General features: G+C 35.3%; 4 protein-coding genes across 7 annotated transcripts; 2 read left to right on the top strand and 2 right to left on the bottom strand.

The window, feature by feature from the left end:
- Window positions 1–14,166: 14,166 nt before the first annotated feature.
- Window positions 14,167–45,247, bottom strand: LOC121408962 (heat shock protein sti1 homolog). 2 transcript variants are annotated; one of them, XM_041600706.1, is made up of 3 exons: window positions 44,879–45,243; window positions 18,139–18,537; window positions 14,167–17,932 (listed from the first exon to the last, which is right to left on the bottom strand). In XM_041600706.1, exons 1-3 carry the CDS (start codon window positions 44,912–44,914, stop codon window positions 17,825–17,827), a joined length of 543 nt encoding a protein of 180 aa, XP_041456640.1. In that variant the 5' UTR covers window positions 44,915–45,243; the 3' UTR covers window positions 14,167–17,824. The 2 variants fall into 2 exon arrangements, with proteins under 2 accessions (XP_041456640.1, XP_041456639.1); XM_041600705.1 differs by having other exon boundaries at window positions 17,842–18,106; window positions 44,879–45,247.
- Window positions 45,248–63,330: 18,083 nt separating this feature from the next.
- Window positions 63,331–84,605, bottom strand: LOC121408961 (SET and MYND domain-containing protein 4-like). Its single transcript, XM_041600703.1, has 17 exons — window positions 84,434–84,605; window positions 82,759–82,918; window positions 82,249–82,341; window positions 81,694–81,817; window positions 81,032–81,091; window positions 80,561–80,597; window positions 79,100–79,241; window positions 78,521–78,642; window positions 77,821–77,926; window positions 77,117–77,374; window positions 75,123–75,415; window positions 73,231–73,304; window positions 71,966–72,186; window positions 70,951–71,032; window positions 70,087–70,200; window positions 69,336–69,459; window positions 63,331–65,394 (listed from the first exon to the last, which is right to left on the bottom strand). Exons 1-17 carry the CDS (start codon window positions 84,580–84,582, stop codon window positions 65,268–65,270), a joined length of 2,286 nt encoding a protein of 761 aa, XP_041456637.1. The 5' UTR covers window positions 84,583–84,605; the 3' UTR covers window positions 63,331–65,267.
- A 1,974-nt stretch (window positions 84,606–86,579) lies between these two features.
- On the top strand, window positions 86,580–94,253 carry LOC121408960. Its single transcript, XM_041600702.1, has 3 exons — window positions 86,580–87,077; window positions 88,912–89,024; window positions 91,731–94,253. Exons 2-3 carry the CDS (start codon window positions 88,955–88,957, stop codon window positions 92,282–92,284), a joined length of 624 nt encoding a protein of 207 aa, XP_041456636.1. The 5' UTR covers window positions 86,580–87,077; window positions 88,912–88,954; the 3' UTR covers window positions 92,285–94,253.
- Window positions 94,254–98,888: 4,635 nt separating this feature from the next.
- LOC121408958 (cytospin-A-like) lies at window positions 98,889–141,748 on the top strand. 3 transcript variants are annotated; one of them, XM_041600701.1, is made up of 8 exons: window positions 98,895–98,942; window positions 108,765–108,811; window positions 115,801–116,038; window positions 129,627–132,091; window positions 132,588–132,699; window positions 133,706–133,822; window positions 136,511–136,570; window positions 136,953–141,748. In XM_041600701.1, exons 4-8 carry the CDS (start codon window positions 129,747–129,749, stop codon window positions 137,040–137,042), a joined length of 2,724 nt encoding a protein of 907 aa, XP_041456635.1. In that variant the 5' UTR covers window positions 98,895–98,942; window positions 108,765–108,811; window positions 115,801–116,038; window positions 129,627–129,746; the 3' UTR covers window positions 137,043–141,748. The 3 variants fall into 3 exon arrangements, with proteins under 3 accessions (XP_041456633.1, XP_041456635.1, XP_041456634.1); XM_041600699.1 differs by lacking the exon at window positions 115,801–116,038 and having other exon boundaries at window positions 98,889–98,942; XM_041600700.1 differs by lacking the exons at window positions 98,895–98,942; window positions 108,765–108,811; window positions 115,801–116,038 and adding an exon at window positions 121,828–122,090.
- The last annotated feature ends 2,431 nt before the right edge of the window (window positions 141,749–144,179 follow it).

Genomic DNA, 144,179 nt, shown 5'->3' with positions numbered 1-144,179 from the left:
TCACCACCGCAATTGACTTTAACCAAATTGCTCATTATCAGAAATTCTTTCCACAATTTTCCTTCAATCTTGTGCCCTCATCCCAAATGCTTATTTACTATTTTAGAAGTTAAGCAAACTTGTGTAATGCCCTGCAAACCATTCAAATCCACCCCTCCACCTTTGACTTGCTAATTTGATTATTTATTTATTTGGGTGTAGTACGAGTACATCTTGGTTTCTAAATAGTTTGCAGAGGCTACAAATCCTACTATAAAATTAAGTGATCTGTTTACTTTACTAATGGTTATTACCCAGTTGTCCAGAATTAAGAGATGACTGATAGTTTGCAGGACCTACACTAAAAGTAGGTGCTCTGTGTACTTTTCCTAATAGTAGGGAGACTGGTTGTCAGGAAGTAGGTATACATGTACTTAACAAGCAACTGAAGAATGCGATTATCATTTTGTTGAGAGTAGGTTCTTCTTGTCTTGATTTCATGTCAAATGAACAATTTAAAACAATGGATTTACAAAGTCATTCTAGCCTATTTTTTTGATCTGTATTCTGTTTGAATTTCACCAATTCCAGCATCATAGGGAGAATAAACCATTGGCTGTTAGAACCTTATCTATTTGATTGCTTTTATATTTTATTAAATCAATTTTCATTGAAAGGGGTTGAATTGCATGTTTGTAAAATAGTTGAAAAAACATGAAATTCATCACTATGTACACAAATATGAAATACTGCCCTCTCTGGCCAAATACAGGACAGGGAAAGGCAAACTGGATATTTTCAGAGGTATGTTACAACAAAGATCAGACTTTTTCTCATATTCCATTTTATGAACCACAGGTTTCGATATGAATGTTTCAATGAAAGAAAATTGTTAGGTATCTGATACAACAAAAACATTCAGTTCTGAGGGTATTTCATGACAAGGAAATGAAATTTAAATCAAAGATTGATTGCAATAAAGGTCAGAGACAAGAAATCAGACAGGTCTGTAATTTTATTGGCAAAATCTGTGTCATTTCTAGAGGGAACAATCTTTCTCACCATATGGGCAATTCCCTGATATGGGCATGGCTTTGTTGTTTATGAGGAAAGAAGTGGTTATAACCTCACAGTAAGTTTAAGGATATGTGTGGCTCTGGTCACATAAATTTAGTATAGAAGAAATTGTTTAAAAGATAACATATAATACTCTCCCTACAAACCTATGCAAAGAATGGGAAAAGTCTCATATTATTAGTTCACCTTTTAAACTCCGCATTTCCCTTTCACATCGTTTCCCTGCAACATAAAACTTCATCAAATTACATTACAAGTGACTGCACTCTCAAAAGGGGTAAGAAACTCAAAGTACACTTCATCAACACCACAGCCACCACCTACCAGGCTTCCAACACAGATCCCCCAATCTCCTATCCTCCTAACTTACGTACTAAGTAATTGAGCATTAACCCTGCCCGCCACAACACAACATACCCAATACATTCGAACCATTAAGTATGTTCTTCTGACTCAGTGTGGAAGAAGTGGAGGGGTTTGGGTGACCCCTGCATGCTTGCACGTCGGAAAAGGCGAAATCTGATCAAAGGTAGAAATTTAGACATGAAGTCATTCAACAGGTTCAGGAGTAAGAAGGGCACAGAGGAGGGGCCACAGGGGGTCAGGACTGTGCCCTGCGGTGGAAATGGTGGTGGTAGTGATACCGATAGTGGTACTGGTGGTGGTGACAAAGGCTATGGATATGGAAATGGCAACATACAGCTGAGATCTTGTAAAAGTTAAAGCAATGATGCATGATTTCTTAAGTAGCGTGACAATAAGCTGTCACTCATCAACCATGTTTAGGAGGATGTATTTAGGCTGTGTTCAGTACCATGAAAACCTCAAAAAGAAAAACATATAATAAAATGAGAAAAATGTCCAAAATACAGTTATGAATTGACAAAAAAGTTGATAGACAAAATCCAAAGAGACTTTACACAAGCTAGAATATTAAGCATATGATGGATATCACTACCAAAATTATTACTGATAAGATGTTCAAGATTCTAATTTTTTTATCAAAAATCACAAATATTCCAAAAAACTTCAAAATTTCAAGACACATTGGCTGACAATTTTTTTTCTTTACACAGCTTTAAAGATATTTGCCATATATGCAATACAATGTGCAAGAAAGGTAAGGCACAATTTCAAAAGCAGCTTTCCAATTCTTGATTGTACATGTAGTTGTAAATGCAATACTTTGTTTATTTACTTGCATAGAAAAAGGACGACATTACATTAAAGGCTCAACAACTAGTGGGAGCATACATCGCTAAAACATTGGACGCATAAACTGAATGAAGAATGGGTAGCAAGTTGACAATTTTTTTTCAAGTTCTCAGGAGAAATTTATTTGAAAAGTCATTTGTCACATTTGAAATTCATCAATTATCTTTTACAGATGGACTTGACGACAGATTTAATTTGATGCCCCAGTTGCCCTCTGTAGCCGATAAGCCTCCAATTTGAAAATACCATAAACCTATCAGAGATGTTTTCTGAGTTTGTGGAATGCAGAGATGTTGTTATACATTTATTTTTTGACAAGAGTGGATCAGAAAAGTGAGGTTTCACAAACAAAACATACTTTGGGGAATGGATTGTTTTAGGGAGTTTGAGGATAAAGGAAATTAAGTAGAGTTCTATGACAATTTATATTTTTCTATAGACCAATTCTTCTTTACTTATAATCTCTCTAACCATATTTCCTTCTGTTCTTATTCAAGATTTTTTTCTAATGTGCTCCAATGTTATCTCTCAGGTGGTATACACTAACCCTCTCCCAATGTTTGCCCTCTTATCTTTTCACCCCTTTTCCACCCCCTCCCCCTTTATCAATGTCTAGCCCTTCTTCTCATTTTCAAATTTCAAATTTCTGACTCTAAATTCCCCTTTTGTTTATTTTTCTGTTTCTTTGAGTGTTTTTTTTTCTTCATCATTTTGAAACATCTTTTTTTCATTCAACAGAATCAGGGTTAGGAAATTTTTGTTTATTAGGAGCTATTTTTGACCACATTGGGATGAATGCTGAGTTTTGGGGGCTATTTTCTTTCTTTTCAAGGGCTACTTTTTGGCCCAATGAGTAATTATGCTTTAAAAAAAAATATCCAATTATTTTGCTGTATGCAGAATATTAATTTTCTGAATCTAATATTGCATGTGGCAAATATTGGGGCAAATTTAGAAAAGATGGTCACCCCAAAGCATTCAGTTTTGCAAATATTAGGGGCGACTTTGGCCATCATGAGGGAAAAATTGCCTGTCACCCTTATTTAGTTCCTATGCTGATTAGAATTAATGCCACACATTTTTCATATACTCCAGAACTCTTTCTTCGATATTATGAAATGATGTATGAGGTACATCTCCAATGGTGTCAATTTTTCACATACTGAGGAGTCTTCCACATGAAAATGATGGAAGAGATGGGGATTCCTACTTTGACTGGGGAGTTAAATACAATGTGATCTTCATGTGTTGACAGGCTTACGATCCCAATAGGATCCACCTAACATACAGGTTTAAAACCATTGGGAGGGTGGTTTATGTGCAAATCTGGAATTTATTGGTCCAATTTCTCCATGTTTGTTGTCCGTGATATTGCCTACTTTGTAGAACTCAGAAAGCAACAAGTGTAGGTGAGGAGTAGATGCAAACCTTTCAATCAATAGCAGAAAGCCTTATTTAATCTGTTGAGAGACAAAAGGATGTAAATCGTATTTCTTTATACAAACTTAATGTCCTTTTAACTGGAACAGAAGACATGTTTGCTACAATTTTTCAAAACATTGAACAGTCATTCTTTTGTTCAATATAGATGAAAACAAATACAAGTACATGTACTGTCATTGACAAAGTTACTTTTTGACATTCAAAGGCAAAAGCAATAACCCGTGATGAGTAAAATATTGTTTGTTTTAATATTTTCCTTATTCCTTTCATTCATACTTATGCACCTATTTATTGGGTGACGGCGACATTTGCTCTGGTCTTAATATCTCAGAAGGCATAGGATTTAAATTTGTTAGGGATTGGGGATAACATGTTGGAGGAAATATTTCTAATTGAAAAACAAGAAAATAAAGTGTAAATGTTCTCATAATTTCAATGTGCAAAAATTATCAATACTATATGTGCTACATTATATCACTATTACATGTACATTAATAAGAGTACTTAATTTTTTTATCAATTGCTCATTTTTTCATTTATTATAATTAGGGCCTACCATACTTTTGTGTAGAATTTACAATATTAACATTTGAGAGGATTTTTTTTAGTTAGCTTTTTTACTATCCAACGTCTCTCCTCATTTATTCAGTCTTCATATATTTTCTACAACTCTTTTTTTCAACCCCCATCAGAATGAAATTGATGCAGCACCAGAGATGTCTTTCAACATCTCCCATCATAAACTACTTAAATGGAAGTTGTTATTGTTGCTGTGCACCCTCCATTTTGCAAAGTATGATAACGTTTCACCTTTGGTTCAAGAGGTCTAGATAACAAAAGGTTTGAAAGGTATCTGAAAACTATGATGCACTTTTATTAAAACCTACCTTATACTGTGAAGGTTAATTCTTACAACTTGCCTTCAGAATTTTTCTGAGTTGAATAACCCTTCTTTATACATCTGTATATGGATACGTTTCGGGTATACATAAAATATTTCTGTAAAAATGAATTTAATCAAATGAATTATGAATGTTTAAAACTACAAATTGAATATATTGAATTCTGATATAAATTATAAATAAAAGTACCATGGGAGAGTGAAATAGCACATCTCGCCTCTCCGAATCCCTCTGCTTCAAAAGATGAATAATTAATTTGTGCTTATTTGTTTATTTATAATACAAGTAGTCCCTATTTTGACCATTATTGATGTATCAATTTTCAAGATCAATTTTTGATGTAGGCCTATGGAACATCAGGATAAATACTTGATGCATTATTTTGTGCATTCATACCTGATCATAGAAGATAAAGTACTTGAAGCAAGAAGACTCCATTAAAAGGGAATGTGCATTCTTTTTGTCTCACCTAAAAAGCTCTTGTACTTGTATTTTTTCCTTTCACACTTCAAGAATCCAAACAACCTTGGAGAAATCCCTGTGACAGTCATTGTAGTATTTCTAAAAAAATCTACCAATTTGCTAAGATTTCTTTTAGGGATATTGCAAGTTCTTTGCTTTAATCCGTTGGAGATTGAGCATGCATATCTGCGGAAACTGTGTGGAAAAGCATAGTCAGCTAGTCTTTAATGGATTAATTTCAGGTATCTTACACAATTACATTGGTGTAAAAACACCTAATATTAATTACGAGACATTGGATGTTATTTTTGGAGTATACAATGCACCAGTAACTACTTGAAGTGGGTAACGATATATATAGATTGCCTGCCAATCAAAATCGTTAGGATGTCAATTTCACAGAGTGCCACTAAATTTTACTGGTGTCTATAACTACATCCTTACTATTGCTAACCAACCATTTTTACAGTATAGGACATTTCTCCAGGGAAGGGTACATTTCAAATGTTTATTGGAAAGTCATTTACACCTTTCCACATGGGAATTCATGCATGAAAAAAAAATTTATTTAGACAGTTACTGCTGCATAGAGTAAAGAAAGATAAGTGAGTGTGTTTAACAATTTAATTTGTATCCAATATTCCATCTGTCTGTGTTTCGGGGTGAAACTTTACAGTCGTTTTGACGGTGAAATGACACATTTCTCTGACAACAACATTTGTAGTCAGTAATGCGTATTAGTTTTGCTTTCTATCGGGGCATGACAGCAAAAGCAGCACGGTTACATTAAAAACATTTGGTAGGAATGTGATATAACTTCAAAACTTTAGTCTTTGAATTCATACTTCTGAGAACACTCCTTGTTGAATATTCTATAAAATAAAATGTGAAAAGTTCAGGTTTTTAAGTTTAAATGATAAAAAAAAATTGTTGGATCTTCCAAAAGAAAAAATTAAACAGAGGCAGATGAAATGTCTAAATAGACCCCATTAAGCAAAAAATAGCCTCCTAAATTTATTTGGGTTCAATACAACAGGTAATTGGGATGAAAAATAGCAGAAAGTAGCTCCCATAACAGAGAATGATAATCTTTCACTGGGTCTTTCGCAAAAAGATTATCTACATTTAAACAATATTCAGTTGAAAAGAACAATGTAGCCTACATGTAGATTTCTATCTTTTAATACGAGTATGGAAGCAACATCTAAAACACTGATAGAGGAGACCATATATCAGACGGATCAGTTTGATTTTTTGACACTGACAAGGATGGCCTACGTGCAAATGTAAACATGAATCTCACACATGTGCTGCATTCTTCCAGAATTTACCAATTACCCTAGAATCAACTTGATATGAAAATGATTTCACCCAGATCGTCTCTTCCGAAAGAGCCGACATCGCTGCCGGAGAGTTCTGAAGAGTTCGGGGGCCACAACTAACTACTCCCAGATCACTGCATGCCAGCAGCTCATTCAGGATTCGGGGGAGCACATGCATCCCCTCCAAGAAACAAAAAAGGCACAGTAATGTGAAAAGAGGGGTCAGAGGTCGTATGTCATCCAGCGAGAATGGAAAATGTCTGTGAAAACATGAAGTGGGAAGGAAGAAGCTCAGATTCAGCACGTAAGCACACACTGATGAATGCTACAGGAATGGGAGATCTTTTTAGGCCATTGTGAACCCAACATTGTTAGGAGATAAAAGACGAGAGAGAAAAAAAATATGATGCATTCTTTGTATCTGGGTTTTGATTAAAGGGAGGCTTTTTCTTAAAATACATGGGATTAAATTATTCCACTTGGCATTCACTGATGAAGCCCTCATTCTTTGCAACACATTGTATTCTACAAAGGGAAATTCCTTGGGGGTTTTCGCCAATATTGACTGATAACATCTTGCATGCTGCAGTTGAACTTGATATCGTGGTTATACTTATAGAAATCTTGACACTCCAACTTGATACACTATTGATCTAAATGCACACTTGTTATATTGAAAAATAAAGAAAATGCCAACAGGACCAAACAGATTAGTAAATATTTGATCATGGGCTAAACCCCATTAAGTCTTTGATTTTTCTTCCACAAATGTGTACCTTTTCAGTAACTTTGCAAATACTATTCAAATATTTTTTAAACTAGGTGTTGCAGGTTCACAAAAGTGCTATTTCTTCACAAGAAATCTCTTTGATGTAAGCCGGCAGCAGTAATACCAATATAGATGTCATCTAAATAGCCCCTGCACCACCATTAACTAAAAAAAACTTTACACTTTGAAGTAACATGTTTCAATGTCCAAGCTGGTTCCGTTAAAATCAAAAGCACTTTACAAGCAGCATAAATTGATTACAAACAAACATAAATCTACCTCCAATGAAATGTATTCTTGTGATTTGATCTCAAATTTTCAATAGACATATATGGGCACCATTTTCACTTCCTTTAGGTTTTTTTGTTTTTAAATTCATTTTGGAATTCTTGATGTGCATATTTCTATCAGTTCATCAAGAAGTAAACCCAAACACTATAAATCATGGATCTGAACAAAATCTCAATTCACCTTCACGGTCTATACCATTGCGGGGAATGATTTTACTTCTCAAACTTGATTTTTAAACAGTATAGGCTATTTTGAGAAATTCAGTAAAGTTCTGTACAGTGTCATGTTTGAAAAAAAATCCACTGCAACACCCACTGTAGCAGAGTTATCAACCTTGAAAAGGGCAAATCAAATATTTTCTGTCAACAAGTGGAATGCCTCTGGCCGTCTCACCTGCATCACGCGGTTCAATATAGCAGCAGTGCTGACTTTGAAAACTACTCTAACTTGCACAAGATGTTCAGTGATACATGGTTACTCTTATGTCCACTTTTTATGAACTAGACCAATAAACTTACAGAGATATGATGGTTATTCAACACAAAACCCCAACATGGCCAAAGTTCATTGACCTTACATGACCTTTGACCTTGATCATGTAACCTGAAACTCGCACAGGATGTTCAGTGATACTTGATTACTCTTATGTACAAGTTTCATGAATCAGATCCATAAAATTTTAAAGTTATGATGGTAATTCAACAGATACACCCAATTCGGCCAAAGTTCATTGACCTTTGACCTTGGTCATGTGACCTGAAATGCGCACAGGATGTTCAGTGATACTTGATTACTCTAATGTCCAAGTTTAACGAACTAGACCAATAAACTTTCAAAGTTATGATGGTAATTCAACAGATACCCCCGATTCGGCCAAAGTTCATTGACCCTATTAAAATGACCTTTGACCTTAATCATGAGACCTGAAACTTGCACAAAATGTTCAGTGATGCTTGATTACTATTATGTCCAAGTTTCATGAATCAGATCCATAAATATTCAAAGTTATGATGGGAATTCAACAGATACCCCCAATTCGGCCAAAGTTCATTGACCCTAAATGACCTTTGACCTTGGTCATGTGACGTGAAACTAATGCAGGATGTTCAGTGATACTTGATTAACATTATGTCCAAGTTTCATGAACTAGGTCCATATATTTTCTAAGTTATGATGACATTTCAAAAACTTAACCTCAGGTTAAGATTTTGATGTTGATTCCTCCAACATGGTCTAAGTTCATTGACCCTAAGGCCTAAATGACCTTTGACCTTGGTCATGTGACATGAAACTCTCATAGGATGTTCAGTAATACTTGATTAACCTTATGGCCAAGTTTCATGAACTAGGTCCATATACTTTCTAAGTTATGATGTCATTTCAAAAACTTAACCTCAGGTTAAGATTTGATGTTGACGCCGCCGCCGTCGGAAAAGCGGCGCCTATAGTCTCACTCTGCTATGCAGGTGAGACAAAAATTATCATTATTCCATCAAAACATTTCCCCCCTTTCCTCTTAATGCCTGAAATCATACTTTTTAGACACTCTTTCAGTCATACATTCCAATCATATACTGTTTGGCAGCCATGATCAAGAAGAGATACCAGGGATGCTTTTCCTTGTATCTTATAAGAAAGTGGAAAAACAGAGCATGGGGCTAATAATTTATACCCCTTCAAACAGCTAACATTCAAGTCCTGATATTGTGTCTTCTTCAAACATTGGCACCATTGCTTGCCCATAAAAACCCTTGGGGGCCTTTATCCCATTTTTTTTATTTGGCATTTTTTGCCCCAACACCTAACAGTAGAAGAAAGCAACTTTACATGTATATAAAAGGAATTGGATAGCAACTCCTCAATTCACCACCCCCCCCCCCTCCCCCCCACAAAATAATGAAATAAATAAAAACATTCAAAAATTTAATAAAAAGATTTTTTGAACTATAAAAATCATATCCACAAATATCTGTTTCGTTAAATAAATAGATTGAATACCATAGGTACATGTACTTCAGAAAGAGGTCTCTGCTTAATATTAAGCCCACAACAATGTCAAATTTATTGACCATCAAAACCAGAAGAGATATTTTATTGCTATGATATGAAGCCATTAAACTTGAATTTCCTCTCTTGATAAGAAACAATAAAATGACCAATATACCAACTGTCTGGGGAGTTTACCATAAATCAAAATAAGTACAGCATTGACAGATGTATACCACCTGTATAACTAGAACTGAATAAATAACAGTTTTCAGGTTAGAACTTTCTCTGAGCATTCCAGATCTCATAGCAAAAACTGAAAAAAAAATAAATGCATGAACTATATACAATAGGCTTAAATATTTTTATATCATGATATATTTTTATATCATAATATATACACTACATGATACATGAATTTGGATGTTGCAATGTCTGGAGCCATGTATAAATACATAACTGTGAATATACCTGTAGATGGGATCCTACAAGAGGAAGAAAATCACTAGCTGTTCTCACGATCTTGAACAATAAAAAAAAGCAAAACAACTAACTGTATTTTGATCATTTTGGGAATGCAAATGTTTATTCTGGTAACCCTCAAATATTCAAGGTAGAAATGCCCACACATGTGACTTCTATAGAGCTTCCTGGAGAATGCAGATTTGTTTACTTATGGAGAAGAACAACAAAAACATTCAAAATTGTGAATCTAAAGATAATTGTAAAAATAGTTTAATATTCAGATCTAGAGATCTGCAAATGAGATAAGATAGTAACAGTGAGATTATAGGGTGCCTACTGGTCCCATGGAACTGGCATGACTGATCCCCACAAGTTCAAAATTACATGGGTAGCTTATAAATAAGAAAATAAATCATTCTTGTAAACTAAATTTGTCTTATTGGGATTTATAAGAGATTTCGATTCACTTGGCCTACATCCTTGTTTGGCTGTGTGTATCAAATGTCATAACAAGATTAATTCTAAGGTTGCAATGTGTATACAAGGGACTACAAGCATTCACAAATTGTAAATAAAATAATACATATTAAATCTTTTGTAGAAAAGGATTCAAGAAACAGAAGATGTGACCTTGAATAATCTCATTCGAAATGTACATGTAATTTTATAATCACTGATTTTGACATGCATACATGTATTTTTCTTTTTACAGCAATAAAATCTGATAAAAATTGCAAAAATGTACAATTTTCCCATAAAATCATCATGGGAATAGACAATTTTCTCATGCACAGAAATATGAATGCATTATATCAGCAGAACTACATGTAATGACAAAATAAATGAATGAAATGATGAAAAAAGGCTAGATTTTGGAAAGATCTGTTGCTTTCCCAAGGATAATCTAGCCAGATAATCTCATGTAGTGTGTACATATAGAATAAAGCAATAACGATCTGCAAACTTGGTGCATGTAAATGATTTATCTATGGAACTGCCACTAGTCTCTCCTCATTTACTCTAAGGACTTTTAAAATCTAATATGAAATCCGACAATGTCAGCAGTGTAAATGTAGTAAGAACCACCTACAATATACAGGACATGTATTCAATTTGATGAAAGAGGCATGTCATGTACCTTTGAAGTAATCCCACGAAGACAAAATGCTCATTCTTTTTATCCAATCCCCAGGTGTAAAATGTACAATTTTAGAAAATCAATTCAAATACCTTCTGATTGAAAAGAACGCAAGGTTAAAAAATTGCAAATTTTCCCATAAAATCAAGTGATAAGTAAATGTTCTCATGGTTTTGAAAGGTGTGAAATAGATTGAATGAAAACAAAAATGTAAGTGATGAAAATAAAGATTAAACAGAAAACAATACTTCCACGATTATTGAGAGAAATTTATTCTTGGGGCAGAATGATGACCAAGAATGAATAATTTTGGAATGATCTGTAGAGTTCCCAAGGATAATCTATTCTGATAATCTAATGAACAGAATCAATGCAATGCTCATTCAGTCAATGTGGCAAATATTATTTTAAAAAATACTTTCAAATGCAAATGAATTCTCATCCACAGGAGCATGATCATTTCAAAATTGTCTTTAGGTAATCCTGACACTGTATCAACTTGAGGTATCTTGAGGAACTCCTGACACTGTATCAAGTTTTGTATACTGGTATAATGTAAATGTAAACCATGTTGTCCATTCATAGTCTCAGATCTTGCTTACAGAAAATATATAGCACATTAATAAAACTGTCACACCATCTACAAGTTGTTTAAACTTTTTAGTAGTTGTTTAAACTGTTTAAACAGTAGTTGTTGAGTGAGTCTTAGCAACTTACTTAAAATTTTAAAAGGCATTTTTACAATGTAGCAGGTAATCAAATCCCAAATTTTTGTAGGGGGGGGGCTTAAATTTGGTAATCAAGTCATCATTTGTTTATCAGTTGTAACAGGTAAGCTCAGAACTTGGCACTTATCAGCCTTCTATTATTACCCTCAATAAATACCCGGAGACCTTACCATGATATCAAGTTCAATATAAATTTGAAGAATATAGAAATAATAGATTAAAAAACTCCCAGACAGAAAATTTGAATTTAACCATTCAAAATATTTCTAATATATATATATATATATGGCTGTCTAGCTACATGTATTGTCCCATAGCATTTTATGGAAATGAGTTGGTTTATTAAATACATGTACCTCAAGGCCAAAATTTGATGTGAATCTGGCAAAGAGGTGATCCAGTTTGAACAAAGGCCAACTTTCATGTAAAATGTAAATACAATGTTTTCTGGTCAGCCCAAAGTTAGTTCTAAAACTTGTTCATTTTCATAGATTTTGACACTGTGAATTTCTTATGTTCTTTATTTCATCGGCACCGGTGGACCGAGCGACTAAACTCTGGCCTGGTATGTGTACTTATCATGCTTATGACTGTACTGTATATTCAGAGCCAAACAATTTTACAATTTCCAGTGCTCTTCTCCTTACAAAGATTCACAAATCAAAAACATGGCAAATAGCAGGGCGCGACAAACCCGCTTGCCCGCTTGCCCGGGGCAAGTGAAAATGACGTGCGGGCAAGCACTTCTCAAAGTCAATTGCCCGATCGGGCAAGTAGTTGTTGCGTCTTTTTTTTTGTACCGTACCTCGTTTTCCATAAATCATCCAAAATCCACACTCAAAATCATGCTTAAGCCTAAAAAATAGCGAGTAGTGCAGTTTCAAATTCCGAAATTGCGTTATTTTTTCTGTACCATGTATTTCCATACATGGCACCAGCAGGTATGAAAAAAATCAACGCAATGGCCGGGAAACAGTTGAATGTAGTATAGGGGTCCATTATGACTACCACCATGTGCAATTTCTAATGCACATTTTCCCTCCTTCCGATATGACGATTCTGTGATAAAATAATAAGAATTACACAGGAAATAAATCACAGAGTCTAGTAACCTCGCATTGGTGAGTTGTCATTCGGCTTTGCTTTTCAAAACGGCCTATTTAGTATTAACATCCAAAATAACTTGCCGTATTTGTTAATTATAACTTAAAATTCATTTGTTTCCCTTTTTGAGGGGATGAGGTAAATATCAGACAATAAATCACCAAACAAAGCTCCATCTATTTTACAAGGCCGGCGGGAGGCTCACACACGTGCGCATACTAGCTAGCCAGTCTGAGCTCTGTCTCTCTGCCAGAGCTCTGGGGGACAATTCGCTCAGTAAAGGCCTCAATGATGGTGATTTTCTGTTTCAGACAGAGTTTACATTTCGGGTATATTATTCAAAATTTCCTACAAAGTTTGATGATTTCTTCATTGTCATGTATATTTAAGTTATTGATGAATACATTCTCACCAAATTTAGACTCCCCCATAGAGAAATGCAATTTTCGTAGAAGTCTGCGTTTTCAAAGAACTTCAGGAAAAGTTAGGGTATGTGGGCCTTTATTACATGGCCGAGTACAGGTTATTGTACTGGAATAGGCGAAGTAGAAATTAGATATTGAATTCATTTATATCAACTCAAGTTCAACTCACAGTCACACCCACACAAACACGCACACACACACACCCACGATTCTAAGCATAGTGAAAAAAATTGCTTAAAAATCATACAATATTAAACAATGTTAGTAATAATTCATTAATAAGTGAACAGGTATTCCTCAAAATAGAAAAAAAAGTAGCATGTGAAAACACGTAGATAAAATTATTGATCGAGTGGAACATCATAAAATGATGAAGAAAAGACTTGATGGTTTCCAACTAATTTTTTTTTTTAAATCAAGGAAATATGGAAAATAAATGACCATTTCATGGATTTAAAGATGCAAAATGTGAAATTTTAGCCATTCCACTTTTGATGATAAAATAATTTTTTCCCAATCAATAAAGAGCTGAACATTTTTCACTGGCTTTCTTTATAGTTTCCAACTATACATGAAAGCAATTCTAAGGAAATATGGTATGCAGGTAGCCATTTCATGGATTTAAAGATGCAAAATATGAAATTTTAGCAACTTTTGTTGAAGGGTTTTTTAAAACCTTAAATACCCATAAAATATCGATTTTTTTTCTCCAAAATAAACGTAAAGACTCAGGCCTACGTTGCTGAAAATATCCTTTTCAATGTGTGTTCTTTTATACTGAACATGATTCTCAATTGTTATTTTGTATACCTTAATAAAAATAAGAGTAGTGCCGTCATAATGAAAAAATTATTTAAAAAATTGGGCAAGCAGTTTTTTCTATCGGGCAAGCAAATTTTTTCATCACTTGCCCAACAGGGCAAGTGACGAAAAAAAATTTTGTAGAGGCCTGAATAGCTCAAAATTATCAATCTATTTTGGAGCCAAACAATTTTATAATTTTCAATGCTTCCTCCAAACAACGATTCTCAAATCAAAAACATCTCAAATGTATTATCAATATTCTATTGATCTATTTATAAAAGCCCAAGCTTGGCATCAGCCCTGAATGCCGCATAAATCAATGAAGGTGTTCTACACTACAGCATCCGAACAAAACAAACGTTTCTGCTTCTCCTTCAAACAAAAATCTCACTTGAATTAAAAAGAATTTCTGATGTGAAATAATCAATAGCTTTGGGGGGCTTTCTGATGTAGATAAGCACAATTAGGGGGATCTTACGCTCATTTACTATTGACTTTTTGTTTCATAGGTGTGTTAATGCCATACAGGGTCATTGATCCAATTTGAAGTAAATAATGTCAATTGTTTCGATATCATCAGCTGCCTTGAAAAATGTAGCCTTATTCTCCTTTATTTATTGATTATAAAATTCCATAAAATCAATTGTATGTAGCCTCTGTAGTTTCTGCAGCTGTAATATAAAGTAAAAGCTTATTTCACTTTATATTTTTTGTGTGAAATATACAGTATACTAAACATAAAGTGTAATCTTTGCATGTCTTTCAATTGAATATTTCTGAAAGTAGGACAGTAGGTATTGATTATTTTGTTCCTGAGTTGTGTAGTTATGCTTTTAATGTATCAGTGCCTGTCTCTTTTACCACACAGAGACGAACAAAACTGTTCCAATATACGTGTACAGGCATCTCCTCACAAGGCAAATATGGAAATGCACCTGTTTCGTACTTCTGAATAAATATTATATATTCAATTACCGGTATATTCTATCAACAGCTCAAAAGTGCAAACAAAATATTTCATTACAACTGTATCTATTTTAGTTAGGCCTATCAATCAAAAGTATAACTCAAGGTCAAAATGCACTGCGTGTCACACTAGCATTTATATATACATTGCCCTTTGTAACTATTATAAATCAAATATTCCATGAAGTATCACATTCTTTTAATGTATTTCACACCTCATCTGTGGTATATTGACAAAGCTATCACTTCAGCAAAGCTCAAGGAACTTTTTGGTCTTTCACAATCTCAGATTGTAGCAAATTTGCACAAAGAGGTACAAACTTAAATAATTTTTTTGTCAACAATGTCAGTGGCTATCACTTTGAAATATACTATTTGAAGTTGGTCTCAATGAATTTTTTACTATGTACCAGAAGGTGTTGAAATAGACAAGGAAGATCTACCGTACTCAATTTTTATATTTTTTCTGACTACTTAATTCAACAGTGGTATCACATCTCATAAATATGTACCATATTAGACGCAATCTTGTTTATTCATTGGTGAGGTGAGCCCACCCCCTCCCTTTATTTTATTTACAAGACAATAAAAAAAGCTCTTGAATAAAGTAAATGAAACAGGGTCTAGGTCAACTTAATGTAGCCACACAACAACAATGATAGAATAAAATCACATTATATTTTGTCCCAGGTGAGCTTTATAAACAAATCAGCACAAATATGAAACAAAGCCCCAAACACAGAAAGAAAGTTGCTAAAAGCTTTATGTACATTTAAAGACCACTGATTGTCCACAAGAAAGTTTGTATTGTAATTGACAACAGTTCAAACCTTTTGGTGGCCAAAGTTCTAAGGAAAATCAGTAACTGCAATAAGATACACGAAACTGAATAAAATGTTCTCATTATTTATGTATGAGGAATTGTTTGCAGATTTCATGGGTAACTCTAAACTTGAAAAGTGTAGACGGTGCATACTCTGTATTCAAATTTTGTCAGACCAATGACTCCACGCCAAGACTACATGTTAACAATCGTTTCTGTATGGTTGTTGTTGTGGGTTTTTTTAAGATTTCATATTAATCAATTAGGGAATGAAAGAAAATAAACAAATCTCACAATATTTATAAATAATTCAAAAAGATTCTAAATTGAAATGATGTAGATGCAACTAAAATTCAGAGGGAAAGGCACTTTAGCATGTATGAAAAAAAAGAGCAACCTGCAAGCATAAACTTAAAATGTACAGTGCTACTATTTCAGTTTTAAGATCATTATCATGTGTTCTGTAGTTGTATTGTTGCTAAAAATGACTTTAGACATATCCGAAGATGAATCAAACGTACTATAGGTATGTCAACAGAAAATGATGTGATCAACATGCACTTTACTCCTCTTTTGTCATTTCAGATCTACATGTTACTCTAAAACTTGTGATATGCTTAGGCAAATAATCATAAAATTACTTAATTTGATTCAAACTATCAATTGAAATGCCTTTTCTCTGAATAAGTTTGATAATGAACCTATTTCTCCTACACAACCTACTTGACTCTGGATATACCTTGACTGCCCTTCTTACGAAACAAAGGGAGAGAGGGAGAAAGAGACAAAGATCTAGCAAGCCAGTACAGTACTTGTGAGGGAGTCCCCTTTAGGCGAAGGGTCATTACCAAGGCAACATATATAAACTCTGCTCAATATGTGTTCAATTTTTTATGAGCAGTGGCAGAGGGCTGTCGCTTCTGGCACAAGTCTGTACCAATGGATTCCGAACGGGGTCACATGCTTGCCGCTACTGTAACTTTGTATGGGGTGGAGTTCTAGACCGGGCAATTTGATTATGACGAAAGGGAGTCTATTGTGAAATGTTTGAACAAATATATTTATGGATGCTTGTGTCAACATTCTGAAGGTGTGGAATTTCAGTGATTCAGTCGAAGACTATGGAATAAAAAGTAAAGTTTGAAAATGAGACAATCAAAGGCAGTGTCAGATGTACATGTACATGTAGATACAGAGCCATAAAGATCTAGTTTGCAGAAAAGGCAAGGGAACATTGTTCTAGATGAATTGCAGCTCTTGAGATTTATGTGTATTATTTGAATCCAATTGGCCACAGGGGATATCCTATGAGTTATTGCGAGCATACATGTAGATCAGAAAGTAGTAAAGATACATATTGTCTTAAAACATTTTGAACTTGGCCTTTTTCGTTATCAAAACAGATACACATGTTTGTTTTTACCCCATATGCTCTCTCTCTCCCTACAAATAGAAATCAGCATGAATCAAAAGACCTAGTTATGGAATAAGTGAGGTAGTTAGGCTTGTCACTAATATACCACCTGTCATTTCAACCATCAAATAGGTTTAATGCACAGTATGAAGGTGTCAAAGTTCATTTGTGATTGCTGTGATATTGGAGCTAAAAATAAGCACTGCTGCCATATCTTAATATGCTCTCATGTTGTCACAGACAAGTGATCCAATAAATGCAGAATCCTGAGTTTTTTTAACCATTAAGTTCAATCATTTGTTTATCTAGTTTAAACTGAGTTGACCATTGAAATAAGAAACAGATGAACCTCTTGCAAAGATGAGAAGAAAAACATCTAAATGTAGTTACATGTAGCCGCAGTCCTCATTTGATGAGCTAAAACTTAAGAAATTGAAGGAAGTCATACTTGGCACGGTGGTCAGTGTTTAAAGATCCCTCCTCATCAACAGAAGGTTCAATCCTGGCTGATTCATATAGAAGATGTATGAAAGTGGGCCCTTCTGCCTTCTTGCCAGGCACTCAACTTGTTACACAGGGCCTGTTGCGAAAAAAGCAGCTTACAACTGAAGTGGCTACCCTGAGAAAAGAATTGTTATGAAATATTCTTACTTTGGCCACTTTGTTTAAGTATATGATTGGCTGATTCATATAGAAGATGTATGAAGGTGGGCCCTACTTCCTTCTTGCCAGGCACTTGGCCTGTTACACAGTGCCTCCTGCGAAAGAGCAGCTTACAACTGAAGTGGCTACCCTGGGAAAAAAATTGTTATGAAATATTCTTACCTTTGGCCACTTTGGATTTAGTTCCCTTGCCTTGATCGCATCCGTGAGTGCCCTCTCATAATCTTTCAACTTCACATGCGCTGCCGAGCGGTTACTGTACAATATATGATTGGCCGGATCGAGGTCCAGTGCTTCAGTGTAGAGGCGTATGGCTCGCTGGAAGTCTGCGTTCTGACACGCTTCGTTACTCTGCCGCACTTTCTCTTGGAAGAGGGCCCTCTTGTCCGAAATGGGCAGGCGGACGTTAGCCGCCGCCATTGTCGAGGTGGGGATGTTCAGTGCAGATGTGGTCGATGTGGCAGCAATGCTTGGAAGACTGGTGTTGCTATTGCTGTTGGAGCTGTTGTTAGACTCTCTACTGGTGGTACTAACATCATCTTGGGTCTCACTAGAGGATTTCTGAATGACAAGAGATAAAATAAAAATTGGACTGACTTAGTTAAATACAACTTCATTTCAAAGCAGAAAAACACATAAAAGTTTAATACAATAAGCTTGAACCCCGACTCCCAGATCAATCTATATTAAAGGCGCTGTAAACTTGACACCAAAATAGTGAAATGGACAAAACATTTGTGTGAGCACAAACATCAATCTGTTCCTCTTTCACTGCGAACTGCTCCACTATATTTGGACATCATTCACACATGCTGAGGGTATACATATATGTACTTCCACATATACAAGTGTGACATATGCTTATAAATAAATCTTATGATAGTTAATAATAATCCTTCAACTCCACAACATATTTTCTCCACTGAAAGTGACAGTTGACAGGGAAGGTTTTCTTTCTCTTGTGAAATTTCATTATCCAAACTTCCTCACTTTCTGAATGTCTGGAACATGACTATTTTCAAAGTAAGATTTTATTCCCGATAAAAGTTTTCAGACATTACAATGGTAAAGCATGAAATATTGCTCCCTATTATAATTTGGAGAAACGTAAATTTTTTTTGTGATGTGTTCATTTATAGCTCATCAAACATAAAGAACTACATGCAAATATTGAAATCGTGGGGTACATTAAACCTGGAAGTACTTTGATCATCAAGTGTTCTAGTACATGTGGGAGTTACACTTACAGTGTACATAATAAATATATTATATTTTTCACACACTAATTTTTGTTTTCCCTTTTTTTCTCTGCCACCTCCTCCTCTCTCACCCCACCCTCTTTTGCCTTTTTATAATTTACCCCCAAATATTACAGGTTTATTTGTGAAGCTAAAAATAGCATACAACATTCATGCTACATCCTCTCACCATAAATTATCTGACATGGTAAATCAAAGGGTTCCCTTTCAAACCTGCAGTCTGAATTCATGCTACAATTTGCTAGAAAGATTTTTTTGGAAGCTTTTTTTTCTAGATGTGTATATTTAAACTTTCTCCACCCCATATGATTATTTTGATCGTAGATTACAATGATCACTAAATACTAGCAATCAGGGAATTGTTCTATTAGAAATCGATGAATCAATTATGTATAAAATTTAAAGTTTGTTTTAAGTTTGTTAATTCATCAACACAATGTCTGTTTTAGTGTGCACATTCACATAAACTCAAGAATATTGCATCTTGCTGCTTGCAGGCCTACATTATTTTGTGAATGCAATTGGAATTGATAGTTGACACCATTACCAGTCTCATGATAGCTGTGGAAATGATCTAAAAATGCGTTCAACAGAATCCAATGAAATTATTCTCTTGATACAAGAGAATAAAAAAATGTGTCAAGTGACACTGGAAGAAATTGTATAATTGCTGGAAAATAACAAAATTTTAAATGTTGGGTCTTCTTCCAAGCAATAATGATACACTGTCCCATATGTGCTGTGTTGGCAATCTTCAGTATGATCATTTTTAGGCTAAGATTTCATGATTTAACGAAGTTTGGTTTATGTATTATTAAAATGTACCAGATTGTTATACATGTAGCTCAATGATTTTAAAGCCTTTCTCATGAAGTAAAATTGTTTCCTGCATCTACATTCTTTTCGCTTCCAATCAGCAACACTTCCTCAATCTTTAACACATCTTTTGCATTTTCAATGTAATTTCACTCAAATTAGGAGTAATTCATTCCAATCATACACGTAGGTCTAATGTACAATGTACTTAAAAGTACAAACTACATGTGTAGTGTCCATTAGCTCCCCTCTTCCATCAGTATTAAAATAACTGTAGAAAGCATCAATCTTCTACAAAACAAAATCTCAGAAAGTACATTGCAACATAAAAATCATGCGGCCAAACATGACAGTTAACCATCGTAATACAAAAGTGCAGCCAGCCCCATGCAAGGGTTCAAAATCGACGACGGAAAATACTTAAGACAATCTATCTAAATCAATAGCGAATGAAACATGAATTGCAATTTGCCATCTTTGCGTCCCAGCCCAGACCATGAGATTCCCTCCCAAGTTCACAGCTTCCATCAAACAATTTAGATTTCCGCTGTCAGCAATAAACTCTAATCAATGGATCACTCTCCCATGTGCCTGCACTCTTCGTTCTCAATCAGCGATATGACAAGGAACTGTCTGGACGATTCCTCATCTTTTGTAACATTAGAGTCATTCAGACAAGATGAAAATGATATCTGCATCACAATGTCAGTCACATGATAGTGACCAACACAATGAATTCTCTTCTAGACCATTTGAGAAGTAAACTCTATTCAAACAAGAAGTTTTAAGACAACTTTTCAGCTGAAGTGTCTCTGCACTCTTTTCTCAACATCTGTGAAAGCTATTTATAAAATAAAATGAAGTTTTCCTTTTATTTTTAGTGTATATCATATAGTGAACCCACCAGAAAATGAGCAAATCTAAAGTGTTTGAGTTCTGCCATATTTTAGATATTTAACTGAAGTCAGCTGATAAAATATGACATACAATAAATTCTGTTTCTCTGGGCTCGCCGATCATGTTGTGAGGCTGGGGAAAAAAGTGTGAAAATTATAGTAAACTTTGAAGTCAATTTTCTCTGATATGGGATTGCACCATTGTATGTGTAATATGTCGGTTCGTATGACCGCCGACGGTATACATGTACATTTATGTCCATGAAAGTCACTTAATAAATGCCCCCAAATAAACGACAACCAAATCAATTTTCATAATTACTTAAAAAGGAAAAAGAGTCCTAAAATAAAGTCTTAATCACAAAGTTAGCATCCTTATAATCAACAAGATTGATAGGGTTCAAAAACATAAGGGAAAATTCTAATCATCTTTCAAAAGTACATTCCTGATTGCTGCATGTTTCTTTCTGTGTGAATGCTTCCATTACAACATTTACACCAAAGTGCTGCAATGAGGAGAACATTTTCTACAGTCTGCTCTAAAATACATCATAATCAAATTGATTACAAGGCACGCATAAAGACCCACTTTTCTTCATTTGACAATTACACTGTTCTGTGTAGATGAAATTGACATCCATTTTCTACAGACTTGTATCTTGTATGCTTGAATCAGTATGCCAACTTTTGGAAATCAGAATTAGGGAGGATTTGCAACAGCCACCAAATTATGTGCGCGTAGCGCACATCTCGAGCGCGGAGCGCTCGACCCTTGCGGCCGGGGTCCAGGGTTTCTGGGTTCTGGGTTTCTAGATGCTCTCTGGTGCAATCTGACCCTTATTTTGGGGCATTTCACATGTTTTGAAATAAATATTGTTCCCACTGTTTTAACATAAAAAATATCAAATATGCATTTTCACATGTAAACAAGTGGAATGCCTCTGGCCGTCTCACCTGCATCACGCAGTTCAATATACATGTAGCAGCAGTGCTGACTTTGAAAACTACTCTAACTCGCACAAGATGTTCAGTGATACATGGTTACTCTTATGTCCACTTTTTATGAACTAGACCAATAAACTTACAGAGATATGATGGTTATTCAACAAAAAAACCCAACATGGCCAAAGTTCATTGACCTTACATGACCTTTGACCTTGATCATGTGACCTGAAACTCGAACAGGATGTTCAGTGATACTTGATTACTCTTATGTACAAGTTTCATGAATCAGATCCATAAACTTTCAAAGTTATGATGGTAATTCAACAGATACACCCAGTTCGGCCAAAGTTCATTGACCTTTGACCTTGGCCATGTGACCTGAAATGCGCACAGGATGTTCAGTGATACTTGATTACTCTAATGTCCAAGTTTAATGAACTAGACCAATAAACTTTCAAAGTTATGATGGTAATTCAACAGATACCCCCGATTCGGCCAAAGTTCATTGACCCTAAATGACCTTTGACCTTAATCATGAGACCTCAAACTTGCACAAAATTTTCAGTGATGCTTGATTACTATTATGTCCAAGTTTCATGAATCAGATCCATAAACTTTCAAAGTTATGAGGGAAATCAACAGATATCCCCAATTTGGCCAAAATTCATTGACCCTAAATGACCTTTGACCTTGGTCATGTGACATGAACCTCATGTAGGATGTTCAGTGATACTTGATTAACCTTATGTCCAAGTTTCATGAACTAGGTCCATATATTTTCTAAGTTATGATGACATTTCAAAAACTTAACCTCGGGTTAAGATTTCGATGTTGATTCCTCCAACATGGTCTAAGTTTATTGACCCTAAATGACCTTTGACCTTGGTCATGTGACATGAAACTCTAATAGGATGTTCAGTAATACTTTAACCTCAGGTTAAGATTTGATGTTGACGCCGCCGCCGCCGTCGGGAAAGCGGCGCCTATAGTCTCACTTTGCTTCGCAGGTGAGACAAAAAAAACCAGGGGACAAATGAAGTACCTGTTCAACAACAATAGTAAGGAATAACTAGAATTTAATTCGTCATGCGGACGAATTAGGTGGTCTGTCATGATTTTTCATTCAGATTCGGCTAATGTATAAAATGAATAATTTAGATATGATTGATAATCTTGATTCTAGACATCCTAAGAATAAATTTTGACCATTGCTCAATGTGATTATTAATGTTTCCCATAGACTTTACACGTAAGCAATTTTGAGAATTACAATTCCAATATTGCAAGTGAAAAACGGGCATGATCCCGGCATCTGATCAAAAAGTGGAGGGCACATTACCGAAAGCCCAGAATCTCAGCTATAACATATTAAAAGCTCCGGCAAAACTGACAAGAAGAAATGGAGATATGGCTCACGAAATAGAGGAATGTCGAATCTAGTTTTGAGAAAAAGTCATGTCCCATAGAGATTACACACAAAATACATGTGATATGAAAAAAAACAATTATAATCTGTTTTATCTTGCTAAATTTTAACTTTCATACCTTTTAATTATCACAAAGGATCATGTAAGAGGTGGCAAAAAGAAAAAAAAATGAAAAAAAAAATCATCTTTTCTACCCCAGGAATCGAACCTCCGCCCTCGAGAAAGCAAGTCAAATGCGTTATCCATTGAGCCACGATATTCCCCATAGAGATTACATGTAAGCAATTTTGAGAATTACAATTCCAATTTTGCAAGTGAAATACGGACATGATCCCGGCATCTGATCAAAAAATGAAGGGCACACTTCCGATAGCACAGAATCTCAGCTACAACATGTTAAAAGCTCAAGGAAAGCTGACAAGAAAAAATGGAGATATGGCTCACGAAATAGAGGAATGTCAAATCTAGTTTTGGGAAAAAGTCATGTCCCATAGAGATTACACGCAAAATGAGGAAAAATGATATGCCTCTTTTCATCGCTGTTTTACGCAATGATGCGTTTCTCAAAACGAATATTCATGTTAACTGAGGAGAAAGAGTACATTCTAAACTACAACATATCAAAATCTGGGCGAAAACCAATGTATATTCGAGAAGTTACAAACAAATTTGCATAAATTTGATGACGTCATTTTTGAATAAATGAAATTTTTAGTTTAGGCGCCATTTTGATGACGTCACGAGATAATTTAGGGACGATGGTTACATGAAATCAAATCTACAACTCATAATCTATCGATATATGAAAAAAAAGTTGGGGGTCAATGGACTATTTAAAGAGCTACAGTGAATTTACAATAGGCATGTTTTTGCCCATATATGGCCTATAGTGAGAGCTCGCGCGCACACGTGCTGCAAAGTTTAACGGGTGTTAATTTCGTTATTAATGGTTGTAGAAGGTTGATCAAGGTATCAAATTGCTCAGAATTTTATTAGCAATGCAATGATATTAAAAGAAACGGTTTTTCTGCGTTGCGTTAAGGTGTAACATTTTAAGCATTTCAAAAATTTGCGCGCGCGCACGTATGCGCGCGCGCAAATTTTTGAAATGCTTAAAATGCCCTGAAACGTACCCAAAAAAATTTATAGGTCATTTGGACGATTTTTTTACCTTTGACGCGCGCGTACGCGCGCGTCATGACCTCTACATGACCTTTGATGACATTGACATTTGACCCTTGACATGAAGTTAATGTCATGTAAATATTGTTAATTTTTGACAATTGATAATGAAGATATGATCAAATGAAGAATTTTACAAAATGGCGCGTAGATGACGTCATCATGATCATATGACCTTGAAAAGCTTATTTTGCCGTCTCTATGATAGATTCTATATATGACGAAAAAATCAGCAAAATTGATTCAGCCAATTTCGAGAAAAGTTGGCGACAAAAAATAGGTACCATGAATAAAGAAATAAAGAAATAAAGAAAATTCTGACGAAATCAAGAGGTGATCTGTCGTAGACAGACCACCTAATTATCACTATCGGCTATAGGCAGGTTGTGTTCCACTATAAATCCAGTAAAGAAAAGCTCAGCACTGGTCCCTTGCTTTGTGAAAAACTGCTATGTAGGTGAGACAAAAATCATGAAAACCTACAAAGCAGAATATAAAAAGGGAGGAGGGGGAATGTACAATGGTGTACCTAGGATTTTCCACAGGGGGGGTTGGCAAAACCGTCCGCCAAAAAATTTGACAAGCAAAAAAATAATAAATAAATAGGTCTGCAATCACAAATAAAAGGATATTGTACCAGAAAAAAAGGGGGCAAATTGCATGGGTTGTGACTCGGGCAGACTGCCCCCCCCCCCCCATGTAGCACTACACGATGTACATTAGTCAGAGAGAAAAACTGTACATTCTGGGGAATGTTTCATCAACATTCTGGCCCGACAAGTTGTTGGATCTGATATCTTTGAAATCTTTCCTTTATTCTGATTGGCTGAGAAGCACTGTAACTATGGTAACTGTCAGATAAAATGGGACTTGTCAGATAAAACGTCTGATATGTCCTTTCATGAAATGCTCCCCAGTCTGATTTCAACTAGGGAGCACTTCATAATTTTGATTTGCACTCGTTTATTTTGTCACAGCCAATTAGATGCAAGGATTTGCAGTAGCTTGTAACAATAATCAAACTATTTGTTTCAAGAAATGCTCCCCAGATTGAAAATATTTTTGGTTCAGGAATTATGAAATAACCTATGTAATGTTTTTTTTTTTACGAAATGCATGTACACGAACATGTAGGCCTATATACATGTACAATCATATTGCTGGAGAACAAGTTGTGCTCATGAAGGCAAGCCAAACATTCCTGGGGATATTTTTAGAGTACTGTATACTGTATGTAGTTTATAAAATGAATGCTTCAGAGTTGACAATTCTCCTCATAAATTATTGCTACACTACCAAATTCAGTATTGAAGAAGAGTTTGGTGGAATCAAATACATATCCCCAGGCAATGTTTTCCGTCAACAAACAACCAGTTTCTAAAAATCATACATGTACATAGGGGAAGGATAGTCTAAGGAGAAGACTTTATAAAAAAATAATAATCTGTATCTTCACATGTAGTTCTAGGAAATGTTACAAATTAAACTTGATATAGATCAATTGATTTGTTATTGAAGCAGTCCCTCCATTCATACAAACAGTACATGGAAATATGTTCCTGGCATCACAAAGCAATCCATCCTCACCCTACAGATGCTATTCTTTTTGTTTAGAATAAAAACATGTTTTGTATAGCAGTGTTTGGACTTTCATAAAAGTAGGACATGGAACATTTGGTTGCAATATACTGTACATGTACATGTAGTTGGGAACCCCAAAATCTTGAAATGTTAATCAAGTTTGCAATGTAAAATTATTTCTTATAATCACAGCAATAAAATGATGATTTACCTGTTCAAAGGTACCCTGTAGCTAAACTTGAGGGGCTTGAAAATGCCCTTTAAAGGGGAAAGGATAGAAAAAATGTGAATGCAAAGGCAAATCTATGATGATTCATTTTGAGAGCCAAGACCATTCCTTACCTTACCAAGAGCAAAGACCTACTATAAACTCTTCAAGGAATGTCAATGACTCTCTACATGGTTTGATGATGAGCAGGTGAAAGCCTTCTTGACCATTTCCTGTCACCAATCGACAAATTCCTTTTTTCTCATCTTCATCACCTGTCTTCATGCTTGGATTGGAATCATTAATAATAGTACATGTTACGTCTTTTCATTGCACAAGCAATGCATTTTCATAATGCTGCATTCAAATTCCTTTGCAATATTGAATAAAGATAGAAAACACCTTTTCAGTCACAATTTAAAGAATAGAGTAAAAAGTTGGATGATAAAAATAATAAATAGCAACACTTTTATATAACTAGCATGCACAGAATAAAGCACATGTTGTCATAAAAAAAATCATCACTTTTTGAGGTTACTCAACCTTCTTCATGGTAAACGTGAAATTAGTTACCCGTTAGAGTTATTCTCTGGTATATTTCAAGCTTTTATTTTATTGTGTATCAGTCGGGGGGGGGGGGGCGCTCACATAAACTGGTGTTACGGGAACATGCCGCTGTGATGACCCCCTTTTTTCAGACCTAACTTTCAGTTCTTTAGATACTCCGAGTGACAAAAGTTCAGTTCAGGAGCCGCCCTGCCCCGTTCGCAAGACCCCCGTTAAAAGACATCTCAAATCCCCAACACTGTCAGTGTGAGCATTGCATGCGACTATGCCCTCACAGATTCACTATGCACCATATCTTTACCGACAGTGCTGCGATCCCGTTCCGTAGACCATTTTTTCGCACCGCCCGGTATATATTTAATTCCCAAGGCCCCATATTTTACCCTTGTAGTCAGTTCCTTAGACCCCCATTTCAGAGTTTTGTGAGGCACACACCCATCAAAAATAATTTGAGTGCCCCCCCCCCCATTTTCATTTGCATGAATATTCTGTTACAATGAATGGCAAACTTTTATAACTAGCCAATTCTGTTCTTACAAGTAGGCCTACTTGTAAATGTGTAGACCTAATTATACACTATGCTCGGATTTTGAACATTTAGACATGTCTTGTTCTGGTAAGTTCTTCAACATAAACCTCTACCATTATGCATTTCAAGTCTTCCTATTCTTTATTCTATCACAATACAATCAAGAATGTGTCATAACATTCCATTTCACACCCCTCCCTGTAAATTTCAAAGTACATTTCACAGTCCCACTCATATAAACTTTTGCAAGTGATCTCTGCATTAATACAATGTACATTACAATGTACCATGCAAGCGCTTCAATGCACACTGGGGTTTGGGGCTATTCAAACTGAGGTAACGCTTTTATGCTATACAAAACAGCTTTAACTGTCCCCCATTTCATCCCATAGAAAAACCTGTCCCCCTCTCCCCTATTGTTTGGTCCAAGGTTTTAAGCTCATCCACTGTTTACACACACAGCACAGTTCTAAAACATCTCATTAAAGGGGACGCATGCAAATGAGTGGTCGTTTTCGGTTGGTCAATATGGAGTGTCCACTACTATGGGCTTTCACTGGGGGTGACCATTGTCACAAGAGCCCCTGGACACAATGCAGTGTTGTTTCTAGGACTGAGTTGCAGGGGGCTTGGAACCTTCTTAGGGGAAGACCTGGAACTGTTTCAGCATACTGTGCAGTTAGAGATAACTCTTAATTCAAGTGCCTTCTATACCATAGCTGGGATGATTGGATCAGAAAAAGGGAACTCTTGCCCTGATTTCATACAAGAAAACTCACATTTATAACTGTAACTAAACGGTGATCAAATTTTACAGGTCGTGTTTGTAGCATCATGCTCAAAATAGGGCAATTTCCGTAATTGGTCTATGTAACTTCTGTTACATTTTGCATCCTAGCACATAAGCGTAATTCTTGAAATAGGCAAATGTACAGGCAGAAAAACTCTTCAATTACAATAAGACTACATTGTATGTTGTATAATCAACAGATTATATGATTCCAGACCTCACCTGAAGGTATAATTATGTTCTTACACCAGCATGAACATTCTATAATCAAATAGACATCAATGTTATTCTTTCAATATTACTTAATTTCATATTTGTTTTAAAAATTCATCACATTTACATTGTATATTGAAAAGTTATTATAACATTTGTCTCCTCATTTCAGCCTACATGTACTTTTATTTCTGACATTCCTCCTATGTACCTTTCTCATTCTATATACCTCTTTCTATCTGTAGATATATTGAAATTTTAATCATTCTTCAGTGGCCACTTTTTCTGTATTTCTTGGGTGGCCTAGAAGTATATATTTGAACAACAAATACATTTATTTCAAGCCTTCTAATAAGCAATACCAGCACATTGTAACATGCCAACTATTAACAGTAAGAGGGTACATTTCCAAATGTCTGCAACAATATTTGTCAAGTAAGGCAGCTGGGGGCCATGGATTAGGTCTGAAACTAATATAAAAGGACTTTGGTTTACTTAGATTAAAGCAACACAAAAGGGAACTTCTGTGCTATGAAATATGATAACGTTGAATGCTGTAGCAGCGTTATTAATGGGGAATGACTATTGTGCATTGGTTTCTTATGCATATATGGACATGTACAAAATGTAATGCATGAACAAAAGATTGTATTGTGCTATGTCATAAGCCTATATGTCTGTAATCTAATTATACATACATGTAGCTGTACAGCAATTGTTTACACAATACCATTTTGCAGTACATGTAAAGATTCAGTTTTTTTCTTCTTCTTGTGATATGTATCTGAAGGATACAGGGAAAAAAATTGTAGGGGATGAATGTCTTTTCTGTAGATAGTTCCCAGATAGTCTAACATTAGCCCAGTCTATGAAAATACATGTATGTAAGCAGCATGTCAAATGTAGAAATTAAATTTGCAATACCTGAACATGATTAAGGTTGCACAAACCTTTCAAATAAACAAAAAGTCTGCACTTGTAGAATACTAGTTAGCTCAAGCCTCTCAGACACAACTTGCCAAAGTGACAGAGCCATAAAATCTTTATGGTCAGGTATCTGATATTTTATAGCTATTTGATCACCCAAAGGTCAACAAGGCCAGGGTTACTATCAGTCTGTCCATGTCCTGAGTTGACCCTGTGTTTTCTTTTACAATCTCTGCACAGAAGTGATTTCACACCCACCATACATGTACCATTAAAAATACTAGTACCTGCTATTTTGTGAATAGAATTTCTACCCCATCCAATATACACGTACAGGGAATAATTATCCTGGTATCGCATTACAATTTGCTCCACTTTTTTTAAAGAATAAAGACTGCTACATTGTATACATAAAGTCTTTTGTATAGCATATTTTTACATAGGACTGTACATTACTTACATGTAGTTGAGAGCTTTTCTCTTATGACCAAAATATGCTATTCAAATTTGTAAAGAAAAATCATTCTGATATAGGATAATTACAACTCTAAAAATGCAGAGATTTCTCACAAAGTTTACAGTGATTTTATGCAGAGTGAAAGCTAGTTCTGATAATATTTTGATGTGAGGCAAAACTGATGTGCATTACTGAACTTGGTCTGGGATTGCAAGATTTATCTTGTTATTTACACATGCTTCATCATTTGCATACAAAATAAACATAAAAGTTGCAGCCCTTAAATATCAAATTTTAAAAGGCAATGCAACCTTTCAGAAGGGCACATTTTTAGGCTATAAAAATGGGTAAATCTAATACCCCTTTCATAAACTCAATTAAAATGAATTAGGCGGCTAATAGCAGCATAATTTGGTCGTAAAATTGGAGGAGGACAAGAGTTATCCGCATTACTCTGATGCTGCTATTATCCGCATAATAGCAGCATCGGGATAAGATTTTGAGTTTATGAACGCATTTCCAAATAATGCGGATAATTGCCATGGTGCGGTCACAAGGTCACCCTTTTCCAACACAACCGCATCGGAGGGGGCGTGTCCAGTTGTCATGGCGATTATCCGCCTTTTTCAGGACGGGCGGTCGTAAAAATAATGCGGCTTATTTTCGGAGTTTATGAACGCAATTTTTGCTGAATTATCCGCATTACTCTTAGGCGGCTAATTGGAGGACAGGTTTATGAAAAGGGTATAAGGGGGAAATGGTACTAACAATGTCCAAGGCCAGTGCAGGAGGCATTGAAGCCAAACAGTTGGACATACAATATGGCCTTGGACAGCCTTGCATTAATTCAGCTCTGGCTGGGACATTTAATTAACATTTTTATCCTATAGGCCTAAATAGTCATATTTGACGATTTTCCTTGATTTTTATTGGCTGAGAAGCAATAGTACAATGGTAACATTTGGATACACATACATGTACACATAAAAATAAATGTAGCCCCTCATTTCATGATTACCACTCCCTCCTCCTTCCCCAACACATATTTCTGAGTCCTACATGTACATGTACATGTACATGTGTAGCTAAGCTAAAATTTAAATCATTTTGTTTCTATTGAAGGTTATTAATAATTAACATAGTAATACAAAAAAATGGCATAACCCATTGCACACATTTCTATTCTCAAGTACCAGTACAAGATCTGTACACCTGTATGCAATATACATGTAGTTTAAGACTGACAATAATTCAGGCAGAATAGCCTATTCAGTACTGTTCATTTCAAGCCTTCATGCATGCAATGTAGCAGCCATAGAATAGCCTAATGAGATGTATTAGTTTCAAATGACTAAATGCTGTAATTTGAAAAAAACTTGTTGGAATCCCACATAATTCAGGAAAACATTTGACATATTTCACCCATGCACACATTAGGGTTATCACTCGGCTTCTTGTACGGTACTTCATAGTACACTCTGTGTATACAAGCATACATGTACATTATACATACAGTATCCTGATTAAAAAAAAAACAGGGGAGGGGCAAAAACATCTGTCATCTAAAATGTGAAAAATAGCAAAATAAATGTCTTTTCATAAGAACATCTGCAACATCTTTGTAGAGAGAATGTAGGAAAATTCAAGATCCGAAAGAAAGGGAGGCGCGATAGCTCAGTCGGTAGAGCGGGGATTCGTATTCCGGTGACCCGGGTTCGATTCCCGCTTGGTGCGCTAGTGCCCTTTGGTAAGGCATTGATCATCAGTACCAGGTCCTTCGGAGGGGACTTTAAGCCGTTGATCCTCTGGTTGCTTGCTTACAAGCATTCATGCTTTCTTAGCAATCAGGTAAAAAAAATCACCACCAAAAGCTTTCTAGTTTTCTACAATTAGCTTAAAGCTTGCAAGAAGATCAATTCCTTAAAAGCAAGTCCATTGACTTGAACAAAAGAGGAAAGTCAAACAAGCTTAACACTGAAAATTTCATCAAAATAAAATGTAAAATAAGAAAGATATGACACTTTAAAATATCACAAAACAGTTTATTTTCCACATTCCAATCAGTATGCAAATGTAGGACATTCCAAGAAACCCAATAATGTCTCTCTCACTATTCATCTTGTATTTTATGATATGAAATATTCAAATTTCAATGTGAATTTTTAACTTCTTATCCCTGAAAATGTGGAATTTCCATTGTTGAAACCTATATAGTGATTCAATAAATATTTTCCTTAATTGTCAAATCAGCAAGAAATAAAATATTTAATTATTTAAAACACAAAAGAATTAGTGACACCATTGACTCTCATTTTCATATAACTGTTTTTTACAAACACAAAATTTGCGAAAATTGAACAAAACTTTGAAATGACACAACTTTCTTTACAGTTTACATCTCTGTTTGTGATTACATTTTGACTTAATAGTTTTGCACTTGGTCACCAAATTATACCTTAATATTTAATATATGAAAAATAATTCTCTTATTGAAATAACCTTTTAAATTCATAAATAATCAACAAATGACATGCAGACCCTATCAAATTTACATTTTGAAAACAGTTAAATAAAAAACAGTAAAAACTACAGATATTTATGTTTGAATATTTGGGCTGAGCTTAAATCTAACAATCACAATTATATTTCTTTGCAAATTATTAGCCTTTCCCTTCATATTCACTACCACCTATATGTATTTGTTTACTTGGCAAGTATTTCCAACTTTGGAATGCTGACTCTGATAACCATCTCCAAATGGTCTTACATGAATGACTCTTTAACAAACACTCTGAAACCTCATCATCATTTTGTTTACTCACTGTCTACCGATATTGTACGCCTTCCCAGTGCCATGTCAAATGCTTGGTCCCACATGAATTATTTAGTGCTGGCAATCGTGAATCAGGTATTATGCCAAATGTGTGACTACAAACAAATTCCTTTCATATGACCCATGAAAGAAACCATATTCATTTTGCCGACCCTGCAATTAGTACCATCATTTTTTAAGGGATTAAAAAATTAAGAGTGCCTTGACTTCAGGCCCATGCCAATTATCTGAGAAATAAAGTGTGTCACCTCAAATGATATTCAGTCCTGGGAGTGACAATTGAAAGGGTTACACGCTGTGTGTCAAAGGTCAAATACAGAGCCATGGATAGGGAGCGTCAATCGTTTGTCAGTTGAGGAGCACACAAAGGAGTTATTGAATAGAAGGATTAGCAAGGGTGTTGATTTGAAATGAAGGACTTGGGTGGAAATAGGAACCAGAGGGAGGGATGCCCTAATGATCTTGGGAATGAAAACTGTTAGGGCAAGCTTCATTGGTGCCAAATGAAACATGGAAACTTTTCTTTCAGAGTAACAAATTTGGCTTGAACTTTCTTTTTTTATACAATATGCCAACCACACAATATTTTCATACGACTATCAGACACATACATGTACATGTATAATAGTCTGACATAAGAATTTCTTTTTACATGTACATGAATGCAATGCTCTCTCTTGAAAAGAAGTACAGCTGCCCACAAGAGGAATGTGCTCCTTACAGGACATTATAAATAAAGCAAGGAGTTTGGGGGAGGTACATGTATCTCCATGCATAAAGTATTTAATGAGAAGTTCATATAAATTTCGCATTGAAAGTCAACAAAGCTACACATGTACTAGTATTTAAAGCTACATGTATCAGTCTTGCATGGACAAAACTAACCTTCTCCACATCTGCATTGGGTCAGTATTTCTAATCCATCCATAGCCCATGCATGTACATGACAAATATCACACTTATTACCAACAATAAAATAATTAATGAATTTGATATTCTTTAAAAGCACCTTTGGGATTCTCTGAGCAGAAAATGCTCTTACACGTGTAAATAGGAATTTAATAATTCATGGTTTCCTAGTTTTACAGCGCTTTTAAACTTGAATACCTAATATAACAAACTTCTTTAAGATTAATGGCAAAGATATCAGCCTAACACCTTCCACCAACACTCAATGAAGTCTTTTTCACATTCATTAATCTACTTACAAAAAAAAACTTTGGGATAATGTGAAGCTACAAGAAAATTTGGGTAACTAAATCAGCAAGGAGCTAAGAGCAAAGCAGGATTACTTGCTAACCTAAAATATGCTTTTCACACTAAGGTATCTTATCCCTGTAAATATCCTTAACCCTGGACTATCCTCAATCCCATACTATCTTTTGGGGTTTCAGACAGCCCCACCCCAGCTTACTGCACAGCTAATGAATACTGATGGGTTTTGCCACACAAAACCTACATGTATTTAATATGAACTTTCAACTTAAGTGATTGGCTCCACTTTCCTTATTAAACCAGGTTTGGTGTCAGACTATAAATGTAAAGCTCTTATTGTACCACTGCAAGAAGTCAGCTGACCCAACTTTTTACCACACCCGGATCCTACAGTACTATTTGCCACACTAGCCTACTTTAGTAAAATGTAGTCCGATTATCTGATACAAAAGCAAGCTATTAATTGACCCCAGAAATTTGGTAGGTCAAATATTGTTCACATTTTTTTCCATGTTGGTATTAAATGTGCTGACATTTGGCAATTACAGAAAATAAAAGCCCCCACAGTAATATATCCAAGGGGTAAGATTAAGCTAAACCATGGACCTACTATAGAACCTAGCAGATCTTACCACCAGCTCCTGATTGGATGAAATCGGGAACGGTATCACATGAATACTGTTCCACTTTCAATAACCCTTACACCCCTTTATAGTTATCTGGTTGAAAAGTCATCTCTTTGCAATTTAAACAATTAAACTTGCTAAGTGTGAACAGTTTTTGAAAGAAACCCCTCCATGGACTTCTGCTCGACAGGTACAAAATATTTATAATTTATGCGTCTCCATGCTCCTCTATCGCATTAAACTTGCATGAAGCCCACGCGTGGGGTTCTCTGCTGTTTCTTCCATAATCTTACCCCAGAGGATTTGGGCCAATTTGTCATTACACAGAGATAGGCAATGAATGCAATTAGCTTTAATAATGAAGTCAGGTCCCTGGGTGTTTCAAAATGCCATCTGCACTGTTTGGCAAAAGATAAAAAGATCTTTCTTGAAAGTATCAAGATGTTCATGACACTGGAAATGGAGATTGAATTAGTGGAATGATTTTGACATCTTGAGCAACCAGACTGCAATGTCATTATCACCAAGAAATTGAAAGGCAATGGAAAAACCAGAACTTGATGTTTCATTAACTTAGAATCAAACCATACCTCAAGTGTGTACTTTGCAACATGAGCAGGTTCATGTTTGGAATAAAATAAAAGTATAAAGAAAAGTTTAAATGTTTAAATGAATAGCAAGTTGTTTTTTTATTTGTCAATTGTCAATGTCAACCACATCAGAAGGGTGAATCTCTATAAATTTGCATTTACAATGTATTCAAATTGTCATTTAATGTGACACTACAGCAATGGGTCAGAGGCCTACAAATGTACATGTACATGGATAGTTAAGGATCAACTTGGTTTATGTTCGGACATTTGGTTATCAATAAAAATAGGAAAGAAAATACTGGAATCTAAATGCTTAAATACAAAGAAATGCAAGTTTTTTGTCTTTAAATTATACATACATGTAGGTGGTCCTACTGTTCTTGTAGTTGTGCAGGTTTGAATATACATGTACATGTACCTTGATTGTAGAAATACTTGTCTTGAGGCATTGTACATTCAGTAATTTTATGTAGATTTTTTTATCACAAATCCAATGAAAAAATCTTGATTACAAAATGAAAACCAAAAAATAAATAACAACATCTGGTCAAAAAATGAGTCTTGGGTAATAAAGTACTAGTACAGTACACAACTTTCAAACAATTTTTTTTCTTGTGTAATAAAATACTTTTTTTTCTTATATGTAGCTAAAATTCCATAAAAGACTAAAATTACTGAATATTAAATGGATGTACACTACAACTACAAGTAAAGATGTGTATCGGAAACTGGTAGTCATTCAAAAATATAAACAGTAAAACTTTGTTGCCAAGTAAATGAAAATATTTTTACCACATATCAATTGTGGTCTTGCACACAAAATTTACATAACCTATATGCTGTATTCATATACATGTACATAGCCTTCATGTGCCATTCATACATGTACATGTATGTACGCATCATTGCATACTCAATTTTAACTACAGTCCAGTGTAATGACATCACGAACCACATCTCCAAAGCCAATATTGATTTCTGTATACACTCTTTCATCCAAACAAGATTTCCCCTCCCAAAACAATGAACGTCAGTCGCATGTATAATTCCAAATTCCAAATGAGTTAACATTCACTGGACCACATAATCACTTGGGGTATAACACATACGGTATGCACTTGTACAGTGTAAATGATTGTTGTACATACATGTATGCAATAAATGTGGATATTTCATCCCCTATTCTACTTGTAACAATAACAAAAACCAGACACATGCACAAATGTTTCATAAATAATGTACTAGGGTGCATGTAACTTTGCATGTAATCAAATCCAATGTGCCATCAATGCTGAAATATCTTCTCAGATAAATTGTTATGTACTATTTTACTTGCACAAGAACTTGTAACCAGACCTGCTTGTGACTGAGAAAGTGACAAAACGTCAATGAATTCCAAGATCTGGGGGATTTCTCCAGATGTACATGTACATGAAATACAACCTGGCAGCTGGATTGGTCTTTGATTGATATTTCATGTAACATGCACTGGCACACTCTGTCATTCTTAATATTACCAAGCGATATGACAAGGATGAACTTCACGGAACACGGAATGGCAATAACCGCAAAATTATGAGACCAAACATTAATTTTTTCTCGCTCTGAGTGATGAAACAATAACCAGCTGAAAACCAGAAAGGATAAATGTGAATGGAAGGGGTATTTTATTGTCTCTGGGTGTCACTCAGTACATTTTTTCAGCAAAGAAAATGGGTACTATTTCTCAAATGGACAAGCTCTCACGGAAGTGTCAGCACTGATTGTAAACATCTTGTATCATACAGGTTTAGGGACTTAAGAAGTTATATTGGATGAACTTGCAATTGAGGTTAAAACTTCCACATCCATTATAATCATCATCGCTCAATTCATTGAAGAAATCTCTCACATTGGGCGTAAATGTCCACACATACTTTTACTCTCGCTCCTCAGCACACAGAAAAATTGTCTTTGTCAATTTTGGGTTGCAGTGATCCCAACGTGGTTCACTGCCTCATGCACAGGAACCCTTTACCAGTAACTCTTGGTGATTACTTATTTTAACCATGGACCGACCATGTTTTAACAAAATAATAATCTCCAAAATTCAAGTCAAAAGGATTTTAGTAGGTAAACAATATCTAAACATCATGCATTGTACAGTGTATCTCAAGTCATCAACATCATTATTTTAAGGTGAAAGTCAATGAAAAAAAGAACATGACAATCTCCAATACTCCTACATGTACATGTAGTTTGTGAAAATATTCTATTTTGCTTTATACTGTACACTGTATGGCTACTGAGACATACATGTACTACAATAATAAAATTCAACATTCACAACTTTTAAACCTAGAGATGTACAGGTGTACCCTCAGGGATATTTTGTACATCTACAGTCCATAAATGATATCATTCCGGAGCACCTCAATTTAAAGACAAAAAGAAACAATAATTCAATAACAAGTGGAATGCCTCTGGCCGTCTCACCTGCATCACGCGGTTCAATATAGCAGCAGTGCTGACTTTGAATACTACTCTAACTCGCACAAGATGTTCAGTGATACATGGTTACTCTTATGTCCACTTGTTATGAACTAGACCAATAAACTTACAGAGATATGATGGTTATTCAACAAAAAACCCCAACATGGCCAAAGTTTATTGACCTTACATGACCTTTGACCTTGATCATGTGACCTGAAACTCGCACAAAATTTTCAGTGATGCTTGATTACTATTATGTCCAAGTTTCATGAATCAGATCCATAAACTTTCAAAGTTATGATGGGAATTCAACAGATATCCCCAATTCGGCCAAAGTTCATTGACCCTAAATGACCTTTGACCTTGGTCATGTGACGTGAAACTCATGCAGAATATTCAGCGATACTTGATTAACCTTATGTCCAAGTTTCATGAACTAGGTCCATATATTTTCTAAGTTATGATGACATTTCAAAAACTTAACCTCAGGTTAAGATTTCGATGTTGATTCCTCCAACATGGTCTAAGTTCATTGACCCTAAATGACCTTTGACCTTGGTCATGTGACATGAAACTCTAGTAGGATGTTCAGTGATACTTGATTACTCTTATGTACAAGTTTCATGAATCAGATCCATAAACTTTCAAAGTTATGATGGTAATTCAACAGATACACCCAATTCGGCCAAAGTTCATTGACCTTTGACCTTGGTCATGTGACCTGAAACGCGCACAGGATGTTCAGTGATACTTGATTACTCTAATGTCCAAGTTTAATGAACTAGACCAATAAACTTTTAAAGTTATGATGGTAATTCAACAGATAACCCCGATTCGGCAAAAGTTCATTGACCCTAAATGACCTTTGACCTTAATCATGAGACCTGAAACTTGCACAAAATTTTCAGTGATGCTTGATTACTATTGTGTCCAAGTTTCATGAATCAGATCCATAAACTTTCAAAGTTATGATGGGAATTCAACAGATATCCCCAATTCGGCCAAAGTTCATTGACCCTAAATGACCTTTGACCTTGGTCATGTGACGTGAAACTCATGCAGAATGTTCAGCGATACTTGATTAACCTTATGTCCAAGTTTCATGAACTAGGTCCATATATTTTCTAAGTTATGATGACATTTCAAAAACTTAACCTCAGGTTAAGATTTCGATGTTGATTCCTCCAACATGGTCTAAGTTCATTGACCCTAAATGACCTTTGACCTTGGTCATGTGACATGAAACTCTAGTAGGATATTCAGTAATACTTGATTAACCTTATGGCCAAGTTTTATTAACTAGGTCTATATACTTTCTAAGTTATGACGTCATTTCAAAAACTTAACCTCAGGTTAAGATTTGATGTTGACGCCGCCGCCGTCGGAAAAGCGGCGCCTATAGTCTCACTTTGCTTCGCAGGTGAGACAAAAAGTATAGGTATAAAAAAATATACAGTATCACCATAGAGCTATTAAAGGGGAAGTTCACCCTGAAGAAAACTTTGTTGTAAAAATAGCAGAAAAAATAGTAAAAAATATTGGTGAAGGTTTGAGGAAAATCCGTTAAAGAGTAAGAAAGTTATTAGAGTTCAAAATTTTGGATTTGTGACGTCATAAACGAGCAGCTGCCCCATGTGTTATATATTATAAAATGTATAATTTTCAAATTTTGTATGGTTCCTGATGACTTAATTTTGTTTTCTTTTCATGATCGGGTGTGAAATGATTTGTCTATTGATATACAAAAGTTACAGTGAAAACCATTTTCAATTTTCTGAGAAAATGACATTTCATTGATTTTTTACCATTCGCTATGTAGGAATGCTGCTCGCATATGATGTCACAAATCAAATAATTGAAATTCTAATAACTTTTTAATTATTTGATGAATTTTTCTCAAACCTTCGGCAATATTTTTTATTATTTTTTCTGCTATTTTTACAATAAACTTTTTGTCAGGGTGAACTTCCCCTTTAATGGTATCACATTCTAGATATTCTATGTACATGCACATGTACTGTAGATAACAGTACATGTACCGTACATAAAATGTACCTGTATTCTTCCATATGCATCTGGTTCTTATTTTCTTTGTTCCAGCATTCCTTTCTCATCTTTTTTTGTTCAAAATGACAGGCTATGAGGTTGGTATAATCAATCACCCTGTACGTGATAATAAAACCATCGTTTTCCCCATAATAATAAAGTTCAAGTAATCCAACAATTGGCTATATTTTGTCTATCAAGGATGTGATATCATGGACGGTTCTTGTCTACAATAGGGTCGACACTATCACAAAATCAACTTTCTTTTTAAAAAAATATAGAAAAACAGCACCACTGGTCATGTGACTGCAGTATACGGTACAGGCTAAGACCTACAATAAATGTACATGTGCATGTAATGATACATGGATGTGTATACTGTAACAAAACTTATACATGTATATTCAACTTTTACCACAAATTATTTTCCTCACAGTTTCTTTATGCTGATCTTATTTTGTACATGTACACTGTATGTCGCTGATTAAACAGGGTACATGTATATACAGTACATGTAGTTGCTACTCATTGCTTTGCTTTTTTATTTTCAAACAATCTTTTTGATCAGAGATTTTGCCATTTACATGTAATGTTAACTCATTAGTAAATTTTCTAAGATTTCCAACGACAACATTGAAATCTAGGTATACATGTTTGATTGTGTGTGATGAGAGCATGACTCTTCAGTCTTCAAATGAACTATTATAGCCAATACGAGTAACATGAACAGTAAACACTGAGAGTCAGACTTTGTACTTTGTTGCACAATTCTTCCAGACACAGTTGATGCCTACCAAAATATTGATGCATTCAAGGCAAACATTTGATCTGTCTTATCTTATGTTATCTAAAGCCCATACCACCTTTTGTACAGTCAAGCTCAGAAGCTAGGAATGCTACCATGTTCCCCACACATACCTAAGATTGGCAAGTGTTCAGGTACATGTACATGTAAATCCAGTCAAGTCTAATTTACATTCAGGGAATTGTTAGAGAGAGACTTTTACTGACAAAATAGTGCATATCATCATCATTAAAGAGAAATTCCAGTAGTTGCAGTAAACACTGATTTCATGAGAAAGTCTGTAAAACAAGACTTAATTGTCACTATATTTTTTGTATCATCGAGGACCTACATGTACATGTAGATCTGGTACAGTTACATTAACTGAACTTTGTGATATCTTGAAATCTACGCTGAAAAATGTTCACATCGAAGATCCCCAACACAGATAAGCGCACATGGGACAATGTATAATTATTGCTTAGAGCGTCGGGCCCGACGCCCTAACCGAATCCTGTGCTTATTTGCTGATTTCTCAGCAATTACACAATTTCTTCCAGAATCCTTTGGCAAATGCGTTTCATTTATACAAACAGACACTTTCGTGGTCATTTCATTGGATTCTGTACGAACTCATTTTGATATCGTTACCAAAACTAGCATTTACCTTTAAGCACCCCCACCCCCAACACACAAAAAATAATAATTGTAAATACATAAAAGAAACATACTAATACTACTGCTTCTGCTTTAAAGATAGATAGATAGATAGATAGGTAGATGATAGATAGATAGATAGATGATAGATAGATAGATAGATGTAGATAGATAGATAGATAGATAGAAGAAATTTTTAGACACATTTTGTGAATAGAATGTAGAAAAAATGTAGAATCTACACAACATGTAATACATTTTCAACTGTTGATTGATGCATGATGACCATATTATATATCTTTAAAGAAAGATGGATAGATAGACAGATAGATAGATAGATAGATAGATACATGTAGATAGATAGATAGATAGAAGAAATTTTTAGACACATTTTGTGAATAGAATGTAGAAAAAATGTAGAATCTACACAACATGTAATACATTTTCAACTGTTGATTGATGCATGATGACCATATTACACTCCACCATCACAGCATCAATAATACAATTAAAGTGGCATACATAAACACCTACAAGTAGCACAATTGGTTGCAATGACTCATTATTACAGAAACTTAAATCACCCACAGAACAGTTCAAGGTAGCCAAAACAAACATAATCCTTTGTCCTTCTTCAGTTCCCAGCTTGAGTTCAAGTCTTGGAATTTCTTGATTGAATATCAGAGGGAAGGTGAGCTTTAACAAATATTCAGAGGTGCAAAATTGCACATGATACACTTTAAACAACATTTTACTTGCTAGTATTTCCTTTTTAAGACTGTCATGTGAACTTCTGACAGTTTTTAAAGGAAGATGGCTGACAATTTTCACGGGTCATATTCATCATGAGTAATGTGCAAAAAATAATTTGCAGCTACATGTAGAAATATACATGTATTTTATCTTTAATGCTTTGCTTTTAATACTGGGATTATTTATTATTTATAAAAATTAATTGCACATTACAGGACATTGTAGCAACTCAACTAAATCACTGCCCAAATGATCCCTCACCATCCCTACTCCCAACAAACTACATTGTAGAAAATTTAACTACTGGTACTACATTGTACATGTATCTGCATGTCGCAAATTGAAGATATTGGAAAGTATACCCCGGAAATACTTTGTGAATTTTACATTAATTGAAAACTTTAAAGCCTTGCATCAATCAAAAATACATTGGAATATTAACATGAACATGCACATGTAGGCCAAGTTCAGTGATTTTCAAGGCAGAATTTATTTACATGTAGGTTCATAACACAAAAATTTGATTTTAAAAAAATATATATCACAGACAACATATACATACTGTACTATGTACATGTAAGATCAAATCATCAAAGTGCCATTATCATATTTTTGCCTTGCAATACATACATTGTACAATTGGGAGATATCTGTCAGGTTTCGTTCAGTCACTACATGTATATTCTTTTGCAAATTATTAGCACAAAATAAGAATATTTAGAATACAGCAGGCCTATTTTAATCATCAAAATTACAATACATTCCTTCCATTATGAATGGTAAATTTGGTTAATAACTAGGCTTAGCACACATGTAGCAAATACACAAGTGTGTTAATTCAACAATTTTTCCCCTACATGTATGTGATCAAGGCTTCTGCAAGACTGCATCCGATTACAGTGCTCAAGTTTTTAATTCAAGGAATTTTCCCTTCAAAATATCCATCAGCACCTACATGAACATTAAAGGTTAAAGATGAATTCCAGTTTTGGTAACGATCTCAAAATGACTTTTTACAGAATCTAATATAATGACCACCCAAGTGTCAGTTTGTATGAATAAAAAATATGTGCCAAAGGATTCTGGAAGAAATTGTGTAATTACTGAGAAATAAGCAAAATAAGCGTAGATTCGGTCACTTCCGTAGGGTCTTTATTCCAGCAATAATAATACACTGTCCCATGTGTTGGTGATCTTCAGTGTGAATGTTTTTCAGCGTAGATTTTAAGATTTCACAAAGTTCAGTTTATGTAACTGTACCAGATCTAGATCCTCGATGATATGCTGACAATTAAGCCTGGTTTTACAGACTTTCTCATGAAATCAGTGTTTACTGCAACTACATGTACTGGCATTTCTCTTTAAATATGAGACATGCACATCCCATTTAAACATAGAAAGATGTTCATTAAAAAATCCAACTAAAAATGGTGGAAAAACAATTTTTTTTTAGCATTTCATGTGAAGACCTCAAAATGCAGCCTTTTTTTTAAATATCCTGAATTGTTTGTAAAGTGAATGGGTGTGCAGACATGGGGCACCATTGTTTTATTCAATCTGAAAATGACTGGCTGAGATATTCTCCAAGAAAATTATACTCTGATGAGATTTTTGGCACACATACATGTATGGTACTCATAATACAAGGAACATCATCAACTGAAAATTTTCTTGAAATCAAAGAAAAATCATGATTAATAATAATCTAAGTTGTTACACATGTACATGTAGGTGCACAGAAATGGGGACCCCCCCCCCCCCTTCAGACTTACATGTAGGCCTACTGTAACATATTGACTTTATAATCATTAGAATCTAAAATTTTACATGTTTGATCTAGAAAGTAGAATAGTATAACCTTGTACCGGTACATGTATAATGTGTGAGTGGAATAGACCCAGATCTAGGCCTACATGTAACTTGTAAGTACATGTACATGTAAGAGTCTAGCTCAGCTAAGTACATGTAAGTGACAATGCCACGTACATTGTATGTAAAAAAAAATGAAATAGAGTTTGAGTCTTGATCAACATTTGTACTTTGTTGTGTGTTTGACAGGTCGTACATGTATCCACACAATCAATTTCAAACATCCATTTTGAAAATTTTGCAAGAAAAAGATTTTCTACAATTTTAGTATAAAGTCTACAAAGTGTTAGGCAATAATAGAGAACATATGCTGAATTTGCTGATTACAATTTTCCAATTCATTGTTTTTGTTTAATCCAAAGATAAAAGAGGAGGCTTCGATAAGTGTCCAGACACCCAACCCCCTAGTAGTAGTATAGTGAGTGATTGTATTACCGACCGGCCTTGTATTACCGAACGCGAGCATCATATGCATCAGAAAATAATCAAATACGCTCAAACCTTTGCAACTTCCTCCCAAAGGCAACTTAAATAGAAAAATTATGAAAAATTATCATAAACACAATTTCGAAGTCTTTATATCCTCAAAACAATAAAATATGGTCAAAATAGCTCATCAGTGACTTTGTTGTTTTCCCAACTTTTCCCATAGAAAACACACGTTCGGTAATACGATACCTTTTCAAGTGACCAAAATTTTCACTTGCGAAGAGGGGTCCGATTGGAAGCTGATGTCGTAAAAATGAAAAACAATTTCGGCAAAATTTCTGCATATTTATATTTTGTAGGTATTTGTGTATTTATGGTGAAAGTTTGGTGAATTTTATTGGAATAATGTGTTTGATATGATCAAATTCATGAAAAGTGTTCGGTAATACGATCCACTACCATACAGTCAAACAAGGCTTCAAAGGTAAACTTACAATCATGTAAGTTAAAAGCCAAACAATTACAACAGACATTGATCTGACATTTATAATTATGAGCTAAAGAAACTGATAAGTACGAGGTGAAAAGGTTACTTAGATTAGAGACTCAGAATCAGAACTCATGACACGTACACTCTGATTTGTCTCAATCTTGGGAAACTATAAATCAGGAAGCAACGGAACGCGATACACACCCGACGACCAGCGCCTGAGCTACCCCTCTCACAGCCCGAAGCCAGCCCGTTGCAAAGATAGCTACCGCCTCTCTCAGTTTCAAAAGAACAAACAGAACGACTTCATGTTGGACGTATAAAAATCATTATCTTACCTTGCCCCTCTTCCTCCTGTCTCTTATTTTCTCCATTTTATTCCTGATAGTATTCCATACTGATGGATGTCCGAGAAAAGCATTCAAAATCCGAGAAATCCGACACCGAGCTTAGCTAGCCTTGCTGGGCATTTTCGTTGTGAAGCGTCAATAAGGACGCCATTTTGAATCATTGCCTTCAGCACGCTCTTCCAGACTGAATTAACTCCCTCTGGAAGATTTTCAAATATCATTTTAAAAAGTAGGCCAAAACCAGGCCAAAACATTCTTGTCAACATCAAAATTTTATTTATTCTATTTTCATTGATTAATTATATCACATCCAGTTATTAGGATGTTTAGTGTGAATGATAAATTTATGAACATTTTGGCATTGGAGGTTCATACAATGTCTGCGATTAGGCGACTCGAGCTTCTATAGAAAGAGCGCACGATAAAAAAACTCTTTCGGAACATCTCGCTCTTGTCAAAAGGTTTTCCTTTCTTCACGTCACGAAAGAAGTTTGACAATAGTTGTTTGCCAACAAAACATAATGAACTGATACACTCGGATGCATTCAGTTGTTTCTTCAATTGGATTTGAACCGTCTTCTTTTATCTCAAGAGCGGTCTTGGTTAAATCCTATTGACGATTTTCTAATTTATACGAAAATGGTATTCTTCAGTTGGCGCCATACTCGTGAGACAACAAACATTAATTCTGTGGCACCACTATAAGTCTTATTATTTCTTCATGATGATACCATTCTAATTATATAACGCAGATACTGGAAAGTTTTCACCCCTTTCTGCGTGTATATCGTGATATTCATGTGATATTTTTAGAAATGAATATGGCTATGAACATTGCTGTAACTACGGGGGCACGTGCCCCCCCCCCAAAAAAAAAAACTATTTGTTTTCTTATGTTACTACATAAAATTATATTTTTATCATACTTTTGTGAATAATTTGTCTCCCTTATAATGAAATAAGTTGCAGCAATAAATATCTAATGCACTTAATCGTTGTCAATCCAATATTTATAGTTATTAGAGGAAAATTTTTGAATAAACCTAATTTCATATAATAAAATACAAAAGAACAAGTGGGGAAGTGGCGTCATCAGCCAACCTAATGAATATTCATGACGATTGTTTTCACAAAATATTGCTATACTTTAAAATTCAATGACTTTGTTATTTCTTATCCGATTTTGATGAAATTTTCAGCATTTTGCTCAGTGAATTCTATTCTATTTGTTAAGCTATAAATACTTTCAGCCTGGACCATCCCTTTAAATACCTGATATCGGCCTCGCCAAAAGAGGTTTTTTTTTAATTCATTTGAAGAGGCCCATCATTAAAGGACAGGTCCACCCCAACAAAAACTTGATTTGAATAAAAAGAGAAAAATTCAACAAGCATAACACTGAAAATTTCATCAAAATCGGATGTAAAATAAGAAAGTTATAGCATTTTAAAGTTTCGCTTATTTTCAACAAAATAGTTATATGAAGGAGCCAGTTGCATCCAAATGAGAGAGTTGATGACATCACTCACTCACTATTTCTTTTGTATTTTATTATATGAAATATGAAATATTTTTATTTTCTCGTCATTGTCATGTGAAATGAAGTTTCATTCCTCCCTGAACAGGTGGAATTCCATTATTTTAACATTTTGTGCTTCAGGCAAGGAGGTCCTAATCGTCAAATTCGTAAAAATTGACATATTGTATAATTCAAACAATAAAAAAACAAAAGAAATAGTGAGTGAGTGACATCATCGACTCTCTCATTTGGATGTAACTGGCTCGTTCGTATAACTATTTTGTTGAAAATAAGCGAAACTTTGAAATGTCATAACTTTCTTATTTTACATCCGATTTTGATGAAATTTTCAGCATTGTGCTTGTCTGATTTTTTTCTATTGATTCAAGTCAAATTTTTTTTCTGAGGTGGACTTGACCTTTAACATGCCTCCTTATGCCCCTCCCCACTCCCCTTTTCTGTCACTTGGCCTTATAATTTTCATATAGGTGAATGCCTGTAGGCCTATCTGTCTACTCTAGAAACATTCCATAACGTATATGCCTTAATATCACTGAGGCCTTGTGTCGACAAACTACCCCCCCCCCCCCACCAGGCAGAGGAAGGCCTATAATGATACCCCAGTATAGGAGAATATTATCAGCTTTGGAAAACCTTTGGTTTGGGAGCTTAAATTTTATCCCCCCCCAAAAAAAAAATAAAAAAATAAGAAAAAAAAAAAATAAAGGCTTTTCCCACGAAATGTCGTTCAATTCGGTTAAATTTCTGCCATTTATCATTTGGTTGCCTATGGAAAATAACACACTCAGCACACACAAGGAAAATCTTCCCAGGACCATGTCCAATCATAAAGCTAATAACATGTTCTAACTCCATCATGTCCACGATCGACCGTTCAATTTATCGACGAAAACCATTTTACAAAGCGCATCCCCTAAAAAAGGGCTGAATTGCCTATTCTGACTTGTTTTTCTTTCTTTCTTCTTTACTACCAATTTGTCTCCCCTATTTACCAATTTCAACTGTTCAATGTTATATCAAAATACGTATCAGAAACATAATTATGACTAAAAGACAATCTCGGAATACTATGGGGGCAGCATCTTCGTCGCAGACTCATTGAGTCATCCCCATTTTTTTAATTGTTCCAACATGACTCAATTTTTTGGGGTGTTCCTATCTTTAAAGAATAATAATTTAAAAAAATATTATTAATACACATTTCAGTGATTTCACAACCTCCATAAAAGACTGCAAGGGAGAGAAGGGGGGGGGAGGAATAAAATTATACATTATGTCAGTATAATATATAGTCAGTAGACAAATATGATTATGGTGTCAGCTTTTGTTGTTATATTTCTGTTCACTTTGCAAATTATGACCGTTTAAATAAATTATTTTAAACTATTGTTTCGTTTCAGCTAATAATGACTGATCTCAACAAATCATTGAACATTGCATGATATTGTATAGCTTGATACAGTTACAACGGTAGAGAGCGCTATACAAAAAAGCGAACTGAACGCTTGAATGGCTGCGCTGCCGATGTTTACCATTGGCATTTGAAGAGCTTGATTCCAAATATAAAGTTATGCATTCATATTTTTAGGTATATTATTGTGAATACAAGTTCACATCGTCAGAGCAAAGTTTTATGAGAATAACAAAATTTTACTTTTTTGTGTGGGATTTAGCTCCTTTTGGAATAAAATATCCAAAAGTCATCGCCCTTAGAAAAGATGAAATCCTATCATTTTTCCTTTTTTTTTTATTTCAATGAATAAACATCAGAAATTATGTAAATTTTACTCCGCCAGTAATGTTTATGTGTTTCCTGTTTAATTTTGAAAATTAAACATGTCTAAATTGGCGAAAATGGACGTTCAACTAAGGTTTTATTTCAAAAGGAACTAAATCCATGGAAAATAAAAAAAAATCAATAAATTATTAACTATTGATATTAAATGCTTAATCTAAGATGACAGCACTATCATATGTAATAATACCAAAATAAAACAGCTGTCGATTAGGAAGAGGAGTGAATTAAAAAAAAATGATTTACAGAAAAACGCTAAAAGTGGATTTACCTCCTTTTGAAACAAAACTCTTAATTTGGGGATGTTTGCGACAATAATTGACAAGAAAATTATAAAGTAAAGATAAGAAGGGGAAGCAGTGCCATAACTAGAAAATCTCGTCAGGAAGGACACACAGTACGTACAATAAAAAAAAATAAAACTAAAACTCATAAACGTGACCATAATTTGCGGAAGCACTTCCTAGTTCAATTCTGACAAAGAAAAAACCTTGATCTGACCTCCTTCCTCTGCCCCCGATACTTTTTAGAGGGGGAGAGAGGGAGAGAGAGAGAGAGAGAGAGGGGGGGGGGGAGAGATGGGGAGGAGGGACATGAAGAAAACCCGTGCACTTGTACTTTTCATTACTGGCTAGCAAAATGGGAGGGGGGAGGGGCCTTGGGGCCATGAAGAATCCTCGCAAATTTTCACGACCCCCATAAAAAATCTGATAATTATGTGAAAATCTACCACAAAAATAAATTTTCATCGAAATACAAAAGAAAATTTATCTTTTGCTTTGCTCGCTCATACCTTTTTTTTCATCGAAATTTTGCCATGCCTGGCCCCTCAACATTTTTTTGGCATCATTTGCGACCGCTGTTCTTAAGGAGAAGAAACCAGTATTTTTTTTCGAACCCCAGCATGCACAACCTATTCACGACTCAACCCATAAAGAGGCAATTGATTGATATTTTTTATTTTATTTACTTGTCTGGAGAATCGTATCTATGTACTACCACGACAAGAAAAGAAGTTTCTTTAGATTGTAAGATGTAGAAGATGAGATGAGAGAAAATATAAGAGAGAACATTAAAGAGAGGAGAGAGGTAGAGAGGGAGGGAGAGAACGGGGGTCCCGGACCGGGGTACACTGTAAAAACGCTGTTTCAAATTTTAAGGACGTTGTTTATGCCCGTCACTCTAACATTACAAACAAGTTGTTTAATCTTTTTGGAATTGGTTAAACCTTTCTTAAACAACCTGTTTCAATCATTAAATAAAAGATGTTAGAGCGACGGGTTTAAACAACGTGCATCAAATTTTAAACAGCTTTTTTTTATTAATTAGACACACAGAAAGAAAAAGAAAGAGAGAGACCTATAACTGTGATTGTCAACAACGACTTTTGGAAATAAATTTAAGAGGGGGGGGGGGGTGAAGAAGATAATGATAAAAAGAAGACCTCCGAAATAATGTTTGATAGTGTCATCGTCCTCACATTCATTATATTGTTATTATTTTTTGGGTCCTGAAAATATCTAATGAATGCCCTTATATTGATGGGCAAATCCGCTGCGGCTCCTTTGAAGTTTTTGTCCCATCTTGGATTAATGCTCGCATTTTGATTTAACAATAAGCATTGATTTATATTCCATCTAAATCGTAAAGTTGTTTTTGTTCTGTATTTATGCTTTACAAAATGTGGAGATATATCAACACTAAAGACCGACAAGTTATTTTGATTGGTTAAATATATACATATTGATAGTTAGCTAATTGCCCCGAGTTGGAATTTTGGACATACGATTATGGGAGCAACCTACTATGAAATTTTTCGTCCAAGACGATGGTTGATCTCTTTAGGATTTATTGTTTTGTTAAACTTCCAACGTGAAAATCTTGAGGAAATGTGAATCTGGATTTATGCTGGATTTCAAGAGGAAGGAATATATCTCATTACAGGTATGCATATCGCATAAAAAAGATGTTAGATTTTTATCAATGCCATGCAAAAAAGGCAAATTTAAACACAGAAATAAAACTGGGAGTATTAAGATATAGGCGATTATTTATGCAAGATGATAAATCTGCATGCCTAGTTATATACTACTACTACTAATGCTCCTGCTGATACTACTACTACTACTACTACTACTACTACTACTACTACTACTACTACTACTACTACTACTACTACTACTACTACTACTACTACTACTACTACTACTACTACTACTACTACTACTACTACTACTACTACTACTCCTACTACTCCTACTACTCCTACTACTCCTACTACTCCTACTACTCCTACTACTCCTACTACTACTACTACTACTACTACTACTACTACTACTACTACTACTTATTCTACTACCACTACTGCTGCTGCTACCACTATACTGTCATACAAAGTACCATGATTTTTTGTTTAATAGTTTATAAGAAACAAGGGGAGGAAAATCAAAATTGTCACCACTAGCGTACCTACGGGGGAGGGGCAGTCTGCCCCCCCCCCTGACGAGCCACAACCCATGCAAAGGACGTATCCCTCCCCCCCTGACGAGCCACAACCCATGCAAAGGACGTATCCCTGCCCCCCCCCCCTGTTGAGCTTGAAAAACCTTTTTTGCCCCCCCCCCTGACGAGCTTGAAGACCTTTATTGCCCCCTAATGAGCTTGAAGACCTTTTTTTTTTTTCCTTGTCATTTTTTTTTTTCGGGTACGAAATCCTTTATTTGTGATTGAAGACATCTTTTTTTGCTTGTCAAATTTTTTGGCGGACGTTTTTGCCCCCCCCTGTGGAAAATCCTAGGTACGCCACTGATTGTCACATAACAACACCTGCCCTTGGCCCTGGACCAAGAAATTACAATTTTTGTTGATTTTTACCACAGTTTATATGGTATTTACCAATACATTGGTTATTTTAAAAACATTAAAGGTCAAGATCATCCCAACCAAAAATTGATTTGAATAGAGGGATTCAAACAAGCACCACAATGAAAATTAAAAACTCTTATTGTTCTCAGAACAGTTATATGCACAACACAGTGATATGCAGATGAGTGTCAAATAGGTCACTCACTCATTATTTCGTTTGTATCTTATTTTCTGAATTATACAATTGTCACATTTTGGAGATTTAACAATAAGGAGCCTGGTCATAAAATCGCAATAGATTCCAACTTTACAGTGTCAATGCCACATGTTCAGGAAGGAATCAACCTTGTTTCACACAATAATAAAAATTACAAATTTCATGAAAAAAGGAGAGTGGATAAAGTCATCATACATTCTCTTATTTCCATACTGACTAGGATGTGCTTATAATTGTAAAAAAAATCAAACAAAACAACTTTCTAACTTGCATCAGACTTGGACAATTTTTTTTTCTATTATGCTTGTTTGATTTTTTTTATAATATTTATTCAAATCAACATTTTGCTTGGGGTGGACTTGATCTTTAACTTATCTAACGAGACACGACACTTCACTGTTGCAGTCATATGAATGGTATCAAATAAGAGGATTATGCTGTGCCTGAATGAAAAAAAAAAGGAATCTAGTAGGCCTACTTCCTCCATTCTGGGGCTATGTCAGTGTGTGTGTGTGTGTGTGTGGGGGGGGGGTGGAGCAAGACAATATAAAGGCAATATCATTTTTTTCCTTAACTGAATTACAGGGGTAACATACTGCCACACAACCCATGGACCCGTCTTACAAAGAGTTGAGATTGATCCAATCAATCGCAACTATGGAAAGCCAGCAAAGTCAACATTAAATGCATGTGTATTTTAAAAAAATTATAGATATGAATGTTTATCAAAAAATTCATTGATTTCTTGACAAATTGGTGTGTTCTCCTTTGATTATAAAGGACAGTTTGCAAATTTCTTGTAGAAAATTTTTTGACACTGATGGATTTCCATAGAGTTACGACTGATCCAATCAATCATAACTATGGAAATCCAATGTCATAATTTTTTCTACAAGAAATTTGCAAACTGTCCTACATGGGGCTAGGCGCGGATCCAGGATTTTGTGGGGAGGGGGGCCCAAATTCGATCTGATTTTGGCGCCCCTGTGTACTTTCCGGAAAAATGGCGGCCCCTCCCTCCCCAAGGCAATCATAAGTGCCTTAAATGCATGTTAAATTATATTATTTCATAGGCACATAAAGAAGAGGCAATTGAATAATGATTTTATAATGATGTGTTCATGAATAAATGTAATATCACTTAGTTCTTCTGGGTACTCCCATTTTTCTTTTCTACTTTTTGTTTCAGGGCTTGAAAAATCCTGCGGGGATGACGCCCCTGTATCGCAGCGTATGAACACTGCTAGTGCAATAACTAAATTGCATATTCTGCATGAAAGAAAATTTGTTTTATTTTGGGTAATATATTATTGAAAAGATATACACGTGTTTGGACCGTGGGTCACGGCATGGGGGGGGCACCAGCAAAATTTTCGAGTCACTTAGGGAGCGCGCTCAGTTGCCAGGTATACTGGCCTAATAGAGACATTTTAAAGACATACAGTGCCATTAAACGGATATGTATCTCACTGATTGAATAATGCGAGCGCGAAGCGCGAGCTGAAAATTTTTGATATTCAGACCTAAAAAAGGGACATTACAAGCAATTTTTTGTATTCATAATACGTACCTGTCTCGCTAAACAAACAATGCGAGCGCGAAGCGCGAGCTCAAATTTTTGTATATGTTGACCCCAAACAGGGACATTTTAAGGACTCTATTTTAGAAATCCATGAAGAGTATACATATCTCAGCATAGTCATTTAATGCTAGTGCCATCCTTTGCTGATTTTGTTAGAATTGCATCTAAACACATTAAGCCCTTTTGTAGTCATTGTAATCATGATAATCATACGCATCTCACTAATGAAATACTGCGAGCGCGAAGAGCGAGCTGAAAATTTAAGAACTTCAGACCTGAAGAGGGGCATTTTATAAGGCCTGTAAGGCTGATTTTTTTTGTATATATTGACCCCAAACATGGATATTTTAAGGACTATTTTTTTTTAGGAATCCATTAAGAGTATATCACCATAGTTATCTAATGCGAGTGCCAAGCGCTTTCTGATTTTGTTAGAATTACATATAAACACATGAAGCACATTTTGTTGTCATAGTCATACGCATCTTACTAATCGAATGCTGCGAGCGCGAAGCGCGAGCTGAAAATTTAGGAAACTCACACCTGAAGAGGGGCATTCTAAGGGTTGTTTGCAGGAATTCACTAAGACCGTACATATTTCACTAACCAAATGATGCGAGCGCGAAGCGCGAGCTGAAAATTTTTTATTTTGAGATAAGAAATATGGACACTTTAAGGACTGATTTTAGGAATTCATGAAGAGCAGACATCTCACCAATCAACTACTGTGAATTTTAGCACGTACAGGAAAGTTTTATATTAAGACATTAAAATAGGGCAATAACTTTAAGTGGTCATGAAAAAGAAGAAAATTTCACTACATAAAACAATAATAACTCGAATTGCGAGGAAGTATATTTGGCGTACAAATATTGATTTGAAAACGGGAGGCTTTAATACAAAAGGATTATAATTTTTTTTTTTCATTTTCATTTATTGGTTTTTGCAACACTTTTTCATAAACACATGAACAATGAAAATACAATAATAATATACGTATAACTGACAAGCAAAACATTGAACATAATTGCATTTTCTATTAATATATATCGATTGTTAGAAGGTTGCAGGGGTTACCACTATAAGCTAAGCTTGACTGCGTGGCAGCCCCAGAAAACAATAATTATTATTCATCCAACATATCTTAACGTAAGGGTGCAAGTGCAAAATGACGGGGGGGGGCGCTTGGTCCTCACAATGTATTTTTTTATTTTGATTCTTGGTTGTTGTTTTTTTCTTGTTTTGGAAATTATGTGTTTCATTAGATAAAGAGAAAGAGCAATTTTGAAATTAACTCTCTGAATATTTATTCAATAATGTTTTAATACCTTTTTTAAAGGGAGAAATGAATCTTAACTGTTTGAGTGAATCTGGCAATGTATTCCATATGTCAGGCCCATGATGTCTAAGTGTTTTATGTGCTAATAGTGTTCTAGGATTGTCTATGTGAATATTCTGACATGTCCGTGTTGGGCATGAATGTAAGTTGCTATTATATGAAAAGAAATCGGTAAACACAGGAGGAAGCAGTTTGTAATGATATTTATACATAAAAATAGCTCTTTGTATAGTATATATATCATATATCTTATACGTTTTTAGACGATCCTAACAGTCTTCTTTTGTAATAAAAGTAAATGTTCAAGGTTAGTTTTACTGCAGTTTCAAAACAGTAAGTTGTCTTGTCAATCCTATTCGACAAACATTGGCTCTTCCGCTCTTGCAACAATCATATCATGTATCAAAAGGTTATGTATCTTATAATCTTGCTCAAATTGTATATACTCCAAATAGATTTATAAAAGAAACTGAATGCGTGTAAACGGTGTAAATAAAACAAATATAAGATACTAAAGATAAATATGCTGTAAAAATATATTGACAATGTCTATATGAATATGAAAACAATGCTCTTAAGTTCGCATCATTTTGGACGATAAGTTCTTATCTCTCTCTTTCATACAATACAAGTGAAACATGAATTCCAAGGTCCCATGCATCTTGCATACATCAACTATTTCAAGATGTAACAATAAATGTAAATGATAGCAATGCAGTTTAGGCCTGAGTAAATCCACGTAATAGTTTCAGTTGAATTCGTTTTAAAAAATTACAACGTGATTTCCCACTGTAGGTTGGAAACGAAAAGGTGTCGTTCATAATCTAGCTGTCTTTTACGCAAAATATAGGAACGATATAAACCATAGGGTTATTTCAGTTATTTGAGTATTTGACGATTCGTCAAAAAAAAAAAAAAACGCATCCGAAACTTTCACCATTACAATGAAAGTTCATTTATTCCCTTACATATTGCAAGTAAACTTCAACATTTCTGTAAATGATTAATGTATCCATACACAATTAAGTTTACATTGTGGTATACTGCACAACCTATTTCAGAATATGATATGCGTTGTGGTATGAATGTCTACCCAGCTAGAACATGCAACCTTTACTAGTAACTAGTGACTATACTACTAGACCGATTTTTACTCAAACGGCTTTCCAATAGAGAAATAACAAGAGAACATTCACCTAGGAATAGAAATCCTCATTTGTTCTGATAAATATCAAGAGTATCAGTACAAAATGTAAACAGTGTCAGTATAAAATGTAATTTGAAATTAACAGAAATGTCAAATAAAATCGGTTATTCAATCTGCTCAGATTAAATAATAATATAATTGTTGGCCGTGTACTCCATTCACCGTCCAATTGAAACATAGGACCTATATATAATATTATATTCCACTTGTTAACATTATATTTTCCAATCCGTTTGGGATTAGTGACTTAAGTGTTGCAAGTAATATAAAAACAGCAGTTAAAATCAGACGCTTCTGATACATTTGTCAAAGTGCAGAGTGCTTCCCTTCACACAAGAAGAATTCACAACTCTTATCCATATTTTGTTTCTTAGCCTTTAATAAACAAGAGCGACTTTTGTTAGGAATAGAGTTATGGAGTGCTCAGCTCGTGAAGCTCAAGAATTACTCATTAAAACAATGACGAATTGCCTACGTGCCCCTACTAAAACATGTTACAAAAGCCGCTAGGACAGAACATAATTTTTGTCTCGCCTACATAGCAGAGCGAGACAATAATATTTTCCATATTTTCCCCGATCGGCCGCTAGAAGATGATTTTTGTTTGTTTCTTTGAAGGGTGTAGTCCAATCCTTCTTAGCTTTATTCTTTAATCAACATAAATATCTAATAATCTTTATTTTATAATGCAAGCGCGAAGCGCGAGCAAATCTTCTTAAAATTGTATGTATTTTTTCCTAAAATTTGAACATTCTGAAAAAAAGATGGGCCTGCAATAATTACTACGAATGCGTAATTAATTTCATACACTTTTTTGTTAATGTCTGATTTGCCAGATGACTAGAAAATGAGGTTTGATGTAATATAGTGACAAATGATTAGTGGAAGCGCCGTATTTTAGCGGTTCTGACTCTCGTCTTGTAATCAGAGGGTCGTGTGTTCGAATCCCACCATGGCCTAGCGCCCTTTGGCAAGGCGTCAATCCACACTTTGCCATACTCACCCAGGTGCTAATTGGGTACCGGTAGGAAACAATCGTCGTTGTGGTTGGTTTAGCAAGTTTGCGCCTAACAGGCTGCTTGGAATGCTATGAATCCAGTGACCGGGTAATAATAATTGTGAAGCGCTTTGAACAGTCGTAGATTGATAAAGCGCTATATAAATGCCAATTATTATTCTAAGAAATTGATAATAATTCAATTTTACCATAAGAAATATAAGTTATGATATATTTTGAGCTCTTTGGAGAATTTCGTAGAAAAAAATCGCCCGACCCCGGAGTATTTTTTTCCTTGCTATTATCGTATGTATCAAATGTCACTCAATTTTCATTATGTTCAGGGTTCTTAGTTGATCATAAAACAATTATTAAAAAGATGCATCTCATTGCTATAATTATCTGCTCACAATGTCTTCCTATGTTGTTGGTTTGAAAGTAGCAAAATATGGCAAACTATTTATTGTTGGGCATTCAGGCATTAAACCAAAATTTGAAGTTTTTGCCCACAACACACATTTCAACAATCAAATAATGCGAGCGCGAGATGAAAAATTCTGACATTTCTACATAAAGAATGAAAAACTTTAATCAATGTTTGTATTCATGAACATGATAGCTTATAACTAAACGATTGATGCGAGCGCGAAGCGCCAGCGGAAAAATTATAGTTTTAGACCTAGAACGGGACACTCTATTTATGTTTTGTAAATCATGAAAAGGATGAGTAAGTGGGGACCTTTCTACATTAATAATGCGAGCGCAAAGCGCGAGCAGAAAATGTTTGAATAAGTTTTGAACTGATCGAAAAGTGCCTTTCAAGGAATGCTTGTACATAGCCCTGAAGATGTTACATATTTCAACAATCAAATATTGCGAGCGCGAAGCGCGAGCAAAAAAAACCAAGATTTAGACCTAGAACGGAACACTCTATTCATGTTGTGTAAATCATGAAAGGGTTGAGAAGGGGAGAGGGGATCTTCCTACATTAATAATTCGAGCACAAAATTTTTGATATTGTGATCTGAAACTGGATAATGAACATGCGCGCGCGTGTTTCAGATTTAGACCTAGAATCTAAGCATTCTAAATTCATCTTTTATCATGAAAATAAAAGCACAAAATATTTGATATTCCGATCTGAAAAAGGGGTTCAATTTCAAGTTTATATTTCAAACACTTTGTAGGAAAATTGTAAGGTGGATATAAATCGCACTTAATAGAGAGCTGATATTTTTAATTATTACTTTGAGTTTGAGACATAAGACCGTAACATCCTTAAACCATGTTATCATATAAATATGATGACTATATCATCTTCTCATTCATCTTGCTAAGCGCGAGATTAAACAAAAGGGACAATTTAATAATTAAATTGATATATTATTTATCAATGCATAATGAGGGAGCGGAATCTGATGATATCATGGTGTGAACACTGTACATTTCAAACACTTATTCATTATGAATATGATGTATCAGTAATCAGTTGATATATTTTTAACCATTAATGCGAGCGCAAATCGCGAGCCGAAATTTTTAATAAACTGTCATGAACAGGGGATTTTAAGTAGTGTGTTATATAATCAATATTGAGACATACATAACCCGCCAATCAAAATGCAAGCATGGCAGTGCTAGCTGATAAAATCAGACCTGAGAATGGATATTTTGAAAACTTTATGGAATACATACAAATAATAGGTACCTGATAAATAAAAAATTGCGAGCGAGGAGCGCGAGCGGTAATTGTTAACATTCAGACCATAAAACTGACATTCTTACAGGGCACTTTTTAAAAATCAATTTGTAAATCGCACATATTAATGAAAGTTCGATTTCCGAGGAGAAATATTTTTTGTATATTGACTTCCAAACTTGATATTTAAGGCTCCATGTTGAACAAGATATGTGAATCACTTAACAGGCAATGCAAGCGCGAAGCGCCAGCGAAAATTGTATATACATTGTAGTGACATAAAATATTTTTTTCCAAGTCTTCTTCTCATCTTATTTAATTCAGTCGTCTTCATCCTCTTCTTTTTTATCTTTTCTTTTCCTTCCTTTTTTTCTGTCTCCTTTTTTGGCTCCGCAAATAGGGGGGGGGGGGGGGGGGGGGGGGGGGCTCGGGTCCCTCGGCCCCCACCTGGATCCGCCTATGTAATTTAGGGTCAATGCAGGCCTGGCCGCCTGGGTCAATGAACTTAGAAAATGTTGGGAGAATCAACATCGAAATCTTACCAAAATTTGCTGGCCATGGTACTTGAGAACTTTGTAGTTATCCCGACCTGCAACTAGCTACACGGCGGGTCATTGCTTGCTTGTTATTGGTGTTGAACGTGACGATATTAACATGTGCTTTGAAACCTATGCAATTATAGGTATATGGCTTAAAAAGAATGCAACTTGTATAACTTTTCTAGTTGCATTCTTTTTAAGCCATACCCATGCACAATTTCAGCGCCCCCTAGTTCGAACATCAATTTGGCGCCCCTAGTTCGAACATTCAATCGGCGCCCCCCGATGTCGAACATAAATTTTGCGCCCCTACGTCGAACATCGATTTGGCCTCCCTAGGTCGAACATCAATTCGGCGCCCCAGTTGGAACATCAAATTAGCGCCCTTAGTTCGAATATCAATTTGGCGCCCCTATATGTAGGTCCAACATCAATTTGGCGCCCCTAGTTCGAATATCGATTCGGCACCCCTACATGTAGGTCGCTCATCAATTCGCCCCCCCCGTTCGAACATTAATTCGGCCCCCAGTTCGAACATCATTTTGGCATCCCTTTTAACTCAATTTGCCTTCCCTAGTTCAAATATTATTTCGCCCCTCCCCTAGCTCAAGTATCAATTTGGCGCCCCCCGAGTTCGAACATCAATTTGGCGCAACCCCCCTACTTTGAACATCGATTTGGCTTCCCTAGGTCGAACATAAATTCTGCGCCCCAGTTGGAATATCAAATTGGCGTCCCTAGTTCGAATATCAATTTGGCGCCCCCTAGTTCAAACATCAATGTGGTGCCCCTAGTTCGAACGTCAATTCGCCGCCCCCTCTAGTTCGAACATCAATTCGGCGCCCCCCCTAGCTCGAACATCGATTCGCCCCCCCCCCCCCCCCCCCAGTTCGAGTATCAATTTGGTGTCCCCTAGTTCCAACATCAATTCTGAGACCCCTAGTTCGAGTATCAATTTGGCGCCCCTAGTTCAAACATCGATTCGCCCCCCCCCCTAGTTCGAGTATAAATCTGGCGCCCCCAGTTCGAACATCATTTTAACATCCCTTCGAACATCATTTTGGCGCCCTCCTAGTTCAAATATCAATTCGGGGCCACTACATGTAGGTCCAACATCAATTTCGTGCCCCTAGTTCGAATATCATTTCGCCCCCCCTCGCTCCATTATCAATTTGGCGCCCCTAGTTCCAACATCAATTTGGCGCCCCTAGTTCGAATATCATTTCGGCCCCCCCTCGCTCGAGTATCAATTTGGCGCCCCCTAGTTCCAACATCAATTTGGCGCCCCTAGTTCGAATATCATTTCGCCCCCCCCCGTTCGAACATCGATTCGGCCCCCAGTTCGAACATCATTTTGACATTCCTTCGAACATCGCGCTCTTTTGGTTCAACATCAGTTTCTTTCTGCTTCTTCCTCTTTTTTTCTTCTCGTCCTTCCCCTCTCTCCTTTCCTTTTCCCTCTTCCTCTTTTTTCTTCCCCCTCTTCCCTCCTTTTTCTTCTCCTCCTTTCCCCTTTTCTTCCCCTTCTCTCCTTTTCCCTCTTTTTCTTCCCCTCTCTTCCTCTTTCTTCTCTTTCTTTCCCCTCTTCTCCTTTTTTCTTCTTTTCTTTTTCCCCCTCTTCTTTTTTCTTCTTTTCTTTCCCCTCTTCTTTTTTCCCCCCTCTTTTTTCTTCTCTTCTTTCCTCCCTCTCTCCTTTTCTTTTCCCTCTTCCTCTTTTTTCTTCCCCTCTCCCTCCCCTCCCTTTTTTCTTTCTCTTTTTCCTCTCTCTCTTTTTCTTCTCCTCCTTTCCCTCTTTCTTTCCCCCTTCCTCTCCCTTTTCCTTCCCCCTCTTTTTTTCTCCTCTTCTTCCTTCCCCCTCTCTCTCTTCCCCTTTCTCTCTCTTCTCTTCTTTCCTTCTTCTTCCTCTCTTTTTTTTTCTCCTTTTCCTTTCCCCCTCTCCCCCCTTTTCCTCTCCTTTTTTATTCCCTTCTTCCCCCTCTTCCTTTCTTCTTTTCTTTCCCCTCATTTTTTCTCTTTCCTTCCCTCTATTCTTTTTTAGCCGAAGGTGGGGGGGGGGGCAAAGGCCCCCTCGGCCCCCCCCATGGATCTGCGCCTGCATGGGGCACTGATCTATCTGCTTATACTCTTCCTTCTTCCCTTTTCTTGTTCTTCACTAATTTGTATTAGGGGCATATGCCCCATACACCTCCATCCCTGCCTCTACTACATATGCCACAATGAATAAACTTGAGACACATAAATCAAAACACATAACTTACATTTATAGTTGCTTTTAATAAATGAAAATATATTAAAAAATATACATCATATCTATGTATTTAAAAGGAATACTAACAGACATTAAAGGGTATATATCAACAACACAATTCCTTTTTGCTAAAGAAAGAATACATATATGTACTTGTACATGATATGGCCAAATAACAATCTCTTCAGACAGAACCCTTGATACTGAGCAGAAGATGTTAGTAACTTGTATATATTATGCTTCAGATTTAATATTTGCTTTAAACTTTGAGAGAAAATACACAATATTTGTTTGTGTTTTATTCATTTTTATTTTTTTCTATGTTACATTGCCCATTCATATATTTCTAAGAAAAAGGGAAATGATTACTATAAAATCAGACAAAATTTATTGAGTGTCAATTTATATTCATTCATATTTTAAGGTTAAACTTTACAAGAAATGCAGTAATGGGATCATTAACTTGATTTTCCTAATGTACATTTGCGATGCATTTATATATTGATATCATTAAAGAAAAATTCAAACATTCTATATTAAGCAGACAAAATTTATTGAGTGTCAATTTATATTCATTCATATTTTAAGGTTAAACTTTACAAGAAATGCAGTAATGGGATCATTAACTTGATTTTCCTAATGTACATTTGCGATGCATTTATATATTGATATCATTAAAGAAAAATTCAAACATTCTATATTAAACATGCATAGGAAGGCAAAAATGTGCCATCTTCACCAGGTTTTCTCACTAAGTAAGAGGGCGATAAAGTTTAAATGCATACAAATATCTTTCAAGGGGAAGTTCACCCTGACAAACAGTTTGTTGTAAAAATAGCAGACAAAAAAAATATTGCTGAAGGTTTGAGATAAATCCATATAAGAATGAAAAAGTCATTAGAATTTTTTTGATTTGTGATGTCATATGGAAGCAACTTTCCTACATATCATATGGTAAATAATCAATGAAATGTCATTTTCTCAGAAAATTCAAAATGTTTTTTTTTATTGTACATTTAGTTTATTAATAGACAAATCAATTCACATCCATTCCTTAAAGAAAAAGTCATCAGGAACCATTAACAAATTGAAATTTATGCATTTTATATTACATAACAAATGGGGCAGCTGCTTTTTGGGACGTCATCATGTCACATATCCAAAACTTAAAATTCTATTCTTTAATGGATTTTCCTCAAACTTTCACCAATATTTGTCATTATTTTTTTGCCATTTTTACGACAAAAATTTCTTCAGGGTGAACTAACGCTTTCAATCTCTTTTTAAAATGAGTTCATAGAACCAAAATTATTTGGGAATTCAAATAATAATAATCCGCTTTTATATAGCGCTTAATCAGAATGACATGTCTAAATTACTTTACAGATATATTATTACCCCGGTCATCTGATTCAATCAGTCATTCTTGCTTACAATGTGTGCACATCCTCCACTCCCTGGGCAGCATTCCAGTCAGTCGCCGGTGAGGCGCACACACTACTGGATAAGCTACAATACAATGACTTTCACAACCTACCAGGTACCCATTTAGCACCTGGGTCGAAAGTGGCAAAGTGTGGATTAAAAACTTGCCAAAAGACGTCAGATTGCGACCCTCTGATTACAAGGCGAGAGTCAAAACCACTAAACCACGACTCCTCCACATACTACATTCTTTTCCAAAAATTAAGAAAAAGTCAATTTGTATTTGTTTTTTTGCTTCCATTTTATCAATGGATTATATACATGTATCCAGTGGTAGATTGGAGCCCCCTCCCCCTCCTATCCCTGTATGATCGATCTGCCACTTTAATGAATTTAGGAAAGACACTGCCCCTCCTGGATATGTGATAACCTATTCATTTTTTTTTTAGCAAATAGAACTATTTTTGCTAACATATAATCTTTGTGTCTTATTTTGCTTGTCAATTCTTGTTTTGTGAATTAATTGATTTCTTGCCAACAGGGGTCTGTTGCACAAAACTTTTTACCTGAGAAAACTCTGGTAAAAACTGAAAACTAAGGTTAGTCTTATTTCTGCCATTGACTTTAACACAGGGCAAAATCTCTGGTAAAACTAAAAACAACCTGAGTTTTCTCAGGTAAAAAGTTTTATGCAACGGGCCCCTGGAATATTTATTTTTCCACGGGGAGGGGGTACAAAATGGTCTAATTCTGCCCCCTTCATCCCCCTGATAATCTCCTAGACCTGCTACATTTATATTTGAATCCTTACTTGTATGGCATTCAAGCTATTGCATATTCATACTGACCCTATTTGGAGAATATTTTTATTACCAGTTGGTTAGAAGTTATCAAGCTGCACAAGGTTAATATCTTCAGCAAATCATATGAAATATATTCTCTGAAGAAGAATGAGCATTCTCCCATAATCTCATTTTTGCTTTGAGGCTCACACGATGGTGTTTTCCTAACAGCAATTTCTGTCATTCTTTAACCCGATGTTGTTATCATAACAACGATTCATGCTATTCTTCAAAGTGCTTACGAAGCAAAACAAATTAATCCGGAGTGATTGAATTTGATAAATTTGGCTTAAAGGCAAATTAAAAGGCGTTAATAAAGGAAAGAAGTGGCATGAAGTCATTTTTCTCTGTGACTATTTTTTTTGTGTGCACGTAATCCCATGCCACCAGATAAATAAAAACTGAAAACTTTTGAAATGTCTATTCCGGAACATTTGACAAATGAAAAGAAGTCGCATGCATTTGGTTGTGTGCCTGAAAAGACCCTAACCAATACATCCTAATGATATTAAAGGTAACTTCATTCCACAGAAATGAAACATGGCATCCACAGCTTTTCAAGTAATGTCAATAATATCATCAGCAAACCATAACATATAATAAATTAATATGGTTATAAGAATAGAAAGAAACCCCTAAAATATTTTGATAACTTTTAGTGAAAAAAAATCTTAAAATCATCAGAAAAGGGCAAAAATATGTACATCGAGAAGGAAAATGAGAAGAAAACATTGTGGTGTTTCAATGACTGATTAATGAATTAATGATTCATTATGAATACAATTCATCCAGATTTCCTCCTGAATTTCACAATAAGGATAAAGAGCATTTCAAAATCTTCCACCTTGTGGTATTGACTTTAATATCTCAACTCTCTTTAATAATATCTGGGGTAGATGATTTATATAATTCTTAAACGATACATGCGTAAACAGTAAAGTCGTTAGTCATGGAAAATGATTTCCTCTATATTTTTGCTTAAGAAAGATAGTCACGTCTTTCGCTCATTAGTCCGTACCCTACGGCGAAATCTTTGTTACTTCGTAAATGATAAATGATTTAGATACGTGCAAATACATGCCGCAGATATGGAGTATCCAAACCGTATTTAAACACAGGGCAAAAACATATGTTAACACAAATAAGCAGCATGTTCATCTGATATCTTAACACAGATCAATATGAAGAAGTAAAAGTCAATGTATTTCTTAAAATTCCATAATATTCCCCTTGTAACCAACTTGCAACCACCCAAAACTTGCCATTTATTTCTGTTAGTACAACCAAAGTGGATATCAAAATGACAGTGTGTTGCACTTATTTAATGTACACACATAGTACACAGTAAAATACACTTATTTTGTGCATAATCCAGATATTGGTAATGCTTGTTTTGACTCTATACATCAAACTTATTAGCTTGAAAGACGTGTTTGATAGCTTGCTATGATTTAAAATGTGACTTACTTTTGACGAATAGTACATAGCATGATTTTTAGTACATGGAATATAATTACCAATAATGCATAGTTGCAAGTGTGTTGGGGGATATGTAGCGCACTTGAGGACATCCATTATATCAATGCATGGTTGCGAGGATGCACAGAATTAGATCATCCACATTCAACTTGCATACACATTCCCTATTGGCTACATTCTTGGATCCGTTTCATAATATGATTTACCGGTAATGGATTCATATGCATCACACTGCCGTCACATGTAAAGGTTATGTAATAAAATATTTGTGATGAAATCAACACACTGTAGATTCCTGGTAGAATATCTGACAATCATTCTGCACAGTGTAATATCAGGTAACATATTACACAAATGAATGAAATGATAAGACAGTACTTGAAGTTATTCCCAATGCCTCTGGAATTGCAATAGCATATTATTTGCTTTCAGCCTACAAAATAGGACCCTTCGCTTGCAGAAAATTATCTGTAGACACCAATCAAATGGCTATGAAGACAGTACTGGTATGCTCCAACTAGTCATGTAAGATTTCGTCCTTAATCAAACATCTACAGAAAACATATATTGTCACTTTCAGGATCCAAGCAGTGGGGTGCTATGTCAGAATAACTTCAGACAGAGCTTCATCTTCATTAGATCCTGAACCTCACAGGTGTTGTTGCCATAGTGACGTGTAAATAGTTCCAGGGCTCTGTCTATAGCTTCCGTTGCTGGAGCAACCTCCTCGCTATTAAAAAAAAATAGACACAACCAATGACATCATTTACATAATATTTGACTTAATATGAAACTAAAATTGAAAACAATAGATTATTTATTACATGAACGAAATGCAAAACTGCATCCAAGAAGTCTACGATGGGCAGGTTGAAGATCATGTATTGATATGTGTATTCGATTGCAAGGATATAATTTGTATTGGTTAATTATACTTTATACCTTTTCATAATCTAAAACAATTCACTGTGTCTTTGTGACATGGTTTGATGTCTGAAATGCTGAAGTTTATGTTGACAGAACTATAACCTTTTTTGCTGCTATATTTAAACGAGAGCAAAGGTTTTATTTTATCATTGTAGATATATTCACTATTCTTTCTTCTTTGTATACTGACTACTGAATGTTGAATAATCTTCAACAAAGAAAAATCAAATGGGTAATTCCCACACAACAAGTATTAAAAATAAAATAATGTAGATTCTACCTCTACACTAATTAAAGTCTCTTTACTTAACTTTAATTGAACTTTTCAAAAATACAATATGCTTGTTTTATTCTTTATTTTGTCTGTTAATTCAATAATTGATATTCACTACTATTTTATATGACACTCCTTGTAAACTAGTTCATATTAAAATATCATTCAGGAGGTGCAATATACATTTTCCACTCCCTTCTAATGAATTATGTACTGAAGTATGTACCGCTTTTCATACCGGGCTCTTCATACGCAAAACTAACAATGACGCGTCATTATGTTTGCATGATTGATTATAATCCTTGCGCATAACAGAAAAAAATTGCACACAAAAGAGGTTTAAAAAACAGGGATAATTTGGAGGAAGAAAAAAAAATGATAGCAAATAACAACAGAGTGCGGCACCCACAAACAACTCCGCATTTTCGTGACAATGTTGGAGTCACCCTCAGTAACTAACAACCCAAACCACACACTTATGAACATTCCATTTCAAAACTCGACATTCACCTCATTTCTTTTGCTAAGCAGTGACCTATAATCCCTTAATCTGTTATGATTGTTAATATTTCATCTCTCCTCCTCCCCGATTAATAATTGATTAGCCAACAACACGTTATATAGACTGGTGTATTTTATATTTCCAACCAAGCTTGGAGCTGAATGGGCATACATTAAAATGGGATGCATTGAAAGTGAGGTTTATGAGCTGTTTTCTGCAAAAGATGAACTAGAAAGTATACCACTGTCCTGCAATGCCCTTCCTGCATGGCTCAAAAAGGTAAAACTGAGATAAAACACTCCACTTTGAAAGAAATAAGCAAGTCTGCGGATTATGGTTGGAAACCAACGATACACCCTACCGTTGAGTATTGTCTCTAAAAATTGGAATACAGTTTTTTTTCAGGAATTAGATAAACAACATTCTTTCCTTAGTTTAGCTTGACACAAACAGGAAGAGGTATTCATAAAGAATAAGGCAGGATATAGATTACATTTTGCATGAATCTTCTCCCGTTAAATAAATCAACAATTTAGAGCGTGATTAATGATCTGAATATTGTAATGTCTGAAGATTTTGGATAATGATGAGGTTCGAACACGCTATCATTCAACTTTGATTGTCATTGCAAATGCATTAATGCACACCCAATATTTGATAAGCTCTTTATACGTTAAATCTATAACCTATTATTATAATATTACCAGAAGAAAACCTAGATCACCTGGTAAAAAAGTAACTTCAAGATTGATCTTCCTAACAATGGCAAAAAGAGCTAGGGTTAAAAACAAGACATTTTTCTCAAAAACAAAATGAAGATCTGATCAACTTCATGAAAAAAAAATACAAATGGCAGTTTTACAACCCAATCCAGAAAGCTCCTCTTCTGGGGATAATTCTGAATGATGCAATTTCACATACCAAACACAGATGGCAAGACCACATTTCAGAATGGCATTAGTATATTATCATTGTCACATGAATATCCCCTGATCTGCGCAGCCGCGAGTAGCCCTGAAGTCATGGATTAGAGCATCATGACCCCTTGCACGTGCTTGATATACTGCGGTAGAGCTTCAATGAGAGAACATTCCGCTGATTGGATGTTATAAAAACAAACGCAAATGGTGCCGCCCAATTTTCACCCCCTTTACAACATCAATGAGTTCATTGGCTTTGAACATGAATTGCCTGCAGGGAACATTGACTAAAGACTGTGGGTGAAAGACGCCTCTACCGCTCTCATGTGAGAACATTGCTGGTTTGCAAATGAATAGCACCTCCAAGAGAACTTCAATGGCGATGAAACAGGGAGGTCGATTATACCAATGGAGCATGGAGATGCACCGCAGGTCAAACGATAATATCAGAGATAGGGTTCATGACCCCCTCCACTGGAAACCATGGATGGGAAAAGCAGTCTAATTTGTGAAAGGTTAAGTTAAGGTGAAGAACAAGACAAAACACCAATGGATCCTGTGAAAAACCTGTAAGCAATAAACGAGAAACTAATATAGTATAGCTATCTATTAATTGTATAGCTATCAGACTAATGTGTCACGTTAATCAATTCCAAGTGTGGTAATAATAATAAAATGAATTCAAACAAAATCCAACAAAAATGACCATCAAAGTACTTGTATTTACCAAGAATTCATAAAGGTCATATGAAAATGGGCAATCAATGAGTAATTGCAGAGCAATTTAGTTTTAGTCTAGTTTTCATGATTCAACAGAGTTTGACTCATCAAACTATTCCAGAAATAACTAATTCTAAGGTATGGTTACAATTTGCCATGACTGTAAAATATTTCTCCTGAAAATATTATATTGTATACTGTAATAACCCAAGTAATCAACAATTTCTTTGTGTTTAAGCGCATGTATTTTTTTTGTCTTTAAACTTGTGGCTTGCAACCATAAAATCACTAATAATAGCCAAGTTGATACTGTCTTGGATTTTTAGGGAGATGATTCCATAACACACTATCACTTTAAAACCTTTCAGAAACAGAACATAGAGGGCATGCGACCTCATAACACGATAGTGCATATTTGTGACATTTTAACGGATGTGCCCTAATTGCAGCAATACCCCCAATGTGTATAATTGCTAAAAACAGATTTTTTCCTATTGTACCTAAAGTAGATGGCTTTCAAATCAGTACATGATTATTTCTACAATGCGGGACATGCACGTATAGCGACGTTGTATGTGATTTGCCGCGACAATGCGATGCTGACCTACAAACATCGCCGCACACCAGGGAACGGATTCAGAGCGCAAAAAGGAGATTGTGACTCTAGATAACAAATGGGAATTGTTCATTTTCATTTCCATTAAATGGAAAGTGTGTCAGAGTACTTCTATAGTTGTATTAATAAATTAAGAATAATTAGGAAGGTTTTTGGTGCACAAAGTTACCTTGAACTGTACTATAAGCACGTATAGTGACGTTGTCTGTGATTTGCCGCAACAATGTAATGTTGACCTACAAACATTGCCACCATCTGGTGAGCGGATTCAGAGCGCAAAAAGGAGATTGTGACTTTAGATAACAAATGGGAATTGTTCATGTTCATTTCCATTAAATAGAAAGTGTGTCACAGTTGTATCAATATATTAAGAATAATTAGGAAGGTTTTTGGTGCACAAAGCAACCTTGAACTGTACTATATCTAATTCATGCTTTGAAAGATAATATTTTTCCCATCCTTTTTCACCTGATCAACTGTAAAATGGAAACAAAAATAGATGTATAATTACCTACGACTCCTGAGAATGGCTTGCACTGAACATAGTCACAATGAAATGTCTGTCCTATAAATACAATTTATTTCAAAAGATGAAATTTCCCTTGAATCCTCTCCAAAAAAATAAGAGAGATAAATGTAAAGAAAGGAAACCAATGTAAAAGAAAAAGAGACAAAGGCAATAAAGATAAATAGAGGGAAAGAGAAGGATTACCCATTGAAGTATATCTGTGCCAGCTTGTAGAGTTCATTAGCTACCTCTATAGAATCCCTGCCATATTTCCATTCAATCATTGGGATTGACTTGGTTAACCATGAACCAGCTTCTTTGAACTCATCTAGAAACCCAATACAAATATCCAACACAGAATAAAACATTAAAGACACAAAAATTATGAAATAAATATGAATCATAAATAAATCTCATAGTAGAGGAAAGGAAATAGTTAAAAAGACCCATTTTAAGGAGCATCTTGCTTTTTTTTATTTAAGATACAAATTTTCAATCAACCAATTAGATGCGATAATTTCAGTAGTTTATAACAATTGTCAAGGACTAAATGACACAATTCATCTTTACATATTTCCAAGATCATATGTGTCTTCAGAGGAGATAACTGGGTTTCTCAGTCAAGACGCAGAAGAGACTTACATAGACCCAAAAATATGAGAGAATGGCTCTAAACAAAATGGTGTCTCAACTATAATTACCAATACTGTAAAAACAATTTCTTAAATCTGAAATTTCAGTGAAAAATGGCATAACTGAGAACTTTCGCTTTCAAAAAATGTTTTAGATGTCATACAACTGTAATGAATCATAGAGAGAAAAAAAATTAAGCGAGAAATATTGAATGGCAATATCACATTGATAAACTAATTTTAACTATGATTAATTTTTTGCGAAATTATTATTTTTGGTTTTATTGAAAATACATTATTTAATTCCGAGATGACATACATACCCAGCATAGCGTGACATTTGGCCATGAAGTCATATGCCTCGGCTAGTTTCATGTCAGGTGTCACGACGATTTGCTCTAACTCTTCGATGCAGCATTTTGTTCTTGAAACAACATCTGTAAATAGAAGATTTATTTTTCTATATTTTTCTACAAACAGGTGGTCAAAGCTTCTGACCAGGGGCCCATTGCAGAAAAAGTTGTGACTCAAAATATCTTGGGCAACTTGATTTTCAGCCAGTGAAGCACCCGTATTCGTGACTTGCGCTTGATATTTTGACTTGCATTTTAACGCAATTCTTTCTACAACAGGCCCCAGGTTTCTAATCAGATTACTAGATTTTTTTTCATGTGGAAAATTTTCTAGAGTGAAAAATGTCAGAAGAGGGGATTAAAATAGGTCATGTATCACATGACTTAGTGACTGATCATATGATTGGATGTCATGATTATTTGCAGAAGATAGTCAATGCATTCAATTTTAAAGATTTGGGAATCAAAAATGATACCAAGATTATGGCATGAATCAGAGAGAGGAACAGGATTACCGGCAATGAAGATGGAGTCTATGTTAAGTTTACTTAATTGAGATTCGGAGCCAAAAAGCAGGAACTCACATTTACTGTGGTTCACTTGCAGTGAATTTGATTTCATCCAGGTGTCAAAAGCAGAAATGCAATTTTCCAAAATGTGCAAAGCTTGGAAAGCTTGAATTTGGTCCGGTGGAAAAGAGACAAAAACTGTATATCATCGGCATAAATATGGTAATGAACAGGGTGATTTTTTAAAATATGGCAAAGACAGAGTAGGTAAACAATAAAGAATTCTTTTTAATAAAGATTAAGATCATAATCATTTGGTTCTCACCTCTCATTAGTGCTTTGTCGCCCTCTACTGCTGAGAATTCATGTACTAACTCAGATATCTTAGTCATAGCTTGTGTTGCCATCTGTATTGGAAATTAGAAATCATATAAAATCAAGGGCAATATACTGTTGATGCTAAATTGTTTTCTCGCAAATAACATTCCCATTTTGAAGACTATTATTGACCACAAAAGGAAATTCAATTATAGTAACTAGATACTGGAAGAGCCGTGGTGTATTGGTTCTGACTCTCCTCTTGTAAACAGAGGGTCGTGTGTTCGAATCCCACCGCGGTCTAGCATCCTTTAGCAGGCCTTAATCCACACTTTGCCACTCTCGACCCAGGTGCTAAATGGGTACCCAGTAGGATGCGAAAGATATTGTATGTTTGATTTTGCCAGCGTTATAATGTGGCTGCGATGAATGCAAGGAATGCTCCCCAGGGAGTGGAAATTGTGCACTTTTCGTGCTTGATTGAAATGAATCCAATGACCGGGGTAATAATATGTTGTAACGCACTTTGGGCCTTTCTGGGAAAAGCGCTTTATAAAAATTGGCTATTATAATCATTATAATTAGATGTTGTTGAACTACTTTTTAATATCATTACTGTTATCATCATCATCATTATGTCAATATCATTGAGTCATCATGCCACCACCATGATCAATAAAATCATTATATTCAATATTCAAAATTTTTGTTTTCATGGTTGTCATTAACACCTTCGCCAAACTACCGGTACTGTACTGCTGTTTATATCATCTAATAAAACCTGCCTTCTAACACACTCGGTTAGTGGGTTTGGTTTTATTGTGCATGATCTCTAATGAAGAAATAGTTCAGAGTACATATGTACATATCTGGGTATGGTATTACCAAACATAGTAGTTAATATAGAGTTGATTGTACAATTAATTGCACCTAATGATCAATGCAATAAAAAAAAATTAGTGATACAATTAATAACAAAGCTGTGTGATATAAAGCCCTTATGTGTCCGTTTTCTTGCTTACCGTCAATAATGTCACCAAATCAAATCTCACATTACACGGTCCACACATACTTGTCTCGAAGTTGAGTTGATGACCGCATTGAGGACATTTGATGCGGACACCCCTCTCTTTCTCGCTAGATTTGGGATGAGACTTGCAAGCTCTGCAGCAGCATGTGAAGCAGTACTGCTTTAAGAGCGCCTCCTGCCTGTCCGATGATGTCATGTGACCGACCTGAGGTCCTGAGGGTTAAAGTGGAAGACAGTGAAACAATTTGTCTATGAAGAAAGATTCTGTGCCTTGCTAGAGTACTTTTCATTGATCTCTTTCTTGTAGAGATTTCATAATGCAATATCAATAGTTTGAGTGAAAAAAATTGTAACATATGTGTACCAAGTTTGGAAATTAAACCAATGATTTCAAATTCTTCTGGGGATTTGAGCATAATAAATTAATCAGTGAAGTATACATTTTTTTTCTGTAGTAGAATTCATGTAGTTTTCAAGGTAGAATATAAAGCACATAATGGCCCTTTTCTGTAATGAGACATACTATCAATTCCTACACAATGTGAATGTATGAGGCATTATATGGTATCTTTCTTCAGCCTAACTATAGAAAGATAGCCCACTCCAATCATCTAAGAAGTGATAGTTTGCTATATGTGGCCATATTCTGAACTCTGGCTTCTGCTTAACAATGAGCTAAATCAGCAGTTTCACCATTGATAGCCACACGTGGCACAAATCTCCTAATTTATTAGCTCTTTTGACATATAACTCATTATAAACTATTGCAATCATTCCTAGAATATTTTTTTTTCTTATCAAAGACCCAAATAGGAAATAAATAACCTCCAGTGAAAATAAAATATAAAAAAAATATTTTCAGCTTTCCATAATTTTAACACAAATTTAGACCATGACTTAATTTGAACTAAAATGAAGAATTTGAGAAATTGTCTTCACATACATAAGTTTGTTTGCTTATTATTCAAAGTGAATGAGAAATTTTGTTTAAAGACTGTCTCTGAATTAGCATACTACTTGATTGATCTAACAGATACTAAGTGTTCTTGTAATAGAATAAGAGGAAGGACTGTCTATTGAAGTTGAATGTTTTTTTTTTCATATATATCCGTTCGAATTTGGTGAAATTTGGCTGAGAAGACATGCTTTGCACTCTTTTAAAAAAAAATGTTTTAAGAAAAGGGCGACTTATTCAGAATTGACAGTAATTAAAAAGTCAGTAAAATCAAGAAATCTACAAGCCTGTCAAGGACTAACCATAACAATGTTGTATTTCATCACCACATCTGATCATCTCTGTAGCTCTAACACTTATGATATCTTTTCTGAAACTGATAGTAAATAATAAAGGAAAAGGTGAATGTTTTTCAAAAATATGTTTATAAGTTCAAAAGTATACAATACCTGTTTAACCCTAATGCTCCCGGGGGGGGGCATTATGGCCCCCCCCCTCGACAATTTTCGCGATATATCTGCCGCATAAAATTTTTTGACCTCGCTGCTCACTGACTTTTTACTTTCAAGTCACGCGCAAATTTTGAGACCAAATTTGTGATGCCCGGGTACGCGGTTACGACATTACGCAACATTATGTAAGTGCATGTCAGACCCCAATTGCTCAAAAACGTGATTTCATGTACAAATCCAATGCAAATTGTGTATTTAGCCAAAATTCATAAATGTATCATTATTTCTACTTTTACTGATCAAACTTAATAAATTTTGCCATATTTATGATCAAAATTAAGTCTGGCACGATTTCCATTGAAAAAAGAATAAAAAACAAAAAGTAAAAGAACTAAGAAATAAATAAGAAATTTAAAAAACAATAAAATACATAAGAAATCGCTCTTGGTACCAGAATTTTTTTAATTGACAAATGTTAGGAATGCTATAAAGAATATTTTCACCAATAAATAGCTTTCTAGGAGCTTTATTTAGTGAATCAGAGCAAAAAGTATGATTTCATGAATAAATTAGCATAATTAATTCATACAAAATACAAATATATGAATTTAGTGAAATTTACCAATGCAACTGCATGGATTACACCATTCTCTACCATCATGCAAATTTTCGTTGTGATCGCGCAATCCGCGGCTGAGATCTTAAGGGGGGCTATAATGCCCCCCCCCCCGGTAATGACAAGAATCAAAATACCCCGGGAGATTTAGGGTTAAAGCATGGTATCTATCTAAAGCTAAAATTAATCAGGATATGTCATTACAACTCTACCACTTAATGCTTCTTTTCAGCGGGGACATAGGTTGCTGAAAAATTATCTTTAGGTATCCAGGTCTTGGTCAAATTCATAAAAACGACATTGGAAACAGAACAGCCTGATATAGATCACCTCAATATACTACACTTCACACAATTCTGGGCTTGGTCATATTAGCAATTGATCAAGAATCAATAGATAGTTTAAAGGACAAGTCCACCCACCAAAAGTTAATTGGAATAAAAAGAGAAAAATCCAAAAAGCACAATGCTGAAAATTTCATCAAAGTTGGATGTAAAATAAGAAAGTTTTGACATTTTTGAATTTCGCGTAATTTCACAAAATAGTTAAATGCACATCCTAGTCGGTATGCAAATGAGGGAACTGATGACATCACTCACTATTTCTTTTGTATTTTATTATATGAAATATTCAAATTTTCTCCCATTGTCCTGTGAAACAAAGTTTTATTTTGCCCTAAACATGTGGAGTTACTATCGTTTAACATTTTATGGTTCAGTCAGGTTGGTCCTTAGTGTCAAATTTTTAAAAATTGAAATATTGTATAATTCAAATAATAAAAAAAAAACAAAAGAAACAGTGAGTGAGGGACATCATCGATTCTCTCATTTGCATGTGACTGAATTGTGCATATAACTTTTTTGTGAAAAAAAAACAAAACTTTAAAATGTCATAACTTTATTTTTCATCCAATTTTGATGAGATTTTCAGCATTATGCTTCTCTTATTTTTCTCTATTGATTAAAATAAAAAAATTTCTGAGATGGACTTGACCTTTAAAAGAGACCAACTCATATGGAGTAAATAATTGAGATCAATCTCAAAATTCCAACTGATTTTAATAAATTACCACTCTTTGACTTGACACTGGTTACAAAAACAAGCTTTAAAAATGACGATCATTCACCTGGCAATGACGTTTGGTTGACAAGCATGGTTCATCAAGCTCACTGTCGGGTAGACCGCCGTCGCTATCCGTACCTGCGATATCTCCTCTATAATCCCAGTTGACTTTGCTGCTGTGTTTCCTTTCTCAGGTGACCGCACATGGGTGATAGCATGGGAGTTTGATTTCAGTTGTCTGGTGTGAAGTAGAAGGAGCGATGCCAACTCCGTGATGATCTCATCTTTAGAGATGGTTTCGCAGATTTCTGGTAGGACTAGCTTTGAGTAGAAGCACTTGGCAAGCAAAATGGAAGTCTGTTGCATGGAGGAGTAAGAGGAAAATGAAGGATTAAGTTCAATGTCTACACAGCAGGTGTTAGTTTTTACACAAAGCCACAACACTGAACTATAAATGATGCTGGTTTTAGGACTGACCTTGTTAGGTGTTGAGGTATCACTTCAATACACCCATAATCATTGTTATGCATCATATACATTTCTGGAAAATTACAAAATCTATGTTTTCAGCCATCTCTCATAATGTGTCTTCAAGATTTCCTCCATGAGAGGACACTGAAGGCCAGCGTCTAAAGCATTTTCTTCAATGAACTTACCACATTCATTGGTACCCCCACAAGGGTGTGTCCTCTCTAAAACCCTTTTTACCCTGTACACCAATGACTGTATGTCAACTTACCCATCTACTCACATACTTAAATATGCAGATGACACAGTCATATTTGGATTAATTGAAAATGAAAAAAAAATGTATTACAGGGAAACTACCTCTATCTTTGAATATTGGTGTACCATATTTTTCGGATATAAACTGCATCCGTGTATTAACTGCACCCCAAAATCGGGAGTCTAAAAAAAAAAATTGGCAAACCGAGTTTAGTAATCATTTGGATGAGCAAATTTAACTAGCAAGATGTTAACAGACCAAAAGATATATTACTAATTTTTGTATTTTAAAAAATGGTTACTTCATTCTTTAACTTTATTTTTCAAAGAATATAAATTATTTCTTTGTAGAATAAAGAAAAAAAGGCAATGAAATGGCAGTATTGTATATCAAACTTATGGTCTGAAAACGGAAAAAGAAAACAAATATGTTGAGAGAAAGTGAGGGGAAAAAATGAAGAATAGAGGACATTTTTTATTGCCTGTTATCTAACTGATTACGATCGATTACGATTACATGCCTATTGTAAAGCATTTTCAATGCACTTTTTAGGTGTAAAAAATAAGTTTTCATTACAAAAACCAGCATTTTTTAAGGAAAAGGTGACCATAAAAATGGCATTTTTTATATCAAAATTATGGTATAAAAGGGGAAGTTTTTTTTTTTTAAATATTGAGGGAAAACGAGAGAAATAGAGAATAAAGGACAATATTTATTGCCTTTTTAATAACCAATTACGATTACATGCCTATCGAAGAGCATTTCCCATGCAATTTTAGTTGAAAAAAAAATTTCATCACAAAACAATCAGGTTTTTTTTTTTTACATTTTTAAATTAATAGTAGTTAAACAAGTAATATAAACCTATCTTTACAAAGAAGATTTTCCAAAGAAAACTAGGCAAAATATACTCCCCGTTTTTAGTAACCAACAAATAATTATACATTAAATATCCTGTATAATTGTTGGTACATAAGCAATTGATGACACCGACAAAACAAAGTCAATTTTCCAAACAAAATTTGTTGTTTCTTTGTATAAACCCCAAACATTATTTCATGAGTATAAAGAGGGAAAAAAGGCGCGGTTTATACACCGGAAAATACAGTAATGCAAACTGTGTACTTGTTAGCTCCAAGAAGACAAAAGAAATCATGTGTAAAAAATACTCAACTTTCCAACCTGAATTGTACGGTACCATTCTAAATAATAGCAGAGACATATTGAACATAACAGTTGCAAGTCTGATTCAGAGAAGATTACATAAAAATGCATTATAATTTAGGAATATGTCTGGTGATAGAAACTAGTCCCACATATCACATCCTCACCACAGCATACTGTATAAGCTCTTCATGTGAATGATTAAACCAATGTGCTTCAAGACCATGGATGGATTCATAAGTAACTTTGCCATGTTCAACAAAATCTGATGAGGGAGTCTGCGATGAGGTCGATGACGACAATGTTGATGATTTTGAAGATGACTTTGAGCAAGATGGTGTCTTGGAATTGTTGATGTGTTGGGAGAGTGCTTTTGTCCCAGCAGTGATGAGGATACGCAGACTAAGTTGGCTGAACAAGCTCACCTGTAACAAATATGGAAGATCATTGGTGGTGCACTTAAGGTACTGTTTTATGGTGTTTTCCCATAGTGAAAGGGAATCCTTTGGTTGGAAATAAGATATCTCCAAATCAATGGAGTAATAAATTTCATGATATCACAAAGGTTTAATAGGTTTAATGAGAAATAAAAAAAAATAAAAAAATTTAATACAGAGAAAAAATGTCTTAACATACAAATGCTAATCCAGGAATGAGTGACCCAAACATTGTCAATGCAAAGTAATAGAGACCTGTTTCAGAAAACTGTTTTAAACCCAAAAGTTTTCATACTTATAACAATCTTCCAAAATCATTCTGAGTGTCTTATTTTTTTCAGACTTGGCATCTTTGATTATGCAACTAGATATTTAAACTCTTGGAATAGATTTGATTCCTTTGAAACTTTTATGAACTTTTCCCTGATCTTTACCTGCTGGAGAAGTTCCTTGGTCCCACACTCAACAGAGTGATACTGACTCAAACAAGCTGCTCTGCATTCAGAACTACAGTACCTAGCATAAGTGCAGCTGGGACACCTAAAATAAGGTAAAATAGGAAACATTAAGAGAGTACAGAAAAGTCCCTGACAAAAGACCCTAACTAGGCTGGGCTATTTTGGTAGCTCATAGAGCCAAAGGGAGATTTATAATTTTATTAATACCCATTACTAAAGCCCTCAGATAGGAGTTCAAGACATCAGTGGTCTGGGTGTTTACTTTAAAAGCATACATTTTTAGCTCAAAGGGAGAGATAGCAATATGTACTAAACATTCTATTTCATTGAATAAATTGTGACAAAATACCAATAAGTGTACATGATTTATATTTGTAAGAAGTAGAGTTTCTTGTAGTATTTCACAGATTCTGTGGTAGAATACAATATTTTTATGTGGAAGAAGAATCATTCATGCCATTCTGATGATTAAGGTAAATGTTTCAATAAATTTGGTGAAATTTTACTAGGAAAAAAAGGAGAAAATATTGCTTCCAGACCAGATCAAAACTACAGGCAATTATTGTGTTGGGGGCAATGCAAAAAGCTCTTAAATTTTCCTGAAAAGTCCTTGTTGTATCTTATATCAATCTCCCTCAACTATCTTGACTAACTTCACATAAAGCAACTTGCTTACGGGATTGGTGAGCATGGCATAAAACAGTGATGACAGTAGGAATTTTCTTCTTCTTTTAAGATGATGGCAGCATATGGCTTATCCTTGATGAGTAGTTCCCCGGCTTCTATGTCTCTGGTTGCCTGAAATAAAAAATAAAATACACATGAAACAAAGTGAGATTCATTTTATCAGAATTCTCATTTTCTTTTTTTTTCTCATTCAAACTGGTAAAAAATATATAATACACTGTAATGAATGACACTAGCTAAAAATTAGCGGAATGGAGGTGTTATTTGAGTAATCGAGGAAATACTGATTTACTAGTGGCTTGACACAGTACATGTAATCCTCAAGATCTCAATATCATTCAATACAAATGACCCATCTAATGTGAATCTTTTATTTAATGAATTTACTGTTTTTGTGCAAGTAGCGTGATTTTAAAAGAGAGACAAGCACAATTTGTGCTGGGATACCAATCCTCTTGGAGAAAAATTCATGATTTGGTGCACTCATATATTCATTGCATTTCACCACAACATAGCACATCTTGTATGGAGAAATTATAACCAACATGTACATTTTTTATGTTCTTACCTCTAGGTATCGACCCTTTTCTTTCTGATGTTTAGCAATGATTGCTGTTGATGCATTTGCCAATCTGGAGGATATTTGTGAGATCTCTTCATGTGATTCATCACTAAGATTAAAGGGCAATGAAAGGAGCTGATCTTCCACTCTGAAATCATAGCAACACAAGAGAGATGTGTAAATAAATTTGTTGAGGAATTCTAGTGCAATGAAGACGAGGTAGGACCAAATCTATAATACATTTCAAAATATGTAATCTACTAATGATAAACTATGAAAAATATGTCTATGGCTACATAACACCAAAATTAATGTTCATTAGGGTTTTTGAAATAACTATACTCTTTGAATGATAGTGTATTCAGCAATACCAGGAGATGAAAATGATCTTGATTGGCCATTGATATTTGTGATTGATCACAAACCTTTGTGATATATGTTCCTGAAGTGCATTTTATGCAGAATTGCATTGCAATGGACTGGTGGTAGCTGAAAAGAAACAGTAGATTAACCTACTCAATGCTAGATTCTCTAATACCCATTTCTCCAATCAAACACTTTAAACATTTTAAAAGGAAACTCCAAGATCCCTTGATACCAAGAATAAAAATTGAATGTAGGATGATTTTTATGCTTATTTAACTTGAGTATCATTAACCAATAAGCATATGAATAAACTGTACAATAAATGTTTGAATGTTCTGTTACAGGCCCATTTTGAAGGAAACATGAAAACAATTATTGTGAGTTCTTAATACCTTATTTTAGAAAAATGTACACTGCTAACATATGAAACAAATAAAAAGTTAAAATGTTTGGGCCATACATTTGTGGGTAGTACTACAGGCGCGGTGGATCCAGTCGGATTAGAAAAAGTTTTGATGCAGACTTTTGTGCAAAGACAATATAGCCCCTAAATTGGTATTGTATCTAATCCAGCTTGATCCGCACCTGGTACCATACATAGTTAAAAGTGACTCACAGCAAACAGAGTAAATTTCTGGTCATTTCAGAGATTCAAATATGTTACAGGAATTATTAGGTACATTACTATTTTTTGTTTTTTCCTGTTTTTTATAACTCCTGAAGAAACTCGGCAGGTCAGGATTTTTGCTGGTAAACGCCAAGCTGGTATATAATATAACCAATTACCTAGGAAACATTTTACATCTAGGTTAATCAGTCATAGTGGCTGACCTTATAGACAACAGATATTACTCTCAGGCCTTTTTATCAAAGTGGAGACAATGGTAGAGTAGGGATTCCAACTCACAACCTTGCGATATGAGTCCAATACTCTAACCACTGGACCACACAACCCTACTACAATCAATATTTCCAAGTCACTTTGCATCAGCATATTCCACAAGAGTATCTAATATATACAGAGAATCATGTTCATCCTTCAAGAACAAGGGTCTTAAGGATGTATCATGTCACTACTATAATCCTGTTAGTCACACTTACGAAGGGTTGGTGCTCTCCTGTAGTAAAGTCTTTACCTCTGTGCAGGAAGAACAGAAACACACAAGAAAAAAAATGAAATAGTATTGTTATTCATAAACTGTTACCCAGTAAATTTTATTTATGGTTCAGTGGAACATTATCACAATCTCAATCTCAATGAACAATCCCTTTTATACACAACATGAAAAGCTATTCTGGAGAGAAAAAAATTGAGGACTCCCCCCCCTTCGACAAATATTTGTCCAAGTAATAGGACTATATCTCACTTACTTAAGGGATAAATAAAACTAAGACTTGTTTACATATTCTGTATACAAACATGAAAAAGTTAATCAAAATTGTCACATTTATCTTAGTTATTTTTGTAGGATTCATTTTCATTTTGATGAAAATTATTTTCATGCCATTATTTCACGCTATTAACATCAACACTAAAAACCAAAGACTTAATACAAAGCTTTCAAGCAATACCTTGTTTCCTTTTGCTTTCTCCAACAACACATTCAAGGCATTGCAGAGCCTTCAAGAATTCTGTTAGGTAAACAGAAACAATGTTTAATGATTAATCCGAATGAAACATAATACACACAAAACACATCAACCAGATTTGATATAATACAAATTTACAAGGAAAAGTTCTATTAATTCTGCCTAAGTTGATTTTTAATAAATTAAATAATTGCCTTAGTCAAGATTATTTTTCAGACCAGAACAAGCAAAGCATTTAAGTCAAACAGATAAACAGCTTTGACTTTGGCAGATTCATGTGCATCAAACCAAAAGAAGTATTTGGATTATTCACCAGATCAAACATTAAAAAAAACTTTTATTTCAGATCATACTGTGAATTATCATTTAAATTGATATAATAAATATTTGTAGCATGTGAATGTAGATGGAGAGATGGGCTCCTAGCTTCAAACAATACCACCATTGGTCTGTCACAAACTTAAAATTACATATAAGCATGAATTTCATTAAATGAGCAAGAAAGAGAGAAAAATATTTCATGTTACAATGCCAATTGTTTTAATTACATTACTAAATCTATTTGGTGTACTCTAAATTTGAATAATTTGTAAATGAAAAATTCATTTTCTGACTTGCATTAGAAAAGTTAACATTATTCCTACCTTCTTCTGCTTCTTCAAAGCATCTCAATTTTAAGAAGCACTGTCCCTTTCTTTGGAGCACCTTGTAGTGTTTATCAGTTGGGTATCCCTGCGCTATTGCTTCATCTATATCCTGGATACAAGCCTGCAAAGAGTGACAACAGTAGGAGGAAATTATTTGTTTAGAGGGTCATGGGTCTAATCTTAAGCTATGAATGATGCTGATTTTCTTGAAGAAATTGATTGTGCTGTTCTAAACCAGATGAGGTCAAAGGTTATCTGACAATGAATAAAATTGGTAGTGGTGTTGATATTTTTCCTGACTGCTAAAAAAAAAAAAAAAATTGTTGTTAGTAAGCAATCAGAGGATCAATTGCTGGGTTGCCAGATTGCAAAACATTGCTTTATCAGCTAAGCTCTTGCGCCACTACATCAAAGTGGTGTTTGGCATGAGTGACTGTTTGAATTTATATGGGATACTGACTATGGGACAATTGGTGATACACTTGCTTTACAACCAAACTTTATGTGTTTAGTGTATGTAATGTGTATAAATTGTCATATTCCAGACCATACCTTGTAACGGCCGAGGTGAAAGAGGGCAGCAGACCGGTTTGCATGAGCCAATGCTAATGTATCTGATCCATCATGAGGAGCAATCTGAACACTCTGTAATAACAGTAAAAGTAAGAGGGCAATTAAACCTCTTGTAACAAAGTATGAATAAAAGAGAGAATAAATTCTTATAAGGTTGCACAAATAAATTGCATAAATTAAGTTTGCTTGCAGAAGTGCTGAGTTGTAACAGTCTAGATCCAGAAGCTTGACAATGACAATTAAAAAATATAAGTACAGAGTACAGTACTTTTGTTTGTACACTAAAAGAACAAAAAGACAGGCTACTTGATACAGAAAGACCAGAAAGACATGAAATATTTAATTGTTATATCAAATGTTATCACAAGTCATCAATAACTATCATATAATATTATCAGTGAGATATACTGAAAGTACTGCAAACTACTGTATGATGTCTTTGACTTCAATTTATTAATTCTCATGATAGATAGACAGGAGTGGCCTTACCTTTGTATAACATTCTAAAGCCCTTTTATAATCCTTCTTCTGGAAGAGCCTGTTACCCTTTTGTCTATTGTCCTCAGCAGCTGACGTCGATTTCAACCTCGACCTTGGAAGCTTGAAACATCTTTTGATACTTTCAATATAGTGTTCAATGCTGGAATCCCTGAAAAGAATGAGTAATAAAATATTACATTTTCTGTTAAACCATGGCTATGTATTGACTGCACCCCAAACTTTTATATAAATTTTGGATGATAGAGAGGAAATCTTCATACAATGTCAATTTCATTCAGCAAGAGATTCAAATGCATTGCACTCAACATAGGTGAAATTAATGGGTACCTCCGCAGTAACTAAGATTCGTAGCTGTCATAAAAAATAATAATTTCCAGTCAATATTGAAATTTATTATTCAATAAATAATAATTTTAATCTAGGAATTGTTCTTCAAAACGGCACTTCGTAACATAGCTCATCGAAGCTATGTCATATCGAAGCAATTCAAGGGTCAAACCTATGGTATTTGCAGTGTTTACTATTGGATACACGACATCTGTCTTGTAGGAAACCTCTCATTTTTCTATGGGGGGGGGGGGGAACAATCATACCTTTATACGTATTAGGTGTATAAAGGTACGGTATGTAATTCAATAAATTTTAGTTTAAAATAGGATTTCTAGTTCTAATGTTAACCGTGAAGGGAAATACCTTCTTATTTTGATAGTTTGCTAGGCACAGTCCCATATGCATGTCTAGGCTCCGTGATGACAATATCAAAATCATAAAAAATATCATCACAGAGTCCTGTACTAGATCTATCCTTTTACAATGTAGACTATTTTCTTCTCCTTTTACTTATCATGAATTATTCGTCTTTATATTAATTTTGTCTTTCTCTCTTTTGATTTTCATAATTCTCCTTAGTTTCCTCCTTTTGTCTCAACTTAAAGGAGAATGAAACCTTTAGTACAAGATACCTTGTGTAAAAATAGAAAAATTAAAGAAACAGATCAACGAAAGTTTGAGAAAAATCAGACAAAAAATGAGGTTATGAGCATTCAAATATTGCGATCACTAATGCTATATGGAGATCCTCAATGCGACAAAGATGTGTGATGTCACCTGTGAACAACTCTACCCATTACTTTAGTATATATTTCACTTACATTGCCTCTTTTATCACATCTATCCGTAGATCATATATTCTTTCTATAGGAGGGCATGTAATACAGATTTTTAAAGAATATATTATGGATAGAGAGTTTGTATCACCATAACAAGAAAAAGCAAAAAGTGACATTTTTGGGGTATTTTATAGTTCATCAACTTTCTTATCATTTGTCCGATTTTTCTCAACTTTGGTTGATCTGTTTCTTTGATTTTTCTTTTTTCACACAAGCTATCTGGTTTCATTCTCCTTTATGCGCAGGGACCAGGTTCACAATAAATCTTGAAGGTTCTTGTAGTTTTACACCGCTGTCGTTGATAATTATATAGCATTTAAGCTCGCTAACCCTAAGCCAAAGCAAATAAACTTAGAAAGCCTCTCAACTCGATATCGCTTATATTATTGCATCACATCACAAATTTACACGCGTGGGACTACACAATAATAGAGTGCGTTACGTCGTTATTTAACTAATGTTTAAATGATACTTGCACCCCTTGCACATCTCACCTCCAGTTGACTACTTTCATTCCTACGTCAATAACATCCTTGTCGAGTTCAAATGTATTCTGAATGCAATACTTTTCTTTCGAAGACTGACTTTTCCAAAGTTCACTTGCGATGTTAAGAAATTCTGGAAAGTTGAAAGCAGCCCCCATCGTCAGTTGCCAACCTCGCTTCCAGAATCATGATACTGCTTATTGGACGTTTTAAAAGAAGTTTTTAAAAAGCCTCCTTGGGCTTAGTCGAGGATCTGCAAATTGCATGGCATATGGTGAATTAGGAAGAGTCAGTTTGCATTATACTATTGAAAAGCGTATGATAAATTTTTGGGCTAGGATTCGTCAAAGTGTAAATGGAAAATCTAATTTGTCAAGTATGATTTATAGGCTTTTGCGTCAACTTCATGATAGGGAATCACCATGGATAGTAAAAGTAAAAGACATTTTGGATAGATGTGGGGTGTCTAACCTGTGGAGTGTTGAGAATATGGTCTTGGACGTTAAATGGGTTAAGTCAACTGTGAGTCTCAGATTGGATGATATTGCCAAACAGGAATGGAATACTGAAATTAATAGAAATGGTTTATGCATGAATTATAGGATATTCAAACAAGAATTTAGTGAAGTTAGATTTTGACTCGACCAAAAAAGTGGAAGGGGTGTGCCGTGGGTGAGACAAAAAACGGGGGCCTTGGAGAGGCTTTACAATGTTCTATTAATTGGTTATAAAGAAATCGCAAAATCTGGGCCGAGTTTTTCCTTTCTGGATTCGATCGTAGTTTTTGTGTGTGTTATGTTTACATCTTTTGATTATGCTCAGAAACCTTTATATTAAGACGCCATGTTGGTCTAATTGATATGGCAAGTCTTCATGATTATGTTTTTTTCAAGCTAGTTTACTCGTGCAGTGACTCTATCCCTATACGTGTCTTCTAATTTTTTTTCACACCAAAGAGTATGAAAACACAAGTAGGACCTATGTGCCTTAATGAGCTCATTAAATCGACAATCCACTTGAAAATAGCAGTGTCACGGGGACACTCATGCACTCGGCCAGTTTTTTTTTATCATTGACCCGGTTCTCAAACAAGAACAATCGTCTTGATACGGCTTCGATTTTAAACCAATATTTTGTTTATTTGTTGTGGACAAACAAATAGGTAGGTTAAGAGGGATGTGCATGAGCTCACAGCGGGGCTCGCGGACTATAATTATTTTCCACCAGATATTATTTGAAGAGGAAAATCGAGTAACAAAACGGGAAGGAGGGGTGGGAGGCGCTATAAGACCCACTCCCGATCCATGCCAGGTAGTATAGCAACTGATTTGCTATAATTGTAAAAATAAATAAAATAAGGGATTGGGACTTCCTATTTCTTTATTAACAATCCCCTCTGCTGTGTACATGATAGATGTAAAACGGTTACTATCATACCAACATATGCCAAAGGATCACATCACGCAGGGGCCGCGGACGAGAGGGGCATGGGGGGCAGCTTTAGCCCCCCCCCTCTTTTTCCAAAACCATGTACAAAAACGTAAAAATTACCGTACGATTGCGATTTTTTTGCATGGTCAGCCCCCCTTTCACTTTTGGCTCAGTCCTTCCCCACTTTGAAAATCGTTTTGCGGCCCCTGTGTTGTGTGTGTGTGTCCGAGGGTTGTGTGCAAGTTGTTAGGTCCTCACAAGTTGATGGCAGAATTTATTGACTTAATCATTTATAACATTTAAGTATACAACGACAAGAGAGTTGTTTATTATCAATGCAACGATTATACACTGGAAGTAAACTATATGAGTTAGGTATGCACAGCATATTAATTAAACGGAGATTTAAAAAACTGAAATATATGCAACGTATACATTGTAAAACATAAAAATAGTATTTTGTAGGACTATATACCGATTGTACCATGTTCATTCCGGAGAGAACTTGATGAATTAGTGGACGCCCCGGTAACCCCCCCCCCACCCCCGTACTCCTGGAGTGGGATCACTACCGGTGTATATGATTCCCTCTGTAGACCCCGCTCCTAGTTTACACACACAAAGGCCAAAACAAATATAGGTATAAAGAGTTCTGCAAACTCCAATTCCTGGACGGCACGATATACAAAATCAATAGAAGGGAGAGAACACACAAAATGACATCACCCCATGTCGAGTCATATCAAGCATAATACCGCAGCCACACTAGTGAAACAAAGACCACATCAAACATAACCCATTGTATTGTAAGGAGTAAATAATGGACGGGATAATCGATTGGACTGTCATAGGATTTGCGGTGTGACTGCGCGGTGATTGGTCTTTATTAGTCACGTCGAGACATTCATTGTTTTTCCCGGTCATTGTCTCATTTGCTTACTGGAAGCCAGACTTGAAGTACAAAGCATCGGACGGTGAAGTGATCTAAAACTGGATGAAGAAAGATCATTCGGATTTCCTACATTACCAGACATACACCAGGCTTCTGATAATACTCTAAAGTGCTGTGCTATAGTAACTTGATCATGATACTTGAAAGCGTATACTGACTGGAATATATATATATAAAACAGGCGGTAAGCGAAGGATGCATGCATCCATCCCCGCAATGGAGAGCTCATAGTACATTGTGAAGTCTACGCCATTTTGTGAAACGATAAAGGTAACTTGATGTAGAATGATTATAATGATGTTGGTGTTTAGCATGTGTTTGTTTTGTTTCTTTTGGTAGTCAACACGATAGATATCGTGTGTGTATTAATTCTTAACATAAATATATTTTCTTCATCTTCTCTCGGTCACTCGGCGCCATCTCCTCTCCATCATGGTGTGTTGCCTTGGCTGTTTCTCGCATTTTTCAAAATAAACGTAATAATTTTATGATTTCCTTTTATATTTATCATCATCACGGTTGTGATGATGTAAGGATTATTCTGATCATTAAAATACCCATCACTCTTCTCATGCGTCAATGAAATTTGCGTTAGGATAGTCATATGGAGCTATACTAGCTAATGCTGCCGTGATACAGTTTATTATAACACGGTGATCCATATATGCAATGTCTGCTGTATACAGGAGGATTTGCCATTACACATCGCTTTCAATGTCAAGAGGTCCTCTGGAGTTCAGTTTACATTTGCCTTCCTCTAAAGCTTCATCTCACGTTTCATACACGGCGCGGTTGTGATGAGAACAATGCATTCAATTTTATAACTGCACCCCTCTCTTGCTTTTTCTGCTCTCTTTTCTTCTCTGTATCTATCTCTCTCACGGGACCCCCCTCTCTTTGTCCCCAGGTCCCTCCCCCTCTCTCTCTTCGTTTTCTTCCCTACATCTCTGCTCTCACTTTTTTATAAATACATTTTCTCATTACAACCCTCTTTCACTTCTGATTTCGGCATTGCACGTGAGAAGGAAATAATACCAATCGTGATACTGAATATTATAGCAGTTGCAATCCAGGTAACAGCTTGTAAATGACTATCGTTTTGGCATGGAAGGCTTTGGAAGCTGATACCATGTTTCGAGGTACAAAGTTAAAACAGACGAGTTACAGTCCGTGACCTCTGCATTCCTTTGAGGTTGCAGACATTGTAGTATTACGTCTGGAAAATGAATTATTCTATCATAACTTGTTTAAACCATACGCGTTATGCGTGATTCAATGAGATTCTTAGAAAACAAGAGTATCATCGGTTTTGATCTACATTGAGAACTCCACAAATGTAATTATGGCATCTTGACTCTTTCAAGAACCCAAAATGGATTGTTTAAGACGTTTGTAGCAGTGGTAACACTTCATAACTAACTTAAATGTTCCTTGAAAAATCGGGCTTATGTTTAATATAAGACACGCAATGATCCTAAATCTGTTTAAAGGCTCCTTTAATAATATTTTGTATAATTATAGCCTCATATTCCATTGCTAAGTACATGAATGACATACATTAAGGCATAGTGTATGTCACAGTTTTATGCTTGTAACATTATCCGTCAAACCTCAAAGAAGAAGGAAGTTGTAGTCTTCTGACACAGAAAAGCAGATTGCAACCGGATCCTTTAATCAATCATTTGACGTTCACTATATAGGCCTACGTTTAGAAACCAATAAAAAGTACATGAATTCAAGATTGTATTGTTCTAAAAAATTCAAAATTCAAACACAGTAATTCGCTTTACAAAAAAGTACAATGATAGATAATGACAATAATTTGATTGATTTCATATAATTCAAGGTATTGCCGTATTGAAACGAATTTCTATGGACTCCTACGCTTTCAGAATTGGTCGGTAGGCAAGCTCGTCCCAACTATTCAGCAAGAAAAAAGCACTAAATTATCAATCTGCGATTTGTTTAAAGAAGGTATGTTCATTACAACAACCGACGTAATGTATTTTAGGAGTATAGGGTAATCAGAAACTGAAGTATATGACTTTTACGTTTGTTTTGTAATTTGTATAAACATAACTTCTCTTGCTTTTATTCTCTCCAGGTTGACCCATCAATGAGGAAGAAAGACTAACCAATCTCTCAAGATGTATAGCTTCAATTATATCCTACTCCTCGGTTCAATATTCCTTCTAAATCTCGTTACTCTTTCATACGGTAAGGAAAAATATATTCTGTTGGTTTATCCATTCATTTTGTTATCAAAAGGTGATTCCACATTCAAGTATACATGTATTGATAGAATATTGTGAAATTAAAACATTCATTGCTTTCACTATTCTACCCTGTCGACTTATATACAACTCTTCCTTGTCGTTTATTTGGTTTTGTAACCATAGTTTTGATTTACGTTTATTAATGTTTAGAAACCTATTATGCAAAATCTTTTCAAAACTAAACAGACTCTGCATGAACAGCATGCTGAGAAATATTTTTATTAATGATAAGTTTAAACACCTATATGCTTTCATTAATCATTTACCAAAGTCTTGACAGTGTAATCTTTCGGATCACGCACCTTCTTATGCATTATTCTTAATTCGTGAATTGTCATGTGATGGTTTGTATTGAAAGATAACCAGTTTGCATATAAGGAAGTTATATATTAACAGCTCCAGGTAGATTCATACAACATCAGATAAACTAGGTCGGACTTTGAACATCTTGATGGAGGCAATGATGTATGGGCAAATTATGTATAAGATTTAACAATTAAGTCTTAGTGCTGGTCGGACAAACGGGTATGCTAACAAACTAAGGAGGTTTGTAACTTATATGGAAGGGTGTTTGGACCATATAGGTATACGAAAAAAAAAAGAGAAGAGAGATAATAAAAAGTCAGAAAGATGAATTACATTTAGATTTATGAGTAGATTGATTACTATGATGATTGACCATATTACGTAAACCTATGTATACCCTGACATACGCGTCCAATGATTTTCTTCTGAAATTGCTATGATATAGATAATGCGAGCGCTGGGGGCGAGTAAAATGAGCCTATATTATATGTTCTCTTTATCAGAATATTATATACATTTAGGTTCCAAACTTGCAAAATGCGCTTGCTTTTTTGCTATTCTGTGTATATAGGCCTGTAATTTTTGTTGGACTATAATAGATATATGACAATGGAATAGCTTGAATCAGTTGTATTATTGATTATAGAATCAGTTGTATTATTGATCCAAGGTGATGTGTTAATGCTATTATTGTCCACTCTTTTATACCTATAAGAATTAGTCTACAAACACACCTGCATTTTGATAACAACGATTGCAGTGAATGACAAAAAAATGTCGAAGTTTTGTCAAAATTCACGTCTGGGTCATTTCTAAATGAGGATGTAATGATAATACAGTGGCCGATGAGCCAAAAAATTTGAGAGGAAAAAAAATTGCATATCAGGCCAAATTTTTAGCTCCTCTGTACAATCAATAGACTTATACTCATTACGAAAACAATTGAACATAAATTAGTCTTGGCATATATTCAATTATACAGTTATGTGTTTTACGAGGGAAGTATTTCGGCTAAATCATTATTCATAAGATAATCTATATCTTGATCAAAAGAGGCAGGAAAGAAATGAGGCATGCGGGAAGTTGAATGTTTGGTTAGTTTAAAGGAGGAAGTAACAAATTCCATCATTCAAAATGAGGGAGGAGGGAAAATATGAATCTGATGGATAATAAATGAGAAATAAAAAGAAAACGATGATTTAGAGTAAAATGAAATTCGTCAGCAAAGATAGATAGCTAATTTTTCATATGATGGACGGGTTGGGTTTGTTATAATCTGTATATTCAGCCAAATCTTTCCCGCCATTTCCTGATGCCAATTTTTCCCTTTCTATGCCGTATTGGCATTATGCAGTAGGGGACAAGGGCCAAAAGTTTTTAAGTTCTTATCAACCCTCACCCCCCCCCCAAAAAAAAAAAAATATCCAGGCCAAAACGTACATCCATCCCTCCAAATTCGATTTAAGAATGGCGAAAGTACTACTAAACTTCCTTGGTCACTTCGGATCATTAATACAGTAGTCTGAATTCGATGTTGTATCATAGAATAGGCATACTGGATCATGATTACCATGATTGCTGAACTCATACGACCCATACAAAGGAAACGTCTATTTCCTTTGAGGTCGATAGATGGAATAACATTCTGACATCAACAGATCAAGTTGTTCTGAACTTCAGGCTTCATAAAGTATCCATGTTATGTTTTTTGCGCATGGTTATATATTTTTTTAATATCCTGTAAGGCCTAACAATTCATTGACGTGTCTGTATTCTGAAGTTATTCCATTGCTTTTTACTTACACAGAACGGCCTACGTTGTATAACAGTGTTGGTCTTGCTGCAGTGATGGCTTACAAAAATTTCCACATGTCCTATTTTGATTTCGGGTCGACGATCATGAATGCAAATTGATTTTAGGAATTGTCTGATCTATTGAAGGGGTAGTTCCTGATCTATTCGATTTAGATATCTGGATCCCACGTTAAAGAACCTGGATCAACTGATTTTTATAGGGTTTTAAGGACAGCTTTTTTAAGCATGAGTTATTTTACCTATAAATTATCAATGCGAGGGGGGGGGGTGACGACAAACGACACCGTGTTGCATAAATTGAATAATGTTGTTGAAATGAATAACAAGGGTAACCAGACCCCTCTTTTTTTCTTTTAGGTTCTTTTGCTTCCCTTTCTTGGGGGTCCACTACTTGCAAATCACAAGGATGGTCGTTCCCGTCCATATACACCGCTTGCTGGGTGCGCCCTTATAGATTGTGAATGACACAAAGGATGAGTATAAACGATGAGTAATATAAATTTGTTTTTATTTCATTCTGTTTTAGGACAAACACCAGATGAAGAGCAAGACGATGGAGCCACGACCAGGAAAAGACCCATCCTCAGAAAAATCATAATTTTAGTTGGTCTTGCGATTGGTTTTGCTGCTCTATGTTGGGCTTTACATAAAGCATACAAGGCTTGCCGTCGATGGTCCCAGAAGAGACGTAGGATGATAGGACGCAAGGAATTTGACGCCATGATGGCAGACCTGGAAAAACAGGAGATAAATTTTAACACGTCAGATCAAAAAGATCAAACACAAGAGCCATCAGATAGAGCCAATGGCAAATATATGCCTTTAAACAACGCCATTCCGGAAGAAGAACCTTTGATGACTTCTGATGATGAGGTATCTCACGAGAGGGCGTCCCAACATGTAACAGAAAGTGACTCTAAAAAGACAGAGAAAGGAGAAGCATCGACGCCACTTTTGAGTGATGTTCCATTCGATCCTTCAGGGACTCAAACACTAAATTTGAGTGAGCAAGTCGTTGGAGAAAATGACCTTGAGTCCTCAACCTCAAGGCCACAAGGAGAAAGAGAAACACAAGCTTAGTGGAAAAGGCTGTAAATGGTTGCCAAAATGTGAAATCAACAGAAAAATAGAAACAGAAAAGAAACATTTCACGATTTTCATACCCGACCAGATGCATATCGATTGGTGTTATATTTTGTTATACTTTATTCCACCGTGCCACATTACTTCAGTACAAATTAGATCCCAGGAAGTAATTCTTTTACTGGACAACTCTTGTGTACTATTTGATTGACTTATATTTTGGACAATGTTAAACTAACCAGATTTTAGGATGAGAACTTTGCCACACAAACTGGCAAATTATATTAGTACCTTGAAACAGCGCTTTTGCTGGAAGAAAAGATCTGTCTGAAAGCAAAGAAATCACGTGTGGATGATCATATAAATCTATTATATTTTCATATTGTCATTTGTATGTATAATGTGACAGAACTCAGTCCCTCCCCATCATAGTACTCTTTCAATCAAGCCACATCGTATTTTGCACTTTATAAGAAACACTTGATGCACTTAATAGAAACGGTCCGATCATAATTTTGAAACCATCTCAGTTATCTGAATATTGGGATCGTCGCAGAAAGAAAGAAATCACGTGTGCGAGCTTCTGATTGCTTCAAAAATCAAGTTTCCTTGATTTTTGTAAGAGGTGTGGTCAATTACAGCTCTATTAGGCATTAGCAACTGACACCATATACGATCATTTAATCCAAATATGTCTATAAGATGTACACTTGTAAAGAGAAAGTCTAAAAAGAGTATCAAAATTTGAGAATATAGGCCTAGCTGCTGTAAGATGATGTTCAGACTTATCCACAACTATATTCTTTATTGTAATAATTCTCTTCTAAAAAGTATTGGAATGCAATTTAAATTGATGCATGGGGGAAACACAAGCAGTGATGGAATTTTTCACACAAAAAAAAACCTTATCTCACAAAAAACGACAAACACAATTATACACGATTACTGGTGTTAGTATGTAGCCAAAACTGAAACAGTATTATCTTGAAAATTGAATTAATCTAGTACTGGCTAAAAGTGGCCATGGTCATAATAAGGAGGTGTTTATAACTCTAGTAATTTCTCTAGAACAAAATATGTCCTAAAAATGGTACTTATTTGTAGTTAGTAATGTCTTTGGAGGAGAATATTAAGTTGTTGAATCGTCACTTGGTGTAACCAATCCAGTGCCCAGTTCATCTGAGCAGCTTGGTCTCAATTCAATCATATTACCCCCCCCCCCCCCTACATAAAAAGTTTTGGTACCTTTGTCATCCACTGGTAACACCCTCCTGGAATCCTAGATTTTCATTGGCTGTTAAGTATTATAACCAGCATGGTAGAACAGTATCGTCTATCTTATTATAGCAGTTTAGTTGAAGTTGCATGCAGTGAGTAATAGAGACGATTAAAAAAACTCTGTAGACGGGTTGAAAAAGACAATTTGATCACTGAAACTAAATAGATTGAATACCAAGTGATACCAAAATAGTGATAAGTTCAATTTTATAATAGACTAAATGGTTTATCGATAAAATATTGTTGCATGCATATAGACCATGGATGAACTGGTGTTCTACCAAATCGTTATTAGGACAATGGTCACAATTATGTTTCTCATTTCATTCGAAAATTCATATTATTGTCATAATTTAAAAAAGGCTAGAAATTGCAAAATCCTTAAATCTTTGCGAGCATTCCTTCTTTACTGGCATTATGTAATTGCTTCTATACCAAATATAATAATGTGATCATGAAGTGTTTTCTCATCATTCCTGTCGAATGTTTTGTATCATCTCGTGTGCTTTTCATCACCGTCAAAAGCATTTTTCTGACTAAGTGTGATTGTATATAATGATTGCCTAATTATCATGCCATAGATTAAGTTGATTACTAAGTAATTTTTATATTTGTATATGATGTGGAATGTTGAAATGCAGAATTTATTGAATTTGGAAATAAAATTGTCCGATTTTTCATTCCATTGAATCGACGGCCTTTCAGTGTCATTCTGTTCACTTACTTATACCTCGGTCACATTTGCTCTTTACGGCGGCCGTACGGCGAGTCGAAAACAGCCGTTTTATTCATTTTTATTTAAACCAAATGCACCTATATGTATTGTAGCTAATACAAAAATGGTAAAACGGCTGTTTTCGACACGCCGTACGGCCGCCGTAGAACAAAATGTGACCGAGTTATTAATACCATGGTCACATTTGTTCTACGGCGGCCGTACGGCGAGTCGAAAACAGCCGTTTTATTCATTTTTATTCAAACCACCTATGTTTAGATGGTACAAAAATGTTAAAACGGCTGTTTTCGACACGCCGTATGGCCGCCGTAGAACAATGTGACCGATGGTATAACTTCGCTGATTTTTTTTCCGATCAGTAATACACGGGGATTGGTGGCACTTAACCCTCAATTCCCTTAACCAAGGTTACAAAAAGGAGAAAATGAAACGTAAGAATAAAAAAAAATCGTTTAATATTTTCATTATTTTGAATATCATATAAATTAAGATTTAACACACAAAAAAGGAGATTCCTAAATTTTCGCATGCTCGCATCTTTTTAGAGAGTTGGCCCACGTCATGGTCGCCCCTCAAAATGTTCTACTCACAACGCAACTGGTTTGAATAATATTTATCTATTCAGTATCTTAATAAATTCAAGACTTAGATGTAATACGGACATCCGGGACGGACATAGACAATTAATGGATACCTACTTACTATCAGTGAAAGAATTTTTCATCAAACATTCACGCATGCAGCTCTTTGAACTGATGGGCCAAATTATTAGTAGCTCTCTGGGTTTCACCCACATTACGATTTAAAAAGGAAATTCTGATGATGGAATTTATTTTTTAATGTGCTCGTAGGCTTACAATCATCACTATTTTCCTTGTTCTGTATTTGGAACCATTAAAGGTCCTTTAAAAATGTCAAAGAACGCAGAAAGGGGTTCCGAACAGGGTTGGCCTTTACAACCGATCTATAAAACGGGAATTTTTACAAAACACTTTAAAAAAAATCAATTCGTAAATCAAACAAAATAATGAAAGCTTGATGTCTGTGCTAAAATGTTTTTTGTATACTGACTGCAAAACATTTAAGCTCCATCTCAACCTATTGAGCAAGATTCTTACCTCATCAAACATGCAATGCGAGCGCGAAGAGCGAGTGAAAATTTAACATGTTTAATATTATTAATTTTATTTCATTTTTTATTTTCCAAGGCTTCTCCTTACCTTATTTTGTTCACTCCTCTTTCTCCTCTCTTTCCCCATCTTTTCCCCCTCCCTTTTAACCCTTCATTTTTTTCTTTTCCCATTTTTTAATATTTTGTTTTGCTTCATGGTCAATAGGGGGGGGGGGCGGGCCCCTCGCCCCCTGGATCCGCCTATGCACCCAACCACCCCACCCCCTCGGCCCCAGTACATAGAATTAAATCCACAAAATGTATTAAGGTACTCTTGAATGAAAGTGGTTGCATGAAGAAAATAAAAATTACTACTTTCAAATTCAGAGGCAGATCTTTTACAGATATTGCCATTGGTTTTAGGTCTATGTAAATATATTTTTCTCGTTTCGTAGAGGGTAAGGACAGTGGCGGATCCGGGGGGGGGGGCACATCCGGCCCGTAACCCCCCCCCCCATTGAGAGGAACACAATAGTGGAATATGTATATGCATAGGCTACTGAAGACCCTTTTTGGGGTTATCAAAACTGGATCCTCCCTGGGTAATGAGAAGCACTTATGTGAAATACATTTTTTTAATATGTGTCAAAATAATAATTATACATAAATTATGTATATTGTGTCTTCTGAATTGTGTCCCAACCCAGAAAAAGGTTTATATCTGAATAGGGGTAAATTTTCAAAATTATTCTTCCAGCTCTATTTTGAATTGATTTAAATTGGTTTGAAACCAGTCAGCTTTATTCACTTCTGTTTAGTCAATAGTGATTAGGATCCCAACAAATTTGTTATCAAAAGAAACAGAAAGAATTACTCTATCTGAAAAAAGACAAATTTGATCTCCATCCTTAAATAAAGTGTAATTTAAAAGTGTAAATATTTTACTATCAACAGACAAAATGAACGGTATGAGGGTCAAACGGGGCATTCCCTTCCAAATAATCCTTTCTTCTGATAAAATTTCATTGATGGAAGTACTTATTCTTTTCTTTGCGAAATAACTTTTAAACCTATGTAATTAAAAAAAAAGCTTCCGGATACCGAACTGACAATGTAGGTAGAGCGTCCGTCTCACAACCGGGAGGCCCGGCCAAGAGGTCGGGAGTTCAAACCTCCGTCAGCCGCATCAGACCAAAAGTCGATAAAAGATGGGAGTCGGTGCTATATACGCTTGTTTGGTGTTCAATGGTTTTAGAGAAAGAGCACCATCGATCTGGCGCTGCACAGGGGCTGATGATCCAATGATCATTAGGCAATATAATTTGTCAAGTATTTTCTTTTCAGATTTCAATTTCGAACAATAAAATGTGCAATTTAATTTGTTTAATGTCGATAGGGGGGGGGGGTTGTAGTGTTTATTGGGCAAACTTAGCAAGGAGGACCTGATTTTGCTATCCGCGAGGGCATCAAAGAGAGATGCCAAATGTCATCTTTATGCATGAAATGTTTGTTGAATATAACAATGATATTTTTTTATTATCAATGATAATAATAATAATAGGCATGTATATAGCGCCACCTATATCTAGAAATAATCAATTCCGAGGTGCATGTCATTATTAATATTTTTTTACCCCGGCTTTAGCTCAGTATTCAAGGAATTAATCCTGCCGGGTAACCATTCACGGATGCACGTCACCTGTGTTGAGTAGAGCACAATGTGGGTAAATTTCTTGCTGAAGGAAAACACCATGGCTGGGATCCACATCCCTCTTATTGAAATACAAGAGTCGTAATATAACTACTAGACCAAGGCACCCCCAATATAACTCACCCGTTTTCAGAGGCGTATAATGAGCCAAACTTTCAGGCAAAATTTATAAAAAGTTGGGAGCGAACGAAAAATTTCAAAATTTTAATACAAAAATAAAATTTTGTGATAATTTTTTTACACAATAGGCCTATTCAGAAAATAATATCATCAGTGGCGTAACTACGGGGGGGCATGGGGGGGCACGTGCCCCCCCAATCGGCTGACCAAAAAAAAAAGGGGAAAAGGAGAAAAAGAGGGAGAAAGGAAGAGTAACGTAGTGGGAAAGAAATTATTATTCAATCTAATGGTATATTACATTATAATCATGTTATGCTATATTACATAGGAAACATTATCATAAATCTATGAAACATAATTTGCTCAGGTCCTATGTAGTCATTGTTCCTGGTGCTCGCATTGTCTGTTTAGAGAGATATATAAACCTGTTGTACGAAAAACTCCCGTTTCAAGTCAACATACACCAAATATATTATTGTTTTATGTAGTGACATATGGTTCTTTTTTAATGATTACTTAAAATGATTGCCCCATGTTAAGGTCTTAATATAAAACATTTCCTGTCCGCGATTACGTTCGTATCAGTGGATTGGTGAGATAAGTCTGCTCTCCGTGAATTCCTAAAGTCATTCCTTAAAATGTCCCTTTTTCTGATCTGAATATCAAAAATTTTCAGCTCGCGCTTCGCGCTCGCATCATTTGATTGCTGAGATGCGCATTTTTATTTATGATTACAATGACTACAAGTGCTTCCTTGAAAATGTCTATATTAGGTCAGTATACCTGACAGCTGAGCGCGCTTCGCGCGCTCGATCACTAAGTGACTCAAAATTTTTGCTGGTGCCCCCCCAATGCTGTGACCCACGGTACGCCACTGAATATCATATTTCAGCCCTAACTTTCTCTTTCGTTTCCCCCCTTTTTTGGGAGAGGAGGGCGATCGCCCCAAGCCCCACCAATCCGAACGCCCACTCTGAGTACGTTTTTGTTTCTTCTGTTCTGTGTGCGCGTGACACTTGCCCGGGATATTAGGGTCGATGTGATATACTGACCCTAATTTTGGTCATTGCAGGCAAGATAAAATCACTTTGGAAAGAGAAATGCAATAAGAAAGATCATATCAAAAGAAAAAAAGGTCAATGATTTATAAAACCGCAAAACTTTCTTTTCAGGTAAGACTTTTTTTCCAAATAATTATTTGGGCAAGTGAAATAGCTTTTTGGGCAAGTATATTAATTCCAACTTTTTGAAATTTACTTGTCCGACTGGGCAAGTACTCCTTAAAAGTTATGTAGCACCCTGCCCTTATGGGCCAAAAAGTGACCCACAACGAACAACAACAACGGCCGAAAAAGAAAATGAATGAAAAACAAAGAAACTTTTCATGATATAAAAAACACATAGGCCCCTAAATAGGAATCAAATTCAGGGATGAAAATATGCCGATTAAAAATGTGCTACTTCACGGAGAATATATTTCATATTGAAAAAAGGGGGCATTATTTTCCCTCTGGCTTTTTCCCTGCCACCCCTGTACGCGTGGACAAAGCAGTGAATCGAACCGCGTACCGTATTTCCAAACATGTAGGGGTATACCCCTACATTTTTGGAAATGAGGTTGCGCAGCAGCCGGTATTTCAGCCTGTACTACGTCAAATACTTGTCGAAGTCCGAGTCTAGTCTTTCGAGGCAACGAAAGGTGAGTTTGTTCTTAAAATTTCACCTTTTACAATTTATGTTATAATTTCAAAATATTTGAATGTGGTGTTTTTTATGATGCGTGTAATATTCTATGTTAACTTCTTTTTAATACCGTGTAAAAGCGTTCAGAAATGCGAATGAGTACTAACGGATAATTGACGAGTGAAAATGGAACGGGGCTGGGCCGCGACGGGGCGCGGCCGGGGCCCGGCTACGGGATAGCTGTGAGTACGAGTTAGCTGAGAGACTCGATTAAGATATTCAATATTACTTAGCAGTGCCAGTGGCCCGTGCACACGCCGAATAGGGGCAAGAGTTCCATATGCAACAGTGTTGAAATTACTTTTTATTTTTAGGGAGCCATTTAGAAAGATAAAGGAGAGCCATTTTTCATTTTACGAGAGCTATTTTCAGTTTTTGAGAGCCATTTAAAAAAAAAAGATTCAGTGCATGGTTTCGCATAGACCAAAAGCTTCGGTCTCTGTTATGTTGGTTGTTCAGCTGAACTCCGTTGGCTTCACTCACCAAATACAGAGACCGAAGTTCTTGCGCGATCTGTACAGGGGACTCAATGGCCATATGTTTATGTACTTAAGATCGGATAAAACGGGAAAGTGAATTTGCGCTACGGCCGAGGTAAGTCACTGTTTTTGTTTCTTTTAACTTTATTTTTCTCTGTTTTTTGGCAATTAATGCCAAGAGGGAACATCAATTTGCAATTTGGTAACGTTAATTTTCAAAATTTTTATTCATTAAAGACAAAAATTGAAGAGCCCCGACGGAGGGATTTTGCATTGCAAGTCCCCTAATGGTGGCAGCACGATAGCGAGCCGTCTGTGTACGAGGAGAAATGAAAAAAAATGTTAAAAAACTCCTCGAAACAGTCGGCTGCCAGCTGTCTAGGTTTCGCATCGCAGTTTTTCCTGCAGTGCTTGTTTACAAATTTAGTTAATGTTAAACATTATTTATTTAATTGCTATTTAGTTTTTCTTCATTGTTAATTGTTGAATTATTATTTATTTTATTTTTGTCCATTTACATGTAGATCTAATGTTTGTTTGTATCTCATTACGGTACTTAGTATTATATACAATGAACGTCCTAACTTCTTTTTAATAAAATACAATTTTGTCCATCAAATTGAAAAGGATGAAGTTTATCAAATTTGAACAGAATTTGTATTCATAGGAATCCTTTTCATAAATACTTATTGACTAAAACTCACTTGAAATTATTTTATGAAATATTGAATGCATCACAACCTGACAGCTAATGTCACTATGTCAACAATTTCTCAATCTATGCTATGCTATGCCTACGCTAGCGCAGCTCAGCCACTGAACATAGCACAGCTCTCAGTCATTCATCACCACAACACACAGCTAAGAAAACTCACAGTCAATCATCACTGCTACAGAGGCGGGTATGAAACTGCATTAGCACCAATACATGTATACACTCGAGCACTGACTGTTACTCACCAAAATTCCCCACAGAAAATCCTAATTTCAGTCTGAAAATTGCGGGATCTGCGCCAAATTTCCAGAGCACCAAGTGGCTTAGTTCAGATTTGAGAAGTGGAGTCTCCAAAAATTACTATGAAGTAAAAAAAAATATGATTTTCTTCAGAGTTCGCAATCTTATTATCTTGCGAATTTAGGATTGTATCTTATAAGATTAATTCAATAGTCAATAGAAAAGGAAATATTTTGCTATATAAGTTAGGGCATGACCTGGTGCTGCGCAGTGTTTTGAAAAAAAGTACAAGGGATATCGAGAGTTAGAAACTCGATACACATTTTTCTGAAGCGCTGTGCCTGTGGTTCTAAAAAAATCCACTCGGTTAGAAGTCAGAATGCGACGATGCATGAAAGTAAAAATTGTAGCTGCGCTGGTCTGGCTGTCTGACTACTAAAATGCAGTCATAATTGGGAGACAGGACGGGCGCGGACGGGAGTGATTTTCATGTTGGGAGTCGCTCGGTACCTGGCAGTTTTAGGTAGTTGTGAGAGCGATTCCAAAGCACACGAGGGTGGAATCGCTCGTCGCCCCCGTGTATTTTCAACCCTGATACCTGCAGCATGAATAAGGTTCAGAATAATACATAGATCTATTCTATTCTAGCCCTAAATAATATGGGGGTGGAATAGGTCTACATAGCTCTACTGAATTATGGCTGTATTCCATCAAATTTTGAGCTAACCCAGTTGCAGGGAGCTCCGGCCGTGAAGCAGGGCGGAGCCCAGGACTTGTCCGTGTAATACTAGGTGGACATATGGTCTCCAAAATGGGGTTGAATGGGGTATCGATAGCACTCAAAATAAAATGGGAAATGCACATTGCACTTAGACCTACCTCAATTATATGGATGAAGTCATGAAGGTCTATCGTGAGACACAGAATCCTGACATCGAGGCACATACTGGACCCTCAAAAAAGGAAAAGTTAGACGTCTGTGGTATTCGTTCTTGGTATCGATCGGCCACTTTGTCTTCAATTTTGACAGAATGAGAAGGAACGAGTCTCACCTTTTCCTTTTTTGAGGGTCCAGTTTGTGCATGCCTCGATGTCAGGATTCTGTGTCTCACGATAGACCTTCATCCAAATAATCAAGGTAAGTGCATAATTTATATTTTCCCCTTTTATTTTGAGTGCTATTGCGACCCCATTCCACCCCATTTTGGAGAGCATAGTCCACCTAGTATTACATGAATTTATTTTCAGTGGCATTACTTGTTTAAATAGATGGGGTTTATAGAGTTGTGTCTTAGGAAAAATATATTTAGTCCAGACTTAAATAACAATGAAAATAGAATCCCTCAATCTTCTCATTTTATATCATTCATACCATTGGTTTTGTTATGTTTTTTTAAAAAAAGAAATGTGAATATTTGTTTAAACAATATGTATAATTTTTATATATATTGAAAACATTGAGTGGGGTCCACACTAAATAAAGGGCCATTTAATCTCGATAAGACATGTGCCAGGTCTTAAGCAAGTGTAAATGCCCTCAAGTATTTTTCAATGTTTTTTTATCTAATAGATTGCACATTTATACTTTTTTATTTGAAAATCCTGATTACACAAAATAAATTTAGTTAGTTTTGCATTTTCTTTTTGGTTTAATTGGTATGTTTAATGTTTATATTTAACTATTTCTTTCAGTTGGTATAAAATGTTAAAAGTCTTAACTTTTATCAGGATTCTTTTCAATCTTATGATCTGTCAGTCCTGTCATCACTAACAACACTGCTTAAGAACTAATTCTACAGGTCACGGTCACCTCCCGCCATTCATTAAAAAAAAAAACACTCCTCATTTCTAAAACCTTGAACTGACTTCAGCTTATTCGGTCACCACACTGATGAAAGATGAGCTGCTTTATATGTTTGTTTACTACAGAATCAAGACATCATTCTACTTGCAGATTTACAAATCATTTAAGATTATTTGTCCATTAATTTCTGAAGTCTTTTTGATGACAACTGAAAAGAAATAAATGAGGAGATAGCAATATATTGATTTATGATTGTCTTGTCATCCATATTCAATGGTGATGTAATTTAATCAATCATTTTGACCAAGAGTGTACTGAGTCCAATCTAAGTACATTTACATGTATGTATTCATCAATAATACATGTGAATAACCATCTTTGCTGAAGCTAAGTATACATTTCATTTTGCAAACTGGATCTAATAATTACAGTGTACTCTCATTTTCTTGTGGTCTGTTGAATCATATCTCAGTGTCAACAACATATTTTCATGCACTCAAGCATGTACAAGTACACTGTACATGTGTATGGTGAGAACAGGATATTCTCCATTATGAGCTTGAATATTTCTTGACAATTATCTTTTAACTGCAGGTATTTAAGCAAATACCATGCTTCGTTTGCATTCCGATATTTATTATGACACTACACAAAGTGCGGCATTCCAATGTTACCTACCCAACTATAGACCTTTGTTCTGAATATTTTCTTTTGAGTGTGAGCATAAAAAACAGGTTTTTACCAATTTTTCTTGAAAATCTGGTACACATTTAATGTCTATGAAATCAAATGTGATGACAAACATGTATGGTGTGTGTCAAAGTATTCTTTATAGTTAATTTGCCTTAGAAGCAGACATTCTATAGTATGTCAGTAAATATCCTCATTGAAAAATACATGTATTATGACATGATAAAATGAATTACAATGTATTGTGAACTGTCAGAAGAAATTGTGCACGATACGAGTTTCTACAGGAACAATCACAATTTCAAACAAATCACATTCTCCTGAGGACGACAAGAACACACTCGACGAAACATCGAGTTTAGGTTGTCCTTTTCAGGACCAACACTTGCCCAAGAAAGATACATGGTGTACCGTGAAACCTACTACACTTTAAATCACAAACAAGTTGTAGACTTTACTTTTGAAGTATCAAACTGTAGTCAAGTTAGAATCCTTTAGTGTATCTATTTTCATTAAATTCATGTTTTATGAAGGGATGATATGATACTGACATTGCTCCATAGATATCTCAGTAAATATGACTAGAATTACATGTACATAGGGCTTACTGAATTAACTCTGAAGGGGTGAGGAATCTATAAGGCAAGGCTCCACATTAACTTTTTTTGGTGGTGGCCCATTCGGGCCACCAAAACCTTCAAATAATTTTTTTTGGGTGGCCCATTAGTAAAGTTTGGTGGCCCGAAATATATAAAGAAAAACATTAATTTAAAATGAATAAAACAAATTGAAATATTCTGAAGTCAGTAACACGTACCACTATTCTTTGTACATCTTGTATGTAAATCGTGCTTGCTGTTATTTTACTTTGCTTATTTTGTGGTAATATATAAATTGTTCTATCATTGTAAATATGAAATGATTGAAAGAGAATAAAAGAATTGTATTGTTTCCAGGTTGTGGACTTTTAATCTCCGTATCGACACACACTCATAATGGTAAAGTAAATAAATAGTGCATATAGCAAACTCAGATAGATTTACAAAACAATTATTTTTCCTTTCTTCCTTTTTGATCATAAAACCTAGATTATGCAGGCCCCAAATCCAGTTTATTTTCTCTTTTCCAGCATATTATAGCAGGAGAAAATCACAGAAAAATATGCTGCAGAATTAGAACAATGTGTAAAAGGGGGAAATAAACAAAAAAAAACTGAAAAAAGAAATCAAAAATTGTAAAAAAAATGAATAAGTGAAATAAAACAAAAGAAAAAATGAAGAAAGAAAAAACAAAGAACAGGAAAAAAATGAATGAGACAAAATTATCAAAAAATGGGGAAAATTATGATTATTATTCAGTAGAAACATGTTCTTTAATCAGGCATATTCAATGGGAGGGGGTATAAATGGTTTAATCACTGTAAAAAAAAATGAAAGAAAAAAAATGAGAAAACGGCAAAAATTATCTGGAAAAAACAGTGAGAAAATTCCTTCCCTATATTTGACAAAATGATGGAAAAATTCACATTTCATATCAATGAAATGCCTTCCCAAAGTATTTACTTCCTTAAGAGTGGTTTAAGAAGTCATTTGTAAACAAGAAAGAAAGAAGCTGCCTATTTATTTTTGGCTAGAAGAGACACAGCTTCGAAATAAACCAAATATCAACATACATACAAATGCACATACGGGACTGTGATGTACTCACCTATGTGTTTTATGTTAGTATTAATGCATTTGGAAATCGGTCTTTTTGAGTCAAAAGAGAGGTCATAATTCCTCCTTTTAATGCTTGCAGATAATCAGGTTTCAGTAATACGGACTGTAGAAGGGCATTTCATTGGTGTAAAATGTGACTTTGACGTAGATTTTCAGAGTTCTGGGGAAGATTTCTTAGCAGTAACATTTCGTATCGCAGCTCCCTGAGTTTGAATTGAATAGTCTGCTCGCGCACAGCTAGCTAGCTAGCTGCAGTGGTTTCATGCACGCAAAGCTCAGCCAGACAGCTGGCGTGGCCGTCTGAATAATAGTTACTGTATGCTAGCGGTAGGCCTACATACTGTCATGACTATGCAATCTTTGTGTGTGTGTATTTGTGTGTAGATTAACAAAAAAGGCGCATGACGAATTGGCTTGCAATTTGAACTGTAGAAAGTTGATAAATACATGCAAAATCGGGAGAAAAATTGCGCTACTTTGAAAATTATTGGTTGCCCGATTCGGGCCACCAAAACTTAACATTTTTTCAATAATGGTTGCCCGAGATGAATTTTTGGTGGCCCTGGGCCACCGGGCCACCGCTAATGTCGAGCGTTGTATAAGGAGAGGAAAGCAGAGAGAAAAGGTTTTAAAACATGCATTGTAAATTGTCTTTGTGATTTCCACAGTTCCTTTTAACGTTTTGACAATTCAATATCGGTTGATTTACTTCAACAAATCCTTTTCAAATACCTGTTTTTACTTCTTTTCTTTCCATTCTTAAAAGTCAAAGCAAATTGTCCGCTGCATTGATTTTTGCACATCAAGGTCACATCATTTGCCTGTGTGACTCATGCTGTTCATCCACCAGCACCAGTGATTTCAGTGCTTTGCAGGAATGCTGTATTGATGTTTCTTTGGTCAGGTTGTCTCAAACAATTGTAGCCCTAAGATCCACCTGAAAAAAAGTGCCAAAGTTGACATTGCCACACAGAGCGTACAAAAGATCGATAGTTGTGATAAAAAATGCTGTTGTTATATCATTTTGTTTGGAAATGTATGAAGGATTGGCAAATGAGTGTCCCACTTAATACTTGAATTTCATTTGAAAGGATCCCCATAGACTATCAATCTTCAACTTGTGCAAGTACACCATCTTCAGTAAAGGAAGTGCTTGTAGCCCATGGACATTGATACTATGTTTACCAAAACTTGTCATGGTTACATGCTATGAATAGGAGAGGAGAGTTCACTTCCGAAATTCCAGGTATATACATGTACAGTACTGGCCATTACCTGACACTTTGGACAGGAGATTTTTTGTATAAATTTGATATTGTTTACATCAACAGACATTTTCCACAGAAAGTAATTAGATATTTCCTTCACAATCTTTATGCGGTTGATGTTCTTCCTATTGAAAGCCTATACACTGTATAAATCCAGTTCAATTGTGGTTTTAATGTTTCATTCCGAGTTCAACTGTCACTTCTATGTTACATACCGGCAGGTCTACTACATGTAGGCCTATGTCTTAGGTCGGCCGGTGGAAAACAGACACATGGCTATTTTGCATTGCCGTCAAAATGAGAGTTACATGTACATGCACATATAGGCTATATTTAATTCTGTATATAGTGTAAATACATTTGTGTTACAGTGTTTATATCTATATAATTTTATAGAATTTTGCTGATTATTTTACTCTATTTGTGTTTTGATAGGGGGTCTACATTTTACAAGCTCTGCTTTTTAGTAGGCCCCTCCACTTTTTTCATTTGATTGCTACGTTTCAATCCTGCATATGTTATGCATTTTTTTCATTGTAGACATGACTACGAAATGTACTTTGATGATTGTGGAATATGAACATACCAATGAACAAATATTATGAGTTTCATGTCTAGGCCTACATGTACATGTAAATAAATTCATTATCAAGTATTCTGTTCATTGTTTAACCTAATTTATGTACATGTACTGGTAGGAGGTTCATATCTCTGCATTCTGGATTTTGTCACTCACTGTCCGAGGATCCTCAAGACAGAAGCATGTCTCCCAGGGTCCTGAGATCCTGCTGCTAGATCTGTGTCCTGTTACATCATGGATGGACCTTGTCATTGATGACATGCAAGTCAGTCAAGACTGCCTAGGATTTGTGTGGCATTAGTCAGCTCAAGGATGTAGGCCCCTTGACTTATTCTTAATCAGGCAGCTGACAAGTCATGATATGGTCATGATATGCAAAGTCCAAATGTGAAACTCATGCCAACAAATGACCGGGAGCGTTGTATGGGTATTTTTTTTCCTGATGACGATGTGACGAGGTGCTCTATTAACTTTGAATTAAATGGTTGTTGCACTGGACTGTATTATGTATTTCTATGGAAAATGTTCAGTGTTCATATACCTTTTTCAAGTATATTGATTTCACAATATGAAGAGTTTGGTTCCGAAAGGTTCTACTTGTACAATGTCCATAGATGTATTTTTGGTACTTGTCAGAAAAAATATTGAAACTCAGTTCCCCTCATATTTTTAACAGACATGTATAGAAATGTGAGGTCATTATACATGTGTCTGTAGGGATGCTTGCATTGTAGGCCTACTACATATTCCACTTATTGCTTTCAAATTAATGTTAATAGGCCTATTATTTAAATACATGTATGCACAGACTCAATTTGACACTTTAACAAATCATGTCTGGGGCTGGTAGAAGCCCCAGTACATGTAAACTGCAGTCTCACTACTTCAGACTCGGCATTATGTACTATGCAAAAACAAAGATCTGTGCCTACATCCTAATTTCTTCCATGAATTAATATGTGTTACCATTTTATTATACCAATACCTCAGTTTTTGTCTCACCTGCATAGCAGAGTGAGACAATAGGCGCCGCTTTTCCGACGGCGGCGGCGTCAACATCAAATCTTAACCTAAGGTTAAGTTTTTGAAATGACATCATAACTTATATAGTATATGGACCTAGTTCATGAAACTTGGCCATAAGGTTAATCAAGTATTACTGAACATCCTATTAGAGTTTCATGTCACATGACCAAGGTCAAAGGTCATTTAGGATCAATGAACTTAGACCATGTTGGAGGAATCAACCTCAAAATCTTAACCTGAGGTTAAGTTTTTTAAATGTCATTATAGCTTAGAAAATATATGGACCTAGTTCATGAAACTTGGACATAAGGTTAATCAAGTATCACTGAACATCCTGCATGAGTTTTATGTCACATGATTAAGGTCAAAGGTCATTTAGAATTTTAGGGTCAATGAACTTTGGCCGAATTGGGGGTATCTGTTGAATTCCCATCATAACTTTGAAAGTTTATTGATCTAATTCATGAAACTTAGACATAATAATTATCAAGCATCCCTGAACATTTTTGCAAGTTTCAGGTCTCATGATTAAGGTCAAAGGTCATTCAGGGTCAATGAACTGTGGCCAAATTGGGGGTATCTGTTGAATTACCATCATAACTTTGAAAGTTTATTGGTCTAGTTTGTTAAACTTGGACATTAGAGTAATCAAGTATCACTGAACATCCTGTGCGCATTTCAGGTCACATGACCAAGGTCAAAGGTCAATAAACTTTGGCCGAATTAGGTGTATCTGTTGAATTACCATCATAACTTTGAAAGTTTATGGATCTGATTCATGAAACTTGGACATAAGAGTAATCATGTATCACTGAATATCCTGTGCGAGTTTCAGGTCACATGATCAAGGTCAAACGTCATGTAAGATCAATGAACTTTGGCCATGTTGGGGTTTTTTGTTGAATAACCATCATATCTCTGTAAGTTTATTGGTCTAGTTCATAAAAAGTGGACATAACCATGTATCACCGAGGAGAAGCTCCTTGGTATCACTGAACATCTTGTGCGAGTTAGAGTAGTTTTCAAAGTCAGCACTGCTGCTATATTGAATTGCGTGATGCAGGTGAGACGGCCAGAGGCATTCCACTTGTCATTAAAAGTGAATGTACAGTGTAGTAGGCCTTACCTTTTGGAACAGAGCTTGCCATACAAGTTTCCTGCAATAATTCTAAGTCAAATGTAAAAGTATTTTTAAGATTATTTCTTTACATCAGAAATTGAATTTTTTCCACTTCTTTTTCTACCTCTCCCCCTGCAGATTGACCTGTATATTCCAGTGTATTTTTAACTCCGACTACAGATCAGGTAGGTTTAAGTTTTGTTTCTCAATTGTGAATGTATAGGCCTACTGCATGTAGGTTTAGATTGATGTAATAAGCCCGGGGGGCCACTTACATTGACGAGTGGATACCATGCGCGACCAAAAAAAACACGTAAAAAGGATGTCTTTTTCACGAAAGGGCACGTTACGCACGTAACGTGATAAGGGTGTCAAAAACACAAAAATAATGAAAAAAGGGTATCTATTTCGCTAAAAAAATTATGTGTTTAGGGTCGAATTTGCAGGGATGATAAAACAAAATTAAAATGTTTTATAAAGAATGTCCTTTTTGCCCCAACACTTCGTGTTTAGAGTCCGATTTGCGCGAGGTGTAGAAGCTGGGGTAGTACTAAACCAAATAAGGTAAAGCCGACGACCGAAGGACCCGTAACAATAAAACATTCTTGTACTTGTTTAGGGGTTCATTTCAGGGAATATTTGCCAAGAGTATCGTTTAGTTTCCAATACTTGTTAAGGGTAGGGTTTCACTCGCCAATACTTGTTAAGGGGTGCATTTTCAGAATATGGAAATTACGTGTTTAGGGTAATTTTCGAGACCCCATGGTCGCGCATGGTATCCACTCGTGAATGGAAGTGGCCCCCCCCGGGGTAATAAGTCATTTTGTACGAGGAAAGGGGGGGGGTGTTGATAAAAAGAGAAAATTATTTACATCAAAGTCCACCATAGGCAATGTCTTTGGAGAAAATGGGAGTTGGGAGGAAGCTACATGGATGCCATTACCGGATTTACACATGGTAGTTCATTTGGTTGGAAAACTGAGAGGAATAGGTGCCATTGGGGTAGACTGCTTGACTGTGCAAGGTTTCTGTATTCTTGCTGGGGTGAACTAAAAATAACTCCTTTATTGTTAGTGAATAAACAATGCTTAACAGTCAACCCTATTCATGTAACAAACCATGGGCATTGCAGAATTACTTACTAAAAATAGCATCGACTTGTAGCATTTAAGTGGTGACAGCGAAGATGACCATTTATGTTATTAATTTAAAAAAATCTGGTTGAAATCAGATGTACACACACGTATACATGTATATACAGTAATTAAATAATTGATAGGAATTTGATTTATTCTGAAACTGTGCAGAAAAAATAGAAGTGCTAATTAAAACAAGAAGTGAAGAGGCTGTACATACAGTGAAATATTGGCAATATTTGTGTCTGAAGATAGAAAAGTAATAAGTGACAAATTTTTCAAAGATTTTATACATTTTTCATAAGTTTATTCTGTCAGGTCATAATTAATCTTTTTCAAACTTGTATTTTGGGTTTGTGTAAAAAAACATATGAACATGTATAGAAATACTCTAATAATCGTATCTTACTTTTCTCCATTTTCCATTATATGGCTCATTAATGCTTGTAAGATCAATATTAATACTAATCTTGCTAATTTGGTATGAAAACAACTTTCTGTGTAAAAGTAAAATTTGACATTTCCACACTCAAACTATGTGACATGTGAAAATTGTCAGCTTGCCCTAATAACAAACAGTAAGAAAAGGGGAACCTAGCAAACTGTTATGAAGTGAAAAAAACTTATTTTTTTGGTGTGCTCATTGGAGCTGTTGACAAGGGGTATAGAGTGTAATATGTCAGATGTGACCAAAGTAGTGATTTAAAATACAAAGAGGAATCAGAATTCTTTTTTGTGTTTGCAGAACAGCAATAGAGGACTTACTTATACCAGGGGCATACTTAAACACAGTGTTTACTTTGTGACTTGCTTATGGGGTGTAAGAATATTTTCAGGGGTTTAAATTGATCCATTGGTCTGCATTTTGTGACTAGTTTACTCTTTCAGATCAGTGCTTAACAATAGCATGGATAAAATGCATGTTCCATCAGTACATGAGCAAAAAATATAGGCCTACATATGTATCACATACCAGGGTGTATTAGCAACAATGCATGGGCATTTCATTGTATGCTGAAACGAGCCTGCTGAATTGAGTGTATTATAAGCATGTCAATTCAAGAAATAGTTTTCAACCATTTGCTAATACATCCCTGACATGTATTGATGAGGTTTTTTCTTTTGCATTCAAAAACATTCATTGACAGCATGAATGATGAAGCCCTAGCCAAGTTAACATAAGATCCTTGTGTCACTTTTGGATTTATGTTTGCACTATTCCCTTTTCCTAATATTTATTTTACTGATATAATAAATGTACATATTTGTACATGGATGTTTTTATTTGTTCAGTCTGGGTATGAAAAATAAATACATGTACATTTTGATCATTCAGGCCATGAAATAAAAATAGAAAGCTGACAAGCAATCTGAACATACAATCTGCAAAGTTCAGTCAGTGGGTACACACATTACAACATTTTTTTTGTATACTTCAATACTTAAATGTTTGTATAAATTTGATAAATAGAGCCTCAATAAAACATATACAAGAAAAATGTGATAAAGTGCTCTTTTTTAGTTCATCTACATTCTGTTCATTCATACATTTGAAAGCTTTTAACTATAATTGGTCTGCATTGCTTTTGTAGATAGAAGTGGAGAATGTCACATGATGACTATTAAGTATGTGTATGTACATGACACAATTCAATTGTTTATGAATGTTTACAATTATCTAGCATTCTCTATTGTTTATTAATTGACATACATCCATTCATTGCCAAATGCCATGAGTGTTTTAGGGTATGTTACCTCTTCATAATTGTACATGGTCTAATGAGTAGCTAATGATTCATGTCACTCTGTGACAGCATTGCACTCCTGTGCCAACCCTGAAATTTGTAACGTGTCAGATTAAATTATCCTAAATAGGTCATGATACTATTCTACAAAATGCTCCTACATCCTTCCCAACTCCCAAGTCAATGCTTATTTTTACTTTAAACAGCTGCTACATTTTAGGCTATTCTAAAACTCACAGCATTTTTACTAGACTTGTTTAAAATACATCAGCCAAAGTTTTCACATTATTTCTGTTGTACTGTAGTGAAACGTTAGCAGTTATTTTCAACATTTTGAGTAGAGCACTCATCCAGGTCATGAAAAAATACCAAATATTTCTACCTCCATCTTTATAGACCATGAATCTTTAATTTGATTTTCCACAAGAAAATTGGCCCAATATAGAGAATAAAAAGGAGTGCTTTCTTGGTTTTCTTGAAGGTCAGATTGAATTAAATCGGATTAAAAGCATTCATGTTTTTTTTGTCAAGAAAAGCTTGTCACTTATCGGTACTGGTAATTTTCTTTGGGTGGGGGTCATTGTGGTAATCACAATCATTTGGCAAATGTCAAATGTTCAAAATTGATGAGAAGTCATTTAAATTCTAAAGGTAAAGTAGATAAAAGGTACATCTATGAACATTTTGGCCCTTCAAGAAAGCTTCAAGCTATAATGCAGATCAATGTTGGTAATCTAAAAAGGGAATTAGAAACTATTCATGCTTGCTTATTTTTGCTGGCCTACATTTGAAATTATATGAGTGTCAGAATTTTTATTCAAGAAAAGAAACTTTTCAAGGCTCTTACATCTACACCATATAAAAAAAACCCCCCAAAAATGAATTGCTTGTTATTATACAATTAATTATCTTTCCCATTCGCAGTCATAGTATGTAATCATCAATCTTGAATTAAAAAATAGGCTTCTGAAGAAAACTATGAGCCTTTAAAAAGTTGTAGACAAGTTTCAAGTTACAAGGACAAGAAAACAATGGACAATCAGTTGTATTGTGATTTCATTCTAAAAGTTTCAACCTTAAAAGTGGTAATTTTTCCAATTTTGATATATCACATGCAGCGCTTAGCAACATTGTATAAACATTGCAACACTATATAAATGTACATATCTTGAAAGATTAGGGTCCCTTGGGGTCAAGTTGTGCACTCCTTTATTACGATCAATGAAGTATAAATTCTATTTCAGCAAAGTATGTTATAAGATAAGTAGTACTCACGAGTCACAACATATTCCTTTTTAGTATTTTAGCAGACTGAAAGAAAGTACTTTGAGTGGTCAAAGTGACATTTGTTTACACACTTGGTTAAAACTGCAACAGTATCACATATATATGTAGGCCCCACACATCAAATATCAGTCTGCCTTTGTTTATGTATTTTACCTTCAATGCCACCATGTCATTCCATTGAAACCTGACACTTCAACAAGTACTTTCTCTCTTTCTCTGTTGTTTAAAGTAGAAATATATTGAAAATCGTAAAACTGGAGAATCATATATCACAATAAAGGAGAAAATAAGGAGAACACGATGGTGTACATCATTTATCATGGAGACGGATGAAACTCAGTTAATTGATAGTTTAAAGTTCTCTCTCTGAATGCTTCAAACACGCAGAATTACGTCCGCGAAATTGGGGATTTTTTTATGACGTCACTGTCTGTACGAGAGGCGTGATTGGCTCTCCCACGTGAAGCTCCACTTGCATGCAAAACCTGTTGCAAGGGTACATTTTCTCCACATTGTCACTGAATACTTCGATCCCGAAATGATCGAAAGAAAACCCAGAATTTTATCTAGATTTGGATTTTCAAATTGATGATTTTGAGATGAAGAGAATGATGATGAAGTGAAACAACACAGTGCCGTAGTTGGAGGTAAATTGGGGGAATTACGCCGATGATGATGATGATGAAAATTCAACTTGCAACACAATCACAAGTAAAGTCATGTACATACCGATTCGCTACCAATTCATGCTGCTGGAAGTGCTAGCTACACCGCGCGGGCCAAATTGAATTCATGCTGAACATGAATAACCACATCCAGACAGTCTATCATAGGAAGGAAAATGATATAACTGTACTTACAAACAAGTGAATAATCCGAACCTGAAGGCAAATCAACTCAACGAATAGTACCAGACGATATGGCATATGCACTGACGATAAACTTCATGTGGCTGGATATTGTCACTCGTTCTGTTAGATGTAACTTTTATCTCATTAATTTGACAAAATTACGAAACTCGGGGAATTATTATTCTATATAAAAATATAGTAACATCTCTTATCATTTTTTGAATTACGATAAAACCTGTTTTGAAGGAAAACGTTGAGGTAAATTAAAATTAGATGTAAAAGATCATCCCATCATGCGTAGCATTATGTGATCGTAAACAAACCATCACAACAACACATGCCGTATTGTTTGCTCGCCTTGGCTGAGACTGAGAGAATAGATCTATGCACAGCTCTCAATCAGCAAGGAAGGAATACGTGCATGTTTGCGATGGTTTGTTTGCAATGACATACAAGCTACGCATGTTGGGGGGGGATTTAAAAGTAATTTTAGTTTATCTCAACGTTTTCCTTCAAAAGAGGTTTTATCGTAATACAAAAAATAATAAGAGATGTTACTATATTTTTATATATATAAATAATTCCCCGAGTTTCGTAATTTTGTCAAATTAATGAGTTACAAATTACATCTAACAGAACGAGTGACAATCTATCCCAGCCACATGAAGTTTATCGTCGGTGCATATCGTCTGCTGCTATTCGTTGAGTTGATTTGCTTTCAGGTTAATTCGGATTATTCACTTGTTTGTAAGTACAGTTATATCATTATTTTCCTTCTTATGATAGACTCTCTCTGGATGTGGTTATTCATTTTCATGGATTTAATTTGGCCCGCGCGGTGTATGTATAGCTACCACTTGTAGCAGCAGCTGCATGAGTTGGTAGCGAATCGGCATGTACATGACTTGTGATCGTCAGGCAAGTTGAATTTTCATCATAATCATCGGCATTGTTCCCCCATTATTTACCTCCAACTACCTCACTGTGTTGTTCACTTCATCATCATTCTCTTCATCTTTAAAATCATCAATTTGAAAATCCAAATCTAGATAAAATTCTGGGTTTTCTGTCATTTCGTGATAGAAGTATTCAGTGACAGTGTGGAGAAAACGTACCCACGCAACAGGTTTTGCATGCAAGTGGAGCTTCACGTGGGAGAGCCAATCACGCCTCTCGTACAGACAGTGACGTCATCAAATTCCAGTCAATTCAGAGACTGATGCGAGGCATATTTCGGAGGGGCATTTTAGCGTTTTTTAATCGGCGATTTTCACCTTTTTGTATTATTTTCGGTATTTTTGAATGACCCACTGATGATCCCCACATCATTACCTTTCCATTGATATATAATAAGACCACATTCATAATCAATATATTTCTCCTTTAACAATGGGCTGAGGTGGTCTCGTTCTCTAAAACAGAATTTATCGTGAACTAACACTTAAAAACTCTTTTCATACTCACCTCATTAAAAAGATGATGGATTTTGCCAGTATAAGATAAAATTACTTGCAATTTCCCCCTCTAAATATAGTATAGTTAATACATTTAATTTTGAAAATTACAGGATCATTTGCAGGGATTCTTGAATGTCACTTATTTTTGCAGTGTGAAGAGAATCACAAGAACTATACTTCCATTACAACCATGTTGCCATCAATAATCTGGACCGATGATAACAAGTCTCCTCTTTTTCTGATTTTGATCTTCTCTCTATAGGTTATTGTTGCTGGTTGTGAATGTAGAAAATCATGCTTTGGTATTTTTAGGCCTGAATAAGATCTTGCTACATACTTCTGTAATCGGGAGGATGTTAATATGCCCAAGTTCTTTATGACATCACCAAATTGGATAGGAAAAAATCTGAATTTTTTAATAAGATCAGCACCTCATAAAACATGTTAAATACATTTACAATCAATCTCAACATTAATATCAATAAAGGTAAAGGATCTATGGCAACCCTTGAAGTAGAGTCACAGTTGATAATAAGATTAATTTGTCTATTTCATTACATGTAGATGTACAGGGTCTAATAGTGTAAAAGATACAGTGTATGGCAAACCATACAAAACGGCCCAAATTTGGTAATTTCTTGTGCCAAGAACTGTAAAAAAAAGTCATAACATTCTTCTATATTGTGTTCTGATGGTAGGCACAAAAGCCAGTTCCTCTGCACCGTTTAGGCATCTGGAGCACATCAAATGGTGAAGATATTGCTGATGATTTATGATTTGTCACCCCAGTCTCAAATGAAATCAGACTGGTCCTAAGGATTACCCTTCCTTTTGAACTCCAGCCAAAAAACTAACCTTCAGCTTGGAACCCAGTTCTTCAAAAAATTCCCCAATAAACCTTGGGAGGGGGGACTGCTGTAGAGGAAGCTATTTAAAGTAAGTCAGAGATCTTATATTAAGATTTTGTGTCATAGTTGATGGCTCTACTCCAGGCACAATGAATTTGTATGTAAATCAGGGAAAAGATACATGGGGTTTTGCAGTAATCTTCCCCCCCTGAAATTGCGCAAATGAGCCCTGAAAACTGATATAGGAGCCCTAGACAATCTCCATTCACTGCAATGTTAAAGGCAAACTGTTAATTCAAATTGCAGATTCAGGTTGTAACAGTAAGATGTGAAAAGTATACCGTGTTTACACATTGACTCTGCTCGCGTGTTGAATCCGCGAGCCGGGTTGAACACTCGGAGAAGGGATCAGAGATCGCGTTTATACGTACATATATTATACGTACATATAAAAAGGCAAATTATGACGTCGCAAATTAAACGCGGGAAATTCACTGCCGGAATCGAATCTTGTCCGTGCGAAAAACAACAATGCCAAAAGTGAAAGCGTGCGCAGTGACCTGGTCAAGAGAGTTCGACACGGCTTTCTGTTTACACACGAAAAAATTGCCGAGTCTGACTCTGCTCGCGGGTTGAAACCTACGATTTTGGCGGATCAAAAAAGCCGTGTTCGACACGGCTCGAGGATCACACTGATCGCGTTTACACAGCATAAAATTGCCGTGTTGAGCACGGCTCGCGTGTCGAACCCCCGAGCTGTGTCACTGTGTAAACACGGTAGTAGTGTAGTCCCCGAAAAATTGGAAAAATGATTTTTGCCTGTATTACATATTTGTATGTTTGTATGCCTTTAATATGTTGAATTACTCTCATTCGTTGGTTTTGCTTTAAATGTCAATGACATATTTTGTATTATAAAGACTTTATCTTAATTTGTTATTTTGACATTATAGGCCCTACATAAAATTGATAAATTTTGACTGCATATGAGAAGAGGAAAAAAGCCTAGCCGCTATGAACATATATGCCAACCCAGTTTGGCCATATTGATATTATGCGAAGCAGTGAAATCATTCTTATGAACAAAAACATATTTCATCAAGTTCATTCTTTGTTACAATGCATTCGAGGTTGCCTCTTTTGTCAGTCTCGATGAAGCTCCTCAAGTCATTCACCCTGACACATATCTTTTTGATAGCTGTGACCCAATTCTTGGAGGTCAGGTTTTCTGTCAAAGTTGAAAATAATCAGAAAGATTTATGATGATGAGACAATGACTGAGTACCTTCTGCCAAAGGGTTTTCCATTGTTTTACTCACATATTCCTCTTTTATGGATAGTGGGAAGAAAATAGAAAAATGGGGTTGTACACCACATACAAAGTAGATATACACTGCACATATATGTATTCATCTGTTATTGTGCAAACAAATTAATGACAGTGAGAACAATATATTAGTAGATCAATTTGGTTGTGGTTAGAATGCCTTAAAAGGCAGGTATAAATCTTTGTGGAAACTCACTCAGGTAAACACACGTTTTAAATTGCACGATTTGCCACAAAGCAGGAGGTTCCATACAGACTTGTTTTTCAGCAGAAGGAAACGGAGCTGTCGGATGGCAGACTGTTTATAGCCGATTGGTTTCTCATTTCTTTTTATCAAGCTGACTACTTTATAACAGGAGATCTCTATGCATTTATGATATCCATTGTACAAAAGTATGTAAGTATATTGTACATGTAACTCTACATTTACAGACTTGTTTGTAGATTGCACAGTATAATAATGTAGGCTATGTATCTATACTATTTAGAATAGAAAGTTTAATTTGAGGGCCAGGTAAATTTTTTTCATGTTCAGCATTTACTCAGAATGTCCTCTACACATCTAGTGTTTGCAAATTTACTTTTTTAAATGTAAATGTTCATTATATTGCAGAGTTGCGATCTTAGTGTTAAAGCTTTAATACCTATTGATTGTAATTTGATCAGGGTTTGTCTGCCATTCATTCCACTGATCCCTTTTTTCTTCTTCTTTTTGTCAGTCTCAGTTATGTGAATAAAAAACCTGGAGATTTTATTTCTTACTCTCAATTTTGTGTATAGTTGTATACTACTTTTGATTCCTCGGTGTTTGGACATGAATATTGAATGACCAGTTCATTGTCCAGTCTACCATTGACTTTTATCCTTTCCTATAAAACTGGCGAGACACATAAGTGGGAGACAGACGAAAGCCCATTTGGTTGAAGTACTTCCTTTGAAAACACAGATATGAAAAACATACAGGTAGAGATATTCAAGTAGATAGCTGGAATATATTTGCAATTTTGTGTGCATCCAATTGTTGCTTGTTTTTATGATGATGTATAGCAGCGTCTCATACCCACCCAATTAAAAAAGTGGTAGTTTGCAGATTTAGCAGCAAAGTTTTTGTAATATCCACCAAAGAAACTTTTCTCCAAGGTCACTCACAGGGACATTTGCAGTGTGTAAGCAAAATAAAAACATTTTTGTGAGGCAAGAAGAATGTGCATCATATGCTGTTGGAATGAATGTTTTATTGCAGGTTCATAACTACAAAAACATCTTGTGCAATGTCATTCAGGCAGTTGTGAATGCAGAAAATAATTCTTTGGTATTTTCAGGCCTAAACAAGTTTCAATTTTATAGGTAATTTTGCAATTGTGTAGGTGTGAACTGACTTAATATTCTGGCAGAATTTTATTCCAAACAATGGACAGTTCTACTACTTTTATTTGATGATAGAGCCAGTAGGTTTTTACAATTATTTACAAAGTATACTACAAACTGTTAATTGGAAAATTTATAATTATTGTGAAAGAAATGTATAAATGAGAAAATGAAAGAATCAAAGAATATGTGTCACATCACCCTCATGTACATTCATACATGTACATGATGAATATCCCTGGCTTCCGTACACTATTTTAGTAGCCTCCACAAAAACAAAATTGCCTAGCAATTACAAACATTGAGGTCAAAATATGTTTGTACAGCATTAATAAGTGTTTGCATAATATCAGATCTAAAGGGAAATGTGTGGTAGGCTAATGAAAGCTCCCCCAATATTATTGTATTTAAGCCTACATTGTATCATCTTAGAACATTTGTTGTTACAAAATGTATGATGAATAGTTTTAATTTTAGATATTTATATTTTGATGTCAGAGTTTGACGCAATGGATTTAAAGTACCCATGTTATCCATGAGAGTGAATGTACTTTTCCCAATATCTGGTAATGTGACCATGATGGGCCATAAATAATTGTTATGGTCCATGCATTTGGAATAAACTCCCCAATGAAATTAAGTACTCAACAACAATTACGTCATTTAAATCTATATTAAAAAGAATATAAGTATAAATGAATATGCAAAACAATTTGTATTCTTTCTCCTTGCCGAAATCTCATACATACCGCCCCACCCTCCTTGTACATGTATGTTTGCTGGTTTGTTGATTCCGTATGTGCATTTTTTTGTTCATTGTTATCATCATACATTTAAATTAATTTGATGTACTGGGAACTACTACTCACAAGTTTTTATAAGCTTTCTGGAGTTTTGATTTTCTCTGATATTATTTATCATTCCTGTATGTACATATATATATTTCTTTTGTGCTGAGAAAATAAATTTATTGAAATGAACTGAACTGGTAAGCTAGCCTCTAACTTGTGTTACATTACATGAGGTATCTTTAATTCCAAACTTCCCTTAAATCGAGGGGAGTGAAAGTACTCCACCCAGTAGCTGCTGGGACAGGAAAGAATGTCAGAATCTAAAATTTCCCCGGGATCAACTCGAAATATGTCAATTATGATTCCATAAATAGCCAACGGGCATGGAAGGGTGGAAATATGAGGAAAATGATGATGGGAGAACCTAAGGATTAGTTTTGAAATCTAGACAGCTGTAGGTCTGTTGGGGGTTTTAAAATGAAAAGTAAAGGCTTACTTGTGTAGGGTAGGCCTCTGATATATGTTTGTTTGGTTTCCTTGACAGTAATTAAAATAGAAATATAGGTACATCATGTACACACAATGTATAGAACATTGTCATTGAAAGTTAAAACTGGTAGTAAAATGCAAGTGTTTGTAAATTCCTATACATGTATGTGCATAATGCCAATTTAGGTATTTTTTTTCATTATGGAGTGGTTTAGAGTCCTGGGGGTAGGGGGGGGGCACTCTATGATACTTTATGCAGGGTGCTACATAAGCACTTGCCCGATTGCCCGGGGCAAGTAAAGTTAGAGTCAGGTACAGTGTAAGTATTTTGAAGTAAACTTGCCCAAATTGGGCAAGTGAAATTCTCACAGTAGAATGACCAAAAATTCGGGTCGATATGATATTGATCCAAAGTTGGGTCATGGCAGGCAAGATAAAATCACTTTGGAAAAAGAAATGCAATAACAAGGTAGATCAGTTCATGTCAAAAGAGAGAAAAGGTCAACGGTTTATAATACTGCAAAACTTTTTATTGAAGAGTTAAAACTATTTTTCAAGGATTTTTTCGGGCAAGTATATTTCAAATATTTAAAATTAACTTGCTGGACTGGGCAAGTGCTTTTAAAAAGTTATGTAGCACCCTGCTTTATGGTGACTTTACACTGTATTCCAGGGTGAAGTAGAAAATCGGAAGGGGGGGGGGCCTGGAAGTAAACCTCGATCTTAAAATGGGGATCTCTAGAATACTCTGGGAAAGTAAGATTGATGAATGTGCAATGCTCTGGAATGTAGTACATTGGGCAAGAGTAAAGTGCAGTATACATTAGCACACGCTTTAGACATGTACATTATGCATATCGTACCAGCGCGGCAAGTCATATGCTGACCATAGAGATTTATCATATTGATGTGAGTGAAAGTGCAACTAATTGTGAATAATGCCCTGGGTTTTTTTCTGACTGGGGTTAAATAAAATTTTTGTAGTCTGTTAACGTGAGGCCCTACTCATATTAACTGGTATTTGGGGCATTTCAGTGCCAATAGCTAACTTTTTTTGTTTCTAGCCCTTCTCTCTTTTCTTCCTCCCAGCACATATACATGTACATGTATGTAAAAAAATAAAAAAATTACATCTTTTATAGTTGCCCCAGTGAGGTATACATGTATGTCACCTCTGTTGGAAAAAAAGAACAGAGTTCTCTGTGCTTTGGCAACTTGGTGCAGGTGTGCTAACTTGCATTGCAAACTCTGATATTGATGGGTCAGTAATGGGTCACAATTTTTCCTGAGTGATATGAAAATAATCAGGTTTGACACTAGGGAGTCCCATGGATGACTAACGCTATATAGACTTTGCTCAAGACTGAGAGAGAATTTATTAAGTTTTGGTGTATTTTTCATAGTTAGGGAAAGTATGTTTCCTAATAGGATATGCTGCTCTCAACATTGTGTTTGTTTCTTGAGTTGGTCTACCAGCTCCATTTTTTTTCCACCTATAGCATTCCAAACACTCTATACTATTTAGCCAATGAGCCAAAGTCATTGAATAGGGTTGAGAGTGAAAAAACAGTTGTATACTATTTCAAGAAAAGGTCACAATTTTTCTTTTCATTACTATTTATTTAATTCAAGAGAACTGTATGTGATTTTCTGGGAATGAGCTTTTTGGGAAGTGATGCAACTAACCTACCTTGGGGCAACCAGAAGTCCAGAATGTTGACTTCTCAATACCTAATTGTTCGTATGAACATGTTTGGTTGTCTTTGATTGCCAGCATTGTTATCTTGACAATTAGAGCTAATACTGGTGGGTTTAACAGACAGGCAGATTTCAGCCCATTGCGATACCCAACTTGCCTCTATTGGCTGCATTATGATCGTAGACCTCCATGGCCTGACACATAACCGCTTGCAAGTGAATTTTCCTCAAAACACATTGTCAATGACTTGAAAAGCAGCCATGGTTTTAATTCCTTCCAACTGTGAGCTGCAGAGTAATTCCTCTTATTGCTAGGTTCCTTTACTCGTGCCATAGGGAGGTCTAGCTCCAGCTCTGTAAATGGATTAGGTGAACAGCACTTAGCTGTTAAGCCACTTGCATTGCACTTGCACTTCAACCTTGGAGATACTATGCTTTAGTACATACTGGTTTAGTTTGCCATTGTAGTGAGTATTCTGATCATGTATTCTGATAAATATAAATTGTTTTAATGTGTGGGTTTTGAGTTTTATAATATCAGCTATTTGGCATTGTGTATTACCGGTAGGTGAGGACATCTAAATTTATGCCTACATTTGTGTAAATCAATTTATAATCCAGGAATAATTGTTATGACCCATTTAATACATTTATGTACTCACATATCATTTTGTGTAAGAGATTCTCAAATTTAAGTATAAAACTCTGAATCTATTATAGGCCATATATATAAAGCACTTGGCACTTTTGTATTTTCCTTTCATTTATCAAACATTTTTGTTTTGTCTTATCCCAGCCACCCCCCCCCCCTCTCTCCGTTCATGTTGATCTACATGTATTATGTTTCAGGGCCAGCAAGTGTGTACAGTATAATGAATTTCGTTCAAGACTTTGTTATGCTTTTAATATTATACAGGATTTTTTTCAGGCACATATATAGGCCTACATTGAATTGTGATGTACATACGTAGGAGGGGTGATTCCTCCATGTCGCATCAGAACTCTGAATCATCAAACACAGACCCATAGACTAGAGATCAATATTGAATAATTGGTGCTAATTATGTGAATCTGAATGATATGAACCCTTGGTTAGCAAAACAGAAGCCTACATGTAGTGGTACTTGAGGTGGAACTCACCATGTTTGGCATAACAACCAAATTACATATAGATCATGAGTGGGCTTTTTCACTAGTCCAACATCAGAATTCTTAACATTTCTAGGTACATGCAGTTTTCCTTCATTTATATATTATATTTCATTCAAAAAAGGAGTCTTTGAAAGCTTTAACTTTGTGTATTGTTGTTAAACCCAGTATATTAAACCTTGAAATCTGTTTAAGAGACCTCCCATTTTAGGTTTTGTGAAGCATACCTCCATCAAATATAACTTGAGTGCACCCCCTCCTGGCTTTGACCTCCTTTTCAAACATTCTTTATACATGTAGATATATTCATATTTCTTTATAATAATAATAATAGTGTATATTTGTAGAGCACACACACAATCAGTAGACACTCATGGCGCTAGCCAAGCAACAGTTCTCTTTTACAATGTGAAAATTAGATTTTATAGCAATTTATTTAAATACTACACAAGAACCATGGACAAGTACAATGTAAGAATAATAATTTCACAATCTATACATGTGCATGAAAAAGGAAAGTGTATTGAATACATGGTCTGTATCGTACCCTCGAAATCCTCTATGTATTCCAGCATGTCTTCCCATTTTAGTCGAAATCAAGCCTGATAATCCTCTTTTCCATTTTTGGCAAGATTTGAGCTAGATGTGTTGTATCTCTTTGAAATTGTATAGAGTTAAAATCTTTTATAGGTCAGATTAGAGAAGGCCATGAATACAATAGAAAGAACAATTGCCAGATTGTCAGTGTTGCATATAATGGCAATCCCTAATCCTGAAAGAGGTTTTATCGATTGTTATCCCCAGAATTTTGTTGAATCTGCATTAAGTTTGATCTATCTATCCATCCAGTATGCAGAAATAAAGGTACATGTGGTACGTTTAGAGACAGTGTAGAAATATGCATTCATTTCTATGCATAACTTTTATCAATGAAATAATTACACATTGGTGAAAAAGTGCATGTACACTGTGCATCATTACAGGTTCAAGGAATAGTTGATGAATGTGTTTAACCACCCCCCATTGTCATGGAGTTGATATTGGATGTATTAAACAGAGTTCAAATGCACATTGCAAGAACTGCATCATTTTGCATTCATGCCAACACATGTAGGTTGAATGACAAAATATGGATTGACTCATTACATTGTAGGCCTACATAAATAGGGGAAATAATCTTCACCAAGAAGTTTGTAATGTGAAACATTTAGTGATTTCTTATCACCGGATGCAATCTCTTTTGGTGATTCAGAGTGGTAAACATTGCTGATATTCATATTGATTAGCTTGTAACACATGACACGATATAGCAAACAAGCAAACATTACCCGGCTCAGCTGAGAAATTAGATTGTGCATACATGTACGCAGCATACCATACCTTGTACAACATAATTCACTTTCACTTTTGCTTCTGATATATACATTGCATATATGCTAATGTTCTTTAATCTCTCAAGCAATGCAATATTAATGGCTAGGCAAGCTTCATGTACGTGTAGCTAATGATGGTACATCATCATGTGATGGTTCTACATGACAAAAAAAAGGTTTTTAATGTTTGTGGTATGTTTATAAGCCTGCAATCATTGAATGAAAATTCTAGGGAAGTATTGTTGGCATGTTAGGTATATGTTGTTCCTTGGTAGCCTATCGTTTCACCCAGGCACTGTTTTCATAAAGCATCATCTGTGATTTTTCACTGACTATATTTTCTGAACCAATCATGCAAGGATTTCAGGAGCTTATATTGGTTGTGATGGAAAATAACTGACCATTTTACACTCCCCTGATATTCATGTATTTCACCCTCTTTGGTTTTCTTTCCCTCCTCACCCTGACGAACAGTTTGCTGTAAAATAGCAGAAAAAATCATAAAATCATTGGGAAGGTTTGAGGAAAATCCATCAAACATTTAGAAAGTTTCTAGAATTTAAAGCTTTTGATTTGTGATGTCATATACATGTACATACATGTACGAGCAGCCTCATATGTTATGTAATAAAAAATGCATGAATTTCAAATTTCTAATGGTTCCTGATGTCTCATTGTTTTATTTCTTTCCAGGAGTGTGTGTGACATAATTTTTCTTTTAAGCCATTTACATTTTTTTGAGAAAAGGACATATCATTGATTTTTACCATACAATATGTGGGAAAGCTGCTCATATCTGATGTCACAAATAAAAAAAAATTAAACTTCTAGTAACTTTTTTATGTTATTGATTTTCCTTAAACCTTCATTTTTTCAGTTATTTTTACAATGAACTTTTTTTGTCAGGGTGAACTTCCCCTTTAACTGCAGATTTACATGTATAGCAAGCATCCCCCATGATAAGGTTTTCTATCTCAAATGCTTGCAACTCCTGTTCATTTTGCCACTATCTTCTCGTCATCTCTGCCTCCCTCTCTTTGTTTATCCATAGTGTACCTTTGTCTCGAGTTGCTTGTCTGTCTGCCTGTTTGCGTGAAATTGTTCTCCATCAGCTTGAGATCACTTAGAGTTGAGATTATATTTGCCGACTGTATGTAGCCCTATTCACCCTCCTTAAGATTCAAGAAACCTTCCCTATTGCCATCATCCCAAGTTTGGAGAATCTCCAGAACATGACCTGGAGCATATGCATTTTGGGCTGTATGTTTGAATAGCAGAGGATGGTACATTATGATGAATGAATTATCCTGGTTCCAAACACTGAGTGTGTTTTCACTTGAAGCTGGATAGTGCACCAAATATTGCACTATTTTGTTTTTATAAAGAAGTTGACCCAGAATTGTCTTGAAGTTCTTGAAGAATATCTGTGTATGAATGCGTATATCAGAAGATTACTTGCCTTATTATGTATAAAGCAATAGGAGTTTCTTACTATTATTTAAATTGATTTCTGAATCTCGCTGCACACTACCAGATCTCTTGCAGTCCACTTTTTCATAGAAATTGTAATAGCCGTGGAAGTGAATACTCCAACCTATAGGCCTAATATCGTAACAATCAAAGTTTGTAATAGTGATATGACCACTCAAATAAAAATTCCAGCCTGATTTTAGCTTTCTTGTGAAAATGAAAACAAATTAAATTCCAATTATAGTGACGTTATCGACTGGGAATTGAAGCCAATATCAACTTTAATCAACCACAAGGCTTGCAGCAAAGCAGACTGATTTTAGTATTTCTAGAACAATGCCAAACTTCAAATAATAATTTTTGTCTCACCTGCGAAGCAAAGTGAGACTATAGGCGCCGCTTTTCCGATGGCGGCGGCGGCGGCGTCAACATCAAATCTTAACCTGAGGTTAAGTTTTTGAAATGACGTCATAACTTAGAAAGTATATGGACCTAGTTAATAAAACTTGGCCATAAGGTTAATCAAGTATTACTGAACATCCTATTAGAGTTTCATGTCACATGACCAAGGTCAAAGGTCATTTAGGGTCAATGAACTTAGACCATGTTGGAGGGATCAACATCAAAATCTTAACCTGAGGTTAAGTTTTTGAAATGTCATCATAACTTAGAAAATATATGGACCTAGTTCATGAAACTTGGACATAAGGTTAATCAAGTATCACTGAACATCCTGCATGAGTTTCACGTCACATGACCAAGGTCAAAGGTCATTTAGGGTCAATGAACTTTGGCCGAATTGGGGATATCTGTTGAATTCCCATCATAACTTTGAAAGTTTATGGATCTGATTCATGAAACTTGGACATAATAGTAATCAAGCATTACTGAACATTTTGTGCAAGTTTCAGTTCTCATGATTAGGGTCAAAGGTCATTTAGGGTCAATGAACTTTGGCCGAATCGGGGGTATCTGTTGAATTACCATCATAACTTTGAAAGTTTATTGGTCTAGTTCATTAAACTTGGACATTAGAGTAATTAAGTATCACTGAACATCCTGTGCGCGTTTCAGGTCACATACCAAGGTCAAAGGTCAATGAACTTTGGCCGAATTGGGTGTATCTGTTGAATTACCATCCTAACTTTGAAAGTTTATGGATCTGATTCATGAAACTTGTACATAAGAGTAATCAAGTATCACTGAACATCCTGTTCGAGTTTCAGGTCACATGATCAAGGTCAAAGGTCATGTAAGGTCAATGAACTTTGGCCATGTTGGGGTTTTTTGTTGAATAACCATCATATCTCTGTAAGTTTATTGGTCTAGTTCATAAAAAGTGGACATAAGAGTAATCACGTATCACTGAACATCTTGTGCGAGTTAGAGTAGTATTCAAAGTCAGCACTGCTGCTATATTGAACCGCGTGATGCAGGTGAGACGGCCAGAGGCATTCCACTTGTCCTGCTTTGGACTTTCACATTTAATGCAAAATGTGATTCTTTACAACATTTTTACAGCATTTTGGGTTGTGTAGTTTGCGCCTGGTTTTAGATTTTATATTGTAGCTGCATAATGTGAATTCTTGTAAATACGATATCATAAATCAGGATGAAAACTGTGAAATGGTCTGAAATATTCTTCATTACAAACAGTTTTTGTAATACATGTATTTACTGGGATGGAAATAATTAGATGATTTGAAAACTCAGGCTAATGGAGATGGGCATATTAGAGAGACTGTCTAAATTAAGACATCTCCTGGGGAATTAGTTAACCTTTTCTTCTTTGGCCTGATCCTCAGGATATGAGTGTCTGTGTGTAGTTAACAGGTGAATCCAGGGACTCAAGCCCATCAAAATGTTATGGCAGTGATTGAATGCGACAAGCGTTAAATCGATGACATTAGCTATCATAATACTATCTCATTAGAAAAAAGAGTCATGTAAAGCCATTGATTAAATTTATAAGATTTGAGAATACATGTAATATGTTGCTTTATATGCTGAGTAATAAAGTAGATTCATTGTGGTATGAATCTAAAATTGGGAAATCAGTGTTCTACTGTTTCAAAATAACTATTGACTATTGTGGACAAGATCTGCAGCTCCTGGAAAACAGATTGAAATAATATGCAAAAATACTTTATAATCCTGTGATGCGATAACCACTGGGCATTGTGTCCCACATACATATATTCATTGAGAGTGTTTGGAAAGTACTGAATTCTCAAGATGAAAGTGAAACCACGTTAAAAGTACTCAATTATTCAGGGAGTCTGTGTTAATAACAGCTTGTTGTTCTCTTTAGTTTTGATAACAATGATAATGAAATCATTCACCTCACCCCTGGGAGTATATAGAGACTAAGCATAATTAATTATGATTTCTGGTGGGTGTTTCATAAAGCTTTTTGTAAGTCAAAAGTGACTTAGAGAATGACTGGTGATCCTTTCTTAGGAGATTAAATCAGCACAAATGAGAATTTGAAATTTTGCAGTATATCATTTATCGTGAGAAAGGATCACCAGTCATTCATAAAGCCACTTGTAACTTTATTATGAACAGATTTCTGAAATACCCACCTGGGCACCTAGGAGGTGTTTCATTAACATTTGGTTTTGAGAGGCACGCGTGTCTGATGGTTACAACGGTAGCCATCTGATATGAAAACTTTTCAGTTTTAACTTTCATGAAATGGTCCCTTGATCTGATTTATATATGAAAAAAGAAGTAATAATTAGATCTTCTATATTAATGCTTCCAATTATTTGGGTATATTCATAAAGTTGTATTAAATAATTTGACTAAAAACAATGCAGTGAAGTCATCCTTTTGAAATATCAAAGGCTTCTTGGTCCCAATGGCAATAATGCTGGTTACTTATCACTTTAATATTCAATTTTCCTTACATGCATGCATGCATATTTTTATACCCTGTGTATTCACTTTGAAGAGTAAATTCTCCCTCCACATTTGTTCAATATTGACTTATTCTATTTTGGCTTTGATCTTGGTTAATTATCTTTTCACTCCTTTCTGCTGGAGAAGATGGCCCCTTTTTTTATTGGAAGTTAAGAATCTGATTGAAACTACTGGTTAGTTATCACATCAAAACAGTGATATTGGTGTTGACACATGAAATTCTATTCCTGACAAAAAAGAACTTGCATTACAAAATTTGCTTAAGGATATTCAAACCAGGAGTAACAAACATAGCTTGTGTCCTGATGAATTTCTGTCCTTCACATTGTAAAATGCCATTTCATATTTGACTTTAACGCAGAGCATCTACAGTGTATGTGACCAGAAGCACATTTATACCCATGAGTCTTAGGATCAGGTTAGCTAAGTGTGTGGTACTTAACGGGAGAAAATCAATTCCACCAGAGAAGAAATTGCTCATTATTTTCTGCCTGTGACTGTACAAATTTGTACCTTGAATCTTGTCCCTCTAGAGCTTATCAAAATGGCAGGCTCTCAATGCTAATCAGAAATTCAATTAGAAAATTATTTTCACCCATGGGATCTTTAGCCCAGTGCCCAGTTTTATTTTCCTGAGCTCTGCTAACATGAATCATGCATTAAATGTTACCAGGTATTAGATTGAAGAGTTACAAAGAGATGCATTAGAGAACTGTAACAGAGGAGTGGGCATGTTTTTTCAAATGATTTTTGTGAGGAATATATTAGAATTAAACTGTCTGGGTTTTTTTACAATTCATTTTGCGAATCAAAAATGAATTGCATCTCTTAAAGTGAGGGATGGATTTCATTTAAAAAGTTCTTATTCATTGCAGGTTTTCATTCTTACTGCTGTTTATTTGCAAAAGACTGCGCAGGTGATATCTTAATTTTCATTGGATGCTGTATATTCTCTTGATTGTATTGATATCTAACATCGATATGTAAATACATTGATTTGAAAATTTTTCTTTTTCAAAAAATCATTGACTTGTAAAATCACTTCTATTTATAGATATTTGCCATTTATTTTTTTCTTTTCTGCAGGACATCAGAGGAAACCATGCAGAGCAGATGTTAAAGATGTTGAAAATGCAGATGTAGACTAGAAGGAAAGGGGATTATTGACAATTGTCTTCTATCAGGGCATTGTGAAGGTAGGCACCAATGCAGACCACTTCATCAACCATGACTCAAGCACCGTTGAAGAACGATGCAAACCAGCAGGGCTGGAATGAGATCCAGGAGTTACTCCAGCAGACCCAGCAGGAAAACAACTTCATGAGACAACAGATGGAGATCCTGCGCCATGAGAACCGCATCCTCAAAGATCGCATGAAGAGCATCGATTCGGAGACACAGGCCTCCAAAACGGACAGCGAGAAGGCAATTCTTCTGGGATTGGAAGGTAGCTCCAGTCTAGAGGAACGTGTACAAGGTGCTGGAGCAGAAGGTGTAGAGGAAGCTTCCACAAGGGATTCATCGTACGTCATAGCAGATAATAATGCAGAGCTTGTTTTACCAGGCTTTCCATCGTCATCATCAGATGGATCAGTGGTTCTTCCTGATGAGCCATCAAACTTGTCTGATGGCAATTGGGATATTCTGAGCAGTGATGGAGAAGGATCAATGGCAAACCTACATGACAGGATCCTTCAGATGGAGGAAAACCATTACACTGTCAATGAGGAGTTGCAAGCAACTCTTCAAGAACTCAAAGACCTTCAGGATCAGGTGACAGACCTCACTTTAGACACAGATAAGCTTGGTGAGGAGAAGTCAATGATCATAGAAGCATTATACAGACAAATGTCCAAAACGGAGAAACTGAATATGGTAATACAGCATTTCAAAGCTATATGCGATGAGCACAAAATAGAATATGATTTAGAGGAATTGAATGAATGTGTGCCTTCTCCAAGAACTGCTGTGTCAGACCAAGCTACAGGGATGGCCAGAAGCAAAGAAGAGCAGGAGAAACTAACTGATCTCCTAAAGGAACACAATAATGAGATTCAGTCAGAAGTTGAGAAGCTCAAATACCAACTCTTGGAAATGGAGAGCATGCTTAGAAGTGCCCTGGCTGCAAGGCAATCACTTGAACAAGAGATAACTGTATTTAAGGGAAAGTTATCGAGTTTGGAAGTTGAGCGAGAGAAGGGGGAAACTCTTTTGAGGGCTGAAAAGGACAAACTGAATCAGCTTTTTCGGTATTCAGATCCAAAGGGTAGCTTAAACCTTCCCCAGTTGTTGGAAGATGCAAGACTTAAAAAGGACACAGCAGAATCTAGGTGTGAAGAGCTTGCACGTGCCTTGGAAGAAAGCAATAACCATGCTGAGAAACTTCAAGAAGAGCTTGAGAGAATAGAGGATGAGTATGAATCAAGTAAGAATCAGTTTGAAGAACAGGTGGAGAGGTATCAGGCAATGATTCGTGAGTTTGACTCTGAGAAGGCAGATTTAGAAACAGAGGTTATAAATCTCAAGGAAACAGTGATAGAGTTGGAGGAGACTGTTGAGCGACAAGAATATGACAAGCAGCAGCATCTAAGCACTATTGCTGACCTTAACCAAGCAGTACAGACATTGCGAGAAGAGAAGCAAAATATTGGTAGGGATCTAGTTGACTTGAAGCGTACAAGCGCTCGAGATTCAGAAGAATGGGTGCAGTTCCAGCGGGATTTGCAGAAGGCTGTGGTGATTGCCAACGATTACCGCAATGAAGCTCAGAATGAGGTGAAAATGCTAGAGAAGGACAAAGCAGAGCTTCGGGACCAGATCAAAAGCTTATCCGCTGAAGTAGAGAGACTGCGTAAGATTGAAAGGATGCATAAACCTCCAACCCCAACCACTCCTGCCCCTCCCCGGAACACTCCTACAGAGAATGAGATCCGTCAGAGGATGCAAGCTATTATGAAATCCTCAGAAAAGGACATTGTCCGCGGTAGCACTTCTCGTAAAACTCTCAGCAATGGGAAAGTTTCTGTGAAGAATATTATTAAGAACCTTGAAAGCAATGCTGGTGCAGATGCACCAAAGACTCCATCAAGCCCTACCTCTCCTGTTTCAATGAACTTCTCCAACGCCAGGCCTCCAATGGAGAGGAGGAACACCACAATAGCAATAACTAAGAGCATGAACTCTAAACCTCAGTACACACGAAGAGCTACCACTACCATCATCTCTACACATGATGCTCAGAAGCTGTCTATGAGTTCCTCCAATCGAGCAATTGATGACAGCATGATAGGGCGCTCCAGGTCTCAACCAGGGAATCGTAATGAAGCACGCCAGATGATTGGAGATGCCCTTTCCAGGAATAGAGAATTTTCAACCAGACGGTCTATGAGCAGAGATAACAGTGAGTCCCCCACCTCAAGAAGGGCTAAATCACTCTGCAATGAACCCATCTCATCTGGGCGCAGATCATCATCATCATCTTTAAGGGACTGTGATTCACCCACTCCAAGAGACTCGGTAGGCAACCAGTCACCAACTGCCAAGAAGACAACGTAAGTATGCATCTGTTATCGTTTTTTTTTTTAAAGTAATTTTGCCATCCAATGGTAACTACCATGGTAACGCTGATCAACAGCCAATCAAAATCAAGGATTCCATGGTAGTTAACCTAATGTTACCTTTCATGCAACAGGCCCTGGTATGTGACTTTATAGCACTCCAAATTATGAAACTGCTTTCCATCATTAATTTAGCTGTGGTAAAACTGACTCTATTTAAGGCCATTTATTTTTTCACTGTCTGAAAGACTAGTATGCAATATATAAAGCGGGAAAATAGCTTTGAAAATTGTCAGTTTTACCACAAATATGATGTAACGTCCATTATTGTGTGATTTTCAATAGTCCTTTGAGCATCATGTTTATGACTTATGACTCATGCGTTTTGAAAATGGTGTTGGGTAAATTAATATGTAAAGCTGTGTTCTACTTTTCATTTTCTTCAACTAATCATACTGATGTTCTTTCTTTTTATTCTTTTATTCTGCAGGGATGGTATAGATAAGAAAGACCCTTTGTCTATGTTGGTCAAGTCAGAAGGAGGTGGTTCCAAGAGGAATGCCTTACTCAAATGGTGCCAGGCTAGGGCACATGGCTATAAGGTGAGATGATGGTATGGCTTGGATGGTTAAAGGACAAATGGTTGTTTGGCGGATGAGCCTGCAACATTTAAAAGATTTAATTTTAATTCATAAGGGTTGGTAGGAATTGTCATCTTGAATTTCAAACATTATTGTTGAATACTTTTTAATTTTTGTTTTATTATTTTTAAAATTTGATTCAATTTTATTTTATTTATTTATTCAATATATATATTTTTTTTTTTGGGGGGGAGGGGGGAATTGTGTGGATATAAGTTGTCTATACAAGAATTTTTTAATTGAGCTTTGAATTATGCTGAGATATGCATCCACCTTGCTGTCGAACATATTTACAAGTTGTTTTCTGACGTGCATCACCCAGGATTTGTGATTGATCTGAATCAACCATAAGTCCTCCATTCGGTATCCAGTTTGCAGTCTTCTCTTTCTATTTTATTTAGAAAGTTGCAGTTAATATAGTTTTTTATGTGCTGTGATTAATGTTACGGTATATAATATGCTTTAGGATGGATTTTAGAATAATCTCTCTTTAATCCTTCCCAATCTGCTTGTAAAGAAATGTTTCCTAGCAGAGACACTATTATAGAAAGATTTACCATTATGTAGAAAGTACATAATGGCACAGAACTATTAAGGAAGATTGCAATTGTGCAATAGTGTATAATACATAAATTCTATAAAGTTGGAATAGCTATTATGTTGGGAGTACTTTGTAGGATATAAACCATAAAGTGAGTAGATAATAGCGTATAAACTTAAAATGGGGTCTGCTATTATAATCTAAGACAAGGTATTGGTATGCGGCTCTTAGAAGCAAGAGTATCATGCAATTATAGCACATTATTACCTTATGCTTTATTGTATATTACAGAATGAGATTTCTTTTATATGACATTATAATTGTCTCATAGCACAAAAATTGTTCAATTGGCATATTCCCATAATGCTCCAGGAGATATATTGATCGCAAATAACCTCCATTTTATTTCCGTCATCCTCTCCTCAGGGTGTAGAAGTGACGAACTTCAGTAGCAGTTGGAATGATGGTCTTGCCTTCTGTGCTATTATACACAGCTACATGCCTGAAGCAATACCATGGAATGAACTCAACAATCAAGACAAGGTAAAGACTCCACTTACAGAGTTTAGGTTGACCAGCATTGATGAAAATTTTGGAGCTAAAAAGAGAAAAGGGGATTAAAGACCCTTCGATATGTTACTGGACACATTGGCCTGTATTCTGAACTGGGGTTAAAATTGAACCCTTGTTTTAAAATTGTGGTTAAACTATGGAGAGCCAATTGGGGCACAAATACCCAACAGTACACATCCAATCGATTAACTCATATGACACCCAAATTGTTCATAATAATTTGGGAATAATACATTTTGTATTGTGAAGTATTTTGTCTTCATAATGAAAGCAAAATATCAATCATAAGAAATATACAATAGAAACATAATTTTTTTTATTTTTTTGCTCCCCATAATTTTAGCACAGAGTTAGACCATGGTCTGTAAAGTTAAACCTGACTTCAGAATACAAGCCATTGACATCTTTTATTAATTTTTTCTTTTCCAACAAGTTGCATTTCTTCATTCACTGAGATTATTATCAGCCGTTATATGTGCCTTATCCTGACCATGATCAGGATAAGCTAAATTTAGCTTCAGTTGATTTTCTTTTCTTATGAGATTACAAGACCCACATCACACAAATCCACTGAGATATTAGCATGTATTCAAGCATTTAACTCTAGCTGCTCTGGCAACCAAGCAAGTTATTGTTACATTGACTATATTTCTCTATTAGTCATTTCACCCTCAAACTTTTTGAGAAATCATAGGTAATGCACTGTGCCCAATGACATGAAAATAACTATTGATTATACAACTGACTCTGATGGCTGATTACTCATTCTGATCAATGAAATAAATCATTTATTAAATCAGTCTTATGATCAATTACCATGCTAGAGCCCATGAATTCAAATTACTGTCAGTAACTCTCAGTTGATAGAAGGGATGGAGATGGGTTGGAGTATAGTTGATATGTGCAATTATTACACTGTACCCTATTTGTATTCATTGATAGGTGACACTGCAACAATTGCTTTGGGCTTTTAATAGTCCAAAGATGTAGGGTTAGGGTTTATATTAGGTTTAGGGTAGGGTATAGTGTTAAATCCACGGTTGAAGTTAGTCGTTTGATTAGTGTGTGGATTTGTAACGGAGCAATTGACATTGAACCCATTGATAAGCCTCTTCCTGCTCACATTTTGCAGATTTAGGCATTAGATTGTTTAAGTAGCCCCTCTAAAATAAAATGTCATTTTTTTTGCCTGGTCAGATGTTTTACGGTTGGCTACCCTTGGTTAAATCATAGACTTAAACCACATTGGTTTTAATGTAGTATACCTTTGTTATATGGGTGTTGGAAACTAGTCAAGTGAAATCATCCCTTGCATTTCATTCTAACTTTCTTTTAATCCCTGAAAGCTGTGTTCAGACGTTATGCAATAAAGCTCAGAAAAATTGTCATTTGGTGAAACGAATCACCCCACTTGTGTTGATAATGCATATGACTTCAAACAAGTCTCTAATGAGTGTGACGTTAGTCCACACTGGTGCAGACAAACTCATTACACATATTGTTATAACTAGGGCTGAATCAAAATGTTAATAGATTTCCAGATAACTGCCCCTCAAACACCTTATGCAATTTTGTGAAACACACTTTAAACGTTATGGATAAAGGGAGGAAAAAAATTGAATTGACCAAATGTTCCCTAAACACATTTTGTACAGCTTTGAAATGAAATCCTAATGTATATGTAAATCAGAATAAATTCCATTTGAATTGAAAATACAGATAAACTGTCTTAGATTTGACTCTTTTATTCAAGTCAAACAGCTAAATGATGTCCCCTACCTCTGCAATCAACATCTTTGTTGCCTTATATGATCACATTGATATGTACACAAAAATGAAGCTGAGCTTTGTCGTGTCATGTCTAGGTAGCTTACTATAATCTCTCAGAGACTTTGAAATGAAACCATTCTTCATGTTTCATTTTATGACCTTGCTATAAATCCCTAATGGGCTGTACCTCTGCTATTCTGTATCTTCCTGTTCCTCTCTAAGATATCAATCTCTTCTCTTGATCACTTCCATCACTGCTAACTCCCAGCTGCATCCCTTTCTAGAAAATAATATGTGAAATTCATGTAAGGGAAAACTTTAAAGTGAGGAGTATTACAGATGTTTCTCTGTAATGAGGTTTCTGATATGTTGATAAACATATTGCAGCCATACGTTGATGATGCATGCTTGGTAGGTGTTGTTCATTAAGAGTGTAGCTTTCCTTTTGATTTTTTTTTACTTTAAAATATCATGCAGTAAACAGCCTTCTTGCTATCTCCCATGGACTAGACTTGTTATCTCCCATCTTCCCATTCCCCCATGATATTTTAATGTTTTAATGTTCTTATCTCATTTCACAAATGGCTGTTTCTCTATTTTACAGAGCTTCAGACAAGCACTCAGTTTTAGTGTAAAGTGGCATATTACATAAATAAAGAGCTTCAGACAAACACTCATCAATTTATTGTAAAGTGGTGTATTACATAAATAAAGAGCTTCAGACAAACACTCATCAATTTTAGTGTAAAGTGGTGTATTACATAAATAAAGAGCTTCAGACAAACACTCATCAATTTTAGTGTAAAGTGGTGTAGTACATAAATAAACATGGGTGATACTCTGCCATTTTCCTTTTGATTGATGGTAGTCTCTCTTTCATCTTTTCAGAAAAGGAACTTTACTGTGGCCTTCAAAGCGGGAGAGTCAATAGGGATATCATCCATTTTGGTAAGAAAGTTTTCCTGAAGAATGAATATGAAATGGTTTGATATATAATTGGCTTGGGAAGGATATATCAACACTATTAATGAATTTTTATATAATTTGAGATACTTTAGGAGACCATATGACAGGATTTAGGAGAAAAAATGCCCATTGGCACATGACCACATGGTCGTCTATTTATATACGCATGGAAGCAAATCCCAGTTTGAACTGCGTCACACTTTAAGATGGTCACACTTAAAGGTTGGTGCAAAGATATTGGGAAAAAATATATCTGATAAATTCTTTTGATAACCCATTACATTGATGCCTAACACGTGAAAAAAAAACATACATGTCATTTTAATTAACATTGTATCCTTTTTCTTTTCTTTCCCTGTTTTAGGACATTGATGACATGGTAAAGTTAGAGAGGCCAGACTGGAAGTCTGTCATGACTTATGTCACAGCCCTGTACAAGTATTTTGAGACGTAGCCATGCTGTATGGTAGAAGAAAGGATCACCAGTCTGTTCATGACATCCCTAGCTTTTGATTTCATGTTCATAAAGGTTCTTGAATATAGGCCTCCGGTACTGTACTGATGGTGAATATTCAGACCTATTCTCTGTGATAAATTGATACCGACACAATCACTTAGTGGCGATTGCAATTTTAAGGATATGAGCAAGATCACTGCATTGTCCTCAGAAAGGATACCAGTCTGTCATAACAGAGTCGCAGCATTATACCCTCATTCTAGACAACGTCCTGAAGAAGCACAAATAATGGTCAGCTATTCATCATGATCATCGCAGCATTTTATGTAGATTTGCAGAAACAGGGTTCTGAGCTCCGTAACACAAAGATTAGCGATCAATCGCTAAATGAAATAGCCTATCAAGATCTTTGTTGCATGCACACTTTGCTCAGTAGACTGAATAGGAACCAATCAGAATTGCTCTTTCAAATTAGCGATTAATCGCTAACCTTTGTGTTACGGGCCCCAGGTGTATTTGAAGGCAACAGCTAAAATTGAAACCCAAGACCTTATTAAGGGCTTATAAAAGGTTGAAAATGAAGGTGTGTTATTTTTCTTGGTTGTAATCATATGCAAGAATAATGCATCATGAAAGTGAGCAGCTTTATCATATACAAACAATCTGTATATGATATATTAATTTGTTCTGTGGTATTAGTATCTAGTACAATAATTTTGGAAGAAGATAATTTTCGGCATCACATCTGAGCAACTCCATAGATACATCCAACCCCCAGGGCCTTCCTGAAATGAACTTTTTTCAGGAACTTTGTGCTTCATGAGAAAAGATGTAATCCTCTTCAATAATCATGGCTTGGTATGTTCATAGATTGAAGTATAGAATTGAGCCAAATAGGTATCAGACATACTAAAACATTGATCATTTTATGGAATTGCCCATCTTCTTTGTCAAGTTTCCTTTGTCTTTTATGTCAGCAAAACAAAAGAAAAAATCCTTCTGTAGCAGTGATGTATGTTGTATCTAGCTATATAGGTTTCTGATGAACAGGGAACTGTATTTCATGAATGAAAATAATTTCCATATCAGGTCTCAAGTGACCCAAGTACAAATTTTTTCAGATGATATTAGTTGTTATGACACAACAGGTAATTAAGGCTGAAGTCTTTTGATGTAATTGTGTTCTAATGGAGTCTGTAGAGTGTAGAAGTATGTATTCATTGAGTTTTTAATGGATTTTTGTCTGTAGAGAGTATTTGATGGTAATTCATAATGGGGGATCGATGCATAATTTCATATCAATGTGAGCATTACTAAATCATTTAAAAACTAGTTTCTGGAAAGATGATTTGCACTGGTATAGCATTCTATGCAAAAGTGTGCTTGGGGGAAAAAAGAACTATGGATGGGTGATAAGACCATAGTTTGAACTTGACCTTTTTTGTGAATAAAACCTTTGTTTGACCCATCACTGGAGTTTATTGTAAATGTATTTGAAAGAAAATGTATTCAAGTTTCATGTAAATTCTGTGTATTTGCTGCATAGGGTTTCTTGGCAAATCACTTTTTGTACAAAAATGTTATTTAAAATTTTGATCTCCTACGTGTGCATTGAATTTGCTGGCCTGTTTTGATAATTACCTGTTATATTTTATTTTGACTATAGGATTTGTACTTAGTCTGTGTGATTTCTTTTTAGTCTTGAATGCATTTCCAAGATTGATGTTTAATGTAAAAGTTATTCATATTTATTTATAGTATTATTCTGGTGTGTTGTGACATTGTTTAAAATTTTCAGTCTTATTTTAGATCCTACCAACAAGGCCCGAAACTCCAGTTTTGATTAGAACTTACATTATCAAGATAGGGTATGCTATGTCAGACAAACTGAAGTATTAGTAGGAAAGGTATACTTAGCCTTTTGACAAGGCCTCGCGACTTGGCTCTATTCCTCGTGAAGTAGTGGCTGAGATGAGACTAGTGGCCGACGAAGAGTATTGGCGATACCCTAGTGAGTACGAGCAACTTTATAGAGTTGCGAGGCCATATGGAATCTGGTGAAGATGTGAATATATGAATTATTCATGAGCATGCTGATGCACTAATTGCACTGTAGGTGTCTATGATGATGTCATGGGATCGGGTTCGTTCACTTCTGTGGCACGGGGTCATACAGGGTTCATTGATGCGAACAATATGCTCGCTGATTGGCCGCTACCTCTCAGGTAGCGATTGCGATTCAGAAACAATGGTTAACAAAAAAAATATCCAAATCAGGTTCCTAAAGGCCCTGTGACCAAGCTCGAAATCCTTGCACTCACTCAGCTTTTTTAAAATAGTCTTTATTCCAGTCAGTAGGTATGTGATATAAATACCACAACAGACACATTGTCTTGCTTAAAGGCTAAGTTATAATAGAATTATTAATTTTTTAACACAGACTGGAACAGTCTCCTACAGCAACAGTGCTATTTTTATAGGGTAGGCATTCTGTATGTTTCTATATTACAGCACAAATGAAAAAAAAATGGTTTCAAGCTCTTCATTTACCACTATTAAGTGTGCTCCTTGTGTCAATCCGTTATTTATTTTATTATTTCAATCTGTTGAAGACTGAGCCTGCATATATGAGGGCTGGCGTCTATGGAAAACATGTGTTACATGTATAAAAAGATCATGCGGCCTCCAATTGGTCAAAGACTGAGGTTAGAAAAATACCTGTTTTTATTTTTTATATTTGTCTTACCAAACTCCTATCTTCCAGATAATTCCTTTTATCATTCCACTTTTGAGAGATTTGCATTCCCTCATTTTGAATGTTTATTTTATGCACTTCCATTTACAGGACAAAGAATTTTGAAAAAAAAAAACACCCACACATTCCTTATGTGTCTCAATCTAATCTTTTCTCCTTTTTAGTTTGATCAAACAAATTAGTTGGATTTCTTTGCTATATTACATGTAGCTCTATGATTGGGTCTGGGATAAACCAGTCACTTATGTGTAAAGTACTTTGTTTGATTTGTATACGGTAAAGTCAGTTTTCAAAACAAGTTTAGTAAACATCATGTAACAGTTATATAAAGAAGCCATTTTATGAAAACACAAAATACTTGAAGTCTCACAGGAATAATTGACTTATTGATGGTTTATTTATTTTGTGTTTGAAATACAAAAAGGTAATAACTGATGTGCTTGTAGTTATAGAAATTTTTATTTAAAAACATATTCAAATGAGAAAATGTTGACATTTCAGGCTGCCTAGTGTATTCTCTACTGCCTCAAACTATTGAAAGTAGTTTCATTTTACAATTAGTTGTGGTTTATAACTTGTGTCTCTGATTTACTTTTTTAGCATTGCTGGTTCAAATATATCTTGCTGATCTTGGATTTTGGAAAGCAATATTTCTTCAAAAGCAGTGTATCACAATGTATTACATTGTGTCATGAAGCATCTGTCTGCCTGTACATGAATGTGTGTATCATATTTGTGTTGTTAAGAAAGTCTAGGTTTCATCTGTGTGTGACATAGATTTGTAACAAGTTGAAAAAAAAATGCCTATGCAAAGTTTGTAAGTGTACCGGTATTCCATGCATTAACAACAGAGGGCAGTATTTGTCCAGTGTTTGTGACTTGAGCACGACTATTGCCTTGTTATCACATACTCTGTTCAGTATGTGTAGTGGATGGTGCCTCTGTAAGAATCATCATATCATATAAAGAATGTATGTATTTGTCATCCAGAGTTTAGTGGGGCTTTGTTAATTGGGGTTTGATTCTTCTTTCTTTAAGCGAGATTCTAGTGGTCTTAATTGTGAGCAATAATTTTGAGAGAAGTCACGGAAAGTCAAGGTGAACTTTAACCATATATCATGGATCTAGACCTACATGATAAGCAGTATAGTGCTTAAGCTGTTTCTCCCACTCTCTCTTTGTGTCCCCCCTCTCCTATATTTTCCCTCTCGTCTCTTTAGATGTAATAACTAGGAACCAACTGTTTTTCCTTGTTTGACGTCACTGCCTGCTCTTAATAAGTCTATGCACTTGTTTGCACAATTTTGTTCCTGAGAAGTGATATATATATATGTGTGTGTGTGTAAAGAATAATACAGGTTTATAAAGCATGTTTAATCCTTGCATAGCAATGTTTCAAAATAGAATATAAAGAAGTCACAATGATGTTGATATGAGGGTTAAATCTTTAGAAGAGAAAAGCTAACTAATATCATTGAGTTTATATTCATTGAAAAATACTACGGCGATTGTCAGCTGTTTCAATGTCAATCATTTGTCTAGAGCAAATGTAATAATTTTAGCTTCCGTGTAATGTAAGTATGTATTTGACAAAGCCCTCTGGCTGAAGTTGTGTTTAAATTATTTTCAAGATTATTTGAAGTTTCCCTTTGACATGTTAACAGATACTATATTACACTATCAATGTATGAATAAGATTAAGAATGAATTATTACTTTAATATTCCTGTGTCTTTCCAATTAATTTATTCTACTTCTTATCCAGATATTAATTAACTACTGAATCTCATGTACACATTGGATTACCAAGTGTAGTAGTATATCTTCAACAAAAATATGTACACATTTTGACATACACTACCAGTCACCTGACTCACAACTACCTGCTAAAACCAGAGAACAATAGATTTGATTCACTTAATCTATTGTTTGCTGGTTTTAAAGGGGAAGTTCACCCTGAAAAAAAGTTTATTGTAAAAATAGCAGCAAAAATGATAAAAAATATTGCCGAAGGTTTGAGAAAAATTCATCAAATAATTATAAAAAGTTATTAGAATTTCAATTATTTGATTTGTGACGTCATATGCGAGCAGCATTCCTACATAGCGAATGGTAAAAAATCAATGAAATGTCATTTTCTCAGAAAATTGAAAATGGTTTTTACTGTAACTTTTGTATATCAATAGACAAATCATTTCACACCCGATCATGAAAAGAAAACAAAATTAAGTCATCAGGAACCATACAAAATTTGAAATTCATACATTTTGTATTACATAACACATGGGGCAGCTGCTCGTTTATGACGTCACAAATCCAAAATTTTGAACTCTAATAACTTTCTTACTCTTTAACGGATTTTCCTCAAACCTTCACCAATATTTTTTACTATTTTTTCTGCTGTTTTCACAACAAAGGTTTCTTCAGGGTGAACTTCCCCTTTAATAGGTAATAGCGAGTCAAAGAATTGTGACTGGTGGTGTAATGCAATCACTGCTAAATGTTATTCACAAGTACATGTATTTATATAGTTTTAAAGCACACATTATTCACTATGTCTCCTTGATGAAAGTGATTTGATAATATTTAACAGAAAAGTAATTGAGTATAACTTGTATTCATATTTATAGAATGTAGACCTTAAAAGCATGTGCTGTCTTCACAATTCTATCAAGTTGCAGCACATTGTATGGCAAAGTGTGTTACTAGGGTTGGTGTTTTTTTTTGCTGCAGCATAGTATTACTTTGGCAAGGAAACTTTATTTAGTGAGTTTTCATTTTGTAAGTTTGATAAACTTCCAAACTTCTATTTCGGTAAAACACAACACTATTTTATTTTCAGTTTTCTGTTCCAATATTGTCGTCTGTGATTCATTCCACAACATTTGTGCAAATGCATATTAGATAGCGCATTCCAAAAACAACTATTCCAAACGCTACTTTGCAGTCATGACCAAATCAACATATCTGTGAACATTATTTGTAATCGATTCCATTTGCTCCTAGAACCTTTGCAGCCTCCTACAGAAAAGAACCAAATATGACCCCTGACCCTAATTCTCACATTGCTCTGAACCCTACCACAATCCTAATTCTAAATTAAGAGAAATTAGTGGTTAGCGATAAGCAACTGTTGCAAGAGAAAATGATCCATTACTTTGTTACATCATTTGTCACATATTTTTGGCCATTCTTGATGTATGTGTTTTGAGTATTTATAGATGTGTGTCAAGTAGGTGTGATTGTTTATTAAATCTTGAACTGACCTTTAATGTATTTCCCTAGATTGTTACCATGACATTTTATTTCTTTTTGTACATCATATTTTTGTAATATTTGCTGCAAGAGATGCCCCCATAAAAATAGAATTATGGCACAATTATTGCATTAGAGGATCTGCAAGAATTGTCTTTTTTCGCTCTCTTCCCCAAAGAAGAATAGGCCTATAACCACTTTAGAAGAGCCCCTTGGGTGCATGTTAAATATTGTTATGCAATAATGCAAGGAATTTTATTAACGAACTGTTCACAAAAATGTGGGTAAGTAAAGCAGTGTAGATATGTTAATATTGTATCTGTGAAATGGTGAATAGTTGAAAGCAAATGACCCATCACTTTCAGTTTGTTTTAACTGTACAATATACTGGCATTCTTCCTTTTTTAAATTAAAGCACAAGTTGATATTCAGGGTTGTTGGTGTTTTGCTATGCTGTATACCTGTAATTAATAATTGCAGAGAGATTAAATTTGCCTGCAAAAGCTGTTTTGAGGATTAAAGTTATGTTGATAGTGGTTGTATTGCTTATTGTATGCAAAAAATATATGGCGAGAAGATTCCATTTCAAAATAAATAGATTGGAATATCAAATACAAATTTGTGCTTGTCATGATTGGAAATGTTTGTGTTGAGGTTATTTTGATTGCATTAGCATGCTTAAGATGTGTTCCAAATTTAAATGGCAACATGAATCATGATTGAAAACGTGATTACAAAATGCATGTAATGAGAAATAAAGAGTGTGTTCAATGACCTTCATTCCCGGTCATAGAAGTAAAGTATTACAACTTCAGGAGCCTAATCAAATGATTAGCTTTCATTGGTGTTGCACATAGTCATTATGATTGAGTTTTGGAGCTATCACATTTTCTTTCTCATCTCTCTGTCACACATTAGTGCTCTAGAGGGATTTAAGTTCCAGGATGGGAAACTTTAAGTTGGTTAACAGTGAAAGAAATAAATCAACCAACCAATCAAATTTTTACTGCATATGAGGGCATGCTATCTCACTCCATGCTATTGGCTTTCACGATATTGATTCTGTAAATGAAATGCGATGCAACCAAAACGCAGGGACTGTTTCCCAGGAGTGTGCATGTTACA

The sequence above is a fragment of the Lytechinus variegatus genome, chromosome 2 (assembly GCF_018143015.1).
Source record: "Lytechinus variegatus isolate NC3 chromosome 2, Lvar_3.0, whole genome shotgun sequence".
Classification (NCBI taxonomy): Eukaryota; Metazoa; Echinodermata; class Echinoidea; order Temnopleuroida; family Toxopneustidae; genus Lytechinus; species Lytechinus variegatus.
The sequence above is the reverse complement of the archived record's forward strand: the minus strand, read 5'-3'. Positions and strand labels throughout refer to the sequence as shown.

What these genes read in the sequence shown, in the direction of transcription:
- LOC121408962 (XM_041600705.1), bottom strand. Translation starts at nt 44,914, where the DNA reads ATGGAGAAAATAAGAGACAGGAGGAAGAGGGGCAAG. An exon ending in ACAGGAGGAAGAGGGGCAAG is followed by an intron (nt 18,538 to 44,878) that starts GTAAGATAATGA and finishes CTTGTCATTCAG; the next exon opens with AAATCCTCTAGTGAGACCCA. An exon ending in TAAATCCAAAGTGGCCAAAG is followed by an intron (nt 18,107 to 18,138) that starts GTAAGAATATTT and finishes TTTTTTTCCCAG; the next exon opens with GGTAGCCACTTCAGTTGTAA.
- LOC121408961 (XM_041600703.1), bottom strand. Translation starts at nt 84,582, where the DNA reads ATGGGGGCTGCTTTCAACTTTCCAGAATTTCTTAACATCGCAAGTGAA. An exon ending in CCAAGGAACTTCTCCAGCAG is followed by an intron (nt 77,375 to 77,820) that starts GTAAAGATCAGG and finishes TATTTGTTACAG; the next exon opens with GTGAGCTTGTTCAGCCAACT. An exon ending in GCACAGATATACTTCAATGG is followed by an intron (nt 65,395 to 69,335) that starts GTAATCCTTCTC and finishes TTTTTTTAATAG; the next exon opens with CGAGGAGGTTGCTCCAGCAA.
- LOC121408960 (XM_041600702.1), top strand. Translation starts at nt 88,955, where the DNA reads ATGTATAGCTTCAATTATATCCTACTCCTCGGTTCAATATTCCTTCTA. An exon ending in TCTCGTTACTCTTTCATACG is followed by an intron (nt 89,025 to 91,730) that starts GTAAGGAAAAAT and finishes ATTCTGTTTTAG; the next exon opens with GACAAACACCAGATGAAGAG.
- LOC121408958 (XM_041600699.1), top strand. Translation starts at nt 129,747, where the DNA reads ATGCAGACCACTTCATCAACCATGACTCAAGCACCGTTGAAGAACGAT. An exon ending in CCAACTGCCAAGAAGACAAC is followed by an intron (nt 132,092 to 132,587) that starts GTAAGTATGCAT and finishes TTTATTCTGCAG; the next exon opens with GGATGGTATAGATAAGAAAG. An exon ending in TAGGGATATCATCCATTTTG is followed by an intron (nt 136,571 to 136,952) that starts GTAAGAAAGTTT and finishes TCCCTGTTTTAG; the next exon opens with GACATTGATGACATGGTAAA.